This window comes from Myripristis murdjan, chromosome 14 (assembly GCF_902150065.1).
Source record: "Myripristis murdjan chromosome 14, fMyrMur1.1, whole genome shotgun sequence".
In the NCBI taxonomy this organism is placed as follows: Eukaryota; Metazoa; Chordata; class Actinopteri; order Holocentriformes; family Holocentridae; genus Myripristis; species Myripristis murdjan.
Window position 1 is genome coordinate 6,142,836 of NC_043993.1, and position 117,422 is coordinate 6,260,257.

General features: G+C 41.1%; 6 protein-coding genes across 10 annotated transcripts; 1 reads left to right on the forward strand and 5 right to left on the reverse strand.

The window, feature by feature from the left end:
* The first annotated feature begins 21,748 nt into the window (after positions 1-21,748).
* pitx1 (paired-like homeodomain 1) lies at positions 21,749-35,839 on the forward strand. Of its 2 annotated transcripts, XM_030068848.1 has the most exons (5): positions 21,749-21,867; positions 23,217-23,271; positions 29,289-29,438; positions 30,912-31,114; positions 34,869-35,839. In XM_030068848.1, the coding sequence occupies exons 2-5, from the start codon at positions 23,226-23,228 to the stop codon at positions 35,415-35,417; spliced, it is 948 nt and encodes a 315-aa protein (XP_029924708.1). In that variant the 5' UTR covers positions 21,749-21,867; positions 23,217-23,225; the 3' UTR covers positions 35,418-35,839. The 2 variants fall into 2 exon arrangements, with proteins under 2 accessions (XP_029924708.1, XP_029924709.1); XM_030068849.1 differs by lacking the exon at positions 29,289-29,438.
* A 15,489-nt stretch (positions 35,840-51,328) lies between these two features.
* Positions 51,329-68,429, reverse strand: LOC115371983 (pterin-4-alpha-carbinolamine dehydratase 2). Its single transcript, XM_030069658.1, has 4 exons — positions 68,210-68,429; positions 66,743-66,874; positions 55,538-55,618; positions 51,329-51,604 (listed from the first exon to the last, which is right to left on the reverse strand). The coding sequence occupies exons 1-4, from the start codon at positions 68,303-68,305 to the stop codon at positions 51,509-51,511; spliced, it is 405 nt and encodes a 134-aa protein (XP_029925518.1). The 5' UTR covers positions 68,306-68,429; the 3' UTR covers positions 51,329-51,508.
* Positions 68,430-68,943: 514 nt separating this feature from the next.
* On the reverse strand, positions 68,944-73,132 carry txndc15 (thioredoxin domain containing 15). Its single transcript, XM_030069431.1, has 6 exons — positions 72,924-73,132; positions 72,010-72,326; positions 71,347-71,484; positions 71,009-71,172; positions 69,684-69,814; positions 68,944-69,367 (listed from the first exon to the last, which is right to left on the reverse strand). Exons 1-6 carry the CDS (start codon positions 73,018-73,020, stop codon positions 69,171-69,173), a joined length of 1,044 nt encoding a protein of 347 aa, XP_029925291.1. The 5' UTR covers positions 73,021-73,132; the 3' UTR covers positions 68,944-69,170.
* A 14,359-nt stretch (positions 73,133-87,491) lies between these two features.
* c14h5orf24 (chromosome 14 C5orf24 homolog) lies at positions 87,492-90,536 on the reverse strand. 2 transcript variants are annotated; one of them, XM_030069432.1, is made up of 2 exons: positions 90,319-90,536; positions 87,492-88,696 (listed from the first exon to the last, which is right to left on the reverse strand). In XM_030069432.1, the coding sequence occupies exon 2, from the start codon at positions 88,691-88,693 to the stop codon at positions 88,076-88,078; it is 618 nt and encodes a 205-aa protein (XP_029925292.1). In that variant the 5' UTR covers positions 88,694-88,696; positions 90,319-90,536; the 3' UTR covers positions 87,492-88,075. The 2 variants fall into 2 exon arrangements, with proteins under 2 accessions (XP_029925292.1, XP_029925293.1); XM_030069433.1 differs by having other exon boundaries at positions 87,492-88,699.
* Positions 90,537-90,908: 372 nt separating this feature from the next.
* On the reverse strand, positions 90,909-106,980 carry ddx46 (DEAD (Asp-Glu-Ala-Asp) box polypeptide 46). Of its 2 annotated transcripts, none has more exons than XM_030068858.1 (23): positions 106,840-106,980; positions 106,420-106,602; positions 105,122-105,244; positions 104,593-104,680; positions 104,247-104,415; positions 103,896-104,101; positions 102,807-102,917; positions 102,124-102,289; positions 101,808-101,928; positions 101,120-101,295; positions 100,162-100,283; positions 99,311-99,389; positions 98,082-98,164; positions 97,681-97,845; positions 96,916-97,078; positions 95,673-95,866; positions 95,355-95,492; positions 94,963-95,112; positions 94,206-94,433; positions 93,296-93,514; positions 92,267-92,411; positions 91,946-92,019; positions 90,909-91,381 (listed from the first exon to the last, which is right to left on the reverse strand). In XM_030068858.1, the coding sequence occupies exons 1-23, from the start codon at positions 106,854-106,856 to the stop codon at positions 91,334-91,336; spliced, it is 3,168 nt and encodes a 1,055-aa protein (XP_029924718.1). In that variant the 5' UTR covers positions 106,857-106,980; the 3' UTR covers positions 90,909-91,333. The 2 variants fall into 2 exon arrangements, with proteins under 2 accessions (XP_029924718.1, XP_029924717.1); XM_030068857.1 differs by having other exon boundaries at positions 103,896-104,137.
* Positions 106,981-107,672: 692 nt separating this feature from the next.
* Positions 107,673-116,652, reverse strand: camlg (calcium modulating ligand). 2 transcript variants are annotated; one of them, XM_030069288.1, is made up of 4 exons: positions 116,333-116,652; positions 114,284-114,747; positions 113,175-113,240; positions 107,673-112,302 (listed from the first exon to the last, which is right to left on the reverse strand). In XM_030069288.1, exons 1-4 carry the CDS (start codon positions 116,493-116,495, stop codon positions 112,111-112,113), a joined length of 885 nt encoding a protein of 294 aa, XP_029925148.1. In that variant the 5' UTR covers positions 116,496-116,652; the 3' UTR covers positions 107,673-112,110. The 2 variants fall into 2 exon arrangements, with proteins under 2 accessions (XP_029925148.1, XP_029925147.1); XM_030069287.1 differs by having other exon boundaries at positions 114,284-114,750.
* Between the last annotated feature and the right edge of the window lie 770 nt (positions 116,653-117,422).

The following is a 117,422-nucleotide window of genomic DNA, read 5'->3' on the forward strand; positions in this document are numbered from 1 at the left end:
GGACTGTCAAACGTGTCGACTTGTGTTACTATTCATGTGAGTACCAGATTGAGCCCCTGAACTTAAGAAGAAAGAGCTGTCAGAGAAAGTGTGGACTTATTTTAGGTCTATTTTGAGGTCAGGACTTGTGTTAGGATTATGGTGGAAATAGGGTTAGATTAACCTTAAGGTAAGGAGTAAATACCGGCCAGTGTTGGGGAAGGTTAAAGTTCTACAATGCAAAATCTTCATGAAACAGAATTTCCTTATTTTTGATCTCAGGAATGTGTTGAACCCATTGCAGTGGATAGTGGATTGCATTATGGGACTTGAGGAAATTATGCATTTTACATTTTAGGAAAACAAAGAAAAAAAAGTTTTGCTACAATCTGCGAGCTGTTTTGGATTATAGTCGGTCCACTACAGCGTGTCAATCGCAGGTCTGCCTTCAGCCGTCCAGGAAAACAAAATTCGATATTGGAAAATCTCTAAGCAAGACAAGCAGACCAACAAAGACAGTAATGAAAGAAGTGTAAATAGTAGTGTTGCCTTTACATCATTTTACCATAAATCTACGTTATGCAAGTGGAAAATGGCACAACGTTATCTGGTTTGCAGATGCTAAATCCTTGTGCGTCACTAATCAGACAAGGAAGGATTTGTGGGAAATGGAGGCAAAGACCACAGAACATTCAGCTTATAGTGGCGATGTGCATCCCAAGTTGCAAAACCTAGATTTAAAGGTGCAATAAGTAATATTTTTAACATCTTATAAAACAAAATGATCATAAAATACCAGCTCAGAAGTTGATAGGGTTGCTGATAGCACCAACTGAACAATTACCTCCTTGCATCTTGAGATTTATGACTTTAAAAAAATGTTCTTTTTAGCCTGTCCTCTCTTCTCCAATTGGAATTTCAAGACAGATCCCAATCTCCTGCCCACAGAGTGGGCGGCTGACACTGGAAAACATTTTGTTCTCAAGTGAAAAAGCAAATGACAAAGCAGTATTATTATTACAGTATTCTACATCGTGATATATTACTTCTTCACTATTTTTGTTGGAGCTAGAACTGGCATTTTTGCTCTCATTTGACTTTATTATTTATGTGTCAGAAACAGGCCGGTACAAGCTGTGCCAAAGAGCTTTTGATGTTCAATGCAGTTCCTCCTGGCTGCCAACAGGGGTTGATAAAAGTCATAGATTATATAATGCACCTTTAAAATTTGGGCATGGACAGTTTATAACAGTACTATGTACAGCTATTCTTCCTGGGGTCCACAAAAAGATAGATAGATAGATAGATAGATAGATAGATAGATAGATAGATAGATAGATAGATAGATAGATAGATAGATAGATAGATTGATTTTTTTGACAAGGTCAGAGATGAAAGGCGAGGCAGACACACAAAAGAGACGGAAAGAGACCAAGATGGCTGATTTATTGACAACAATGTGGAGACGTGATGGATCTGGGCATCAAGGGAGCATTCCTCACCAAACTGACAGGACGAAGAAAGCTAGGGGGAGAGATAGGGAAGGAACAGAGAGAAAGAGAGAAGCAAAAGGAAAAGACAAAGAGACAAGAATAAGTAGAAGAGAAAGGAAGGAAACAACATGAGAGAAAGCCAAAGGGGGAAGAGAAGGAAGAGTGGGTTAAAAGAGAGGGAAGACTAGCAAGACAGAGCTGAGAGAAAAAGGGAATAGAGAGATGATAGATGAGAGAAAAGGTAAAGGGGGGTAAGGTAAAGAGAAAAAGGTTTTGCAAAAGGTTAAGAAAGACGTGGGGGGGGGCAAAGATGAGTGTTAAAAAAAGCAAAGATAAGTAGAGAAAGGAGGTTAGGAAATGAAAGAAACAGAAGAAGAGAGCAGTTGCAGAGGGAAATTAGAGACAGAGAAAGAGAGATCACCAGGAAGAGAGAGATGAGAGAGAACAGCAATAAGACAAATAGATGAGCAATAGACAGATAAAGAAAGAGGGAGTCAGGAGGGGAAAAAAGGAGAAAACAGCTTCTCTAATCCAGCCAGGAGGAGAGGACCAGCTGTGTTTATCTGACCTTTGACCTCAAGGCCACTCCAATCTCCACAAGACCTTAGTAAGACTAGCAGGCGTGTTCATGAGCGCACACACACACACGCACACGCGCACACACACACACACAACTGCACATGTACCTCAGCACCACAGTGGATTACTGAGGCACTACTTTACCTGATTAAAACAGAGCAAAGGTTAGAGCCACTGACCAGGCAGGGAAGCACAGACGTTTGTTTGAGGGGAGAACACACCTGGAGGAAAACAAAACACCACATGTCACTAAAGAGGAACGGTAAAAGGCAAAGGATTGATTTTAAAGGTGCTATGTGTAGCAGTTTAGCATCAACTAGAGGAGTACACTCTGTAGAGTTGAGATCTCTGTCAGATGTATCTCCCATTTTCCCAGACTGTAGGCTACCCTATAGTCTGGAGGAGAGACTCAACAGCTAATTGCATCCTCAAATGCTTTTCAAATTACAAAAGTGACCCATGAAATGATGGTTTCTACATCTGAGGATGATGCCAGATAATCTGGAATTAGGTTTTAGGTTCCAAAGTGGCAAACTTGTCCTTTAAGTACTATCAAGCAAGTGAAACCATCTCTCATCAAGATTGCCAAGCTTAAACAGCCGCTAAACTGCATTTTATATTGTAGGAGTTTGGTGTAAAATCAATATTGAAATAGAAAATATTTTGTCACATCACAATGGCAACAGCAGTCATTTGGTCTCATTTGTTACAATAACTGTAACAAGGTGTCACAATTTATCTGACAATGATACAGTGATTATGATATCATAGGCAAAGATATAACTTTAGAAATGCACATAACACTTAAATGCACTGATGAAGATCAGTAGACTAGCCATTTTTTTCATTTGTTTGTTTAAATGAGAGGCACAAATTTTATCTTTCATTTAACTTTGTATTCAGTCCTCAAATCTTGTTTTCCCTAAGAGTAAATGAAAAAAGTGTTGAAGTGGTAAGACGATGTGTGTCCAGTGCAGGACATTTTGAGTACACACACTGCAGTGTCCATTTCTGCGTGAAGCACAAACCAGCTTTTAGAAGGCCTGTCAAATACACTTTTACTTTCTTAGCAGCAAATATGAACAACAGCCAGAACACTGGAGAGATTCTTTATCATGCTTTCTCTTGTGAGATTAGACGTAACAAACAAAGGTGTGGAAACTTTTTCAAGTATTAATACAAGTTATACTTGACTCTCTTCTACCAGGTACTCAATAGATAGGTACACAACTTGATACAGAACAAAAAGGGTACTGAAATCTTCAGTCACATTGAATTTTATCCTGATTAAATGAAATTAAATATCCTAAGGACTGCTACTATATTTTCATGTTCAGGTATTATTATTTTTCATTTACTAAATTTTATTCAGTGTAGCAAAACTTCAGGAAAAAGGTAAAGAAGTGGAAGGAAACCAAGGGGGAGCTTTTCTGCTTTTTGCAGCAGAAAAAAAGGAACTGCTCACTAATCCTCCAGCCCTGGCCCCTGGCAATCAGCTCCCCTCACAGCCCAGACACACACACACACACACACTTACATACACTTACACACACACACCCTTACACACAATGTGAAGGCCAGATCAAAGCCTGACAGCCTCCACAGACCCCCATTACAGTCTGAAATATGTCTCTGCGACTCCGTGCCTCGTCCGTTTCTCTTTTTTTCCCCACTTCTGTCCCTGTCTCTCGTTTTCTCCCCCATTTCTTGCCCTCTCGCCCTGCGTCTTCCATTTCCCTCTGTCCCCATGTCTCTATCTCTCTCCCCTCTCTCCCACCCCACCTCTCTCTGTCCCCGTGAAATATGTCCAGCTGGTTTTAGCGTAGCCAGCGGCCTCCTCCTCCTCCTCCTCCTCCTCCTCCTCCTTAGCACTCAACGAACCAACCCAGGAGAGAGAGAGGCAGCAGCTGCTTTTACACAGCAGAGGAAGGGAAGGATAGACAGGGAGGAAGGAAAAGGGGAGGGAGGGAGAGAAAGAGATAAGGGTGAAGAGGGAGATGAGGAGAGAGGTATGGGGAGTGAAGGAAGGATGACGGAGAGACTGACAAGAAGAGTGGGAGATGGAGGAGAGAGAGACATTGGACAGAGATGGGAAAAGTAAAGAGGGAGACAGGAGAGATTTGCTGAAAGAGAATTAAGGGGAAAGTTACAGACATGAGCAAAGAGCAATAGAGAAAAAGAGAAAAGGAATGAGAAACTATCTCTCTCACACACACACGCAAACACACACACAACCACACACTCTACTCCACCCCACCATTTGGATCGGTGATATGACATATCATTGTTTGAGTGCTGACACTAGATGAGAGATGTTGAATTGAAATTGCTTCCAAATGTGCAGATGAATGATATTAGATATTAGATGTTAGATGACGGACATGCGGGTGATTGATATTCTGTTGCAGCATTTTGCTGCTTACACCATGTCCTGACAGCAGCCCTGTGTCCAAGGAGTGCGTCATGCTGGCTGATGCTCACTACACTGCAAACATCTGCATGACACGTCAAAATGTAAACAAACCGTCATTTGAATTTATGTAATTTTGGCGGTGACAAAATGGGAGAGCAGTAGCAGAGCAGTTGATGCAGCATATTCAAAACAGAGACACGGTATCCTCACACACTAAAGCCACTTTTGCACTGCTCAACTCGACTCGACTCTACTCGCTTTTGGCACCAGGTACTTCTCTGGATCTCACTGTCCACTGAAGATAGTGCCCCCTCTTTGTAGCTAGTCGTCATAGCAACGTCACGTGAAACTGCCATGACGTCATCTTCAACGCGACACATGCGGGAAAAGTGGAGGATATCACAGGGCTGGTGTTCTTGTTTCTCGCCGTGTGGTTTGTCACAGCAAAGAGACAAACTTTGTTTCATACGAGGCTGAAGGCAGCTCAGCTCGCTTGGAACTTCAACAGAGGTGATACCAAAAAGGAAAAAGATACAGACCCCCCCATAATACCTGGGTAAAGTATTTCCTGGGTAATTTTTTCAAGGGTCTAAAAGGCTCCCTCAGCCCCTCGCTGCCTGTGTTTCCAGCGCAGACTAAACACCCACAAAAATTAGGCAAACTAGTCCACTGAGGTATGAAACAGCAACAGCTGTTTTGCCCATAATTTTTTACAGTCATAAAGCATCAGGCTATTTAATCTATTTTAACCCTCTTGTTGACAGATTACTGACACTTTTTACAGTTTTTTCTCAGACTACCGGCTCTACTTTCTCCTGCCTTTCGGAGAAAAGCCGAGTCCTCCGCCTGTGTGTGTGTGTGAGCCTGAGAGAAATGCAGAAGAGGAAATTTAGAGTGTTTGTCTCAGTAAATCGTCTGTTGATTGTTTGATTGTTATTAATTTTTTTTTTTCTTGTTTTTTTTTTTTCTTTTTAGTGAGTCAGGAAGCCAACAGAAAAGCCTACTTTTACATTTACTGGAGTAAAAAAAAAAAAAAATGTCCACGGAACCACATTTTGACCCTGGTTCCCGTGGTTAAAACGCATACAGTTACAGTGTTAATATTTTTTTAAGTAGGATTTTTCTTTTAAAAGAGGACAATAGATATAACACATGAGTGATTCAATGTATAGCCATTTCCTGAAAGTGTCTAGTAGCTCTTTCTCTGGAGCAGAGGAAGTGATGTGAATTATGTCTCCAGCAGGAGCAAAAGCAGCTTGTTTGGACTAAACAGAGGAAGAAGTGGGTACTTAGCATGAGCAGCGATAGCCGCCATGGCTGAGCAGACAGAGAGAAGAGCACCAATTACAGAAACTCAAACTTCATCAAAAGAAAATCCGAATAAAAAGCCACACTGTCTTCAACATTAAAAAAAAATCTCAGATCTTGGGGATTACCACTTTAAACTCATCCTCAACAGTGACTAAACATTTGGAGTCTACAGACAGCTTTCACATCATTTAATCATACCTGTACTTAACATATTAATTTGGCATTTGAGGATTAGTTTTATAAATTATGGTGGTGACTGTTGCTTTTTATGATAAATGGAGTGCTTTGGGTTTTAGCACACCCGTTCTTGGAATGAGTCAGGGCATTATACTTCTCAGACTGAGACAAACAGAGATTACGGGGCTTACCTGCTGCCACACAGGTAGACGCTCTCTCAAATACACATGCATGAAACCCACGCATTGTGCATGCACACACACACACACAAACACATATAAACATGCACAAGCAGACAGCAGCTAAAGCCTAAAGATACACACAATTAAGCACAAGCACCAAAGGCATAAAACAGGATCCAGCACTGCTGCACTGTTTGAACTGCTGCACACAACTGTCACAAAACAAAGCACATAACTGCAATTTTGCTGTTTTCTTTTCTCCTTTTTTTTTTTACCAGAATGTTAAATGTTGCTTGAGTTTCATGTCCAATTTGGCCTTGGAAACTTTTTCCAAAGCTGCTGCACACCTTCAGAGATGCAGGTTCATCAGTTAAAACCTTAACATTTGTTTTTTGCAACAGTGTGCTTCTCTTCAGCCTTTGCAGTTGGACAGGATACACATATTTCACAATGCATCCTAAATAATATTTGTAACAACTTTAAAAAATGCAGAAAAAGTCCTGAATCTTATTCAGGTCAATTGCAAATGTGTTTTTGTCTCATGCTTTTCCTGTGAATTTTGTTATTAAGTTCTTTTATAGCCTGCAAAGAAACATAAAAATCTAATATATAGTGACCAGATACTAACACAGATATTTTACTGTATATTTAGTGAGAAATTGTTCTATTATGATATATTAGGGATCAGAGGCTACCCATCCATCAGAACAAACTATTGAAAATTATTCAGCAATGAGAGGGCGATGGCTTCAAAAAATTATCAGTTTACTCCAAAGAAAATTCTAACGAGATATTGCACCATTGTAATATGAAGTAATATTACAAAATTACACATAGTGACTGGATGTTGACTAAAGCCAGTATATTTGGTGCTGGATTTCGGATGTATGATATCTTTATCTCGCACCAAGAAGACAAACTATCATTCATTTACTGTAAATAGAAAATCTGATTTTAATTATAATATATTGTTTTATTGTATATTATGTACAATGATCAAAAAATAAATAAATAAATAACTGGCCCAATTGCTCCGTAACATTATTTTATGTTGTGGACATACATTTTATACCATGACTTTGTGTTTTGTGCTTTTATGGAGGAAATTTTACCATTAAACCCTTGTGTCCATTAAGTATGCGTGACAGAGTACACTATCAGCCAAGTCAATGGGATGTCGCCATAATAAATGTGCTTATGAATGACAGTACTCAAATTACAACACACACACACACACACTCACACACACACACACACACACACACACACACACACACACACGCACACACCCCTTCACCCTAAACCTAATTCTATAGCCGTCTACTGTGTGCATTGTCTCCTGCTGAATTAGTCACACATGTTTGCATTTGTACACAAACACGCCCAGCAACAAACACACAGGCGCTCGGGTTCATGCGCACATGTGCATGCACACGCACACTCACATGCACACGCACACTCACATGCACACGCACACTCACATGCACATAAGATGCATATGCACGAAAAACTCACAGTCATAAACACGTATGACGGAGCTCACATACATGAATGTAAACATGCATACACAAATGTGAGCACAGTCCCACACTCCTCCACAACACCAACACACCCAAACGCACACATGCACACACACACACACACACACACACAAACATGCTACACTGGTGGTCCTGCTTAGAGAAGAGCTAAAGCTCCTTCTCCTTTGTCTCTCATGGGAGGCCCAGACAAAAGCAACAACTTGACAGGTAAACAAGGCGTCATGTTTGGGCAAATCTACCTGAGAAAAGCTCTCATCCCTCCCAACCTCACCCAGCGCACCCTCCTCCCACCGCTCTCCCACCACCACCCACTCTACTCTGCAACTTTTCTTCCCTGTCATTCCTCTGTGCCTCTCCCAACCTACGTCCTCCTACTGTCGTAACTCTGTACCCTCATCCACCTTCACCCACTGCGTTTTCACTTTGTTCCTCCTCCGCTCACCTATTAAACCAGGCCCAGTAGCAGACCAAAGGGCCAGGGCTTTCGAGTGACATAATGTACACTATTGGAGGTCCAAAGTCTTCAGACAACAGAGGCTGTGAGCAGCTTTTTGGAGATTGAACAAAATTCAGTAGACAAGGTCAATTTCTGTGCTTTTGCTGACTTTGCACCTGGGCACTGAATCTCAACATCTTCACACTGGCTCATCTGGTGTTTGATGTCTATATAGAGAATGCCAATTTGTTAGCTAACTAATCTGGTACATAGGCAGCACAACTAACCTTATTACACACTTGAGATGGTGACATGGTGCTGACACCCCGGCCTCCCCCGCCTTGTGTGGGGGTGTAATGTATCAAATCAGTAGTTGCTGCTTATGTGTCTTTAATGTATCTGGTTGTTTGCAGTGTATTGAGATACGTATCATATCGGCCACAGACCTGAGATGCACAACACTAATATTAACAACTTCTTGCTTTCCAAAACTTCCAAAACTATGTAGTCTGCTGGCTAATTAGCTAGCTAACAAAGTCCAAAAACCAAACTGTTTGCTCAAGTCAACTGATCTAAACTGTTTTATCAATATATCCTAGAGTAGAGCCTAAAGCTCAAGACAAGACAGTTTATTATGCCACTGTATGCCTGATGTAACTGTGCTGACCACAGCGACAACAAAAGTTTTTTGTTTTGTTTGTCTGTTCATTGTCTTTTTATATGTACCCCTCCTTCAAGTTTTTATAAATGGAGTTACACCTGTCAGACCTTTAAGCCAGCTCACAGCCAGCAGTTGTGCACGGTGGCATTCAAGCCTGGTTTCCAATGAAGGTAACAGATCACTTAATGTCCCTTTAAAACAAAGAGTAAATTGGTTTTATCATAGAAAACGCTCCTGTGTTTCTCATTTATATTTGCCTATGTGTCTGTCTTTGTTGGAGTTAGATCAATATATCAGTTTGCTGCTATAATGTGATGATACTGGCCTTTCATTAAAAATCACACACCACTTGGTCAGCATCATCCTTTGAGCAATATTGCACTAATTATCTATAGTAATTGAAGGATAAATTCCCGCACACTGGCCAACTTCCAGAACAAAGAATTTATTGCGACGTTTCGGTCATAGACCTTTTTCAAGCAAAATTTTGCTTTGTGCGGGAATTTATCCTTCAATTACTTTGGACTGGTTTGTCCTTTTCCAACGCACCTGCCCGAGGAATAGATGTGCGAAGTTTTTTGCTGTTCACTAATTACCTATAGGAAATCCTGAATCTAAATTGATATAAAACATTTTTACTGAATTCTGCTATAAAGTTTGAAAATTTATTTCTTTAATTGTCCAAAGTTTTGAATATCAGCTTAAAGTATCAGCTATCAACAAGTTAAATCTAAAATATCAACATCAGTACATTTTACTCTTCTATCCAAACTATCTCTGAATCCTGTGTTGGAGGCTTTTCCACCTTGTGAAAACTAACATTGTGTGGGAAACGTTAAGTCTATGAAAGATTAAATTTAAAGACTTTCAGTACGGACACAAAATATCAGCCATCATTATCGGCCTTTAAAAATACATATCAGTCAAACCTACGCTTTTAGAGCATCAGGCCAATGGCATTCGCTCTGTTATGTGTATAATTTCTCTTCACACGCAGCTATTTAAGAACACAAATATACATGCACACACATTTACACTCACACACATTCACATACTACACACACACACACACACACACACACACATAATCAGGGACTAAATCCCCCCAACTTGAGTCTTTCAAAACATTTGGGAATAAGTCCTGCAGCGTAAGACAAGAGTCTAACAATAGCCACCCACACCTGCTTTATCACTGGAGTATAGTTACAATGTTTTCCCTCCAACTAAACACTGGGAACCAGTTTTTTCTTTCTACCAGGGGAACGCTGCATAGCAGATGTCAGATTGTAGATCCTGTCCACAGAGAGGGAGAGAGAGAGAGAGAGAGAGAGACAGGGAGAGAGAGACAGACAGACAGAGAGACAGAGAGACAGAGAGAGAGAGAGAGAGAGAGAGAAAGAGAGAGAGAGAGCCAGCCAAAGGAAAGAGAGGCTGTGAGAGGCAGAGTAGGTCTTCTTCTGGTGAAAATCAGCCAGATGAGGGATGCAATGACGAGTAAATCTAATCTCAGTTTGTCCACCTATTTATTTACAGCAATATAATTTACCCATAAATTTGTGGAAAATGGAGAAAATTTGTAGCATCATCTTGAAAATTTGTAGCTTCATCTTGACGATCAAACTGCATGTTAGGGGAGAAAGAAGAAGAAAGTTAGCTTGACTTAGGATTGATACTTGCTTATATTAATGGTTCTTTGCTTTATGGTGATCACCAATTAGAGGTCAGAGTTTGGCGACTTTTTTATTTACCACTACAACACTGGCTAAGAGCAACAGAAGGAAAGCAATAGTTGAAGAAGCTGTGATAAAGTAGAGACAATGAGGAGGCCAGAGAGCTGAATGTTGTGAAGTTATCTCCCTTTGCGTGTTTTGTGGGGAGAAAAACAGCTACATCCCTCCCTCACTGAGGATAACCAGAGTTTGAGGAGTTCATCCTCCTCCTCATCCTCCTCCCTCCTTTTGCCCTAACCCTGCTTGGCCTGGCCTGCTGGATGGGGCTACTGTGTGTGTTTTTATATGTGTGTATATCAGTGTGTACCCGTGTTAATCTATGTATGTATATCTCTGTGGCACCAAGCTTCAAAACTGATTCAAAACTGGTTATCATACCAAAAGGTGATAACCAGCTAGGCTCAAATTCTTAGTTCCTTCAGAATAAGGCAACTTTTACAGACTGGGTCCTCTGTATTTTACAGATACTAAATGATGAATTTGAAAAGGTTTTGTTTCCTCATAACACACAGCACATGTGGCAGTTTGGAGTCGTCATATGAAGCCCTGTGTCTCTGTGTGCTTTTATTGGCCTCACTAATGACACTGTGTTTGGGCGATTTTTTTATCAGAAACCAGAACGTGAGAAGGAGCTAAAGTGCCTCTCGCTAAAGACTATTATGCACAGTTTTAAAGCTTCAGATACCGTTTTATCTGACAATCAAGATAAAACTGCCAGGGTTAGTTCACTGCTCTGGCTTTTCCCACTCCCCATTCCCATACCTGGATCATGTGGAATTCCCAGAGACTGGCAGTAAATTGTCCGGCAGGGTGACGTTGTCCTCTTCTTCCTGAATACCTTTCACTCTGCAGAAAAAAAAAAGAGGCAAGAGAGGAGGAATGTTGAGTTTCACCTTTGTGTCCTCTCTGAAAAACACATACATCACTTGTTTTTTGGGAGGGAGAGAAGGGGTGGGGTAGTGCATGTGTGTGTGTGTGTGTGTGTGTGTGTGTCTGTGTGTAAGTGTGTGTAAGTGTGATCAAGCATACGCAATAAATATGTGCTCAAATGCATGCATGAGTGATTGCATGTGTGCTTATGTTGGTGCATGAAATAAGAGAATTTCCCAGGTCCGACAACTTGCCGGATGAACTGAATATGCAGCTCGGCGCTTTGTGAGAAAATTAAATATGTGGTTGATCTTTTGTTGATGGACAAACACGGCTTAGGTCCCAGAGCAAATATGAAGAGGAGGTTCATTCTTTTTCAGTGGTTTCTGTTAATCAATATATGACACTAACTCGCAGCAGAGACGTGCAGAGCTCGCCAAGAAAATGTCACTTCCGTTGGCTAATGTACATGATGCTGTTTTGATATATTGATCTTTCAGTGGAGGAAATTATATCCACAGCTGGTTTTACAAAGTGATGCTGTCAATTCAGTGGGTGTTGTCAGCTCTCTGAAAGCTGTGGCATAACAGAATGGATCTGAGGCCCACATTGAACTTGTCTATTAAGTCTGGACCTATTGGAACCCATAAAATAGGAAAAACAGGAAAATGTTAAGTTATTATTTTGTGAAAATCAACTAGAAAAAGATATATATTTGCTCTCAACTGTATATCAAGTGGTCTGAAACACAGGATCATTCAAGCCTATTCTTGTCGTTCATAATTTAATGTTGTCAGTGACGTAAACGTCCCTGCATCCTGTCCGCTGAGCAAAGAGAAAGTCCATATAGGTTTAATATTTTTCTGGCAAGATACAGACCATAAGGCTTACAGTGGTATGCAGCCCAGCACACACACACACACACACACACACACACACACACACACACATTAATTTTGGCAAATTAATGTTAGACTGAAGCGGAGTAAAAAATGACAATAGATAAAGGACAAGGTTGCTAATATAATGGAGCCAAGCACAAAAATACAATCTAGACATTCTAAGTTACTGTATCTGGGTTATCCTCACTCATCCCGCAATTAGATAAAATAAAAATTAGATAAGTTAATTAGCTAACATGCTGATGATCCAAGATGATGGCTACCATGGTCATGAATGACTGAAAAAAAAAATTTTTTTTCATTAATATATTTTATGTATATTTGACCAGAGGCAGTTACTGTAAAATATTCTTCTTTGCTGTTTGAGGTTTGCTAGATAGCCAACCTGCACTCCAAAAGTTGTGGTTCCTTAGCTCCGCCCACTGAGGTTTAACTCAACCAATGAGATTACTTCTGCCCCCAGAGCCCCTCAGCTTCAAAGAAGTGTTTTTTTTTTTTTTTTTAACAAGTAAAACTCCTATGTAGTCTATGACTATGGCTGTATTTGTACATAAAGAAAAATACTGGGTCAGTTCCATTACTAATGAGGAAATGGTACTCATAAAAATGCCGCTGATCCAGATATATCTGGCTTCATAAAAGATCTTAGACCCGGATATTCTATAGAAGAAATTCTTCATCCCTATTATTTGTTCCACCCTTTCAAGCACTTCATCTCTATTATTTGTGTGTCTTTTGACAGTCACCCAGATGTTCAAATGTCCATGCATGTGCGTGAGTGTGTCCTCGTATTTCTATCCCTGTGCGGACCAACAATAGAAAAATATGGGATAACTTCCAAAGTGAGGTCAGCTTGTTGGTCTTCACTTCTCCAGGAAATAGTTTTGTATTATGACTTGAGTTCAGGGTTAAGGGTATGAGTTAGGATTAGGTTTAGGTTAGGGTAAAGGTTAGGGCTAGGCATGTAGAGCAGAGCCGTCAGGTTAGTGTTAAAGGATAGAGAATGACTGTGAGGAGGTGCTCACAAGTCTACTCATAGAAACGTGTGTGTGTGTGTGTGCGTGCATATGTGAGTGAGCTCATACAGCATGTGCATCCTGGATGAGCATGAGTGCATGTACCTGGGAGTGTGTGTTTATAACTGTTTACCCTCTCAGAGCACATGCCTTCACCACTGAACAGGCAGGCAGATCGGCAGGCAGGGAGGCTGTGGCAGCTTCTTAATCATTTCTCCTTCCTTTTTGTTTCTCTTTTGACAGTCCTCCGCTCTTGTGTGACGGCCTTCATCGCTGCCCCGGCCTGCTTACCTTTTCAGGGCTCCTGAAGCGAGACTACTAATGCACTTGTTGCTCTCCTCGCAGCCTCGTCGGCCCGCCCTGAGCTCCAAACTCCCGTGACAGCGCAGGACGCTCACTTTGTCTCCCGTGTTTGTTCAAAAATTGTTTCAATATGTATTTTTGGGAACGGTAATGTTTGCATAATAAATCTTTGTGTCAGGGGAGCACAAAGAGAGCTATAGGTCGGAACCTGGGCGGGCCGAATTGGACACTCTTTCTCTCTGTCTCATTCTCTCTCTTTCTCGTTTACTCTCCACTCTACTTTCCATTCTCTCTCTTTCTCGCTCTCTCTCTCTCTCTCTCTCTGCCAGGTTGTTTTTCCAGCCTGCTGTCAGTAGGTTTATATAGACATGTATCAGGCCCGGTGCAGAGGCTGGAGCCGCCTTCCCCTGTCTAACCTCTGACAGTTCTCATGCCCTGAGTTGTTACCTTCACATGCCCACGTAGGACAAGGTGCTGAGAATCTGCAGAGATATACACACCGAGCTTCGGAGAACAATCACTCCCGCTTTCACACGATTTAACACCAGTCACATGCTATAAACATTTACTGCCATGCAAATTTTTGACAGGTTGCAAAGGCTGAAACGTAACATGCACCAAGAACTGCAAGTCTACACATCAAGACCTTTTACCAAGTTAGCTTTGCCAGCTACTTGGGTTTTCTTAATATGCCTTATAATACAAACAACATAAGCATTCAAGTAAAATTTCATTGCACTAAAACAGATATCTACCTTTCAGAGGGCCAAAAAGAAATTTATGGACACTTTGGGCAGCGCTGAAGTTGAGATGGAAGTAGAAGGAAGCAACGGACCTCAGTGAACGGAAAAATGCAAGTCAAACCCCTTTCATAGCCCAAAAATGAGGAAGTAGACCAAGACAAGGGTGTTCAAACTGACACAGGCCATTAAAACTGAGAGAATGTAGCCAGAGAACAACTCCACAGAGACAAAAGCAGAAATACAGAGGTCAAATATAAAGCGGGTTAAACTATGATCTCCAGTTGTTGATCACATCTATAAACCAAATCTACTATGTTTTTGGACAAGCATTATTTTCTGCCCATAATGTAATGTAAAATCAACTTGCCAACCCTCGTTTTTTTCCAAGAGAGTCTTGATTTTCATGCCCCCCTCCCAGTGGTCTCCTGGCATTTCATGCCTCTCAATTTTATTTCATATTTTGATTAAAAAAAAAAAAAAATGAAAATCTGTTTTGAAAAGTTGCTATATTTGTCAGACATAGTAACAAAAAAATTTTCAAACATTTTAACCACTGCTGCTGTTTCCAAACAGTCAACAAATTATATTACAGCAAAAAAACAGTAGTTTCAGTAGTTACCTTCTTAATTTTCATTTCCAGTTATTTCCATCTTCACTGAAAATTCTGTTACACAGACCAGACTGCTTCTGTTTTGGCTGGGAGTCAATGAAAGAGTCGCACATTCAGACTGATATGTTATTTTTTTCTGACAGAGGCTTATTGGATTTAGACAATACAGCATCATGTTTAAGGTCTCAGTAAGCTAAAGATAGCAGCATGCGATCCAGATGGGTACATTAGTAAAAGCAACATTGGTTAACAGTTGCTGCCATTTGGAACGTGCCTATTATGGTAATATTTCAAATTTAGTCAGTTGCGGGCATGTGTAAATGAATCGCTGCTTTATTGTCCCTCACTGGTGACAGAGGCGGACTGAGAAGGGAAAAGGGGGCGGACACTTTTCCTCGATGAGCCAGGCTGGATTGAAAGAGGGGGAAGTTAGGGTAGGAGGGCGTAGTGATCTTAGTGGGACGGCGCGGGGCAACGCTATCCCAAACACAGCAGAGTGCTATAAGCCTCCTCCATAAATCTCAGAGCTTGCCGAGCCACAGCCAAGCTTGTTCAGTGCAGCGCGCCGCTCGAGAGGCCAGAATCCAGATGTTGGAAAGAGGCAGTAAATAAAACAATCTATCAAAATGGAACGGGGAAAAAAGGAGGGAGATTAGAAAAAAGACTTATTTTCGTGCAACTGATATCGGAAAGAAAAAAAACTCCCTACCTTTTTTAGTGATTATCAAGGAGGATATAGGCCATGTATAGGATATACAGCACTGGATCCCTCTGACCAAGTACACTTCATGTCTAATACAAACCAATACAAACTCCCTCAGTGAGTGAAATCAGTACTTTAATCCCGTTTGGGACACCACAGATATTATAGCACCGAATGCTCCATAGCTCAAGGTGTTTCTGAATACAAAACAGGCCTGTAGCTCTGGATTAGTTTTTATCATTTATAGACACAGGTGGATTGAAGGGATAAACAGATATGGAGACCTTATTGTGCTGCTGTGGAGCTTGTGCTGCGGTAAATATCCACGGCTTAAAATGTTATCTTCCAGTGCATAGTGATGATGTATTGGTTAAAACCCCTGCCTCTGGACATGAACTCCTGCTGGCCTGGGACTGAATCCTGCAGGACCTCGTCTCCGGTGTCTCTGCTGCTCTTGTGTCTCCGTCTCAGCTTTCAGGAGTCTCAATAAAGAAAAAAATGACAAAGGAGAGTGGAGTAGCCTCTTTCTTGAAAACAGTTTCAGATATTTAAGATCTTGAATTTCCCCTGCTGTACCAAGGTAGACTCTGCAGGAGGGCAACTGGAGAGCATAGTGGGATCTAAAGCTGCACAGGGCAAGATTGCAATGTAAAAAGTACCTGTACCATCATTCAATCAAGTGAGGCTATAACAAAGAAAAGTGTGCCATACCCACTAATTTAGATGCCATGGACTGGCACAGTTTGTACAAATGAGAAACTAGTGTCAGGTCTGATCTCTCGACCCACAGGAAGTTACAAATTTAAATTTAGAAATGAACTACATGATCAGCCAACGTTAAACCTTTTGCCTCTCTCATCCTTTTGGTGTATAGGTTTGCAATCATGAGCAATTATAAGTCATAGGATTTCTGGGTATTGTAGTTCATACAGTTTTCCAGCTGTTCCTTCTAGCTGCCATTTGGAGATGCCAGCTTAAGAGGTTGTCTACAGTGCAGCTTTAAAGCTCAGTTCAAGGGTTTTATATATGGTGCCCCTATGGCCTGAAGATCTCAGTCAGATCCAACCCTCAGTTTTGTGATTTTTATCGAGGTTCATGACAATTCTAGCACACACAAAATCCTAGGATGTGTGAGCTCTTATATTGAGTGGCACTCTTCTAATTCTAATTCTAATTAAGCCATATAATTTGTGGCTTAATCACAAAACTCCTTTTTTTTTCCTTTTTAGCCTCTACAGGATTTCAGCCACCGGCATCAGCTGCTCTTGAGATCTGCTGTCACAGTCGGAATCCAGGATTTTTCTCCCTGCCTCTCAGTATTAAAAATGTGAAAACTAAAAACTGCTTGGTGAAAAGTTTGATCCAGGATGATACAATATGACCCGTTTTTATTATGCGGCTATTTTTCTTCATTGGTTGAATGTGCTAAAAGGATGATTTTTAGGCAAAGTCTTCGAAATGAAAATCAAAAGCTGGTGCTGACTAAGGGTTGTTAGAGCAGCCACTTTTGGTAGTTGGCCATATGAATGTTCTCCCAAAAGGAAATATCACTTTAACTAGCATTACGTTTATGCTCAGATGAAAAACTGGAAGCTGGACGTCCGATTCTCATCAGTGCTAAGCCAAAGAGGCCAGCCGAGTTTGGATAAAGTGGAAAAAAGGGATGATGCCTCCTCTTGAAATGATGATCTATGCACCAGACCTGTTTACGTTGGTAATCTCCGAGCCCTCCGTAATCAAAACATCACTAATTTCACTGCCGATTGGAAACTGTGACATCTGTGTGTTCAACACACTTCAAGGGGGACGATTTTAAAGAAAAAAAAAAAAACAGCAACTGGGAAGCATCCTTTCCCTATAATAGCCCCAGTGATGAGAGGGTGACTTCATCCTCCTCTGCTCACATGTTTTGAAGTGGATAGATATCCATAGTGGAAACTTTATGAAGTAAATATCCCCGAATGGCTCACTGGCCATCTGGCTAGCTAGCTGGCTATGTATCTGTCTGTGTGTCTGGCGGGCCACTCTGGTGTTTGGCTTGTTGACATACAGGCTGACTCTCTGTTCTAAGTTAGAAAAAAAAACGTCTGCAACGTTACAAAAGGTTTTCCGTCCTGCCAAGCTGCCCAGCGTCAAGCTCCCAAAACCCTCCTGATTGATTCTGCAGAGTCTGGACGATGCACGGTTCAAAACCACTTCTCTGCTCTTCGCTCAGCGGAAACAGGCCTTACATACTAATGCCACCAGCTCTGTTTTATTATGATTGTCCTGGATGTGCTGCTCTCTGGACTCAGCGAGGAGAAAGAGAGGAAAATCCTCCTCGTGTGAGTCGCTCGCCTGACCAGTCGAAAACAGCCAAGCCTGCTACATACCTGCACATTCACATTCAATATGACTGTGCAAGTGCAATGTGTGTGTGTGTGTGTGTGTGTGTGTGTGTCATGCAGACCTACAAGCTTGCACCCACCCACACACAAGGATACGCGCACACACTTACTTTACCCAGACAAATCCTCCACACCTGCATGCACATACACACACACACACAGGGCCTGTGTCCAACCTCCTCCATGCTCAAAACTGCTCAGAAAGGGGTGTGACTTGTTTTTCACCTATCAAGTGTGTATAAGCCCTTCTGTTATTTAGGAATAACTATTTACTCTGCAGAGGTGACCATCTGAAGTCAGACAGGCCCTGGCCACAGACACCTCACTCCCCCTCCTCCCCACACACGCACACACACACACACACACACACACACACCAAATGGGCTAAATAATCCCTCCACCTATTTGCACAGGAGAGATGAGGCCACTGCCTCACCTTCAGGGTAGTACTTAACTCCCAGTCATTCCTAGTCACTCGTTGAGTAATCACAGCATTTACCTACCGCCTAATTATAGACAATGCATGTGTGTTTGTGTGTGTGTGTGTGTGTGTGTGTGTGTGTGTGTGTGTGTGTCTATGTGGACTCATCATTTAGCAATGTAGGTTTGACAGGTAGACAATTACACAGGTTGATACTGGTTATTATTTCTATTTTGTGGATACAGTTGCATGGTTACTTACCAGGGTCAGGGGGCTCCAGCTGAACAGGACATCATACAGCACAGGAGAAGTTCCCATTTGAATATCCCTCTGCTATAATACACAGTTTTCTACTGGCAGTGATTGACTAATTTTACATGACTTTGCTGTATTTGAATAGAGTATGTGCAGGAAAAAAAACTGTTTTCCCCCTCTTATTATTATTTTATTTTAACCAAGTTTAGCCAGATACTTTTAGCCACCCGGCTTTGGAAATGAATCTTGATTTTGCTTCCATTTTGACATCTATGTTTGACAATGAGGCAAGTTACATCAGGTTTATTTGCAAAGCCTTTCCTCACAAAGGCGTCTGTCTATGGACCATATGAAGAACCAAAGCACCTAAATCTAACTAATCAGCAATCAATTGCTAAAAAACTGATAGAACACAGTGTGCAACCAAATGAACATGAAGGAAAGTCTCTTCTTGGCAGTAAATATGAGAAATCACTGATCTTGTGGTGAAAAAATGTCAAGTGTGCCACGCCGGGGCTGCTGGGAGTTATCAGTTCTTATGTCGGCCTCAGCATTACCTCACTCTTTATGTACAAGACAAATATTGACGTGGGCATTTTGATACAGGAGTAACCCACTGTGCTCCTGCAACAGCTGACCTGAAGGTAGGTGAGGGGAGTGCTGCGCTCGCCGCCATGCAGAGAGGGAGCTGCGTCTCCGAAAGGCACCATGGGAAGGTCTGACTGTGTTCCGGAGGGAGGCCCGCAGCTCGCCTTTAATCCCCTGCAGGATTCTTCTCACAGAGCCGGGCTTTGCTTCATGCACAGCCCTTGGCCGAGTTAAAAAGGAAAAGTGCAAAAGGAGGGACACATTTCACACTTTCTACCATGTCTCAGGCCAAAAGAAGGAGGCTGTAAACTAAGTGAGAGCTGGAAATGCACTTTGCCATAGAGATGCAGCTTTAGCGGCTGGACAGACTGTGTGCAGGATCCTGGCCGTGGACGTTTGAATGCAGCCTCAAAGTGTGTGTTTTCGTTTTCACACGAAGATGACGGGATTTTTTTTCTTTCTTCTTCTTCTTTTTTTTTTTTTTTTTTTTTTTTTTTTTTTTTGTAGCGCCTGACTAACTTTCAAGAGATGTTATTCTTATTCTTATTCTTATTCTTATTATCATTATTCATTTTATTTTAATGTATTTTATTTTATTGTGTTTTGTTTTATTTTATTTTGCTTTGTTTCATTTTATTTCGCTGGCATTTGGAGAATCTTCATCAGTGATCCAGCTCTTCCACGGCTTAGAATCTAAATCTACTTTAATCTCGGCCTACCTCGGCTACTTGCGGCCTACTGTGTTACTTCTGTGTATTTATTCGACAGCGCTGCAGAGCTGAAAACCTGACCAGACTAGCTCAATTTATTTGCTTTAGCCAAGGATTCCTATAAACATTTTGTTTTCATCATTTTCACTGTGTTTTGTCCCTTTGCTCTTACTCCTCTCTCCGCCACTGCACGCAAACCAGCAAACAGGCCTAAATGTTTTAATTTTGTACTGCTGGACAACACATCGCCTTCGGCCTATTAACTGATCATTTGATTTCAGGATGCAAAAGCCATATTCAAACTAGGTTTACTGTAGTAGACCTTACGATAGATCAAATTCTTATTATCAAAATACTTGATTCATTAAAAACATACAAACAAAACAACATGGTGTTCATATTGTATTGAAATACCAGGTGATCCAGATTTGGTTGTTTGATGGAAGAATATATAAAATAAACAATTTTGGAATTATTTTATAAATATTGGCCCGGCTTACCATTTGATAAATCAAGTACTGAACAGACAATATTAGCATCAATTGTATTGGACAATAATCAGTAGTCCTACAGTCTGAGCTTCTTTATTTGTCCAAATAAGCAGTAATGAGATTGACAAGCTCAAGCCCGCATAATCCATTCAGGCCTACAAATTATGGCCTCCAGGTAAAACAAAACAAAACAAAAATAAAATAAAATAAAAATTTAAAAAAAAAAAAAAAAGCATTTCTGTGTTTAAAAACGAAGTAAAGGTTATACAAAATAATACACTGGAGCTGATGTAATATGATGAGAGTTAAAAATATAGGCCGACGCTGTTATATAAAGACAATGAGCAATAACATTTTTTAAGTGAATAACTAAGCCAGTTATATTCCGCTACTATAGTGAGGCAATATTGGAAAAATGTACAAAAATGACCTATTATACTCTATTTTTTGAGGGTCTTACTTTGTCCTAGACCAAACCAACCTGCACATGCTTGTGTACACGGAAAAGCATCTGAAATGTGGATTACCCAGCCTATCACACATGATAGGCTAGGTAGCTTAAAACCCAGCCTATCATGTGTGATAGGCTGGGTTTAAAGATAATGCATACCATAAAATATTGTTAAGCCTCAACTTTTCACATCGAAACGGTGTTTTTTTCTTCACACCTGCTGTCACGCTTTACACATGTAAATTGTCTCAATGCAATTATTGGCTCAGACAGAGGATTTTTTTTATTGGGCTCAACGCACTTTACGTACAACATCTTTCAGTTATAAATATGCTTAATAATTAATTGCCCATTCTGCTGATTGGCTGGTACGTCACATGGTGAGGCTGAGAAATGAGGATGAGGATGAAGATCATACTGATGAACATGAGGAGGGAGACGAGGAAGAAGATGAGCAGACTAAGCACCGTCATGAGGGCGAGGATGGGTTAGGGATGAAGCATGGGGAAGAGGGTGAGGATGACGAATGGTGAAGATGAAGATTAGGGAGAATAGGGATTAGCATGATGATAATGATGAAGATGGGGAGGGGGTGAGGATGGGCCAGCGGATGATGATGAGGGAGAGAGTGGGGACAAAAGTGGTCATGAGCAGCATGAGGGATGTAGATGAGGATGAGGACGAGCATGAAGAAGATGAGGATGGTTTGATGGTGCTGACGTCACCGCGAGGCGTGCAAGAGGGCTGGCGCAGAAAACCAAGGCAGCGCTGCAGAGACGCAACCAAACCAAAGTGGTCATTAACTTGGACGCAGCGTACGCAGCCGCCGCTAAAGTGGATTTACTGAACACCTGCATGGGGACACTCTGAGGTTTTTATTCCTTTTCTCCGTCTGCCTCTGCTGGGAAACAACTGGTAAGTAGCGCAGAGCGACTGGGGGACGCTGCAGAGTTGGCCCGGGGATGGCCACCTCTGCCTTTGATGCTCCTGGTGTGTTTGTGCACGGCAATGTGGTCGCTTTGCGCGTCAGATTTTGCAAATATGAATCACGCTTGGGTCCGCGCCGAGCATAAAAAATAACAAAATACTGAACCGACTCAGTATAGCGTGCATGTTATAGTTTGAGGTCAAACTGGCTCGTTTCCTCGCTGCAATGGCCGGAGTCAGCCGGCTGCACCTTCATGCAAGGTTTTGTAACTATCTCTGGAATAAAACTAAATTCGTAGTAATATTACTTTGCATCTTAAGAGTTAAAATATACTTTATGATATTCAGGACATCACCGTTATCAGCAGTGTAGCGCGGTGGCCGCTTGAGTGGGTGTATTTACCAATACTGAGAATACCCCTGTGACTACATTGAGCATTTGTTAGCCAGAATTATATTCCCAGTGCACTCTGGCGTGAATCTGCAGTAATCTCTGGCTGACACGGTAAATGAACCAAATGAAAATAATGGGAAGCCCTGTGAGCGCCCGGATGCGTGTGAATACTGAGGAAAGAAAGGAGTTATGTGAAGATTTACTGTGGACATCAAGCCAGTGAAGGGATTCCTGCAGATAAGAAGGCTGTGTGTGTGTGTGTGTGTGTGTGTGTGTGTGTGTGTGTGTGTGTGTGTGTGTGTGTGTGTGTGTGTGTGTGTGTGTGTCTTACAAATCGTGGCAAAGTTCAGTGTGTTTTGGGGAGATGCTGAGGTTGAGATGCCCGCGTGTCACTGGGGTCACTGAGACGAGGCCCACAACGCACAAGTTAGAGGAGAAATCAGTGGAAAATGTCTGAAATGTGTGAATTAAAAATAAATACAGAAATAAATAACAGTGTAGAGACATTATGTTGGGGTTTGGTGTATAGCGGCGTGTGTTAAAATCTCTGTTTGGTTTGAAGACTAGGCCTGTATAATAACCTAAAATAGATTTTTTTTCTCTCTTTATAATAGTATTTGTGAGGCATTTTTAAAAACAAAGATAAAGAGGTGCATCACGATCCAGACAATCAGGAGTCGCAGAAACAATGTTTCTAGAGAAAATAAAATTTCCCGAAGGCTATAAAGGATCATTGTTATCCTTGGGTGATATGGTCGATAATTAGACTGACTGAACAGTTTTGCAGTCTAATGTAAACTTTATACCATCGATGTAAAAGCAGAGACTCCGGTTCAGGTTTGGTTGATATTAAGGTGGAAAATCACTTTAAAAAATCTTTCAAACGTCTAACTGCACTTTCAGGAGAATTAATTTTGATAAACTTTCTTGTTCTGTTTTTCAGGCAACTGGAATGGAACTGAATCTGTCGAAGAATGTAATTTCTTGCGGGGACACAGGTATGACCTTTATTTCTCAAGCAGACCTTTATATTGCCTTTAATAGAATTAGAGTGTTTCGATAAGTTATTATGCCTCTGTTTGTTATGATTGCAAAATCAGAAACTCTTATGGGCCTCGAGCAAAGGGACTCAGTATGGCCAAGGCCTAATTCTTGTTTGGCACATTAATCCGGTTGAAATTGATCCGCGCATTGAAAGGGTATTACACTTATTTGGGACAGGATAAATATCACAATACGTAGCCAGTGCATATTAACACTGACAATAATAATCTGCGTTAAACCGGAATATTCATGTTATGCTGTGTATTAGCACGCGGGACATTGTAAAATATACTAATACGCGGAACTATCAGATAATTAAATGCAAATGGCAGTGTGCTGAAATCCAAATGTAATGGGAGCAGATCGATCGGTTTAACACGGGAGTAGTTTTACTTACAAGCTGCTCATTTTATTTATTCTGTTTCTGTACATTTTTGTATTTAGGCTACTCGTGATTTTCTCTAGCCATAGTTCTGTCCTTGCTAGAGGGGAAAAAGTCACATTCCATGCACACGGTCTTTAAGTCTGATCAACTATCACAACCGGGGAGAAAAGTGGAAAAACTGTGAACCACGTGGCCAAAAACACCGTTAAAAACAAAACAAGTTTTTTCCAGAATAAAAACTGTTTTCAGAAAGACCAAATGATATCGTAACTTGCATAAAATTTAACTTTTTACCACGAGGAATGCAATCAGCAAAGATTAGATCACAAATGGAAAGACAGCTTGGATGGGCCTGCACTTCACTCTTTTTATAAGCCACCTGATCACAGAACAGTGTGTGCGTAAATTAAAGACGTTAAATCTTCATGGGAGAAACCTCGATAGATGCCAGTTTTAAACACCAGCTGAATTTAGGAAGAAATTACAGACTTTTGAGCTGCTTAGACGTGAAGGTCCAGTCCTTAACCCACTGGAAACAAAAAGTCGCCCCGACACAAACTTTAAATCTCATTATGAACTGTCTGAGAGAGGCTTTGACTGGCAGCTAAATGAATTTGATAAGCGTGAGGTTTAAATGGATCCTGAAGTTGCTGGCTGCACTATCACTTTATGTTTCTATTGTTGGTGAGCATTGTACAATTAAATGCACATTGATTTAAAGTTACTGGAATCTGAAAGATGGCTTGAGATTATTTTGTCTGCATGTGCTAATTTTCAGAAGTTTATATGTGTAAAACTATGAAGATAAAAAAAAAACTCCTCTGTGGGTGTAGAAGTGTATGTAATTGACATGATGTTGCTAAACCCACCTCTAATGTCTTTATCCACCTTTGAAATTGCAAAATACACTTTACCCACATTTTAAGGCTATTGTGGTCTGCTCTAAACATAAAATCATGCCAAATTATAGGACAAAAGAGTATTTTTGATGTCTTTTACAATTTGTTATTCTTTAGATGTGTGGCTGTTAGGCTCATGATGACCACTGGAGGTTACCGCTCACCCTCCTCTTTATTTACAACTGCATCGCTGTTGTCATGTTGCTGGTGGTTGTCAGGCTCCGGGTCAAGTAGGCCTTGGACCAGGCAGAGGAAACCATCACCAAGGCAATAATGTCATCAGGCTTGTGCTGCTCCGGTTACCCGCCGTGTCCAGTTACATGTCTGCCTTCCCTTTGAATCTGCAGGCCAGCTTTAATTTTCTATATGTTTCTTTTGTTGGATATATTCTGTTTGGTTACTACACAGCGAGGAAAGATACGCCAGGGTTACAATTATTTGAATGTTTGGTGTATGATTAACGGCGGTCGTCGAGTTTATTTTCACTTGTTGGAGGAAAAATATGAGTGTTTGCGTTGCCACTGGCCTTTAACCTGTCCTGCCGGATGGAAAGGCTTTTTAGCTCATCCATCACACGCAAGTGCCCTCCAGAGCGCAGCAACAGTCAGGATGTAGGTAGGGATAAAGGCTATGGCCGACTCTTACTCCGCGTATTTAGATTATCCCCATTCGTCAGCCTGATACCAGCTGAAACACACAGGATGGTAACGAAACTAGACCTTCTATAACCAAAAACACGATGTACAGTAAATCCTACAATATTCCTATAGGGACTTACAGTGTGTCTGTCCTGCTCTGTAATGGTTTTATAGTGACCTTGTCCTGCTTTGTGGTATTTTAGCTCCTGTGATATCACTATAATATCCCTATAATACTCTACAGCGACTTAAAAGTGAGCATGTTATTCTTTAACTCCTGCGTTAACCCTATAATATCCCTCTGGGATGTTACATATAGTGGCCTTCTAGGTTATATTATAGGATTACAATAGCTGTTTTTTTGTAATGACACAACTGCACCACTGACCTTGAATCAAAGTATATCGACTAAAACACTCACTCAAAAGATACTGAAGGGACGCACAATGCACACACGCGACACGAGCACGCGCACACACGCAATTATGACTTTCTGTCAGTTCAGCCCATACTACACAATCTGCATAGTAAATACCAGCTGTTGACACAATGGGATGACCGGGTCCTTGAGGTCACTTATTACAAAAGGTGGGCATCATTATCCTGCAGAGTGTTGTGCGTGGTCTTCTGGTTACTCATAAACGTGTTTGCGTCACCCACAAGGCCTCGCTGCCCTCACTCGGATTCAGTTTTGGTTTCCTCGTGAATTTGGCTAGATTATGCGCCATCAACAAAAAATGCATTTTACAGCACTTGGCTACAGCTTTTATTCAGCTTGCTGAACAGCGAAAGTGCAGGTAGGCGTTCATGGGGTCATGCTTGCTTAAAAGCACTTCAACAGGATGTAGGCTATGGCTGATGAGCCAATGATTAAATTTAATCACTTGATGACCATGTGGCAGCTTACCTGCACAGGTAACAACGTAACACACAATATAGCCACTTAATAGAGCCCGTCTCTCTTAAGAAACGCATTGTGCGAATAGAAGCCTCGCAACAGGGTAGTTTTACGCCAGCGAGAAACCTGAACAAATCTACATGGAAAAAGGCAAGTGATTGTTGAGAGGTTGCACAATTGCCTTTTGAAAGGGCCTTCGGGGCCAGTTTTCCGGTCGGACGGGGATCTCATGTCAGAAGTCACTGTCACACAAAGACCCAAAATGCTTCAGACTGGCGCCGGGGACGGTCCGAGGCAGACGGTGCCGAGCGAGAGGCCCGAGCCCGCATGTGCATTATACCTGACATGTAGGCTAAAGGCCAAGCAACAAGTCAACAAGTCTGTCTGTCTCATGTTCCAAGAGACACCCAGAGCTTTACACAGAGTTATAATATCAAATCTGCCTTTTTCTAACTAGGGGCTACCAGGTTCCCGATCGGGAGCAATTGAATTGCGAAAATACAAAAGTAAAATGTGCCTCTAAAAACTTATTTGCTCAAATCGACACTTTAAACACGTAGGCTCGATAACTCTGCAACTGGGTGTCATCGTTCCACTTGTTTCCGGATTTTATTTTGTTACCTTTTATTTATTTATTTTTATTTTTTTATTTTTGGAAAAAAATGTTTCAAGACAATTATTTAAATTAACAAGTAAACAAGTTAAAATTTCTTATCCCATTGGCAGTTTTTCTTTTTTTTTCCTTTTTTTTTTTTTTCTTTACTCGTTTTAAGAAAAGAGTTAAAGACTCAGTATCAGAGTAAATGAATTGTTAAGATGAAGATTTTGCAGGACACACTGGCAGTTAAGCATAAACAGGAAAACTGATCTAGGCCCTATTAGCAGTAAGTAAGTAAGTAAGTAAGTAAGTGAGTAAACAAATAAATAAATTCTCCTGTTGAGTAGCCTAGCCTATATATTCGAGCACAATACAACTTAGTCTCTTCTGACTTATTTAAAAGAGAGTAATTTAAATCTTAGAAAGTGTTAGGCCTGTAATAAGCCTATGGCGCCACCCTGACGTCAAAATAATTGGCATCATAACGTTTTGCCCCCGTATTTCCTGACCAGCAGGCGCCGCTCAGTTACAGAGGTGTGTTTCTGACAGAGGAATAAGTTTGCAGCAAGCATCCTCTTTCCCCAGCTGCAGCAAGGACTCATGGCTGCTACTAAGCTCAGTGCAACACAGCAAGCCAGAATCTTGGCAGTCGTGGAGTTACAGACACAGAAATGTGGGTATTAGTTTACTTTAAGTGCTGTGTGGCATCGTAAGCACTTTGTAAGCATATTCAGAATTGCAGAGAAATATATTTTAATAGCTGTGTGGGCTGTCATTTTTCTCATTGAGTTTCATGATGCATTTTTTATGCAGCATAATTTTCTCCCACCTTGATCTAAATTACCCCTCGTTTTTTGCTGAATAGGATATGAGTGTGTTTGGACCAAAAATTGGCCCCAGCTCTTTTGACCTGGAAAAGGCCACAATTTGTGCATTAGCCCGAACAAAATGGATATGAGGTCACCTCACTGACCAAGCCCTTTCAGCCACAGAGGGATTTTTGCTGTAGCCTGGGATCCAGTAGTACAGTGTGGGATATTATGGATGATACTGACTGCAAAGTTTTAAAAGAAATGGAAAATATTTATTATGTCTTAAAATGAAATAATGGCTGTTTGGAGACAGTGCAGTGCCTAGAGATTTGCTACTGTCTACAGATCCATGATGAGAATTTATTCACCGACTTATTCTGGTAGATAATAATGTCGGCCTTGTCAACAGAAAATAAAATAACAGCCACTGAATGATGTGGCACCTGGACAAGAAGCAGCAAGTGTCGTGTAGAGAGGGGGAGAGAGACAGAGAGAGAGAGAGAGAGAGAGAGAGAGAGAGAGAGAGAGAGAGAGAGAGAGAGAGAGAGAGAGATTCATCTGCGCTCTTTGATCCACCTCGCTTTTATAAGGCCTGATTGTTTATATGACGGAGAACAAGAAAAGCGAAGTAAAACCTCACTGCCAATAAACTGATAGAATGACACTTCACAGTTTACACTGCGTCTCATTCATACACAGAATAGAGTGTGTATTACCATGCACTTTTAATGCGCTGCGTTGAGGGGGGAAACAGTAACTAACTGGGCAAGCCTGCAGGGATGGCAAATGTTTATTCAGCTCTGTACATATCCGAGATATACATTGTGTGGGAGTGTGTATATAAGCGCACCCAGCTGCCCGTTCCATTGCGTTGCACTGGACGTATTTCAAACATGCCAGCACGAATAAAAGGCCCATTTTACTTCAAAAAAGCAAAGCGTTGCACTGCGCGCTCCCGTCAGATAACCCCGCTAAAAAAGCAACTGCACGCTGCAAAAAATATCAAAGCATAACAAAGTCGTTTTACCGAGGAGCGAGTCTCGAAACCTTATTTTAATGATAACCCGCTGCTAATGGGATGAGATCACTTCTTTCCAGTGTAGTTTTATCTATTTGGGAGACTTTTCTTGAATAAAGTGGCAATATCTTAAGATGAATTGGATTTTTACTCTCAACCCAACAGAATTACGCTGCTTGGTTGAAGAAAGGCGCTGATGTGCACCGGGAGGAAAATGAAACGATCTCACCTTGATGACAAGTTTTTCATGTCTTTCAAGAAAAAAAAAAAAAAAAACGTCTTGACTCATCGGTGAATTGAATTATTTGTTTAGGTGGATATTTTTTGCAGTGAGCAGCCTTTGTGGGTGGGACTCGCTCTCGTTTTGGGGAGGTTAAACACAGCAGATGGGTGGGTCTCATCTCTAGGTTGGAGAGCTGGAGCTTCCTCTCGGTCAGAGGCTTTTCCCTCCAGCGGATACTAGAGGAGAGCGCACTGGGCCGTCGCGGCTGCAAAGGGAGGAAGGGGCTGCTCTGTTGTTGTTCTTGTTACTCTTGTTTTTACTTTTTTAACTCTTTCTGATGAGCAGAATTATCTTGGGAATTTTGCCCACCCGCTTTAATTTCTCATGCAGTGGTGCACATTTGGCAGCGGGTGGATTTTTTGTAGCATAGCTGTCGAGGAAGGCTTCGTGCACCACGGGATTCACTTCGTTTCCTCTGTGTACGCATCATTCTCTTCAAGGTGGGATGAATTTGGCCAGAATCGCAGAGGCAGTGAGAGCACCGCCGCCCCGCGACGTGGCCTCCACGTTTCATTTACCAAGAACTTCAAACAGCAGTCGAGACACTTTAGAGAACTCAAGCAGCGAGTCGTCAGACACAGAATTGGCAGGTACACTGTTGGGAGGGCAATGGCAACTCAGCTCCTTCTTCTGATTGCAATAACAGTTTGCTTAATGTCTCCATGAGCGCGCTTATGCTGGGGCTGTCACAGTGATATTCCATCTGCCAGCTTAATTTCCACGTTTATGCAACGGGGAAAAGGTCAAATACTGATTCAGAAGACTGGTGAATCAAGTGCCTGTTTATTCTGACTGCAGTGCCAGTTTATTTCCATAAAGGCGTCTATTATAAGGTGTCACAGTGGCATAGACAAATGCATAAAATAACTCAACACTGACAGATAATTGAAGATACATATTGTGTTGATTTATGCACTAAGATCTTAGCTATTTGTCTATCCTGGTTTATTTCTATTCCTCTGGTTAATATGAACTCGTATAGGCTATAGGCATGGAAAAGAATAAAAGCTTGTTTTGGCTGATAGATAACTACGCTCCGTTTCTTGTTTATTGCGCTGAACCCAAGTCTTGGCAGGATCCGGAGCTCTGTCAAGCAAAAATGTGCAAATGTGCACTGAACAGCCTGGCCTGCTGTCAGTAAATGCATTATTATAAGCTATAAATAACAGGTCCATCTACCAATCCAAACCAAAGGCCAGCATGCCTGAATTCACAATAATTCTAGAAGGATCACAGGCTGTTTAAATCTTTGTATTTGTGTTAAGTTTGTCATATTTTCAGAAAAACAATGGCGCTCTGTGCACCGCTGTTACCTAAGCTGCACAGCAGCACATGAAAAGAAAAAAGTAATGGTGGCCCTGTGTTACTTGAGTGGATGAATGGCTATTATTCATGTTCTTTTCACGCTATGTTTAGATTATTTATAGGGCTTCAATGAAGCATTCTGTTGGTTTCAAACAGTTCTCTTTTCGTCACTCATATTTTTGACAAACATTCAAGGGACTATTCCCCTTTTTGTGATTAACTTTCCACGTGTAGACCCTTCAGTTTAATGAGGCTATCTTGTTGGGACACGAATACAAGATAGCAGGTGGGAGATAAGAACAGGCAGACCTTGTTGTAAAGAGAGTAATATTGATCTAAGAACGTATTGTGGAGCAGATCTGTGCGCGTGTGTGTGTGTGTGTGTGTGTGTGTGTGTGTGTGTGTGTGTGTGTGTGTGAGAGAGAGAGAGAGAGAGAGAGAGAGAGAGAGAGAGAGAGAGAGAGAGAGAGAGGATAATAAATCCGAAGACAATTTTGTTTATATTTCAGACTTATTCTTCTTGTGAAAGCCGTTTAAAATATGTTTTTAACCTTTGGATTTACTTCATTCATACGAGGGTCGGGCCTCTGCAGGTATAGTTGGCCTACAGTTTTGGTTGTTTTGACGTTGCTGCACCTAAGTCTGTAGTCTGAGGTGTTTTAAAGCTTTGTGCCAGAACCTAGACATTTTGTAGACAGATGGCTCACTGAAATCTGTATAGGTCACACAATAATTTTTCCCCATTTTATGCTTCACAGAAAAGGAGAGGAACGTTGAACACAGAAGCGATGACGGGAACGCGGACGATCCCAAGAAGAAGAAGCAGCGGCGGCAGAGGACTCACTTCACCAGCCAGCAGCTGCAGGAACTGGAAGCCACTTTCCAGCGGAACCGCTACCCGGACATGAGCACCAGGGAGGAGATTGCCGTGTGGACCAACCTCACCGAGGCCAGAGTCAGGGTAAGTGACCGGCAGGCCGGCCGCCGGCCGTGCGTAAAGTGTGCGTAAAGCGTGCGTAAAGGCGATTTAGCAAATAAATGAGAGATTTATAAGGCAGCTGAACAAGTGGGGGAGATAATTCTTAAGCAATTGTAAACTAATTAACAGAATTATAAGACACAAAATAAACACAAGAACTCTAAGGCAGGGATTTCTAAAGCACCACATAAATAGGAGGATAAATAAGAGGATAGGAGGATAAATAAGGGAACTAAAATAATTACTGCGTTAAAAGATCCAATAACTATGTAACTTCAATGCAAAGGTTGCTAAATGTTGTGATGATTTAATTAACAACCTATTACTTACATTCATTTCATTTCATTTTTTTACTTTTACCTCTGATATTAAAGGGCAAAACTGACACCTTTGATTTCCTCACTATGAGCGTTACAGGCCGGTCTCTCCACTGAGAATGGAGACGCAGGCCGACTGGCTCTCCTGGTAGTTAACATTTCCTATCGGGGCCTAGTCTAGCCTGACAGCCAGTCAGAAACACTGTAGCTTGTATAATGTTATGTAGAGCCTGAATATGCTATTATGTGGATCTGTATATTAATCACAGATGAGATATGTCGATACTATTATTCCAGTGATTTTAGACAATCAATCAGGAAGAAGACGGAGAGACAAATCTGCAAGACAAGATGAACAAACTCGTTTGACAATAAATTTTAAAATTGTAGCTTTAACAGGTATCAGGCAGCAAAATGCAACCATCCTGGACTGTAAGCTAGCACATCCAAACAGTCAGTCTCTTACTCTGTTAAAATACACGTGTCATTCTTAACGTGTTGGGACAGCATGCATGTGCGTTACACGTCAGTACAGCTATAACTGCACCTTTTGACATTTAGTGGCGTATGCTTTGTCGAAAAAAAAAAAATATCACAAATAGGAGCTGTCCTGATATATTTGGACATGTTGAAGATGACACATCATTTTTAAGGGTGTATCCGCTGCTAATGGAGTCAGCAGGGATTTATCTTTTGATGACATCATCACCAGTGCGGACCCTTGTTTCTCCTTTCCCTTCATGCTGCCAAATCCACATGGAAATGTCCAGTATATAGGAGCAACATCTGATTTTATTAATTTAGGGTGGATCTTTTAGTATTTGTTTATTGAGGGAAGCCAATTAAAGCCGAGATTACTGGCGATTAATGCATTTTGTCTGAAACCGGGGGAATAATAAACAAACAAATGAATAAATAAAACTTAAAAGGGGTTGATTTATTTGAATATGTAGCAAGTTATGCAAAATTAAACTTTCAAACAATTTCTACATTGTGCAGCTTTGATCATACAGACCATTTTTAATTCTTATAAAATGGACCCTTCAATTTACAAAATAGATTACATAGCTGACAAAATATTATAGCAGTGCCAGGTACACTTTGACTCACCGCTGCGCTGTATTTGCAACAGGTAGGCCTAATACTTCGGGCTGCTTTTTAAAAACTCGGCTCACAAAAATGTATTGGCCTGCGATGCAACAAATGCCCATTTCAAAGAAAACAATTGCAGTTGGTTTTCATTTACAGCAACTGGCGCCTGACGGTCCGGCCATGCGCAACCCACCATCTCAAATTGCATTAAAAATACATAGAGCTATTTCAAGTGCAGAAAAAAAGTAAGTGTTTCAGAACAAGGTATTTCATTTGAAGTTTTTTTCCTCTCTTTTTTCTGATGCCAAGGACTTAATTTCTAACACTGCAGCCTTTATTTCAACCAAAGAAATAAACCGTATTGCCTCGGATCGTCATGCGGCGCAGCCTTTCAAATTCATACCTGGACTTTTAATTTATTAAAATGTGTGTTTTGACACTTTTAGAGGCTTGGACTTGACCTTCCAATGCCGTTAGTGTTTAATCAAACTCCACATTACTGACATTTTGAGACATAACAATGCAATAATCTGAATAATGTCTGAACTGTGAGTGCTTAGCATTAAAATGTGTTTACTTATTTGAAATGTAGATTATACGAGTTTACAACTGCATTGAAGCTGAAATGTTGCTTTGGGAGGTCAGTGTGGGAATCGGAAGCGTCGAGTGTGCCGAGGCTTGCCGAGCTGCAGTTTGAATGTCTGCCCTGCATCGTTCATGTCTTTGTGGACAATTTGTCAATACCAGCCTGTTCCTGTAGCGCCATAAATAGGCTCCCCTGGCCTGCTAGATGAAAGGACTTATAAACTGTTTCTACTGTGAATTAAAAATGACTTGTGCGGGGAGATTGTGAAGTACGGACTAACAGATATTTTGTCAAGTTTTGATAAGGCATGATGATGTCCAGGAGCGTTTTCTTATGAATTTATCCTTTATGCGTTTGGTTTTATTTCAGCTGTTGATTGTGTTGTGGATACTCTAAATAGCGATATACGCATTAATTGAAGCTGTAGCACCAGAATGAGTTTGATTGCTCTCAGATATTAAGCAAAAGAAAATAGAAAAATGAAACTGTGAGTAATAGCGTTTAAATATTGCTCCTGCGTGCCTGTAGTTTTTAAATACAATTTGTCTGACAATGATTAATTTAAATAATTAAAGGGCAAAATGATCAGTTTTCATCCATTTTATTGTAATTTGATCAATACGCAGAATATGATGTTGTTCCAGTATTGACTGTTTAAAAATTTTTAAGTGGAATTGCCTTACTAAATTTTCACTTGGTTTAATAAAAATAATTAAAGGCTTATGAATAGAATTTTGCGCAATTCATTGAGTATGCTCTTATAATTCATACAGTATTTTGCAATTTTCACCACCGCCTCAGAGCCTTATCATCTCGCCTATAGCCCCAGCGCAGGTGTCACCGCAAAACTGGAGAATTTGCTTAAGGGCCTGTATGGTGGCTTATAAACATCTCTGTACCAAATATCAGCTGTTATATAGCCTACATGTGGGAACTTAGACTTTATTATCAGGTCTTCATTGTTTTCATGTCCACAACACAAAGATCCCATACTCTGCCTCAAATCTGCTGTGGCTCACAGTGACAGAGTTGTTCTACACGGTCGTTCAAATACCTTCCATTTAGTCTCGTTTTACAAAAACAGTATTATGATTATTATTATTACATTGATTATGATTATGATTATGATTATGATTATGATTATGATGATGGTAATGGTAACGACAGTAATAATAACAACAACAACAAGAGTAATAATAATAATAATAATAATAATAATAATGAGAGCAAAACAATTTCAGTTTCAGACAGATCTATCTATCTATCTATCTATCTATCTAGGTAAAGCTACTGAGTGGAGGAGTGTCTTCATTAAATATCTTTACATAATGATTGCATACATGGAAGAAATCATGATTAAATCAAATTTAAATATAAATAAATTCCTATGATAAGGCCCCTTTCCAGCTATGATAAAGCAATCAGCTCTGCTGTATTGTCCCCTCCAAATAACTATCACTCAAAAATCACCAGCAGGCTGAACATGCTTTTGGCAAAATTCTTTGTTTTTATTTTTTCAGATATTTCTCCTTAAAATATTACCCATTTTTAATAATATAGTCATTCAAAGACCATGAATATATGGATACCTGAATTCTGAAGATATACCTTATAATTCTAAGACCACAACACATGTGAAGATTTATTGGACTAAAGTTTAACCCTTGGAGTTGGGGTAGCACTCCAACACTGCACGGTTTTGATTCCCGCACCATTAATGCGTGATGTTGTCCCCCTTCAGGTGTGGTTCAAAAACCGCAGAGCCAAGTGGAGGAAGCGGGAGCGGAACCAGCAGATGGACCTGTGCAAGAACAGCTACCTGCCGCAGTTCAGCGGCCTCATGCAGCCCTATGACGACATGTACCCGGCCTACACCTACAACAACTGGACCAACAAGGGCCTCACCCCGGCGCCGCTATCCACCAAGAACTTCACCTTCTTCAATTCCATGAGCCCCCTCACCTCGCAGTCCATGTTCTCCGCCCCAAACTCCATCTCCTCCATGACCATGGCCTCCGGGATGGGCCACTCCGCCGTGCCGGGCATGCCCACCCCGGGCCTCAACAACATCAGCAACCTGAATGGGATCGGCACCTCCGGCATCAACTCGGCCATGTCGTCCTCGGCCTGCCCGTATGGCCCTCCCGGTTCTCCGTACAGCGTTTACAGGGACACTTGCAACTCCAGCCTGGCGACGCTCAGACTCAAATCCAAACAGCATCCGACTTTTGGATACAGCGGCTTGCAAAGCCCCGGCTCCAGCCTGAACGCCTGTCAATATAATAGTTGACGGGTCAAACAAGCGGAGCCATAAATTAAAATAAATAGATAATTAAATACATCTATATATATAAATGATAAGCGGACACGGCGTAAGAGCCCACACCTGCGGAAACAAACAAGACAACTAAACTGGATTAGTTGCAAACATTTATTTTCAGAAAAAAAGGATTATGCGGGTTGTACATGTTTACCAGTGAACTTGCACAGCAATTGAAATGTCCAGGTTTTTTGGATTTTTTTTTTTTAAATAATGAAGACGTGTTACATTGCTGCATTGTACATATATATATATATAGTCCTACCAGACAACGGGACAAATTTTGTGTTTTTTGCTTACTTGCTTGCTTTCTGCGATTGGGTGCTTCGACACGGATTTGGAAGAAAAAAATAACATAATTCCGGATCTGGTTAAAAAAAAAAAAAAAAAAATCAAGAGAAATCAATATTGTACATAAGTGGTCTTTTATATTGCTTCTGTGTGCTTTGTATTTACCGTCTATGCAGGGTGCCACCGGCCCGTTTTACTCCATAACGCGTCCAGTTCAGTGACTTTTACATTTTTATGTTTTTCGTTGTTTTTGTTTTATTTTGTTTTGTTGTTTTTTAATTGTTTTGTTTTGTTTTGTTTTTGCTTTGTTTTGTATTGTTTTGCTTTGTTTTGTTTTGTTCTTTTATTTTTCGGCCGAGCAGTTCTCGTTTTGTTTGCTGACATAGAAACCACGCATGTTTAACTTGAGTGCAACGTGTTTTGTACGAGTTGGTAATAATGTAAGACTTTGCAGAAGTAAGTTCATTAGCCTAAACTGTATACAAAAAGGTGTTTCAAAGTCTGTGTTTATGTTTATATGTTTGTTTGAATAAACAGGATAATAGAGGTTTATTTCCCGTATATTTTAGCCTATTCTTTCCCCCCCAGAAAATTAATCTTTAGGACTTGCACGAGAAAAGCCGCGCTGTTAGTTTTTTTTTTTTTCCTCAAAAGGTGCAAAATGAATACTGGATAATTTGGCTACATATGCTTACAGTCAGTTGAGCCATTCGATTAGCCTAAAATGAATTATCCTAAAAATACAAAGTTCTGTAAATCATCAAGCGCCTGACGCGGACCTGCTCAGTAAGTCACAACACAGTGTGTTTAATATCTGGAGCTATAACTTGTATTGTTCGTTTCTGTGTATTTTTGTATATTTTACAAGTAAATTCACTCGTTCTGCTATGTGAAACCAGTTCACTGAAGATTCCGGTATCTAAAATAATTCTTATCTAAAATAAATCGACTACATTTCTGGTGAAAAAGTGGATTAGTGACAAATTGTTGACAGTATAGTATTGTTATTATGCGGTCTATTTGATGGTTCTAAAATGCCCTAACCTTTATCTGATATGGTGTTCAAATAGATTTCTGTTTTGTTTTTGTTTTTTTAATTATTTTAATAATTTGATGTTTTTCACTAGACTATAATTACAACCTATATTACATTTGGATTCAAAGGTAAACTCTCCACACCTTTTAGATTCCCATAGGCCTAGATGTGTCTCAGCCTCAGAGGAATATTATGTATTTTACCTGCATATTTGTCACTCCATCATATTCACCGAGATAGGGGAAGAAAAAAAAAAAAAAACAAGCAGGCAGTGTGCTGCATAAATGTGCCAAGAGGCGAACTGTTGGGAATGTCTCTCTTTGCTTCTCGATGTTTTTCCCCTCTTTGAAGTGCGCCTAAGCTGATCTGGAGGCTATTTATTTGCATTGTCAAAAACAGGCTACTGGGAAGTGGTAAACACAAAACACACTCACATTTCTCTGTCTCAAAATGAACACAGCACGTCCCAGAAAATATGTTTATTATATTGTTTATCCCCTCTTGTGCGATAATCCCATACACTTCTGTTCAAGTGCAACTAAAATAGGTTCAGTCAATACCATATCTGATTTCTGACACCTGCAGAAATCCCTATATCTATATTACTCACCATTAGGCTGATATTAGCACGGTGCAGGAGTGTAACAACAATGATTATGTATTTAAACTGATAATGCGCTGCAGGGGGGCATGTTCAGGATTAGTAGGCCATCAAATAAATCAGGCCTGCAGAATTATTAAACAATTAATATGATCTTGCAAGTTGCGGTCTTTTGTTATAGGTCAACAATAACGTAATAAACCCCTAACAGTGAGTTTATAGTGACCTTATCGTACTTCATACTACATTTATCTTCTATGATACCACTATGATATAGTGGTATCGTAGATATAGTAGTACAGCTGTCATGTTTGCAGTGCTTAATATTACCTTATTATTTCAATAATATTACTGTTAGGACTTGGCGTCTGCCTGTGATACTCAACAGTGAGTTTATAGTGATTTTATGGATTATGGTACATTTGTACTGTTAGTATATTCCCATAATATTTTTGTAATAATTTATAATGTCTATCTTACTCAATAATAGTCGATTTATAGTAACCTTGTGGAATGTTATTGGCATTTTATTTCCAGTGGTAATACTGTAATGTGATTTTCGTGATTTTACCTCCTATAATATCTGTATGATATTTCTATAATATGCCTGTAGATTCTAGTTCTGTTGTGATATAATCCTTCCAAAATATACCATCGGCTCACTACAGCTGTTTTAATAAGTTTTAGTGTTCATAACATGTCATAACAGCATATCAACAGCGACTTAAATTCTTTCTATGGGCGCGCCCGCGTGCTCGGGCGAGAACGTTTACTCAGGACGAGCATGCGCATTCGCTGCAATTTCAGCTATCCGCTTTGACTTGGAAATGTTTGACGAGACAACAAAGCGGAGCTCGGACCTCATAGTGATTCATAACAAAAACAAAGCACGGATGTCGTAAATGCAGCCGAGATAGTTTCCAGTTAGAAGCAACACCGCACAGCCGCGTGAACGCGCCCGAACCTGGAGGGCAAAGTTCAGCGTTTTGCTTTGTGGCCGGTAAATATTTGAACTGGTTTTTCACTTCCCCCCACTTACCAGCTTATAATGGATATTTTACTATTTTACTCTGGAATAGAATAGAACAGAATAGAATAGAATAGAATAGAATAGAATAGAATATCCCTGGGTGGTATTCCTGGATTGGACTAGAAACCTCAGTGTGTCTGACATTTAACCAGGAGTGTGTTGCTGTGCCTCTGTGTGTTCTCAGAGGGTGAGGTTTGGGTGCTTACAAACACACACACACTCACTAACACACACACACACACACACACACACACACACACACACACACACACACACACACACACACACACACGCACACACACACGCACACACACACACACACACACACACACACACACACACACACAAACGTTAATTGAACAAACTCTCCAACATAAAGGTTACTCCATGTAAACACTTTTCAACGATTGTAGCCACATGTAAGCAGTGCTGTTTCGCTTCTTCTGTAACAGAGAACAAAGGAAAATTAAAAAACCCCAGGCAAAAAGAGGGGCTATACCTCTTGGTGAAGGTCAAGAGCACGATGCAGCAGTGTTACACTCTAAAACTGAGCTAAAGCAGATCTACCCCTTTTCACTGTGTTGGCTTCCTTACAAAAAAAAAAAAAAAAAATCAATCACTGCAATTTGTGGGACAGTAATGTAAAATGCAGGCAGTGTGAAAAATAATGGACCAGATTTCAGAAATGCTGACACAAAATCATCACATCACACTGCAGTTGTAATCCTCCAAAGATGCAAAGCAGACAAGGTTTTAAATACACAATCATATGCAAATATTATTGGTTTTCCAACAGATACTTCTGTAATATAACTGCTTTCCTTCTCCACCAACAAGCTCTATCAGTCAAATTGTACTTGATAATCCTTTTTTAAAATATTATTATTTTTTATTTTTTTAGTCTGTACAGGTGTCAGTTACGTGGTACAAATAATGCAACACAATGCAATTAGTACCAGAACGTTTAGGCTATAATATAATCCATTTCTTCTATACTTGAACTTTCAGTGCAGCTGTTTTGCAATAATCACACACACAAGTGCAAAAGTACAAAAATAGCGATTGTCTTCAGCTATCACAACAGTGATCAGCTTCTTATCATGGTGAGTTTTGTCACTCTGTGGCTGCCAGTTGACCTCCAGCAGCTCACACAGCATATAACTTCACCTCAGACCTGCAGCACAGCCGCTGCATCCTGTAAACAAGGCCAAGTCCTTCTTTCAATGCAAACCTATGGTTTGTTCAGTAGCCTACCTGCTTTCCACAATACTAATACTGGCCATGTAATCAAACAATACCAAGGGTGCATTAGGACACTTTGGCAGCGTTAGCCTTCATCTATCTCGGTGTGAGTGATGTTTATCTTTCTGAGTGTGAGGGAGCGTGTAAGTAACAGCTGCTGCAACCTGAAAACAACACAGTTGTTCTTAATGTGGCACAGTGTCAGTGAGGCGAGACAAAAATAATCCCAGGCAAAAAACTTTTGTAAATGCATAAAGGTGATTCCAAATATCATTACATACACAGGAAAATGAACTTAATGTCGGGTCACAGAAGGCCATGTTCGAAACCACAGAACTTCATGTTGAATTCTCATTAAACTGCAAACATGTTCGATTTAGATGACAAATTCCTGTCTATTCTGGGATGTAATCTAAACAGTGTGTAAGGTAACAACAATCAAAGATAAAATATGTATAGAGGGAAATGAATTTTGTCGTGGATTACATTTGTTTGTTTGTTTTTTTATCACATAGCATAAAGACAAAGCCCACATTAGGAGGATTATGGGATGGTGGATAGGCCAGTCAACATGACTTTCTCTTGGGAGACCCAAGTTTGATTTCTGTGCTAAGCGGTGTTTGTTTTTGGCTAACGTTACATTATGTTAGCTAACATTCATTTAAGCAAACACTTCCTAACCTTAACCATGACTACAAACCTTTTCCTAACTTTAACCAAGTAGTTTGGGTGGTTGAAGCACCAAAACTGGCTAAAATCCCACCCAACAGGATGTACAAGATATGCTTAGATTAGAAACATATTTGTGTTACATCATAAAGAAATGTAATCTGTTTCCCTCAAAACGTAATTGAGACTGCAATTTAATTTGTTCAGTTTAATTTTTATGAGACAGGGTTGCATGTGCCTGTGGCGTCTCCCCAAATACCAGTGTAGTCGGCTTTCTTTCCATAGTTGTGTCTCATTGTCCTCCACGCTAACACTGTTTTTTGTGGCAGTTATGACAAATGTCCCAGGAGAATAATTTAACATGGGCTTATCATCATTGCAACTTGAATTGGGCATTTGAATTCAAGCTTAATGTAGGTCACATGCCTCTGGGTCCAATTTTCTACCATAAAATTCATGTGGTCCAAGTTGGAATTTAAAAAATGCAACTCAGTGCTGCTTGTTGCTCCTCACACTGATGAGAAAACATCAGATCGGTGTTCAAGTGAGGGGTTAGAAATTCAGAATTGGACGACTTTCAGCTGCAAAGTGAATGAAGCCATAGATGCTACTTTGCATTGTAAATATGCTGGGAAAGGTAAGACCACCATAGATGAACAATTGCTTTCCAGCTTCAAACAGTGTGGCAGGGATCTGATTTCCCTTTTAGAATACCTCAGTTATTCAGCTGTAAAGCCATATCATAATCTTTTTTGACATTTCAGAGGTTCAGATTACCATCCAAAAAACTGCAGGGTAGTTTTAAAGTAATAATCTTTGACATTTTCCTGAAAATAAATGGCTGTTTTGCAAGTGATTCAACCTATACAAAGTACATGTACGTTTGTTGTTCTAAACATTTGGTGTTGGCTGGGTCTTTCCTTTGCTGCACAGGAAGTGATGTGTTTTTTTATATTTCCAGCAGCAGCAACAGGATTTGCCATTTCCATGCCGTTTCACCCAGGCTGAGAAATGTGCTCATGATCAGTCTGTCTTCTGTGCTGTCACTCTCAAAATCGAACCAATAAGCAGAATTTGTTAATATGAGAGGGTTACAATAACGAATTCTGATTGTAACTGTTGTAAGCCTTCTACTTGAAATTGACAATTATTTTACTTGAAAACACTACTTGCTGATTAGTATGCTAAAGTGTTTGATTTCCAAACTGTTTACTACAATTCAGCACAACATGTATATATGATCATACTTTGATTAGAGTGTCTGCTCTGTCTTGTATGAACATAACAACATACCAAACCCAATTTAAAACCAAACCTGCTAGTTAAATGTGGCCTGGCTTATCAGCATAAGAACATAGCTGGTAGTGCATGACTTAAGGCTTTTTACAAAACTTTATGAGGCACTTTCCAATTCAGCATTAATCCACTCCATGAAGCAGCTCTTACTTCAATAAAATCTCAACTTTTCAAATAAATTCACACTGCTTGTATTTTGGTTGGAAGGAGATTGTGGAAAAAATGGAAACAACTCTAAAAGTTGAAATTTTATTGGAATGAGTATTTCTTGGGGAACTGTATGTGTGCCAAATTGAAAAGCGCCCAATAAAATTTCAGAAAAGGTGAGTGATCGAGTGCTTATTTAATCGGGACTCTACTTTCGCTGACCATCAGGGTGCAAAACTGTCAGATTTTTACATTGCGTGTACACTGGAACATATCATTGTAAAGCTGAGTGAAGCCTCAAAGTGTGACTAGGAAATACTAACAACTGCCTATATTTAGGGTAAGTTTAATAATAAAAGCTTAAAAGGAAACCCTATAGAGTAGCGTAAACATGATTTTCCATACCCATGTTGTTTACGTTAACAAACTGGATTAATTATGGGCCTCCTGGTGTCATGCAGACTTTTCTTCCTCCCTGGTTGTTAATGAGTCTGCAAGACACCAGCCTACAACAGCCATCACCTGCAAAACAGAAATCATGCATAAAGCGAGCACATTTTGCATGCATGCGCAACGGGTTGCAAAAACAAAACAACAACCTGCATGACATCATCCACATCAAAATATGTGAAAACAGGGAGTCCAGCAGCAACATCAGATTGTTTGGAACAAACAGAAAAAGAAGAACTGGGTAGTGAGCATGAGCGGTGAAAGGCTGCATGGCTGAAATAGACAAAGAAAGAGAAACTCAAACACCATCAGCAGGAAATCCAAGGAGAAAGACGTCACAGTCCCGCCCACTCTGTTTGAGTGACAGGTGATCTCTGGGAAGTGCAATGCAGAAACACCACAGCAATGAGCACTAAAGATGTTGCCAAAATCCAAAACCGAGGATCTCACCCTTCACCACTTTAATATGAAATGATTCAAACCCACTTTACAACAGACATCCTTGACTGTGCACAGCAATGCTCTTTTCATGTCAGTGCAGGAACACTTACACATGCAAAGATGAGGTTATTCCTCTACATATCAAAAGGTTTTAGCCTTGTTCCGGTGTTTTCTTATCCTTGATGTCAATAATATTTCAAGCACTTTGTTTTTCCTCCAGGATTTGTCAGTTTTGCACGAAGCCTGGAGGCAAAACGTGGCCTTCGCTCCTGTTTACTTACTGTTGCTCTGCAGAAACATGAAGAATATGAAAGTAATGGGACAGATCTGAAGCTGCTGAGTGTGTCTTTTGTTCCGGATCTGCCAAGGTGAGGTTAATAGCTCTTGATCAAATTGCAGAAATAGAGGTATTTTTACATGACTCATAAAGGATAATGCTGAATTGCTTCCAATACCACCACACAAAAGTGATTCATTCATAACTGGGCTGTGTTTTATTTATTTTTTTAACCCCCTTCTTACATTATTTTATTGGATTTTCCACACTAACAATGTAGCCTAAATCTGAATAGTTGTAATTTGTGAAAAACTAATACAGTCTTCATGCTTGCAATATTCTTTGATCATAAACCTGCTTGTTGGGATACATTTTGGCATAATAAACCAAAATTAATGTGCTGTAAAGAGATAAAGAATTAAGGAATTAAAGATTTATAAGAGATTTATAAATAGTGGAGCTGTATGTAAACAACACCATTGACTGGGTAGATTGTTTGCAGTCAAATGAGCATTTGGCCAATAAGTGCATGCTGTTGCAAGCCCAAGTACAACAGCATAAATTACTATAATTATACGTGTCCTGAGAAAATGATGTAATTACCCCCAAGACTCTGTCTCTGTACTGCAGAGATTCTGACAAAGCTTACACATGACAGTCATTTTAGGATTAGGGACCGTGCTGAGTCGAGCTGCAGCGCACAGCTACTTCACAGCGTACGTTTGGTATGCTTGTGCGGAGCTAACTCGCCGCCATCTGCAAGAAAAAAAAAAATGCCACTGGGAGTTTAGTGCCACTAAGCAAAGAATGGAAGCTCCGGGGCTGCAGATACAGCCAAGTCATGGACTACATGAACAGCCAGGATCCTCACAAAATATTTTACAAAGAACAAAATGGGTTTGATTATAGACACAATCAAGATCAGAGCAAACACATCACCTATTTGCTAATATGAGCATGTTTGTGTTTGTGTAAGGCTTAGTGTGTCAGCATGTGTGCGTGTGTGCAACTTAGTATGAAAATTTGAGAGAAAACTACGATCTAACAGACTTCCTACACCAAAATTCCTCAACAGGTTCCATCAGATGTAGCCAGACAGGCAGATCAGATTGGCAGGCTGTTTTTCCTCTATTTCTGTCTCAGTTCCTTTCTGTCTGGGAAGCTATTTACAGAAGTTGTTTTTTTTTTTTTTTTTTTTTTTCTTAAAAACGTTTGCCTTGACTGTGGGATGGTTGACTCTTTTAAAGGCCTTTAGGCAGCGCCTCGTAACCCACAAATGAACCAAAGCAGAATCCAGAAGTGCTACAAGATGTGTGGCCAAGGGATGATCAACTATGCACAGCAAAATGTAAGTTTCAGATGCTATAGCCTGTTTGGGTGCCTGCTGAAAGAAAAACTGATGACACCTGAGCTACATTTGGACACAACAGAGATAGGAAAGTGTCTTCAACATGATTTCTCTAGTCCATTAAGATTCTCTAGGATTTTTTTTTCATATTGCATCAGTGTTTATATCATCTGCAGGGATAAAATCTCAAAGAAAAAACACAACTATTGGTGATGCAGTGACAAATTGGTCACAAATGCTCACAATGCAAAAGCTGGACAGTGAATAGACAGGGGCAAAGTGTGTAAAAGAGCTGCTGGTCCATCACAGGAAAGTGTGTCAGTGACATTGTGACATTGCATGACATTGTGTGTCACCAATCAGGGGCGCCGCTAGGAATTTTGGGCCCCATGAAAATAAATAAATAAATAAATAAAAAATATATAGATATAGATATAGATATAGATATATATAGATATAGATATAGATATAGACAGATATATTTACTCAATAATTGTTTAATAATGTTATATTATTTTTTACTTATTTTTGGGGCCCCTGTCAGGCAACGGCCCTTGGAATTGTCCTAACTTTTCCCCCATATATGTCGCCAGTGCATGAAGAATTTGACAGTAATGTGAAATATGGATAAAAAAGAGCGACAGTGTTCACATAAGGAGGCAAACACACAGACTGTCCCGTGAGAGACCTGAGTTCAAATCCACATCCAAGCAAAACTCGAATTTGTTTTTAGCGTGTAGCTAGCTAAAGTTTCCTAACCTTTACCCTAATGTTAAACCCCACCCTCACTCTAACCCCAACAACATTTAGGGCCCCGATTTGGTGCAACACCTAAAGACTAAGGGGACGAGGTGATTTCATAAGGCTGGACAAAGTCTGACAGCTCCTGCCACCCAGCTCTGGGCATCAGGAGCTGCCACCTGGTTTCACGGTAACTCAGAGTTGGTGAGGAGGCGTGTTCTTCTTCAGGGTTGTGGCAGATAAGTCACAGACGTGGGCCAGTGCCTTTTCTCTCGAAAATTTACCTTGCATGCCACCAGTACTATTGTAACTGGAGGTGGGGTTGGTGTGAGAGAGCAAGTGTATCGTTCCTAACACTTAACCTAACCCTAACCCTAACCTTAACCTAACCCTAACCTTAATGTTTCACTGGACCTGATAAGTGGCACATCTAATTGTGATGCCTAGGTGACACAAAACATGACACTAACACTGTTTCCTCTGGTGGACCGGCGGGTCTGTTACACACTGTGGCATGATATCGGGTTGGCTGTGCATGGTTGGCATGGGTTTGAGTCTTTACTTGTGTCTTTGCAGCGCTAACCTGTTTTGTAATGGAAACTGATGATTTTCAGTTCAGTGTGGTTTCTTGTTGAATTATGGTGTTGTCTCTGTCAGTTGTTTTCTTTCTTGCATGGTGTTTCATTTGGGTAAGAATTATCATCCTCCCAGCCACCGCAACACACCAAACTAATTTCCTAACAGTGGGAATCATCGCCTGTGTTATTGGCCCTCTTGGCTTAGAGAACCAACCACCAAGCTAAAGACTATAACACGTAAAACACCCATACTGACACCAACAGGTGATGTACCTCTTCTTTCTAAACTGCTGACAAATGGGTACCACAATACAACCTTATAAAGGATTTATAAGGTTAATAAGCATTTCATAGATCAATGCAGGCTATCAGGGTGGCTGTCTGATAAAGGGACAAAATAAAGTAAGCTAAGCAACTAGCAAGATCAGAGATTTAATAGAACAGATGAAAACAGTGTTATAACTCATAAACCCTCTATAAGGGTATTGTAAATGGTACCCATTTGTTCGTCTGGAGGATGCAGTCTAGTTAAATAAGTCTATATTATCCTCTTTTTCACTACTACACAGGCCTAACATTTATTTATGTGTGAACTAGAAATAAAATCAGTTGACCTTGTTTTAACCTCTGACAGGTTACATGTAGTTTTAGTAAGGGATGTTGATGATGCTGATGATGCCGATGATGCCTTACTTTACCCTGACACTGGCATATTACTTACCAGGATACCATATGCCTGAGAGAGTGTGTCTGGGTTTCCTTTTCAAAAGCAAAATAAGACAACTTGTCTTTCAAATGGAAGAAGACAGCATGAAACAGTCATTTGTTACTGAAAACAGCAACCAATATGTTTCCATTTACTGACACAAAGAACAGCCGGTGATTGTCCAGTAGTCACTGGCGCACCACATGGGAGACATACAAATAATGCATTCGATCAAACATCAATTGCCATACAAATGTCTCTGCAAAATGGTATGCTCCCAATTGTTTTCTGGCATCGAGGCGCACGCTGTGATTACTTTCAGCGTTGTGTCTGCAGTGAATCCCACTTGTCGAACGCTGGCTTGTGCGTTCCCCAGGAGATTTGAGCGGCCAGACTGAAGGCAAAGTTGACTGTCTATGACCTTGTTATCTTTATTTGGCGGTATCAGATTGCAGCCACCGGTCTCCCCCACACCACATGGGCAGGGAGGGAAACTGCTCTTCACACAGTGGAGGAGAAATATGGGCCGCTATCACGCACAGCAGCAACTTGGAAAAAACCCAGAGACCCTCTCTCCTCTCTCTCTCTCTCTCTCCCTCTCTCTCTCTCTCTGCCGCTCTCAGGGGCACTAGACATTTATGCTGGGGAGAATTATTATTTTTCCATCTCAAGGTATACATGAAAAAAGAAAAAGGCAGTGTTAACTCCCCCAGCTGCCCTCTGTCTCCCTTGTCTCCCCTCTCATCCATTCTCGACTCTCCACTAGCCATTTACTCCCCTCCACCTCTGCAGTCACTTTCCCCCTCAGCTTCCCTTCCCGCTCCCTCTGCCTCTCTCTTCCTCATTCCTCCCACTGTCTGTCTTCCTCTCTCTCCCCCTCTCTCTCACTCTCGGCTGGGCGTGTGTAGTGTGTGTGTAGACTGGAGTGCTGGCAGTGCAGAATTAGTAGGTGAAGCTGAAAACGGATTAAGGAGCCAGAATCCAGGGAGTTCACTAATGGGAAGGCTGGCTTGGCTGCCTGCCGCTTCTGGCTATCAGCTGAGGCCAATTATCTCAAGGGCCACATCTGGCCCGGCCCGGCATGGCTCTCTGGTCACTTACAACCACACCTCCCACCCCACCCCCCACCCCACCACCCCAGAAGGGTGGCCTAGGGGTGAGAGGGGCCGTCCTGTAAATGAAAGATCAGACTGTTTGATAGATAGATAGATAGATAGATAGATAGATAGATAGATAGATAGATAGATAGATAGATAGATAGATAGATAGATAGACATCAACACTAGAAGAAAGAAATATGTCTTAACAAAAAATAAACACAACAAATAACAAAATTAAATAAAGTAGCTCAGTGCAAAAAATATATGTAGACTATATAGAATAGATGTATAATCATAATGTATAATTTATAATGTGAGTGTAATGGGTGGCAGAGTGGCTGCAGTGGACAAGATTTCTGTGTAATAATTTAATCTTACCAGCCTAAAACATTAAGTGGGCTAAGCAACAGAAAAGGGCTTATCCCCATTAATTGCGACAGTGTAGATTCACCCAATTTGCCCAAATGAAATTCTGATGTCCGCCTACAGGAAGTGACAAATCAAACATTAAGAGTGAAGCATAAACTGTGTCCAAAACAGCAGCGAGGAAACGCTCCGTCCAGAAAAAAGCTGAACTCATCAAAGTGAAGGCATCCTTACAGCATTTTTTTCCTCAGCTGCCAGTGTTGTTTTCTGGATGAAAAACAAGCTGTCAAGAGTATTTTATGGGCTGATACACTAAACATAATGGAGCTCCATATCGTCACATCATGATTGGCTGGCTGATGAGAAGTAATTTGCATGCCTGGTCACTTTTCTTAAACGCAGAACTTTTTTCAGCTGAAAACAATGCATGTGACTGTGCTTTTAGGCTTTTTTTTTTCAACAGGGACAGCTGAGAGAAAACACCATGTGTGAACAGGGACTTCTGCCTCTTTTGATCATTTGGGTTCCTTTGAATGAAGCATCACAGAGCAGCAAGTTTTGTGTGAACGTGTGCAGTTTTCTGATAATCACGTTTGTTAATTTCAGAGTATTGACGTTTCTGATGTTATGTCTTGTTGCCAGTTGGAATTGTCACCGTAAATAGTTGCTTGATACAGTTACAGAAACTGTACAGATCCTGAATGAGCGTAAAACTCTAGTCTGGATAAAAGCTCATGAAAAGGCTCATTTTTGTGTGCATCCCAAAACCTCATGAACATACAACATGAACCGTCTCAGTTACAAAAACAAACAGCACTTAGAGGGTTCCTCTTAAATGACCAAAGAAAATACTGGTAGCATCTGGTGAGAGTGAACGAAGCTAAAGATGTGCTGCCGTATGTCCACCTAAGATGGGACAACTGATGGATACACACACACACACAGACAGGGTGGTTTGTGGCAGTAATACCAGTAAGTAACTTGTACAGTCTGGTATTATTTCCAGCCTTGCTTTTGTCTTCTGCAGAGAAAAGAGATGGAGAGATGGGGGATGGGGGATGGGGGTGATGTTGTAGGATTTAATACACAACAGATGCAATCGCTGTCTAATTTTGGTCAGAACTTGACTATACAGATGGATGAATGGGGGGTCAAGTACTCACAAATCATGTATGGAATATGATATATATCAAACTGTGGTCATGTGCTTCATCATGGCCGACATGCGTGTGGGCCTGCATGTCCTTCACTGTGCAGAGGCGTAACAATGTGGAGCTTTGACAAATTATCTAATCTAACGCAAATGTGCCAGTTTTCTAGCCTGCAGGATTCAAGTTACAGTGTTAGGCGACAGCAATTCTGAAAATTAAGCACAAACATTGGTGCAAGGTTACAGAGAAATGTTCATGGTTTGGAGTGGAGCCGTGAACCGGAAATGCCATCACAACAGCCATAATACAATATTACACTGCAGTTTTCCACCTGACCTGCACAGACACAAGATGGAAACTAGCAAATAGAGGATGAGAGGCGACTGGAAAAAAAAAAAAAAATCACCACAGTAGAAGCACAGTTTGGACTTAGGAGGTGATGTTTTTGTCACTTCCTAGGCTGACAAGGGGGTTTCCTTTGGGCAAATGGGTTAAATCTACAACACCTCCACTGGACAGTGCAGGATGCTCTTCTGTGTTGCTGTTCTATGTCCATTTTTTAATGCTAATAGTTTAAGTTCTTTATCTCGTTTTATTATTTAGTTTAATCTAATTTCATTATTAGTGTTGTTTATTTTCTTCTTAGACCTTTAGCTTCCTTTCCTTCTATTTTTTTTAATCTATTTATTTAGAAGATTGTTCCTACACCTGAGATTTGTATAGCTATAGTGTTGATTCTATACTGAGCTACAACTAAAACTGTACAGATATAGAGAATCATCCTGTGCTGCATTACAGTCTATATGGGCATAGATGGTTGCTCCTAAATGTGACCAATTTTACTGGTACAGAAATCGTTTTTTCTTCTTCTCTGACATTCAATTTGCTGCATGTTGCATTGTGCAAAATGTGCTATATAAGTTAACTTTGGTTAGGTTTGTGACTGAGGTTGATTGGATAGATTCTCATGATTGTTTGAAGTGATCTACTTCAAAGACACTGTTCATATTCCCATGTAGTCATTATTTTTTTTTCTCCACAATATTCACTTGAGCAATACAAGCGCAGGCTTTTCTCTCTCTATTCATTTCTGTATAAAGTCCATAAAGAAGGACAGTGAGAAAGTGGTGAAAGTTCACTACTCAGTCATAATGGATGATCTCTCCCTTTTCATTTGCTCTAACCACATGTCACACTTTCCCACAGAAACAAGTGTAATCACGGCTAAACTCAACACAACATGAAATGCAAAAAGTTTGGAAAGAACCTGAACAAAAGATATCAAGTGTCTGATGATGCTTAGGGGTTGCAGACATCTGTAAGTCACTACAGAGGAAGAATGTTTGATGACGTGTTAAAAACGAACTCTTGAATTGTATATAACCCAAATCCATCCAAATTCCTTATGGACCATAAACATAAAGGACTGTCTTTTTTTTAACTGTTGGCAGTCTGCAATTTATCCTTATAGTCACCATGTCATTTCACATGCAAAATTTAAGACAAGAAGTGTTGCAAATATGCACAAAATCACTGTAAGAGCCTATAATAGCTATGTGGCCAGTATTTTCATTTGCAGCTATTTTGACTAATTTTCATCAAGGATGACATTCTCATGACATTCAGTGCTCTTTGGCTTACAGAAAAAAAATATTTAAATTATGCGCATTGCTAACAGATGTGTGAGTTTATGCATTGTTATGAATATAATCCCTCTTTTCTGTATATTAAGTTTTCAAACCTTCAATTGATTAGGTACACACACATTCATATACACACACACACACACACACACACACACACGCAGGAAGTTTTTTTTTTTTTTTTTTTTTTTTAAACTGTTGAACCCATAAACCTTTAATTGATTAAGGAAGGCTTTTAAACCTTTAATTGGTTAAGGAAGCTTGACCAAACAATCAAAGAATCAAGAATCAGAGACAGTATTTACCACATAAGTCACCAACATGAAAATAGTCCTACTGATTTGGCCTTCATCACACTCTCTTTTGTTTTCTGGTCTTCTCCCGATGGCGTTCCAGTCAGGAAATCACAGCAGCCCTATCTGACTCATCCTTTACTAAATCGTAAATCAAATAAATCCCCTACTACTGACTTTGACCCCTTCCTCATTTTGCTCTGTTCTCTGGGGCCAAAAGGAGAACATGTGCTCTGGTGGAGGAGCAAAAGGGAAAAGTGTTTAGTTTATTAGATGCTTGAAAGTAAATGCTGAACTTAAACTATTGTGATTATACAATGAAATGGATTCAAACAGAGTCAGTTGGCCATGGAATTATGATTGTAAAGAACAGGGGCCTGTAAACCAACTGTGTGGGCGCTTTCTCAGGATGTTTGCTCTACTCTAAACCTTGTACAGAATATACTTGGAACAAAATGGCAACATGATATCAAAGTAGGAAATGGTACACATTTTATTTGAGACAAACAGGCCTACAAAAGGTGGGAGTATAGAGAAGACAGAAAAGGCAGTTCTTTTGTGAAGAAGAATTTTTTAAACCGAGCAAAATTTTAACTGAAAGCAAGGAAACTGAGGAAAGTGGACAAAATATATCTGATTAAAAAAAAAAAAAAAATCACATGTTAAGTGCAATTTTGTCAATAAACTTGGCCATTTTGACGTCCCGTTTGGACAGTCCCCCACAATCATGTGTAGTCAATGTAATCTGGACCTGTGAGAAATATGGAAAAATTAGCAATGTTAACAATCAATAAAACAACCATAAAGGAAGCAACAAATCCAGAAATCCTTCCAGTCAACAGGCTGACAGTCAGAACAAAGGACGTTCAAGGCTGTTATTTATAGCAGATTGGATTTTAATTTATACCATGTATCATGTCTCACAGGCAGAGCAGCTGTGGAGGCAGAAATCCTCTCACTGTGTTTAGACCTCAGTGGGTGGAGCGAAGGAATCACAAGTGTAGTTGGGTAATTACCCAGCTTGAATGGCAAAGAGGGACCTCTGGTCCAAATATAAACAAGATATATGAATAGAATTCACTTCTTTTTAACTGATGACCATGGCTATCAGACTAACTCAGTGTCTTACTTAGATGGTTATAGTCAAATATGACTAATATGGCACGCAAGACCGGCCGCTGGTTCCACTTTGTTTTGTTCACTGAGTGATACTGAGCTCCAGTTTCTCAGATAAACACTTCCGCCCAGCAAGTGATGGAAAACATTACCATTTGACTACCAAATTTGAGACTCACCACATCTGAGAATATTTCACTGGAGACATTTCAAGTTAAAAATTAAGAACACCATTAGAACGACATCAATCGGCCAATGCCTATTTCTGTAAAGGAGGTGTCTGACAGAATTCATAAAACTGGGCAATAGTTTTTCACAAATGTTTTGCCAGAGAATTTCTAAAACTCTTTATTGTGCATCACAATATGTTTAACTGCATCATATAAACACAACATTCTCAAAAGCATACAGCTTTTATCAGTAAAAATATTACTGTCTTGCTAATACATAATGCTAATTACGGTTCTACTGGGTTCCACAAGCGAAGTGGCCAAAGTGAAAACCACTCCTCCCACATCCCAGGAAGTGGTGTTTCATTTGGTGTTGTTACGAGTGTGTTTCTTAATACTCTGCGTTAGAATCAGAGCGCTCCTTCAGAGCGTGGCAGGGAACAGAATTATTTTGAAATTTACAGATGACAAACCCTTTAGCCAGTACATCAAATAAGGGAACAGAAACATTGTTAGGAGTTATCTGGTCACAGGGTTAGCTAGACATAACTGTGATATTAACCCATTCTGACCTCGTAAATTTATTTAGGCATTGTCAACCTTACACAGTGAACATGATCAACATAACATGATGAACAGACCATTGTTATTGCAAGATGCTGCGTACTGAATAATGTGATACAGACTGCCAAATAACCAAACTGTCAGATTTTGCCATAACATCAGCCATTATGGGGAACATTCATACCGGACTGACTTTACCTACGCAACCTATGCATCCCACTGGAGTTCTGGGCAAGCTACATCCACCAACACTGTGATTGGTCACAAAATGCACTGGTCTGTTGCCCATCCACTTAACAGCGTCGACATACAGTATGCCCTTATCCTATCCTAATCCTAACATTAACCATGTGGGCATGTCTTGCCCAGACCTCTGGTGTGATTCATAATGACACTGTCGTCTGACAGTGGATACTCAAAATTGGACAGTCAGCTACGCTAACCTTACTAAATTTGCAACATTATCTACCTCCTCCCTCACCTCTTGTGTTTTTCACTAAACTTCAGTCTTAAGTTATTTATCCACACAGAAAACTTCTCTGATTGGGTCCATTAAGGCATAACTCAATCAATGAGGTTATTTCTGCCTTAAGAGCCGCTCTGCCTCTGAGAAATGTTTGTATATGCAAAACTTCAATCTGCATATTCATTATAAAGCAAATAGAGCTGTACATAATAGCATATTCTTGGACATAAGGGAGCCAGAGTAGTACTAGAACACAATATAACAGAACCAAACAAAGTACATAATTGCATATAACTTCAATAGAAAATTAGTTATAGGAGAGAACAGAACATATATTTTCTCCAGGGACAACCTCAGTCAGTATGGGATTTATTTTTAAGTGTCTGGTGGAAAGTGCTGTGGGGGCCCAGAGACCTGCAGCACCGTCCTACAGCCACTTTAATAAAGAGTGGATTAGGAGCAGCATTCCTCTCAGAGCAGCCAGGTCCGCCACACAGTAACTCAGCGGCTACAGCCTAATGCTGAGAGATTTTCAGGGACTGGGTTTGTCATATCAACCACTACTTTATTTCTGAAGCAAAGACAAGTGAGAGAGTGTGTGTTATGCATTTGTGTGTGTGTGTGTGTGTTGGCGTGGTGGGAAGGGGAGGGTACAGATATTTGCAGAGCTTTTCACAAGAAAAACGATGGGATTACAGTTTGAAGCTACTGCCTCCCCTCGTCGCGCTGACTAACAGAGTGTGTTTCAGGCGTCTGAGTGGAACAGAGGAGAGCTCTCCAGAGCCCGCCAGGATTGTTTGACACCAAAAATCTGACTTTATCCAGGGCTGATTGATCTCAGTGTGTGTGTAATTTGTTATCAAACCAACCACAGCATCGTAAATATGACAGTTAACTCAAACACGTTACGTTTTAACATTAACACTGTTTGATTCTACAAAGTGTGATTTTAGGTTGTGTGTGCGTGTGTAGTGGATATCAAACCAACCACAGCATTCTAAGTGACTTCTCAAGTATATTGAATGTCACTGCTGGTACTGGGGCTGGCTACTGAGAACTGGTTCCAAATTTACAAGAACCAGGATATCACTGAGAAAAGCATCTTTCAATTGTGCTTATAGGCTGTTGCAACAAATTTGGTCCTGCAGGTTTGCCGTAGAAGGAACCGCTGTGTGGGTCATGCACCTTCATGGTATAGGCGTATAGAGCGAAGGAGTTCTCCATATCAGCTGGTACTGAAGGTGCTAAAACTGAGATAAACAGAGGTGACAACAGGCTGCTCTTCAGTGCTGCTACACATATCAGGAACAGGAGAAAGCAGCCACTTGCTAAAGGTCCACTGCAGCCACACATTATAATCACATTTCCTGCAAGAAAACACATCTACTAGGTCAACAAAACCAGCAATTAGCAAGGCTGCGTATAAATGTCTTACCCCGTGCTCCCATGTATTTGTGTCCAGGCCACAGACCTGTGACTTTTTAATGTGTGCTGGAGAAAACAGCACCGCCTTTCCAAATCTTTTAGCTTCAGTTGCTCCACTGCTCGGTGGCTGTACTGAGCTAACGCTAACGGCCTAAATACACCAGGCACGGAGGCGGCTCGACATGGCTGCTGCAGCAGAACACGTCTATTATAATCAGCTGAGGCTTAACAGTCAAACAAAAAGCTATGAAATTGTTTCTCTACTGTGGGTCATTAAAAGGGACAAGCAAATTCGCTCAATTATTCAATTCTTCATTTTACTTTTAGCCTTTTTAATAACTGAACACAGCAGTGTTTGCACCACCATACAGTGGCGCCTTAGCATAAAACTTTAACTTTCTTGAATGAGAGCTTAATAATCATAATATGCAGCATTCAATAACAAAGATGTAACAATAAGTTCAACGTACAGCCTGTCCTTTATTGTTTTGTAATGGAAATCCCATCCATTTGTTTACATTTGGATCAGTGGTCTCAAATGGTTTTGTCATGTTTGCCACAGCGAACAGGACATCAGTCACATGGCTGAAGTTTCTGAACACAAGTCAAACTTGTTCTGAAACAGGAGGTGACGTCACATCAGCTCCATCTTCTGTTTTGAACTTGACACCTCCAGTGATAGCTTCTAACTGCGTGATTTGCTCATGTAATTTATTTCAGAGAGGAGAAAAAGCACTAAACTGGTTTTCATTTCAATCCAATTTGATTTCTCTTTTTTTTGTACTCAAATAATATGAAAAATATCAGAAGCAGGAGTTGATAAGAACTGGAATCGATAAGCAGCACCGGAATCAGTCCCGGAACCGATAAAATCTAAACGATACCCAGACCTAGCTGTTGGTGCCTCCGGTGATTTTGGCTATAACCTAAAGAAAGTTATTACCTTATTATAAACATTGAACCATTCTGGATGATGATTCATCTTCTCTGCTTGCAGAGCCACGCGGGACATGAAGCCAAAAGCCTGGATAGGGGAGAAACAATCAGTTTTCAGTCTAAATCAATTCAGGGAGTCTGTTGACTTTCTGGAACCACTGAAAAAGAGACTGTTTTCCCATAAAAAGGCTTCTATATGCAATTTATAAAGAAATTAGCAAGGACAAACACTCCACAAGTAAACAAATCAACAATTTAAATAACTGAAAATTAAGTGAGTTCATAGAAACCCTGCCTGAGATAAAACAGACTCTCAAACTATGCAAGATTACCCTTGCAAATGAGGTTTTAAATCTCAACGGGAACTTTTCCCAGTTAAATTAAAACAAACAAACAAACAAAAAAAAAAGATTTAAGATACTTAATCCTTAATACTTAATGATCACAATAAATTTCACTGTAACAACAAAGTGTTGAATGTATTTGCTAGTAAAGACTGATATTCACCAATTAATTGATGACAATAAAAGGCTGAACATTCAGTAAATCTGCGGTTTCAGACCTTTACCTGTTGAAACCCACAGAATAAGGAGCAATACTGCCATCTGAGTTGCACAGAGACACAGCATTCCTGTGCCTATAGAAAACCCCCATCAATGTATGAGTGTATGTGTGTGCATACTCACACACACACACACACACACACACACACGCCTGGACCAGCAAGTATGCTTGCACATGCACACGCACAGACAAACATACACACTCTTCATACTTCTAGTTCGGCATGTGTTTCTCTCCAATCACAGTCCATCCAGGGAGTGATTACGGTTACTCTAATTATCTACAAAGAGGAGAGTGAAATCCCTCGTCATGCCCACAGTGAAGAAAAAAAGAATCAGGTAGACCTATTTCAGAGCAATTTCCCACTGCAATCTCAATTAAGCCCCTAAATACTTCCTCCCTGCCTAATTAAATCAACTGAAACGCCATTGTTTACATCAGCAATCGCTGCAGTCCCGTCCACCACCTGACATGACGAAACAGAATTACTTGTGCAGAGGAAATTGGGATTGGCCCTTTTACAGCGTTGTAACCAATTTTGGAGACGTCCTGTTCGCTGTCCATGCAGTGTGTTGAGTGTAACACGATCAGCAGCTTGATCAAATTGGTTATCAAGGAAACCGTCTCCTGATCAATTTAAGTAATTGGCATATTCCTGCAACTTGACCCACTGGCACCAATTTGGAGACTGAGGCAGTCTGCTTTTTCTCAGCTCTCATTGGCTCTAATGGAGATGGTTAAGCAGTCTGTCATGTCAGGTGTTGTCCAAACATGTTCTTTCTCTCTCTCTCTCTCTCTCTCTCTCTCTCTCTCTATCTCTCTGGGCTGAGCTCAGGCTAATCTGCTGCCAAGGAGCACTGACTGACAGGTAAAAGGATTGTGCATGAGCACTGCTGAAGACTGAGTTCCTACACATTTTCCCCATTTCGAAACCTCATGATTTCCCCTCAACCCTTAAAGGGGCAATAAACGAGACTTTTATTGCCACATAGTGCAAAATGACCATAAAATATTATCTGTGGTGGGACAACAAGGTTATTGGTCAATACCAATATCCCAGTGTTTACTTCACCATGTGTTGCGATTTCTGGATTTCCAAACTTAGTTTCCAGCCTGTTTTGGTAAACACACTAGCTATGTTTAGCTGGCTAGCAAGACAAAGGATACAAAGGTGAGGTTTCAACAATGTGCAGCACCTGTTATTACGTTCAAAATTTTCCATCCATATTTATCTTGCTTGTTTAATTTCAATTTGTGTAACCTATATTTACAAGAATTTATTAGGAGCCAGCATTCTATCTAATGACATAAAATAAAACAGAAAAGCAATTTCCGTAGACTTATGTGAGAATCCCATTCATTCAAATTCAGAGACCACTAATCAGTGCTGCCTTGGGTTCGTTACCCCACTTTTGGGGACAAAAATGTATCCAGTCTTTTGTTTTAGACAAGGATCTGGCTACAAAAAATTATGTACGAGATAAGTCCTGTCAGTGCAGTAATTCATACTTTATACACCAACAGAGTTGACTGAATGTCAAAACAGATTACTTAATGCTTCACTTTACATTAATTGTTTAACAAGATCTTAGGTTTTTGGTCAGTGCTTCAAAATTATTATATTGCTGACAACGGCTATAACAGACTGCCAACTACAGCTGGTCTACAACTTAAAAAATGCATAGTCATGTGTATACTGGGACTGAGGAACAATATGTTTCCATACTTTGAGATTTTGCAAAGAAGGGAACTTTCATCCAAAGCAGAGCTAGGCCACAGCAATTCAGTTTCAATTCGTGGAGTGCATTTTTTTTTTTTTTTTTTTTTTTTCAAAAATCAAGTCATTGCATGGAGACTTTGTCATTTTCAACCCATTAGAAATGATTGAGAACAAATGTTGTATCATTATCCAAAGAATTGTGGTTTTGATTTTCATTATTTATTTTCATGATGAATTGATTGAATTGACAGTGAATCGGCCCCCGCCCTAGCCTATACTTTTTATCCAAACTTAAAAGAGCTGAACACAGAAACTGCAGGACACACTGTAATTACGAAGAGAATGTCACATTCACCATTTTAGTGTATACAACCTCAAAATTATGTGTCACCACTTAAACCTCATAGATGTGTAAATGAACTGCAGGAGTACAATGCAATTTGGTGGAGAGGGGAATGTGAAACAGAAGACGACAATGTCAGCCTGTATGGAATAGAAACCATGAGAAAGATGCTTCGTGTCCCAGGGATGTGCTCGGCAACACAAAAAATGGGTGTAAAAAGCAGGAAAGTGTTAATCTCCTTGCAGAAATGAACCGGCGTTGTGTATCCAAAAACCTGAAATCCTGAAAAGACCTGGAAAATTGTGTCCTACATCGGCCCTCTCTCGAAGGTGATGCTCCCTTGGGGGCTGTAAGGAGAGTAGCAGGACACAATACTGGTGGAGCGGTGGAGCTGCGCTTGTCTGTCACCCGGAGGTCACCTCAATACCCTCCACTTGGGCCAGACAAGAAAATAAAACCGACCCTCAACTCCCAGCTGACACCTAATGTCAACAGAGGTCAAGGACTCTCCCTCTCAGACCGCTTTGTTTGCCCTGTTGCATTGTATGGGCCACACTTCTCAAGCCGACAGGTCAGCCAGCGAGGCAGTTATCCATCCTCGCAGCCAGCCAGCCCAACAAGCTGTAGCTGTCAGAGTCAGATAATTTGACATGACATTTTGCAGACCCCCATCTAAAATAATCAGAAACACCCGGCGGCAGACCCCCGCTGTGCCCCTTTCCCAACGCACCCATTTTTTGAGGGGCCATTTTGGTGCTATTACGGCATGATTGTCATATAACACTGGATGAGACAATTTGACGTCGGAGCGGAGCGGAGCGGTGTTCTCCCTTTCGTTGCGGCCGAGGGCTGGAATACAGGCCTCAGTTTCAAACACATGTCTGTTATTTACAGATCGGTTTTCCACCGCCGTGCGGTCCAGAGGCTTAGGAACGCCTGCTCTGCCTTGCCAGGACTAAGTGCATGCAGATTGTGTCTACACTTACTAGCCTCTGACAGAAACGCACACACACACAGAAAACGCATGTGCGAACACACACATGCACACCTCGTCAGCATCCACCCAAGTACGCACCTACACACACACACACACACACATACATAAAGAGGCGCATTCTCTTTCTTCAACCGCTCTCCTACATTACACGGCACCATGACTACCCGATGATTATCCTGCGAGCCCCATCATCACCAGCATCAGCGTCAGCCCCCAGGAAAACCTTCGCTCCTCCACAGTGAAAGGAAAACGCTGTGAATTGTACAGTGGTGGTGGTGGTGATGATGATGATGATGATGATGACGACCACACCTCTTATGTCTCATTTCTACTCTTTCCCAAACAACACTTCAGACGCTTCCAGTTGGTCAGAGGTGGCTTCCCTGAGTTGCCAGGAAACCTAAAGCAAACTATCAAGTAATTCACAAGTGGAGCTGCCAAGTGCTGAACTTCTTTCATGAAGCAGCATGAGCTTTGCTGAGGATGTGCAACATTGCTGGTATTAATCTTCTCGAATTCATGTCTACACAGCAGAGAAGAACTTCAATTTGACACCCTCACAAAGGTAATGTTCGCTGTGCCACCCTGTGAACCAGCATAGACTGACTAATATCACATGAAGTAAATGCTCATGAGCATCGACGCCTATTTATGTAAAGAGTGTCATGTAATGCTCAAGCATGGCGTTAAGGTCAACTTATGCAAACCCCTCATTAACTACAGAGTTAGCAGCCAGGGCTTACAAGACATTGGGCTCGTCAAAAGACAGCAGACGTCAGGGCCATCTTGGCTTACCCCAAGACTGATAGCAAGATTATCTAACCACCTCCGCTTGGGCGCCACACCTCGCGGCTTCCCTGCAGCCATTTTCACGAGATGAGATCAATGCGGGATGCCTCCAGTTCCCAGGGAAAGTTCCTTTTTGGAGACGGAGGTGGGAACCGAACACCACTGAGCCGATTAACCGGCCTCTCACTCAGAGTAAAAGATATGGCGTGACTGCATGTGCAGGGGTGAGTGGGTGTGGATGTGTGTGTACACTGGGGTTAAACCGATATGGAGCTTCGAAGGCCCCTATGTTTAGACTGAAGTCATCAGCAGACAATATTTAAAGCTGATATTCAGCATCTTTAAATTGACAATTTTGATGTCAGTAAATTGAAAGTATTCAGTGCTCTCCCCCGGAATTCTATTCTTGTCAGGGTGGGAAACCTCTGAAACAATGTTTAAACCATAATAAGACACTAAAACCCTCCTCTGAAACCCATAATAATGAAATTCTTTTAGGTTAAACAGCTCCTTAAGGCAGGGTGACCCACGACATCTGTTTAATGGTACGAAATCTCTGGGATAAAATACTAAGTTTAAATGGGAAAAAAAGTACAAAAAATGGGACTGAGCAGTTCAATGAATAAACAAAAAAGTGAAAAGCACAATAAAATTCCAGTGCAGGTCAACAGGCATATTTTTCTATCTGCAGTCAGGGAGGCCATAACTGGTGGACGTCATGATCGGCAAACTGATACATCAGTCTAACCCTAATTGAGTCATACTGTGTGTGTGTGTGTGTGTGTGTGTGTGTGTGGAGCAGAGAGGAGATGGCCTTGAGAGTTTGGTTTATCCAAGGGGCTCAGTTTTAGTTGTAGGGCAACTTATTCAATACAAGTAGAGCAAGGCCCATAACGAGAGGGAGAGGCTTGAGAGGAGATTTGGTGGAGAGAGCGCCTGACAGAATATAAAAAGGGGGATCAGGCTGCTAGAATGGACCTGAGGGAGCGAAGGTAACTATCTGAGCAGAGCACTTACACGGCCCGTTCTCCTCAGGAGTCGCAGCAGCTGCCTCAGTCTCAAAATTGGAACTTAAGTCCAGAAGCTGTGTAAAAACACTATCTATATCCGCCGCTTGTAATGTGGCTCTGCTCTATAGCAAACCACAAGTTAGGCATGTTGTGTGTCTCAAGTTTGTGACATATTCATGACTTTTGTGCATTTTTTTATACAAGTTGTGCTATTTTGCTATTTTACTCACTGTGTGGTAAGCGCTGTTTTCTCTAAGAACACATTTGGACCTTGGATAGACATTTATATGACGGCCTGCATCAACGTTACACTGCTGTTACTTGCATTGTTTTGTGAAATCGGGAAATAAATATCCTTCTTATGGCAGTTGATGTAAGTTCTTACCATGCATCCAATATAACAATATAATATGATAGTGGAAATTTTGTGCACGTGTGAACAGACATTGACACTGGTTACCTTGTGCATGTCATTGTCCATTGAAGACATGCTAGTCTGTGATGCTTTTCTATACTGAATTTCAATAAATTTCAACAAACTATTTTATTCACTGCTTTCATATACATTTGCAGTGAAGTGAGGTTAGGAAGAAGGTTCCAACCTGCAAAAACCAACTTGGACCGCTTTCAAATGCACAGCACAAGGTGGACAAAATGAATATTCCCATTCAAAATAACATTAATGAATGCCATTTGCCCCGTATATTTAAGATAGCTGCCATTTATTGTTTGATAAAGTCATGGAAATGTGGTACATGAAGTCAATATGACTGATTCTCTAACAGAAAAATAGAAATGCTATTTCTCTGCAAGATCTGAGTCAAACATGTAATTGCGATGACAAACTCTAGGGTGGCCAAATGAGCTGTACCACTGGAGAGTACGGTGATATCCCATGAGGTTCTATAATTATTTATCTACGTTCAGTGGCTCAGATATTCGGAGGACAAGTGCTAACTCTAGCTTCACTAAACTAAATAAGTAAATAGATAACACAGTTGGCATGGTGTCCCCTGATGTCGCCTATCGGCATGCAGACAGTTAATCACTTAAGTACTCGGTCATGTTCCTCCTGCTTTGCCTGGATAAAAGCAGTCCCATGTACAACAGATGATGGTTACCAGGGTGAAAGTAACTCCTCATTCAGTTCAGGAATGGTTTGTTCACTTTGCAAGAGAAACTGAAGATAATAACCGTCAGAAAATTTCTAAATCTGATTTTTTTTTTTTTTCATCCTGAAAGCAGCTTTTGAGTAGATCTTTTTTCCGTTGCTGGATGAATTGAATGTTTGTGGGGAAAGATGGAATGCCATCGTTGTCAACCTCAGCTAACATAACAAAACAGTTGAGTATGTACAGCTCACCTCTCCTATACATACAGCATCTTAAGTCTAGCCGTTTCAGTCGTGTCACATGAATGTTTCCACTTCATCCACCAAAATGTAAACCAGATGGTCATCTATAAACACACATAACATAAAGTTCTATGCATAAACAACATCAATGATTTTTGAATCCAATGTATCAATGACTGCAACTTAAAAACATGCACGATTCCAACCAAAATTTACAGTATAAAAGAAAGACTTGGTCCTGTAACACACAGATGTTTCCACATGTGATTGCATGGATTCTCATCAACCAAAGCGACTCCAGAAAGAGGATTTCACCTCTCAAACCCGATTAGATATTACCGGACTTGACGAGGAAAATAACTCACATTTACTTCTCAGACTACTGCCAATGACAACACATTGTGTACCCACATGCCACATCGAAATTACTGAGCTGGTTACAACAGCATCACAACACTTTCCACTTGCCGTAATCAAAGAAAAATAAACTCGAAAAAGCGGGTCCAGCTGTCATGTTCTCTTTTAGTTAATTTGCAGCTATGAGTGGCATGGTGCCTTGTGTACTCAACTCCACTGCTCTCTTTGCCACTGTGGTTTTGCACAGCGATGGGTACAGCTCTACCGCCCCCTAGAGGCCAGAAGGGAAAGTGTACCAACTCACAGAGAGGGGATTTGTTATTCTCATTATAAACTCCTGGAGATCTGATTTCCTCAAGTCCATCACTCGCAGATAAGTGGCGAATGGAAATCAGCCAGCATGTCGCTCCTCATCTCCGTTCCCCTTCTGGTAAAAGCTCTTAAAGGACAGCCATGAAAAACGAGCTACAAAGTTTGTGGAAATGCAGAGGAGAAATAGAGGGTGGTTGGAGAGTGAATAAAGAGAGAAAGAAGGAGAGACAGACAGAAACACAGACAGACACAGACAGAGAGAGTTGCCAACATGTCAAATTGGAACAACATGAGCTCATTCCCCAATAACATGGGGCACAAACTGGGAGTGGGAGACAGAGGGAGACAGACAGACAGATGGGAAGGGGAGAGTGGCAAGAACAAAAAAAGGAAGAAAAGCACATCTACCAGAAGGAATGATGGGGTTGTTAGTGGTTTGTGAACCAGATGAAACATTTTAACCAATTTGATTGTTTGTGAAAGAAATCATTCTGATTGAAACCTAAATTGCTGCCAACTGGCAGCCTGGTGTGCTTCAGGGTAATGCGGCCTGACGTGTTGGAGTAAGAGGAGAGGCTTTAGAGCCAGCAGGAGCAGATGGGGGAGGTCAGCACTCGCCCCACGACTTCAAACACAGGGAAGTGTAAAAACAGACTGCGTTAGGGGCTAAAACAACTAACGACGGGATTAGAGGAAGTCCGCTAAGTGGCCTTGAGATGCTGCAGTTTACCTCACCAAACACAGAGCTGAGGGGATGCAGGAGACTACCTACCAGCGCTGGGCCAAACAGTATCAGCGAAAAAATCTTAGTGTTCGTTCTATCCGACCTGGATTATAAGACTGGTGCAGACTGCCACATAGGACAGGGGTTTTCACAGTTTTTCATGTCACCAACCCCTCTGATCTTGCCCTGGAGACGCTGATATGAAAAAATATTTTGTGTTACATATTAAAATATTCAAATGTCACACCTGAAAACTGAAATAGATAAAAGTGGAGAGGTAAAAATATGTTCAATTACCCATACATTTTTGCACCACAATGCCATGTGAATAAAATTTTAGTAAAATTAAACTATCCCTGATTTTGCCCAAAAATGTTATGAGGTTCTTGAGGGCCTTCCAGGGGGTCAAAATGGGCTCCTGGCCTCAACTTTGAAAATCACTGGCACAGGACGCAATGAGAGCCTTATTGTATGGTCAAGAGAGAGTGTTTGTGAATTAATTTTTTTGTGAATTATTTTTTCTTTTATATGAACAGGTTTTCCAAACACTACCTGAATTATTCTGGTGGAGGGGAAAAAAGCAATCTGGTACTAATGTTAAAATATGCATTAAACACTGTTTCTAATAATATTTAAAGCTTGTTGCATAACATGGAGTGAGTAGATCCTGAAGAATGCACACAGTGCTCAAAGATAAGACAAAAAGTAATTTCAGAAAGGTGCACAAAAATGTTTTGCACCTGCTTTTCATTTCAGGTGATCTAAATAAAAGGTGTCTTGTGTTCAACTGCATAAACATTATGTAAAAACTCAAATATTTTATTACATCTTCCTAAGTGACACAATTTTACAGGCCAACCCATCACAGTATCTAGAGAATACACACACATTTTCTGTCAACTGGCATTAATTACATGGAGCATCAACCTCAACAGTGACTGACATTTTCTAAATTGTCTTGATGTGATAAACCACACTCATCTTGTACTATTTGACACCAGTATTTGATAAAAACATGTATCACATGGATTGACACTGCTTATTGTGGCTTGTAATCTACACCTAATCCAAGGTTTTCCATGCAATTTGACCAGGAATCTGTCCTATTTATAACCCTGTGCATGCTCACATCCAAAGAAAACAATGAATGTGAAAAATTGTTTCTCACACATGCAGAAAAACCTTACATGGTGAACGATGTTTCCCCAACGAGGCAGGAACCAAAATACAGGAACCGAATACAACCACAGAAAAAGCAGGGACACCCTGTCCCCTGCTACACCCCCAGCTACACCTGCAAGCAATCAGCATATAAACACAGATGAATTTGTGTGTTTCTGACTGTGCGTCTGGTGGTCTACATCCTGATCCCCATCAGACAAATCTGCAGTCTGCGCACTCCAGCCCCCTGAAGACCTGAGCAGGACCACAGGCGCGCAGATCGCAACTGGTATGAAACCAAGCTTTGTCTCTTTCTGTCTGTAAAATGATTAAATTAATAAAAATAACGTCTCATTGTATGTGTCTGTGTCTGAATCAAATACATGCAGGCCTGACTGACTTTTTCAAACCACAACCAACAATAGAACTGAAATGGCATCTTTCATTGTTGTCAATATGACAAAATCTGAACACTATTTAGTGGGGAAATTAAAACCAGCCCCAATGTGTGTGTGTGTGTCCTCCTTTTTGAAGACTTACTCCCCCACTTTCCTATCAGGTCGGTGAATAAAATAAATACAGCTTCTGTGTTAAATGACAGTCTGCTTTGCTTTCTATCAAAGACACAGACAGGCCGGCAGGCAGAGAACCACAAACACACAGTCACCTCTTTAAGCCTAACCTTCAAGACCGGTGTTCTTGCCTTCAAACTCAAATTGTGCTGTTGATAAAGCACCTTAGTTGATGAGTGTGGGTGCATCCTGCTGGTCAAAAATGAGCTCTGACTAACAGGTTAACAAGGTTAACAACCAATCACACACCGGAACGTGTAAACTGTGAGCGGTGCTGAACATGTTGGACAGGCATCTCAACCAGGATGCTGGCACATGAAGGCTAACATGATCTGTGAAGAAAGAGTGAAGGCTTCTTGAAGATTGTTGCTTATTTGAGTTGACTAAAGCAACGGCAGCAGGTCTCCACCAAGCAAACGAGGAAACGAGTGTAACGAGTGTAGTTTGGAAAAAGATGCAGAGTGCAGTCCACTGCATAGGTAGCTTAAGTGTTTGTTCACTGCCTGTAGGTATTTTGACTAGAACTCTGTCTTTTCACGTTTCAGTCGCCTCGCAGATTAAAACACTGAAAAACATTCCTGCTCACTGAAAAATTATTTGCCTTTTCCAGGACATTTTTTTCTTCTTCAGTTACACATATCACGATTTGTCAAAGCTGATTATGTTAAAATAAATCACATATCACAAAACGGTCTGTCGTGATCCCACCGTTATCAAGGGTAAAACATCCTGATAGTATCATATCACAATTCCTAACCCTAAGTTTCATTATACAAAATCATTATATTGTCAAAAGTCCCTGCATCATCTAACTTGCACTTGTCACAACAGAGCAATTACACTACATAAACTCAAATGAATAAATCATCCATTTACTCCAATTCTATTTGTGTTACATTCACACATTGAGAAGGAATGTGGCATGTATGCTGGCAATGGGAAATGTGGAAAAAGAAATACAACTAATAATATTCACCATAATTCTTGCTGTGATGTACCAATAATTACTTTCAAACAATTTCAATCTAGACTCCAGACTAATTTTGAAACCACAAGGAGTAAGCGGAGGTAGTCTGAGGAAGCAGATGGGGTTTCTTTTTACCCTCACCACTACATGCCTTGCTTTAACCGCTACTCTTATCTCAATTTAATCTTCACCCTGAATGAAAGTCATAACCTTCAAACCTTAAACCTTACCTGAACCTAAACATAACCTTTTTAAAAACCTAACAGGAAGTTTAGTTTTGAGACTAAACCAGCTTAAGCCTTTTGGTGAAGTAAGTGACAAATTGCTTATCAACACACACACCTGATTAAAGGTTTTGAAATGAAGCTCTTTGTAGATGGCGTCACGGTCCTCTACCTCCACCCAGCCAGTGGCCCTCAGCTCCATCAGCAGCTGCTCTCTGTCTGCCGCTGACAGCCAATGGGAGTCTGAGGCCTGTAGACAGACAGACACACACACACACACACACACACAACTTCTTGTCCCATTTTTTTTTTTTTTACACTGGAATATGTGATTATCCTGTGTTTATTTACTTTATCAGTCTGCTGTGGACTAGAGACTTCAGCAGGTGTTTACACCATGTTTGATATGATTGGTGTTCAGCTGGCAGAACAGGCAGGTGATCCGCAAATCTAAAAATAGTGCATCACAATTTAACAGTACCTTTGAGGCATATTTTTGTCACAGCTGATGATGTATTTTTCTCATATTTCCTAGCTAAAATCGCTTGAACCCAGACTTCTTGGTTTAGCCATTTTACCCAAAATGACCTTGAAATGGCAGGTCATGTTTCTTGATGGCAGCCATAATAGTGGTAAAACAGTCCTATCTGGGATTTAATTACTAATGCTAATACTTAATTAACTCAAGGATACTGCAAGTGTAGAGGCACTGGTTTTCAATAAAGCTCGCATGCCTCTTTTATTCTACTGTCACCTGTAATGAGCAGGTACCTGAGTGCTATGACTGCTGTGTCCACAAGGTGGCAGTCTGATACTTATAATGGTGTAAATAAGGCACTAGTGGCGTAACAAACGTGAGAGCTTGTTGTTTCAAAGTGGCAACAGTCCCTGATGTTATATTCATGTGCACATTTTAGGTACATAATAACAGAAGCTGGCATAGCCAAACATCTCCTGTGCGGACTAGTCAAGTCACTTCTTGCTGCCAAACTCTGTTAAAAAAAAAAATGTGGCATCTTAATTTTGCCTTTCGTACTATCAAAAGTACAAAACCTAAAATATAACACTGACCTTTCCTAAATTGTTATAAGCCACTGTGTAATTCGGCACACATGTAACCCAGAAAGCAGCAACTTATATCGAAATTTTCAACTTTAAGAAGTGGTATGTAGCATTCAAACTAAAGCCGCGCTGAGGTGAATTTTAGAAGAAGACAGCGCAAATAGCAGGTGAACCGACTATAAACGTTGATATTTTATTGGTGTTTGTGTTTTCTGGTGGATTACACACACGCCGAATCACAGACTGGCTCGTAAAGACTCGATTTCTGGCCTAAGTTTTACTATTTCCTCGTTACACATTTGCTAACAAGCACGCAACTGTGAAAGTATCGGGTTTTTGACTAAAGTTTGGGGCGACCCTCCATGTCCATAGGAGACAGAGCGGCACGTTCCTTTGAATGAGACTACCGTCAGTACACTTGCCCCATAACGGTGTACTGCTGTCGGTCACTTACTTGCAGTGTTAAACCTGCAGCAAAAGATATGATGGTTATGCTAACAGCTCAAAGCCCGTCTCCGCTCACCATTTTAGATGAATTCCTGGAAGTCGGAGGCAGCAGCAGACTGCTCAGGCCGGAGAGACGACGGGGCCATAGGCTGCTCGTCCTGAGAGTAAACATTAACCCAGAGATACCAGCGCTTTGTCGGCCGCCTCTGCTTTCTCTCCGCTTTCACTCTCCTCTGCGAGCTTGCCTCAGCAAAGATTACCATAGCTGTTCAACACACTGCCTGATGGAAAATGCACTAATCCATACACAACCCCCATGTGTCATCTTCATATCGATGAGCTGGAGATGGTTTGGATGTGCATTTGTGAGCATTCAAGTGTGATACATGCAGTAAATAAAATGCTGATGGAAAAGTACTATGTAAAGTACTATACTCCTCCTTACTTCATTTAGTTTTATGAAATTTTAATTCCTCACAGATATAGTTAAAATAAATAACTTGAATTGATTTATAATAGCAATTTATAATGCTTTATATGACTATAAAAGGTGGATAGGCTGTATGCTAATAAAAATGTGGGCTAGTTGAATTTAAGATAGCTTACTCTCCACTATACCCTCATTTTCATGTAACCCTCACTTTTTTTTTTTTTTTTTTTTTTTTTTTAAATCAATACCGCTCTTCTGTACTTTCTACTTAAGGTCTTATAGCTGAAAGGTGATACCTAATAAATGGTATGCAAAAGAAATCTATTTTCAGCACAAAATGAAGTCAAAACTATATTTAGTATCAAATGCAACACACAATCCATGGTCTTAATCCAGTGGTTTTAATTCTTTACAAACTCATTTGCATTGACTGCAAACCATAAAAATGCATTGCAAATCACAGAGAGCATGTTAGCCTCACATAAATTATTTGCAATCAGCCGGCACTTGAAACATGAGCAAATAAACAGCTGTTAGTTTCAGTAACATTAAATCATGTATCAAACAATTATTTACATCCAATTCACTTCAGAGTCTGTGTGTGTTTTCAGTCCTGGTGCTCATGCTCCTGTCCCGGTATGAGCCAGCGGATGCTGTCGGTGCGCAGGATGGCGTACAGAGTGAATCCAGTGATGAAGAGGATGGAGAAGACCAGCAGCCAGTCGATGCTCTTCACCGGGACGCTGGGCAGCGGGCCCAGCCGGTCTGCGTCTGTCACGTTTCTGTCGGGACTCGCTTCAAAACCTGCAGCACAAACAAGGGCCGTTTGTCAGGAAATATAGCGCATAAATACAGTGTTGCATTACATGATGTTAAAGTTTTAAGTTTTATAATTTTTTAGAATTGTCTCAACACACTTCTGCACTCTGCAAGTATTTAAATGTAGAAATACATCTTCAGACAAAAGTACAAATCTTTCTCCTGAACAGCAGTGAGTCCTAAAAACTCAAAATGTAGTTTGATCACATTAGGAGGAGCTGTCTTGACTGTCAAAGGCAGTTTATGTTGCTGGTGGTTCCTAGCATAGCCAAACATCCAAACTGCATGATATGTTCTGTACCTGTCTGGTTGGCTATGAAAGAGGTGAGTGTCTCCAGTGTCCTGTCTGTGTGGTTGAACCGGGCCATGGGTTTGACCCCCTGGAACAACAGGATGTTGGGCACCGCCACAGTCCCAAACCGTGTGGACAGACTGGTGAAAGACAGAAACAGACATAACAGGAGGGCTTAAAGGCAGAATGCATAGGATTTTCCTTAAGAAAAAAAAAAAAAAAAGTATTGACACATACAAAAGTAACCCCTCTCAGTCATGACTTGTGAGCCACTAGCAGTGTGTGTTGGTGTGTGTCTGCAGGGACCCTGCCTTCTGCCTGAATGTTCTCATTCTGCTGAGCTCAGGACTCTTCTGGGCGTCAGCCTTTGGCCAGTGGGTGTGTCGCTCCCAGCCAATCACAGCGCAGCACAGTGCCAGATCGATAGCACAACATCCAATAAGAAGCTATGAAAATTGTGGATTCAGAAAAAAGGAAATCTAGCAAGGCAAAATGCCAAGTGGACAAAGCTGAATCTGGGGAATGCTTTTGCCTGCTGGCGAGCACTAAGGGAGAGGAGGAGGATGATGACACGATGTTTTCTGTTGGACAGGACCCACAAAATTTGACCAGTGGGCCATTTTTTTCCTAGGATTGCAATGTTACATTTTGGGTCATTTGGTCATTTGATTCTGTTGCAATCCTAGGGAAAGAAAACTCGCTGTCAGCGCTTAGCTTAGCCAGGGAGGAGGGGTCAACGTTGAATGTTGAGTTTACAAACTGCAACCAACAAGTCCCTTTGATTCAGCCTTTAACGTAAGTATTTCACAGTATAATTTAGGCTTTTGCAGATTCCCCTTTCTTGTGGAAAACACAATATATCAAGCTTGATGTATGCTGATTGAAAGTATGATTTTCATACTCTCTCTATATCTACTGTAGTTTGCAGAGGCCATAGGGTCATGATGTTCCTATGTTCAAACATGGTTATCCCAACTCTGAACTGGCGCCAGCAAGTCTGGAAAACATGTTACACATGATGTGCACATGATCTCTGTGCACAGGGCATGCTTAATGTCTTTCACATGTGTTTAGGACAACAAAAGTCACCAGATGTTGTTTACCTGATGATATAAGATGAAATCTCACTCTTATCTTTCTCATTCTCATGTTTTCCACACCAGTGTGTAGTGATATAACATCAGCTTGTTGATAAATGCCTGAAACAATCTACATGTGAGAGTCTAACTTCTACTCCGGCCATGACAGAATCATCATTCTTCAAATTCTACCCTTACGCTGATATTGCTCTCAGTTTTAAATACACAGTAAGAAACATTTCCAGTCCCATTTACCTGCTGTGCTGAGAAGCGTCCAGCGCTAGGAAGTGCATGCTGGGAAAAACTCGGGGCAGTGCATTGAAGTGAGGGGCCAGGTTGGCTGAAAACTGGCACCAGGTAGTGAAGAACAAAACCACCGAGCACTCTGTGCTGTTGGCGTTCAGGAACTCCATCAGGTCCTGTGGGACAGAGGCAGGTGTGACAGCTGGGGCAGCAGCTGTGGTGGCAGTAAAGCAGCAGCGGTACATGACATTTAGAGGAGAGGCCACTTTATTTAGAATGGGTGGCTTCAGCGGGGAAACAGTGTTACTGCAACCCCTCGACCACCGAGCCTCTCAGGCCATGAGGCATACCTGTGAGGCGTTGAGGACCTGCACGGTGAATTTGTCTATCCCCGTGGTGTTCCTCTTGTCACAGCTGACCTTGTAAGTCTTGGTGGTCTCTGTTGAATTCTGCTCCTCAGGTGTGATGTGCACCAAGTCCAGAGTCACCTGGGAGCAGAAACCAGCAGGTTTACTGCTGTGGACTCCACTACTCTTTGTTTTTACCAAGTGATCTGACTGATTAAAACTGAAGTCTTAATGTACATGAAGCTAGAATAAATGGGAGTCTAACCAGTACAGCATAGAAATATGGCATCAAAGTATAAAACATAAACCAATAAAACACTACAGAGGTGATTCTCAAGTAGTGGTATCAGCCTATGTTTAAACTGTTAGAAATCCACTTTCCTTTTCCTTCTTGACTACCCAGCTGGTCTTTCTCATCCACTTGCCACTGTGACTGGTGGTGTCAAAAGCTCACCAGCCCTTTCAGCTTTTAATCAGACACTTTTATTGTTAGGAAAGTCCAATCATTAGTTCACTATCTGTTAGAAGGGGTTGTAACGGAAATTTACCAGCCACAGCAAAAATTTCCAAGCATTTCAGTGAAGCTTGCAGTAAATTTCCCACCCGAGCCCATTAATGTTAAGCATTCAAACAACTCGTGCTTCAGCATCACTCCTGGTAGATAACCTGCTCGGATGATTCTGGGCTCTCCTCCAGCGACGCCTCATCAGCAGACAGACTCAGCGTGCCGCACTGTGCATCGTTCTCATCGCATGGCGGCGAGAAGCCTGACTGGAAGTCTTTCACATTCTTGGGGAAGAGGGACTCGATATCAGAGGGATCGATGGGAGTTTCTGTCCCCATCACCGCATCTGCGATCTCAGCTGTCTTGAACTGCCTCTTGGGCAGAGCCTCCAAGTCTTCTGTCTCCACAAACTTGGGGCTGTTCTCGAGGTCGGAGACCGCGTCCTCTGACAGCTTGAACTCTGGCAGCTCATCGCTCTCTGTGGAAGTGGGAATAAAGCCATAAGAGAGAGATGCTGCCAGGCTCTGCCCCTAATGGTGCTTCTTAATGTTGTATGGATGCATTGATTCACGAATATGAAATGTATCAAATAAAGATAAAAACAAGGGAGGAGTTGAAAACTGTTGGTTTACCATCGGGATTCCACTAAGTTACTCATTAAAATGATATTTCAGGAGTATTTAGTAGCCATCTGATTCAAAATTCTTAACTCCATGAAAAAGGTCAAGTCCCAATTAATAATAAGGTGTTAAAATGAAGGGAACATCTTTCCTTGTGCTGAATACCTGCCTTTTGGATTGCAGATATTATCTTGAGATTTAATTTGTTCTTTTTATGGCTAATTTTACGAAAATGTTTTGAAGACATTTAGTTATTTTTATGTCAGCTAACGCAAGTGTCAAGCTCATCCATGTAAACAAAGCCTAGTTATGATACAATAACGTGTTTGCTGAGCTGACAGTTATCTAAAGTGTAATAACCATAGCAGCTGTGTGTTAGGAGTGTGTGCAGTATCGCTGTGGCATTACAGAATCAGTCTCACAGTGTTTGGCTAGCTGTGTGTGTGTTAGCTTACCGTGTGCTGTCACAGGAGACACACTCCAGCTGTCCGACACGTACAGTATGAATATCACCACAAACGCAGGGTGCAGTATATGTAAAAACCCTGTCATAATGTAAAGGGATAAATGGAAATGTAATGGGTTATTTTGTCATGTGAAGCTAGGAAATCATTTTCTTGTCATCATAGGAACGAAACACTCGCCAGCCGTGTCGGAAAGAATAGCGGTGCGCACCGTCAAAACGTCGACTTCCGGGTCAATTATTTCCATGTCGTGTGATATTTTCAAGACATGGCACATTATACCATATGGGAATTATTATTATTATTATTATTATTATTATTATTATTATTATTATTATTTTGTCAAAGTTGAATTTAAATCAGCGAGGACAGTATTAAGGTGTTATAGTCCAATAATTTTAGGCCAAAATTGGGGTCAACCTAGGACAAATTGCAAGAGAAACAAACTCAACTGATTGTGGATCCTCAGTTTGTCCTGAGTGAGGGAAAAAAAGTCCCAAGAAATCCCATTGGTGGAAAGTTTTGAAAATCACCTATTTATGACCACATATTACCAAAAAACACTGTTTTTAACACACAGGGGAAAGGGGTTCAACATTTGACTTTCAGATATCACTATAAAAATTCACAAGATGATTACACACACAAAGACAAGAAAAAAAAGTCAATTACAAGTTCTTTGAATTATTCTGTTTACACATGTATATCACACATTATCTGATTTGATATGCGCTAATAAGGAATATAAGAAATTAATGCCAGAAGAGACATTTAAACAGTGAATTAAAAAGTTACTATATAACAGTAAATTAAAAGGTTACTATATATATAGTAACCTTTTAATTTTAAATTCCTTATTAGCGCATATCAAATCAGATAATATGTGATATGCATGTGTAAACAGAATAATTCAAAGAACTTGTAATTGACTTTTTTTTCTTGTCTTTGTGTGTGTAATCATCTTGTGAATTTTTATAGTGATATCTGAAAGTAAAATTTTGAACCCCTTTCCCCGTGTGTTAAAAACAGTGTTTTTTGGTAATATGTGGCCATAAATAGGTGATTTTCAAAACTTTCCACCAATGGGATTTCTTGGGACTTTTTCCCCCTCACTCAGGACAAACTGAGGATACAAAATCAGTTGAGTTTGTTTCTCTTGCAATTTGTCCTAGGTATTTTCATAAAATGACTGGACTATTATCAAAGCTCTCCCACTGGCTGTAATGGTCATGTCTTGTGGTTTTTAAATGTTTTATTTATTCTTTTTTAGGGCCCGAGCGCTGGAACAGCGCGAAGCCCTATTGTAATTGCTTCGTTTTTTATTATTATTCTTACGTGTCATTCGGCCTTAATTTGACCCCCTAAACATGCTCCAAAACTCACCAAATTCGGCATGCAGGCCAGGTCTGGCGAAAAATTTGATAAAATGGACAAACGGACCCCCTAAGTGCAGAAATGGACTCCGTAGCGCCACCTAGGCACACAAAGACAGCCGCTGTGGCCCACAGGAATGCGCTAGAAAGACCAAACCACTGCCGAAATGTAGGTCTCATCAAGCCCTACAATTCACGCGCTGACACCCCCCACCTAAAATCAACAGGAAGTCCGCAATTTGCGTTTGAACATCACGTTCTCGCCCAAAATTCCGCTTTGAACAAAATCTATCTCCTCCCAGGCCGTAAGTGTCAGCGGCTTGAAAATTTAACAGATGACAGAGGACACAGTGCTGAACAAAAGTTGCTAAAAACTCCGTCATTACTCGATTCGTTTGGATTTTATAAGCCCTCAAAGTCGGAGTGGCCAAAACCAACACTTCGGTTTTTTCCATGGACTTTGGTGGGAAGAGACTGACTTTTGGCACTAATTAAGCCCCTGGAGTCTAAAGTAAAAGTCTGACGGCTTTGAAAACTATGCAGATGGAAAGAGGACAAAAATTCCTACAAAAATATGTAGTTTTGATGTGGATTGGACCAAGTTTGTGGGAGCTGTGAAGAGTTTTCAAACATTTTTGACTCTGGTGTGCTCTGCTCTGCACTCTGCCTGGACATGTGACTCACTCTAGCTGCCTCAGGAATGCGCAATACACACCCATTGTAAGAGCTCAGAGGGAGCAGAAAACACTCTCAAACTAAAACTGCCATAATTCAAAAACGGTAAAAGATAGCAAAATCATGTAAATGGGAGATTTATAGATCTGAGTCTCGTGACTCGTTTAAACTTTGAAACAAGTCTGTAACTCAAACGGTGACCGAGCTGTGACACCTCAAACAGGGGTGGGTTTTCTGGATTTCTCCATTAGATTGAATGAGGATTTCTCTGTCTGCCTGCATTTTGGTGTGATCATGCAGCAGCTGCCAGTACTCAAGTCAGTCACACACTAGGACATGCTAAGGGCGCCATCTGCTGGAGGGGCGCTGCTAGTGGCCAGAGGGGCACCAGCAGCGAATGTACTACCAGTGGGTTTTTGTTGGCGTCGTGTGTGTGTGTGTGTGTGTGTGTGTGTGTGTGTGTGTGTGTGTGTGTGTGTGTGTGCACGTGCGTGTGTGTGTGTGTGTGTGTGTGTGTGTGTGTGTGTGTGTGTGTGTGTGTGTGTGTGTGTTTGTGTGTGTGAGTGACTGAGTGAGTAAGTGAGTGTGTGTGCCTGCATTTTGGTGTGATCATGCAGCAGCTGCCAGTAGTCCTGTCGGTCACACACTAGGACTTCTGCGGCCTTTCAAAATAAAAGCCCAAAACTCTTTCACAATAAAAGCACCGAAAAATACCCTTAAAACTGGAACACACGGACGAATTGTCTGCGCTTCGACACGCGCGCCGTCCCCGACGTGCACGGGGGGGCGAGGGCCCGTCCAATGCTGCTTGTTAGGGCCCGAGCGCTGGAACAGCGCGAAGCCCTATTGTAATTGCTTCGTTTTTTATTATTATTCTTACGTGTCATTCGGCCTTAATTTGACCCCCTAAACATGCTCCAAAACTCACCAAATTCGGCATGCAGGCCAGGTCTGGCGAAAAATTTGATAAAATGGACAAACGGACCCCCTAAGTGCAGAAATGGACTCCGTAGCGCCACCTAGGCACACAAAGACAGCCGCTGTGGCCCAAAGGAATGCGCTAGAAAGACCAAACCACTGCCGAAATGTAGGTCTCATCAAGCCCTACAATTCACGCGCTGACACCCCCCACCTAAAATCAACAGGAAGTCCGCAATTTGCGTTTGAACATCACGTTCTCGCCCAAAATTCCGCTTTGAACAAAATCTATCTCCTCCCAGGCCGTAAGTGTCAGCGGCTTGAAAATTTAACAGATGACAGAGGACACAGTGCTGAACAAAAGTTGCTAAAAACTCCGTCATTACTCGATTCGTTTGGATTTTATAAGCCCTCAAAGTCGGAGTGGCCAAAACCAACACTTCGGTTTTTTCCATGGACTTTGGTGGGAAGAGACTGACTTTTGGCACTAATTAAGCCCCTGGAGTCTAAAGTAAAAGTCTGACGGCTTTGAAAACTATGCAGATGGAAAGAGGACAAAAATTCCTACAAAAATATGTAGTTTTGATGTGGATTGGACCAAGTTTGTGGGAGCTGTGAAGAGTTTTCAAACGTTTTTGACTCTGGTGTGCTCTGCTCTGCACTCTGCCTGGACATGTGACTCACTCTAGCTGCCTCAGGAATGCGCAATACACACCCATTGTAAGAGCTCAGAGGGAGCAGAAAACACTCTCAAACTAAAACTGCCATAATTCAAAAACGGTAAAAGATAGCAAAATCATGTAAATGGGAGATTTATAGATCTGAGTCTCATGACTCGTTTAAACTTTGAAACAAGTCTGTAACTCAAACGGTGACCGAGCTGTGACACCTCAAACAGGGGTGGGTTTTCTGGATTTCTCCACTGGATTGAATGAGGATTTCTCTGTCTGCCTGCATTTTGGTGTGATCATGCAGCAGCTGCCAGTACTCAAGTCAGTCACACACTAGGACATGCTAAGGGCGCCATCTGCTGGAGGGGCGCTGCTAGTGGCCAGAGGGGCACCAGCAGCGAATGTACTACCAGTGGGTTTTTGTTGGCGTCGTGTGTGTGTGTGTGTGTGTGTGTGTGTGTGTGTGTGTGTGTGTGTGTGTGTGTGCGCACGTGCGTGTGTGTGTGTGTGTGTGTGTGTGTGTGTGTGTGTGTGTGTGTGTTTGTGTGAGTGACTGAGTGAGTAAGTGAGTGTGTGTGCCTGCATTTTGGTGTGATCATGCAGCAGCTACCAGTAGTCCTGTCGGTCACACACTAGGACTTCCGCGGCCTTTCAAAATAAAAGCCCAAAACTCTTTCACAATAAAAGCACCGAAAAATACCCTTAAAACTGGTTTTTAGGGCCCGAGCACTGGAACAGTGCGAAGCCCTATTGTATTTCCTTCGTTTTTTATTATTATTCTTACGTGTCATTCGGCCTTAATTTGACCCCCTAAACATGCTCAAAAACTCACCAAATTCGGCACGCAGCCCACGTCTGGCGAAAAATTGGATAAAATGGACAAACAGACCCCCAAGGTGCAAAAATGGGTTCGGTAGCGCCACCTAGGCACACAAAGGCAGCCGCTGCGGCCCACAGGAATGTGATAAAAAGACCAAACCACTGCCGAAATGTAGGTCTCAGCAAGCCCTACAATTCACGCGCTGACACCCCCGACCTAAAATCAACAGGAAGTCCGCAATTTGCGTTTGAACATCACGTTCTCGCCCCAAATTCCGCTTTGAACAAAATCTATCTCCTCCCAGGCCGTAAGTGTCAGCGGCTTGAAAATTTAACAGATGACAGAGGACACAGTGCTGAACAAATGTTGCTAAAAACTCCGTCATTACTCGATTCGTTTGGATTTTATAAGCCCTCAAAGTCGGAGTGGCCAAAACCAACACCTCGTTTTTTTCCATGGACTTTGGTGTGAAGAGGCTGACTTTTGGCACTAATTAAGCCCCTGGAGTCTAAAGTAAAAGTCTGACGGCTTTGAAAACTATGCAGATGGAAAGAGGACAAAAATTCCTACAAAAATATGTAGTTTTGATGTGGATTGGACCAAGTTTGTGGGAGCTGTGAAGAGTTTTCAAACATTTTTGACTCTGGTGTGCTCTGCTCTGCACTCTGTCTGGACATGTGACTCACTCTAGCTGCCTCAGGAATGCGCAATACACACCCATTGTAAGAGCTCAGAGGGAGCAGAAAACACTCTCAAACTAAAACTGCCATAACTCCAAAACGGTAAAAGATAGCAAAATCATGTAAATGGGAGATTTATAGATCCGAGTCTCGTGACTTGTTTAAGCTTTGAATCAAGTCTGTAACTCAAACGGTGACCGAGCTGTGACACCTCAAACAGGGGTGGGTTTTCTGGATTTCTCCACTGGATTGAATGAGGATTTCTCTGTCTGCCTGCATTTTGGTGTGATCGTGCCACAGCTGCCAGTACTCAAGTCAGTCACACACTAGGACATGCTAAGGGCGCCATCTGCTGGAGGGGCGCTGCTAGTGGCCAGAGGGGCACCAGCAGCGAATGTACTACCAGTGGGTTTTTGTTGGGGTCGTGTGTGTGTGTGTGTGTGTGTGTGTGTGTGTGTGTGTGTGTGTGTGTGTGTGTGTGTGTGTGTGTGTGTGCACGTGTGTGTGTTTGTGTGAGTGTGTGTTTGTGTGAGTGAGTGAGTGAGTGTGTGTGCCTGCATTTTGGCGTGATCATGCAGCAGCTGCCAGTAGTCCTGTCGGTCACACACTAGGACTTCCGCGGCCTTTCAAAATAAAAGCCCAAAACTCTTTCACAATAAAAGCACCGAAAAACTGGAACAAACGGGCGAATTGTCTACGCTTCAACACGCGCGCCGTCCCCGACGTGCACGGGGGGGCGAGGGCCCGTCCAACGCTGCTTGTTTCCTATTATTACGTGTCATTAGGCCTTAATTTGACCCCCTAAACATGCTCAAAAACTCACCAAATTTGGCACGCTGGCCAGGTCTGGTGAAAAATTTGATAAAATGGACAAACGGACCCCCTAAGTGCAGGAATGGGCTCGGTAGCGCCACCTAGGCACACAAAGGCAGCCGCTGTCGCCCACAGGAATGCGCTAGAAAGACCAAACCACTGCCGCAATGTAGGTCTCATCAAGCCCTACAATTCACGCGCTGACACCCCCGACCTAAAATCAACAGGAAGTCCGCAATTTGCGTTTGAACATCACGTTCTCGCCCAAAATTCCGCTTTGAAAAAAATCTATCTCCTCCCAGGCCGTAAGTGTCAGCGGCTTGAAAATTTAACAGATGACAGAGGACACAGTGCTGAACAAAAGTTGCTAAAAACTCCGTCATTACTCGATTTGTTTGGATTTTATAAGCCCTCAAAGTCGGAGTGGCCAAAACCAACACCTCGTTTTTTTCCATGGACTTTGGTGTGAAGAGGCTGACTTTTGGCACTAATTAAGCCCCTGGAGTCTAAAGTAAAAGTCTGACGGCTTTGAAAACTATGCAGATGGAAAGAGGACGAAAATTCCTACAAAAATATGTAGTTTTGATGTGGATTGGACCAAGTTTGTGGGAGCTGTGAACAGTTTTCAAACGTTTTTGACTCTGGTGTGCTCTGCTCTGCACTCTGCCTGGACATGTGACTCACTCTAGCTGCCTCAGGAATGCGCAATACACACCCATTGTAAGAGCTCAGAGGGAGCAGAAAACACTCTCAAACTAAAACTGCCATAACTCCAAAACGGTAAAAGATAGCAAAATCATGTAAATGGGAGATTTATAGATCCGAGTCTCGTGACTCGTTTAAACTTTGAATCAAGTCTGTCACTTAAACGGTGACCGAGCTGTGACACCTCAAACAGGGGTGGGTTTTCTGGATTTCTCCATTAGATTGAACGAGGATTTCTCTGTCTGCCTGCATTTTGGTGTGATCACGCCACAGCTGCCAGTACTCAAGTCAGTCACACACTAGGACAGCTAAGGGTGCCATCTGCTGGAGGGGCGCTGCTAGTGGCCAGATGGGCACCAGCAGCGAATATACTACCAGTGGGTTTTTTGTTGGCGTCGTGTGTGTGTGTGTGTGTGTGTGTGTGTGTGTGTGTGTGTGTGTGTGCACGTGCACGTGCACGTGCGTATGTGTGTGTGTGTGTGTGTGTGTGTGTGTTTGTGTGAGTGAGTGAGTGAGTGAGTGAGTGTGTGTGCCTGCATTTTGTTGTGATCATGCAGCAGCTGCCAGTAGTCCTGTCGGTCACACGCTAGAACTTCCGCGGCCTTTCAAAATAAAAGCCCAAAACTCTTTCACAATAAAAGCACCGAAAAATACCCGTAAAACTGGAACAAACGGACGAATTGTCTGCGCTTCGACACGCGCGCCGTCCCCGACGTGCACGGGTGGGCGAGGGCCCGTCCAACGCTGCTTGTTTTTTTTTTTTTTTTTATTATTATTGGTGAATGGACAGAATTTCACTTCTACAATATTTTTTCCAAAATTGAAGCTGAGAAATTAAGAGCATTTTTTTTTTTTTTAAAGTTTCCCACAGCGAACGAAGTCCATGTTAAATTTCTTAATGTAATATGTCTTTGAGGAGTATTTTTAAACGTCGATTTTATTTTATGGTTGTAAGTTTACTAGTACCTTTTGGGAAAACGTACATCACTGGTTAGTTCCTAAAGTTGACATTTTTTCAAAGTTAATAAAAGAAAATATAAGCTACACTATATTACCAAAAGTATTCGCTCACCTGCCTTTACTCATACTATGAACTGAAGTGCCATCCCATTCCTAACCCATAGAGTTCAATATGATGTCGGTCCACCTTTTGCAGCTATTACAGCTTCAACTCTTCTGGGAAGACTGTCCACAAGGTTGAGGAGTGTTTATAGGAATTTTTGACCATTCTTCCAAAAGCGCATTGGTGAGGTCACACACTGATGTTGGTCGAGAAGGCCTGGCTCTCAGTCTCCGCTCTAATTCATCCCAAAGGTGTTCTATCGGGTTCAGGTCAGGACTCTGTGCAGGCCAGTCAAGTTCATCCACACCAGACTCTGTCATCCATGTCTTTATGGACCTTGCTTTGTGCACTGGTGCACAGTCATGTTGGAAGAGGAAGGGGCCCGCTCCAAACTGTTCCCACAAGGTTGGGAGCATGGAATTGTCCAAAATGTTTTGGTATCCTGAAGCATTCAAAGTTCCTTTCACTGGAACTAAGGGGCCAAGCCCAGCTCCTGAAAAACAACCCCACACCATAATTCCTCCTCCACCAAATTTCACAGTCGGCACAATGCAGTCTGAAATGTACCGTTCTCCTGGCAACCTCCAAACCCAGACTCGTCCATCAGATTGCCAGATGGAAAAGCGTGATTCATCACTCCAGAGAACGCGTCTCCACTGCTCTAGAGGCCAGTGGCGGCGTGCTTTACACCATTGCATCCGACGCTTTGCATTGCACTTGGTGATGTGTGGCTTGGCTGCAGCTGCTCGGCCATGGAAACCCATTCCATGAAGCTCTCTGCGTACTGTACTTGGGCTAATCTGAAGGTCACATGAAGTTTGTAGCTCTGTAGCAATTGACTGTGCAGAAAGTCGGCGACCTCTTTGCACTATGCGCTTCAGCATCCGCTGACCCCTCTCCGTCACTTTACGTGGCCTACCACTTCGTGGCTGAGTTGCTGTTGTTCCCAAACGCTTCCATTTTGTTATAATAGAGCTGACAGTTGACTGTGGAATATTTAGGAGCGAGGAAATTTCACGACTGGATTTGTTGCACAGGTGGCATCCTATGACAGTTCCACGCTGGAATTCACTGAGCTCCTGAGAGCGGCCCATTCTTTCACAAATGTCTTGTTTCACAGTCTGCATGCCTGAGTGCTTGATTTTATACACCTGTGGCCAGGCCAAGTGATTAGGACACCTGATTCTGATCATTTGAATGGGTGAGCGAATACTTTTGGTAATATAGTGTATATTTAGGAAATATGGACCACATGACTTAGCAATTAACACAATTATTCTTGTTTTTTGTTTGTTTGTTTGTTTGTTTACATACAGATACATTCTTGAAAATAGAACCAAACGTCTACATATTTCATAAGGAACTATGTGTCACTACTTTTCATCACTGAGATTAATGAAGAAGAGGAAAGCCGTGAAACTGTAATTTAAATGAGGAATTGACACTTGCACAGAGCCTATAGGACTCCTGTTTTTAACTGTCTGAGAAAAAAAAAAATGAATGTAACATGCCATGATTGTTTGTAAAGATTTGTGCAAATGATTCAATAAAGGTTTGGAAAGAGAAAAAAAAAAAAAAAATCAGGACATGTCTCCACAGATGTACTTTCATTGTGTATTTAGCCATGAAAACTCTTTTTAAATGTTTTATTTATTCATTCATTCATTCATTCATATTTATTCATTTTTTTATTTTTTTATTTTTATTTGATGTTGCCTGAAAGAGATGAGCTGAATGTTATATTACATGGCCATGGACACACACATGTACTTACCCCATCTCATTATGTGGGTTAGGCCTATAAACTACCTCAGAACTGTCCAAATACATTAATGACAAAACAATTTTTTTTTAGCTACTTGTTTATGTGGTAGGAAGGGAATTCCAAGAAATGAAGTGATGAAGTGATTTCATGATGGAGGCTTGTCCAATACAGCTGAATGCCAGCTGACATATTAGAGCTGCAATTTACTGAACCCACACAAAGCCAAGGCACAATAAATAGGTGAATTTTGAAGGACAAAAAATAGGTTTTTGCATAGTGATGGATATGCAAACACACAACTGACAGAAACACTAGACAGAGAGACAGATGTTCATAATGTTCCTAAATATTGGTACATTTTTACCCGACAGCGACAAAATAGGTGCTGTAGATGAAAGCATCAGTAACATGTTATCTCACGGAAATGAAGGAAAGCACTCAGTGTTTTACTTTCAGATTTATTACACAACTTTTGAACATTCCACAACAATCATGCAAGAATAAAATGGGACTATACAAAGTTTTATAGGCCGAGCCGATTCCACCATGGTGATAACTGGGCTTCACATGTCCAAGAGAAACACTCAAAATGTGAGGTATCATCTCTAAAAATCGTTATTTACCAACTGCAGAGCATCTGTCCAGCTTCAGGGAGCCGGGCGAGAAAACAAAGAAACAAAAAGGACATGTGAAATAAGGAAAATTATAACATATGAACTATTGGTTTCCATGCCTTGCATCTGCATTGACTTGACTCTGTACATTATACCTACAAAGGACAGGCATGTCAATCATTCCACCGTGTATTTGAGTCTCTTTGGGATGCAGTTTTTACCATCCCATCAAATACAGCTTTTATATTGGTTTGTCTGAACCACAGAAATCAGAGATAGCAGACATCAAGTCCTTGGTGGGTAAAGATTCACAATCTCAGTGCAAATCTCCATTATCTTACATTAAATTAAGAAAAAAAAAGAAACTGTATTCAGAAAGTTTTTACATGTTGCAACACTGAACATAGTCTTCTAAGTAACAAATCAAGGCTACATGGTGGAGTAGATACACATGGGCCTTCTGGGAACCTAGAGGGTACAGCTACCATGCTCGCAATACCGCCTGTGGATATTTGTAGTGTTATTATTATTACAAGGTTATACATTTTTACCTTTTATAGATTCACCATGTGCATCTATCGCCTAGAACATTTCGTATGAATAACAAAACCATAACCATTCTGACACAACTTCACAACGTGGAGCAAGCGCCGCACCAGCCATAACCACAGTCGTGTTTACACTGAGGACATTTATCAGGGAACTATCAAACATGGCTACATACGCATCATAAAATAATAATAATAATAATAATAAAAAATGGTATAAGTAACAGATGAATATAAAAACGAGGAAATAAGTTTACATTGTCACTGTATCACTGTATAGCAATTTACAATGCATTCAAGGAATTTCCATTTTAATATTTATATTTTTTTTGTAACCATTAAGCATATACATTTGCAGGATACGGGCTTCAGAGGTGACCATTTGAAAAGCAGTTTTAAAGTTTCTGTATTTATAATAGTTGCGTCTTTTGTTGAATAGTGGTCACCAAGTGCTTTTGCAGTCACATATCACATAAGTTATATGGCAAGATTCTTTTGATAACTCGTCGGTTGTTGTTGTTGATCTGTTTTCATATACACTCTAGCGCAGACATCATTGTAGCTTACAGGTAGAAAACGTCAAATTCTTTGGTAAAGGAGGATGACAGAGACGTGGTTATGTGACAACTCAGTGACCTCTGTGAATACTATCAACAAAACCAGTGAGGAAGGCCTTGTACACAGGTATCAAAATACAACAATATTAAAAATCCATAGTATCAAAGTTACCACACTACAATACATACAACTGATTATTGCACCCAAATGTAACAGCAACTTTAATTTTGTCACTCTCGATAGTTTGTGTGTGTGTGTGTGTGTGTGTGAACGTGAGAGAATAACTTGGTGAAACTCTGCTATCAATCAGTTTCAGGGTTTGAAGTCCTCAGCCTTGGATAAAACTGAAGAAGGACAAAATGTTCTTTTAGAAGAGGTTCAAAGCTTAATAGTTAACCATCAACACAACTGCAACTCTTCATTTCTGAAACCCATAACTCGTTCACTGTCGGGTGTGGTCACGAGTCTGTGCTCTGATGCGTCTGTGACCACACCCGCGTGTGATGCAGCGCTGTGGGCTGTGCAAAGTCACATCACTGCAGCCAGGTGGACATTTCAACCACTAGATGTCAGCAAAGTCTAAACTTTCTACCTGGGTTTCATGCCCCTTTAATTCAGCCTATTTGCCAAGGACTAATATTTGTAGTTTGAAAAAAAAAAAAGAGAAAGAGAGGGGAAAAAACAGCTTCCCCACCAGTCAGGGTCTTACAGGGCCACGATCTAGCTTATCAAAATTAGTAAAAATGGAGGAAACTATTTCCTTTGCTGAAGTAAAATCAAAACTTGAACGTTCGATGAGGCGCCATCATTTTACGATTGTCGGTGCAATTAAAGGTGCTCACATGTAGCATTTTAAAAACATCATATGTCATTGTTGAGTTTATTGTTATGGTGAACACATGAGACGACTGACACCTCACATGAGTGGTGATGTTTTTTTCTCCAAATTAAGACCACATTTCCCATGCATGTTGCAGCTTGTTTACTCTGGCTTTAATGAGGAGGACAAAAATCTGGGAGGTGATTTTTTTTTTTTCCATTACACTTTCACTTGTTCTGTCATCTTTACAAGAAACTCTACAAACATTAGCTCTGTTCAGTCTGGAAGAACAGCGCCCTCTCCCTGTTCTGTGCCGTAAAGCACCCCAGCTGATTCCCCTCCAAATCTGACCCAGTGGCTCACACTGTAAAACGCAATCTACAGGCCAGGCCAGTCTTCACAGCTGCGAAGGGCATCTTTAATGCTTATTTCAAATTAAAAGCGTAAGTGGTTTATGGTTGTTAAAGTACTACACATAGCACCTTTAAAGCCACATCCTTTTGTTTCACTTTTTTTGTCAGTGAGAAAAACTGAGAAAAAAAAAACATATTTGAGGCCATAGATAAATGTCTATCATGTTAATAGCACAGAAAATAAAGGATATCAGTGATGTAAATTAGAGAGGTTTCTGACTGCAATGAAACCGCCATATAACTCAGGCATTCAGTGACATTACAGCACCTTCCACACCCATTTTAGAGATGACACTTTTTGAATTTTGGTCTGTTGCCTTTTCTTGAGGCAACTGTCAGATTGCAGTGAAACATTTTTTCAGCATTTCAATTTTCAATTTCAATTTTAAAAACAGCTTGTCAGCAAAGTTTGAATTCCTGATTAATACCTGTGGTTTTTAATAATGCACAATAAACAGTTTTTGACTGGATTCCAGTGTAAGAGTTTGCAATTTTCCGTTAATCCAATTTAGATTGGCTGAGACTGGATCATAAGCAAAAAAAAAAATTCCAAACAAAACTTTGGATATACACTGCGCAAAGCAGACTCCAACAAAATCAGATAAGATTAAAACCATTTTCACCAGGATGTAATTGCCATATTTCTTGTCTCTGCCACTGACACCTACATCAGCATGCTACTGTCCGCGGGCCAGCCTGCACTAAATTATTGCTAACTATAGCAAACAGGCTGATGAAGAAACAGAGAAACAGACGGGACAAACGTCAGAGCTGGTATGTGACTGGATGCAGACGTGTGACATCACATCACCCACAGGATTTGCTGCTGCTGAACTTTCCATGGCATTAGACGAGTAAATGAGGCAACTATGGTCCATATTATGCAATGTTTCACCAATCATGGAAATCCAGCCCTTTCTGTTCAATCTGCATACAAATAACACAACCTTACACTTTGAAACTGCATGTACTTCATACACCAAAGTCCAATTGTGCATACAGGTGATATGCCAGTTCATCCCATTAACTTTCCTAACCCTAATCATAACCTTTTCCTAACCTTAACCAAGTCAAGCATCTGTTCTTCACTGAAAGTAACCGGAGGGATTGGCATTTCAAAAATTGGACTTGTGTGCGTACACACTGCATGCAGTGTAAAAGTATAAAGTCATGTTATTTGTATGCAGATTGAAGAGACTGGGCTGCAAAACACATGGACAACCGGTGACAGCTGAGTTACTGGCAATGTGTGCACATTTTTAACTTCATATTTTCTGTTTTAGTCATGTTGGGTTTGGATTACAGCTAAATTGTGTTTTACTTTACAACATATTGTAGTGTTAACTCAGTTGTTTTAATGAAATCTGCATGCAAATATCACTGTAGACAATTGAGACACGATCTTGAGAGGGAACAATAAAAGATTATATTATCAGGAGTCTCATTTTTGGAGTGAACTCTGGAGTCCTGTGGAGAATGATTAACTTTTCAATCTTGGGGTGCCGTAAGCCCACAGGTTGGAGAGGTGGGCTTGTGAGTGGAGCGCTGCCACTTTGAATCTCCAGACTGGCCGGGTAAAAACCGCAAGAGGAGCTGCTCCCCCCTCCTCCAGCAACTTATTTTGAGGTGCCATTGAGCAAGGTGCATAACCCCCAAATGCTCCTGTGCAGCTGCTCAATGTGCAACAGCCAGAAACTGTTAGCACTGCACAGCTCCCTGTGTGAATGTCTGCATCTCTATGAATGTGAAGCAGGGAGTTGCCGAAAGACAGCATGCACACTCAGTTAACGTTTCCTAAATGGCAAACAAGATACCAAATCCACTAAGTCAGTTATACACCTCGACACCGAATACAAAAGAGTCTGCTCTTTTTAGAAATGTGACATCTTAATTCAGGTGCTACATGTGGCATTTTATTTTTCAAAATCAAGACATTTCCCTACAAACACTGCTGCATCCTGTCGCGAAGATTTTGTTGCTATTTGCACCCTCTCACACTCTGATGCTGCTCAGTGGGTTTGTTTGAAAAGCAAGAAGGCCAAATGCTGATAACAGCCCTTGATAAAAAAAAAAAAAAGAGAGAGAGAGAGAGAGAGAGAGAAATAAAGAAAACAGAGAAGTCCAGTCAGTTCCTGTTTTGTGCTGTGAGGCACCCCGGCAGATTTTCTGAGACCCGGCGGCACACAATTAAAAATGCAGCCGGTAGAGTCGGCTAATCCTCTCTGTGATGCTTTTGTTGGTTTACAACAACTATTCTGATTTTTCAGAATTAAATATGGCAATGATTCATTGATGTCAAAATGCCACATGTTGCACCTTTAAAATTTAAACTTACTGTGGAATATTATTGAGGTTATAATAATTCAGCTAAAAACCTCTGGCCACAAAATAGTGACATAATCAGTTGTACTTTTCAGATGTTGAGCAATGGATGTCTGGTATCATTTTTTTTCTTTCAGTGAAACAGATTTTGTAGTGAAACCCTTAATACACTATAGATCTCCAACAGCAGCAGTGAAAATCTCACAGTACAATGTCAGGTGGGAGGCTGCACACAGATGACACTGACACCAATAGTAGAAAATCCTTATTTCCTCTTCTCATCCTCACAGCAGACTGGGACACCTGATATCTGACGGAGACCTGAACACACGCGTCTCTCATTCCACCGACGGAGGGTGAGTACGAAGCAAACGCAGTAGGAAATTTACTCATTAGCTGCCTTCTCTTTGCAGGAAGGTTCACAGAGGATCTCTTTGTGTGGGAGGGGGTAGGGAAAAGCCGCCGCGCTGCAGGTACCATAAGCCAGTTTGTTGAGGCGAGAGAGGCCCTTGATACTGCCGGGAGGCCTTCCGGGGCTGACCTTGTACCCCGCTGCCTTGGTCGTTCCCAGCGGCCGTCCAGGGCTGGTCTTGAACCCGGCAGCCCTGGTGGTGCCGAGAGGTCGTCCCGTGCTGGTCCTGTATCCAGCCAGCTTGGTGGTACCCGCCGGCCTCCCGCGTCTCCCCGTCTTCCCCACAACCTTCTTCTTCTTGGAGTCGTCCGGCGGCTGATCGGTGCTTTTGATCCCTGGTAAACTTCTGGGTGAGCAGGGGTCGCCTACGAGCACATCCGGTCTCTGGCAAGCCATGGGTTTGTGGGGGCTCTGAGAGGGTAAGGGCATGGGAGCCAGCGTCATCTGAAGGGACGGAGGAGGAGGAGGGTAGAACTTGTTCGACTGGGAGGTGCAGAGGTCGAAGTGGCTGGCGGGGTGGTGGCTGTCCTCGGCGAGGCAGGACGGCCTGCTGCTCATGCAGAAGTCGCTGCTTGCCACCTGGCGCATCATCTTCTGCTGGGAGTCAGACACACATGGCAAAGGCGTTAGTAGGACATACAGATAATGAAGTAAAAACCCACCACTTGCACCAGATGAAGGATGGTGCTCTTCCATACTTACTTACTTACACACACTTACTTCTTCAATAACTAAGTAGAATAACTCAGAATGAACTCAAAATCTGATGCAGTCAGGTGGTTTATTATCACCTGAGATAGAGTACAATAAACTGAGCTGGTCCATGGAGCCACTGATCCAAAATCTGTGTTTCAGCTGCTTCTCTACCTTTCATTGACTCCACCTATTGTGAGGCTAATATCAAGATCCCTCCTGCCAATTTTATATTTACCATCATTATGAATTTTTTAAACCATGAAAAACAGTGTCTTGGATTTCCACCCCCAACTAAAAAATAATGTATATTTAATAAAGTGAATACCTCATCAGGTTACATATCATAAGCACTGTCTGAATAACTTCATACTTTAGTAAAATAATTTTCCACGATAACAGTCGGAAACTTGGTCACAATGGTCACAACAGTTAGCCTAGACGTTTTCCATGTACAGCTTCTCTTCAGCAACTCTCACCATTTTACCACCCAAGCTGATTTTTTTCACTAGAAATTTGATGCATACAGTGGCTGAGGAACTGGGGACAAATTTATTTCAGCCCCAGACAATACTGGTTTTATTTTCCCTGAGACAGAAAGTCAAAAAATGGTTTTCTTTTTTTTCTTTCCATCTTTTTTTGTATTTAGTTCGTTCAGCTTCACATTGCCCAATAACAAACCAACCAGGGCTTGTAAACATAAAGTCACATAGACTCACAAGCAGCTTGGACAGTTTTGGTAAGCTGTCATCCAGGTTACTAAACAGTCCACAGCTCAAATAAATTGCTGCAAACACTCTTGGTGTAAATGCAGCCTCAGTGTGCAGCAGTGTAGTAACACACACATAAGGCCTGTGTCACAGCTTAAGTGTGTTTAGGCAAGACACTCCCTCCCAGCTCTGAATTTGACCCTGACCTCTGACCTCCCTGTGATTTTCCCCTTTAGAGGGTCAATAGTATCACAAAATAAATCAGCTTGTAATATTAAATCAGCAGTGCAGCTTTTAAATAGACAATTGGCTCTCTATTCGGCATGATTCATTGTGGCTGACAGGCAACACACCACTCATGATGTATAACCAAAACCAGGGCAGAAATAGTGAAAACAGGCAAAAGAACAAACTGTCTTGTCCTCTCCTGACGGCTTCGGTGTTTTCTGCAGAAGACACGCATCCAAGGGGGAGTGCACTTTTACTATCGGCTTCACTGTAGTAAAATTCATTCACAAAAAAATATACACAGGAGTTCCGCATCTTCGCGTCAGGACCGTAAAATCTTTTGATCCATGTCACTTTCTCTCCTTTCAGCGCTCCTAACACAACAAGCATTATGCTATTCACTGCCTGCAAGCCGCCTTTATGAAAGCGGCGTTTTCGCCAAAATAAGGGTTTTACTAAATAGCGGGTTTAAAAGCTTGACAAAGGAGCACAAAGTGCACGTATAGGCAATTCAGCTGCTTACATCTGGGCCACATAATGAAACGTAACCCCCCATCCATGGCACAAACATTAGCACTACTGTACCTCGATTGTTCGCTGATCACGGAGCGGAAAGGGTTAAAAAGAAAAATGATCTTTCATCCCTCAAAGCAGGAGTCGATCCATTTTTCCAAAAGCACCACAACACATCGGCTATCATTTAGCGGCGGAGGAAACAGACCGGTTTGCAGTAAACGTGAGTGAAAATGGCGGATTTAAAGGTTTATTTCCAAGCTCCAGACGTTTGGATAAGAAACGCAGCCATTTGCCATTAAAAATTAATAAGACAAGAGCGCAGTCTGAGCATGCGCAGATCCCTGGACGGGAATGTAAAGAGGTCCCCCCTCCCTCCTACAACCACTTTCACATCCCAATATTGTTTTTCAGACCGTAATCCACAACTGTTTGTTTGCGGCAAACAAGCGGGGCTTCGCTACAAAGCCGGCATGAGTCTTCATTTCACTGTCCTGACCTGCAGCGATAATTCAGCTTCACAAGCGGCTATGCAGCACTTTCTACCACTGATAAATAATATACAAACAACAGGGTGTTAATAATTAAAACAGCTGGCAAGACTTGTTTTGTAATTCAAGCTGTATCGCTGATTGAATGCACACAAATGGACGCCGTTATTTCCTTAGCAACACAGTTTTATTGTGAGGAAAAGTAAAAACATTTTACATCACTAAGTCTCTTCAGAGTGAAAACTGACCCCCAAAATTTATTTAACATTGACTGAAAATTATCTTACATTCAGAGACATATTGCAGATAGTTTCGAGATGAGGCTCAAAGTATGAGCTCCTTGTGATTTTAAATGGTAACGTGACTTTGAAATCACATATTTTGTATGCTATGTATAAAATCACTCATTTCCCTAGTGAAGCATAAAGGAAATTAAGGAAAAAAGGGATTCTGTCTAACAAAATGACACTAAAATATAAACTGAAGGGGTCACCACAGACAAAATATACTAAAATATTCTGCAACAAATGCAGTGAAAAGGTAGAAGACAGGAGATTGTTGATGGACGACGACTCCACCAAGTCTTGCTTCCTCTTCTACAAAACTTTGTATCGGCCTTTGCTCGTTGGCTGGTAGGAATTTTGCTGGGAAGGCAAAAAGAATTAAAAAAACAATGAGCGACATCTTTAACTGATACTGTATTTGCTGTATAGCTACTCCTTATGTTTTCCATTAATATTTCACAGACAGTGCAGAGACCCATACGATTCACATCAGAAGCAATAGAACCTGATCCAAACAGAAATGAAGCAGATGTTTTCTAACATGAGAGCTTTTTCCATTGCTGACACCCATTAAGAGAACTAAACCATATATGGGAAAATACCAAAATCCCCATCTGATGTAGAACTGCTTATGGACAAAAATATTCATGCTATTATTTTCAGTTATTGGAACAAAATGACTTAAACTTCACATTTCTCCCAAACAGGGACATGCAAAACCTAAAAAAAAAAAAAAAAAATCTAAAATCCAGCTGCTGAGTAAGAATTTTTGCTGTATTCCTGTAGATGTGGTTCTTGTGGTCAAAAATTTGTAATAAGCACACTGTGATGCAGAACACTTCTGCGCCTAGTGTCAGTGTGATGTCCAATACTGCGATGACACCAGTGCATCTCTCTTGTGAAGCAGCAGATGATAGCACTTACTAATCTGATGAGCTCCTCCTTTATTAGCCTGGTAATCTCTGCTTTGGCTTTCTGCACAGCCAGTTCATTTGCACCTGGAAAACACATGCAACATTAGGACACTTTTAATCAAACATAGGCTAGCACAGGAAATATAGGAAAACATTAGAAATTAATCTGGTGCCCGTATGTAGTTGAGGTGTTAAATCCCCTGCCAAACTTTTAACTCTTGTGTCTCAAATACAGATAAAATTTCTGCTAAAATGGGAGTTGTATCTCCAAAATTCTGGAAAGTCTTTGAACAAAATAACAATCCTGAAAAATGATTCTCCTGACACATACTTTCAATAGCCAGATAGATCTTGCGTTCTCCCTCCTTGGGCTCTTTCCCAGGAGGGAAGTAGGTTCCTCTGATGGTGATGGCAGCTTCTGAGTATTCACCGATCCTCTGGAGGGCTTCCTTTGACGTCACCTTCCACCTGGCCGTCTGAGGGAGAACAGAGCATTCATAGATATATAAATATTAGGAGTGTAAAACAGAACTGTAAAAAAACAACAACAAAACCTTCAACACACAATACACCCTAAAAAGTCCTAAACAGTGATGGCTGGGCCTTCTGGGCAACTGAGTTACCTGACCGTGAGCGTCCATTACATTTTGAACTGGGAGATGCAAAGTGCAGTGTTACAATCAAATCCACTGTAAGACTTAGCTGATGAATTAATGAATATACTGAAACTACTTGTAATGTTTGTTTTTCATAATCTAAGTTGACTTTTGCCTTTGAAAGAATATTTGTTGATTTCATGTTGTTATCCCAAATCTCTGCATGACAAACGGTATTTTTTTGCAAATAAGAGAAAATACAGAGAACACTGGAAATGGTTTGTTTGTGTTTGTTTTTTTATCCCAAATGTACAAAACAAACCAAAATCATGACCCATCAACTGAAATACAAACCAAACCGTGGGTTTACTGAACTGTGACACCCCTGATAAATATATAATAATATATGTCCATAAATGTTTGCTGTCCAAGGAATGCCCTTTATCAGGAAAAAAGCCTTTAAAATGACACATTCAAGGGGCAGTCAGAGAAAACTATTGATGCAGTGATACTGAACTGAGCTTGCACAAAATGAATTTTTGTGTAAAAGTGAAATATTGCTTAGGGAGTACATTATTCTACACTTTAGTCCCTTGTTTTTTTGCTTTCTTCTTTTTTTTTATTGCTAGGCCCTTATGGTGGCAGAGCACAAGCTAATGAGCTAGCTTGCAGCCAGTCATTCTGACTGGTGTTATGAGCACCACTAAAAATGCTAATAAGCCATCGTGGCATACAGAAACAGCCGTTGGCTCTGTGCTGCTGACCTGAGGAAAGTCATTGATCTCCAGCTCCTCTTCATATCTCTTGACCGTCTCGGCCTGCTCAGCGGCCTGCCGCTCCTCCTCCAGCTTCTCCACTGGAGTGTAGTTCAGCTTGGCATTGATCTTCTCTGCCAGCTGCTCTGCAATGGTCTTGGCCGACACTGAGGGAGCCATGATGGTGCCACCCCTCAGGATGGCGTTGGTGGCCTGCTGCATCACGTCCTGTCCATGGAAAGACATCAAGTTTTATATTAGTGCTGTATGGGAAATGGTAAACTTGGGTGCAGGGAGGCATTTAAGACGGCACAAACTGACCACAGACAAAGAGAACACACTATAGAAAACAGATGACACATGAAATGAACCATGTAAAGACCAGAGAACCACCCAGGAAGGGGTCATAAGGCGGAGAATTTATCTTTTGAGTGGGGTTTCAGTATGTGGGATAAATGAGAGCTTCAATCTGTTTAATTTAGCTTGTGGTTATCTGAATGTGAAATAGACACAGAAGAGTATGTCCACATAAAGGACTAAAATTGCATTAAAAAAAAAAGCTTGTATGTGGTGATTGTACTCCTGCAATCTTAGTGGAGTTGCTCAATCTGGCCTTTGCATAAGATTTGTTTATATAGACATCAATGAGGGAGGTGTTTTGGAGGCCAAGGGCAGTTAGAAAGGACAGCAATTGTGTGCATGTAATTTAAAAACTGAATATCAGCACAAAATAATGGCTGTCAATACTTTCAATACAAAATAGCACTGCTAAAAAGCCTACAACACGTAAATTCTCTACAGAATATACGGTTAATATTTACACAGATAAAGATACTGTCCCTGTACTGGCATTCTGCACTTTGCAACGAGGACAGACATACATCTACCAACTAATCTAGTCCAATTCCACTGTACCCACCTGAGCCTCGGCACCCAGGTTCTTCTGAGCGTTGATCCTGAGCGCCAGCCTCTTGGCCATCTCCAGTTTCTGAATGTTTCCGGCAGAGGGGGCCCCAAGACTCGTCAGCCCCCCAGCAGCAGCTGCAGCAGCAGCCATGGCACCAGCGGGACCGGTGGCTGCACCCGGAGCAGACAGATCCTTCACCCTCTTCTTGGAGTTGAACATGCTCTCGATCTGCTCATCGATCTGGCAGGGAGGAGGGCAGGGTAAGTGATCATGTTTACATTTTGCTTTTCTTTTTTGGTGCTTTGAGGACTGGGAGCTTTAGCTATTTCTATTAGTGGATCAACTTTTCATTGTTGCTGAACGAGTTTAAGAATTTCAGGATGTTCATTAGTTCTTTTGTGATCCATAAAAACATAAAACCACAGTGCAGTTGTGTTACAGTGAAATGTTAAACAGACAATTCAGTAATTTAATGGTGAAGAAACTGGATAATTTTGAACTGTTAAATAATGACACCTTAACTTCCTCCCCTAAATCTTCTACATTGTACCATCCACTTGAGCAGAGATGCTGTCAAATAAAAATTACATTAGATCATAGCAAATGCACTCTGTGGGGGAAAAGAGATATATATAAATATATACAGACACACCCTTTTTTTTTTTTTTTAAAAAAAAAGAAAGTCCACAGTCTTAATACGTGTGTCTTTTTATACATGTGTCTAAACAAAAATTGCATCCAGAGATTATCAAACTGTATGGTTACTCACATCCAGGGCTCCATCCTCATCATCAGAGTCCTGCAGTCCCAGAGCAGCTTTCTGCAGCTTCTTCCTCTCATTGGCCAGAGCATGTTCAGTCTCGTCAAACTTAAAGCCTTTCCCTGAAAAGCCACTGCTGCTCTTGATGGTTTTACCCTCCTAGATGAGTGAGGGGAGGGAGAAGAAGAAGGGAAGAGAGACAGAGAATCCTGTAAGAATAGATTTTCATCTTTTTTTAGAGCTACACTAGGCAAGATACATTTCTCTTAGTCTCAAACTTATTCAAAAGAAAGAGTCAACTGGGTCCTACTTGTAAAGTCTTACTTTTTCATTTGACTCATCATAACATGCATATGCAGTCTCCTAAGAGTCTGAAATCGGGTCTGCATTCCACATCTTACCGCTTTCTGCTGGTCTTTGAAGGAGCCCCAGAGCTGCTCCAGTTCAGGAGGGACAGGAGAGCCAGACAGCTCCAGGGCCTTGATGATGTCACCTGCGTAGCGAACCTGCTCCTCTGTGATGAAGGTGTAGGCATATCCCTGCGAGGAAGACACAAGACAGACAGAACGACAGGCATGCAGAGATTAAAATTCTAAACAAATAAAAAAAGGATTCATTTTTAAATCCAAGTGTGTAATTCCTATTTAATGTTATGAACTCTCTCACTGTGCTCACCCTGTCCAAATCGCAGGTTTTGAGGTGAATTTGAGCTGACTGACCTTATTGCCGGCTCTGCCTGTGCGTCCAGCCCTGTGGACGTAGTCTTCATAGTGGTTGGGACAGCTGTAGTTGACCACTAGGATCAGCTGCTTGACGTCCAGGCCTCTGGCTGCCACTGAGGTGGCCACCATCAGACGACAAGCTCCATTCTTGAAGTCATTGATGATGCTGTCTCTGTCATACTGGTCAATGCCTGCAAGGAGGAGAGGAATACATTTTGTGAAGGACCAAAGATGTAGAAACACTAGCTGGGTCTATGATTGTCAATGCAGAAAGCAATCAACTCAAGAATGGGCACCGCGAGAATGAATTAAAAAAAAAAAAAAAAGTGTCCAAGGCTCTTTGCAGTGAAAGAAAATGTAAAAAGCCTTTCATCTAAACAGGTCAACTTTACTGTCACATTTTATCTCAGATGAGGCTTTTCTGGAGAGTGTTCCAAGGCAGTAATCAAATCCTGCTTTGACTGAAATGCTATCCTCAAGATATTTTATTTATGTTGAAATCAGAGCTGCTTATTTTACCATGCATTTCAATTAGCAACAAGCAAATTCCCAACCCACAAAGAAGAACCGCAGGATGAAATATGTGACAAACAGCATGCAACGCTGCACATATTCATTGTGTTACAAAGAAATACTTTCATGTTATATATCTTACAAAAAATATGTATTTCATATTCCATTTCCAGGGTTTATAATGAAAGACAAAAATCAAAAGGATTTAGGCTTTCGAAAAATCATCCCGTTAAACCGTAGTACAAAATACAGTCCAGTTTTTCAAGGTTTTGCATCACACACTGTAATATAAACTGTGTAAAGACTAAACGACTTGACATGCACTACATATCAACAAAATCCTGTTAGACGTCCTCTAGCGTATTGTATCCTCTATTTATCACCCATTTTTCTTGCCTCTCTATACTGTAAACATAAAACAAAAATGCAAAACGGTATAGGTGCTTATTATTTGAGCTGCTATGTTCATCACAGCTGAGCAGTGTGTCATAATGTTTAGACAGAAAGTTTTTCAGCCGGAGGACCTGGATTAAAGTCTTCCTGTCAACATGCATCTGACCTGCTGAAGTGTCTTTCAGCAAACAACTACAAACTTCAAGAGCTTTGCTTTGTAACTGTCCCTGACCTCTGACCTCCCTACAGGAGAGGTATGTGAAAAAAGAATCCCCTATGAATCAAGTAAGTATTTTAATGTGGTATCTGTGCATCCTTAATTCGAACCCAGTACCTCCGTGCAGGGACATGCAGGGGTACGAGGCTTTCATCAGGTCTTTCAGCAGTCCATCAGCGTGCTCCTGTTTGTCGACAAAGATTATAACTGAGCCTTTCTCCTGGTAGTGCCCCAGGATCTCCAGCAGCTTCAGGAACTTCTTGTCCTCCTCAATCACCAGCTTCAGAAACAAAGAGAAAAAAAGTGAGAAAGGGAGCAACATGGGGAAAATGAATTGAGGTTTGGTTACCCCGTGAAAAATGTCAACACAAGCTGAAATTATAAAGAGTGGTCGTGTCACCATTAATCACCAGCTACAGTGGAAGGAAGAGGGAAGAATCCAAAAAATAAATTACAAAGATCTTCTCTACCAATTTTAAGGTTAGCAAGGATTGGACTCTGTAAATATGGGCCCACACAAAAGGCATGAGGTTTTACAAAACTGTCAAAGTTTTCAGTTCATTTAGTAATACAAACTATACCTATGCTATTCTTTTTTACCTTTAGAAAAAAGACTCAAGGCCGCCAACGGATGAGCTCACATAATTTTCATGTCAATTCATACTATAATACTTGGATTGGAAAAACTAAATACTGTCAAATATCAGTATATTGTCTAAATTCTTAGAATATAGCTTGTACATAAATAGGGTGATGTGGGCAACCTTGTCTACCCTAAGTGTCCACAAAGTCACCCATCTGGTACCACGCTACTAGACAAAACACAGATTTCCAGATAAATGCTTGTCAGCGAGACAGATGACGGATCAACAGATTGTTTACCACATGTTGTTCCACGTCGGAGCAGACCACGCTGCGGCCTCCCACTTGGACCTCAATGGGTTTGGAGAGTATCCTGCGGGCCAGTGCCTCCATGGCTCTGGGGAAGGTAGCCGAGAACATGACTGTCTGACGGTCCGGACGCACGTTGTCCACAATACGCATCACCTAATGAAAAAAAACAGAGGTTAGTTTATTTTGCTTACTCATTTGCATTGTCCATCTTTTTTAAAGAAAATATAGACTAAACTATTAACTAGAAGAAAAAAAAAAAACGAAGGTTTTTCTCAAATTTCATGTCTCATTTTTTTGGGGCCACCAACACCTAAAACTAACTGTTGCAGCTTTCATAATTAATTGCGAAAAATTGTCTGTTTTGATGTATGAATGTAGTTGAAGCCCACCTGTGGCTCAAAGCCCATATCAAACATCCTGTCTGCTTCATCCACCACAACATAAGTGACTCTGCGCAGGTTGGTGACACGACCTACAAACCAAGGGAGAGGAGCACAGGAAACACAGTTCAATTTAAGAAGGGCTGGGCCTACCTACTTCAGAACACATCACATAATCTGACAAACATAGAAAACCCTCTCCAAGACTAGACTATGTGACATTACGTGAGAGCAACAAAATACCATCCTAAGCTCAGCATATTCTTTTATGGACTACTTGTAAGTGTCCAGGTTTTCTTTTTTGTTGTTAAGTATTTTTCTTTTTGTTTGTCTCTGGTCTTGCGTACCATCTCAGGGGCACGAGGAACCTGTAAAAGTCAGAAAACAGCCTCAAGATACAATACAAGAGATGGAGCCACATCAAGCACTATCTGACCAAGCGCCTTTTCACCTACAAGGGAAACATATTAGAGATTACCTCGCATGTGTGGAAAGAACAAAGCCCTTTTTTTGTTATAACTGTGCATAATCAAGAATTTACATTTTGTGGAATAAAACTGTCAGATACAACAACTATTATTTATTTAAAAAATATTCCAACTGTACATATTTATGCAAAACTCAGTGTTGTGCAGGGCTCTACAGTGATATTCATTCCAAGGGGCCACATGAGCTCCAAAATCACAGATAATTACAATGACCTGGAACGTATAAAGGAGTTTGATCTGTGAAAATAACTGGAAAGTGCATATCCTTGCTTTAAATATTTAGTTACAAATGCGCTCCTTTTTCTGGCTCCTAGGTAAGCATTAATTTATTCACAAGAGCAAGCTATTAAAATGTAACCCTGTAGAACCCTGGATGAGCACAGCCTCTGATTTTACGAGACAGTAAGAGATGCTGACCAGTCTACGTCCATGTGGCAAATATCCAACATTTTCAGTGACTCCGGCTTGGAGATTCAGGGGCGACAGAGGCAGCAGCACCAGTTCCACCTACCTGTAGTCGCCCTTATCTTCAGGGGCCACGTCACTGTGCCGTAGATATAACTGATCCCCAAGGCGGTCAAATAATGTCAACAGTTTAGTAAGTGGTACTGGCTTGGTTCATTATGCACTTCATCACATTCATTCCATGCAAGAAAAGTTACAGTAGGCTCACCAGGCAACACAAGTGATTATTTGTACTGACATCCTGACAGACTAATGAAGTGGGAGTGCGAGGTGTTTGAAACTCACCACTGTTAGCCCCTAACATGTCAATCATTCTTCCAGGTGTGCACACGATGATCTCAGCTCCTCTCTTAAGTTCAGCAATCTGCACCACAAAGATGGCATTATTAATGTAAAATTCAGCATTTATACATAACAATTTAATAACCAAAAACATGCCCCCCACACAGAAAGTAATCCACTGTTTTACCAAGCTTTGTATAAGTTGACAGAATCACATGACACCAGCAGCGATCAGAAAACCATATTTTGCCATTTATGATGTTTTTAATGTTACCTGGAATTGAATTCAAGACCCATGTAGGCACAAAATTTAAGAAAACAGCTGTAAAGCTGCAAATGGGTACATCTGATATATATCTGATATCTTGTTATAAGAAAGAGGACATCAAAAATGAACTGATAAGGGGCATGAAAACCATTTGTGTTTAGTAAAGCAGATAACATGTTATTCGACTAACATTGTTTTGTATCAACCTAAGGACATAAAGCACCACCCACCACAAAACACACTGTATGGCAAAAATAAACCTAAATGATAAATAACCATACTTGCAACATTTAAATACTTTTTACAGCCTTAAATTTTGATAATTATTTTATTTATTATTTTAAACCCACAGATATAGGTCCCATATTTCATTACTGAATTTGGCAGAGTTATTCCTGTTTATAAATACAGACCGGACCATCCCGTACCATAAGAGTGACATTATATATTTATTTTTACCCAAAGTATTGCTCTGCAGTGATATCACACGGACTGCAATCCAATGATCAGGCCACTGTGGGCCAAAAAAAAAAAAAAAAGAAATAAGATCAACAGGGCAGGCTAGTGTGTGTGTGTGTGTGTGTACCTGTTCGCTGATGCCCGTGCCTCCGTAAACACACACCACCCTGAGCCCCAGTGGTTTGGAGAACTTCTTACACTCCTTGGTGATCTGCAGAGCCAGCTCTCTGGTGGGAGTCATGATCACAGCTGTGAGAGGAAGAGGAAGAGAGATGATGACATACAAACAGCAGCTTTAAACAGTGTCACTATTCTGGAGATTCACATTATCACACATTTTCCAAAATCATGAACAACATATTTGGCAAGTAGAGTAAATGGTTCAAATTTGACTTCGGAGGCTTTTGGATTAGCTAAAAAAGCTTCCCTGTTTTAGGGTACTGAACAATGGTGTGTTGCGCATAATTTCACTGTATTTCAGCAGAAATGCTTTGGAGGCATTAGAGCCAGCAGGTTATTATTCCTAAATGAAGTTGGCCCATTTTAATCTTCCTTTGACCTACTTTTGGGTGCAGAACCCATTCTTTGAAAAGCAGTGGATTTGAGTACCACACCCAAGCTTTTCCTTTTAGTCTTCATCCCGCTTCAATTATTCTGGTCTTCAATTTGACAAGAGCAAATTTTAAGAAAAATCATTTCAGTAATTGTTTGAGGGAACCAGGGCTGGGCTATATATCGACATTATGTTAATATTGTGATATGAGACTAGATATTGGCTGGAATTTTGAATATTGTACTATCATGATGTGACAATAGATGTTGTGTTTCCCTGGTTTTAAAGGATGTATTACAGTAAGGAGATAATGTTTCCAGAACTAATTTGCCTCTCCCTGCTTGGTCATCAGTTAATGAGTGTTTATCAAAATCTCCTGAGCGTAAATATTTCATGAAAGTATCAACAGTTATCCCTACAATATCATCACAATATAGATATTTGATCAAAAATATCATGACATTTGATTTATCTCTATCATCCAGCCTTAGGAGGAAGTCTGGAGACAGCACTAAGAGGGACTGGCTCTCACCAATGGGTCCCTCTGACTCCTCCAGGGGCCGCTGGTCCATGATGTGTCTGAACATGGGCAGCAGGAAGGCGATGGTCTTCCCACTGCCAGTCTTGGCGATGCCGATGAGATCTCGGCCAGACATGATGGCGGGTATGGCCTGGGCCTGGATGGGGGTGGGCTTCTCATAGCTGTGTCTGGGCAGGGTGAGAGAAAACACTTTGAGATGCACAACAATACACTGTGCAGCTCAGTGGATACGAGTACTGAGTATTACATTTAAGCATTTGCACAATCTGAATACACATTTGGACTTTGGCAGACCTAGGAGAGGGGAAATGAATTTAAATTGTATTTGTGTGTTAGAGGGCAGACTGAGTGGGATATGAATACTGATGAATAAGTTTAAATTTCAATGAATTTATTTTGCATATTTTGTGAGGAGCATGTCTCTCCATGATGTGAAATCAGCACTCCTCTGTTGTCGAGCGTAGAAGTGAATTTCAAAAGGATACTAAATAAACCGATTTACAGGTAAAACTATTATTTACTGAACTGGTTATAGGTAATTTACAAGCAGACTGAGTGCCTTAATCCTTTCATTATATTTAATGATGTCTCTCTTCTTTTCCCATTGCTACGATAACTGTCCAGTGTCCCAAAAACATTCACAATCACCACAGAGATAACCATGATCATTATGACTCACTTCTTCAGAGCGTTGAGGATCTTCATAGATGTACCACACTGTACCCAGGTCTTGATGGGTTTGGGACAGCCCTTGCCTTTGACTGTAATGCCCTCCAGTTCCATCCGGAATGCATTCACCTCTGGATGGAGAACACAGTTTTATTCCTCAAGATATGGACACGTAGTTGTAGTGGATAAGGGGCAGACCTGTTACTGTATCTGAAATCCCAGCTCGACGATCTCCTCTTCAGAAATTCTGAAGAGCAGATCATGCAGCTTGCTTGCTCAGTGAATCATAACAAAAATCAACATCCTCCAGTGTTTTGTTAACATACCTTCTGTGGTCATCTTTGCCAGCTCGGGCACTTCCACATAGAAGTTCTTGCGGTAAGGCTCGTATTGGATCTTCTGGTGGTCGACGGGCTCCAGGACCTTCCTCTGTTTGGTTTGGTAGCCTGTCAGAGCCGTCTGCAGGTCCACCTCCTCCTCCTCTGATGAGTACTGCCAGACACATCATTGACATTTTAGACAATTAGCAGATGCACACACAGAAGCTTAGGGCAAGTCTAACAGCAGTAAAGTAGAGTAAAAACAGAGGGAAAGAAAGGTGCGATCATACCAAATAACATAAATGCAGTACTTTTTTCCCTTAGTGGCACAAACCAAACAGTTCCCGCAAATTTGATCAAATCTGAATCTGACATCTTCTACCAATGTTAACTTTAATTCTGGAATCAAATTAAGCCCAATCTGCATTTAGGAAATCGGGGTCTCTATTTCATCCTGGAAACACTAAGACAATGGGAAATATTCATTTAGATAAAAATTATGTGCACACAAACTACAAAAAAGAAAAGTGAGGGGAGAAAATGAGATTTTTTAAAGTTATGTGGGAATAAAGAGCATTATCCTAATTCATAATGGAAGAAAACCGATCAGCTTTAGAGAAATTCATGTTTACCATTTTAAAATGAGCCCAACTTCACTGACAACATTGAATGGTGGAAAAAAAGCTCACCTCCATAGCATCCTGGTCGTTCTCCATCAGCTCACCCTTTTTCTTGTGAGTGTGTGGTCCTTTTTTGGTTTTAACGACTGTTACCACCTTGGTAACTGTCATGGCTCCTTTCTGTTAAGATGCAGGACAACAAATAATTTGGCAAAAGAAAGGAGTTAAAACGGCCAAAAAGACACCACTTACTGGGACCTACACTGCTGAGACTGAGAACACTGGATAGCAAAAATGATAAGATGTGGGAAGTGCAAGAAGATGATACAGTGATTAGGAATCCTGTTGACCGCAGAAATTTAAAATCAAACCTGAGAGCATCTCTTCTACTCTCTCCTTCTGTGCTCTTCTACTGTCTCATCATATAAAAACATTACGAGGTTAGAATCAGTGTGGAAACAATTCATTGATTAATCGATTTTTAAAAATTATGTGAATTTGATTTTTCATAACCCATTAATATTTTTTGTAATTTGTCAAGTAAATATACTAGATAATATGTATATTTATAATTCATACTTTTATCAAGTAAATATACTTGATAAATACACAATCAATTGCTAGGTACAATTTCACAAATGCTACATTTTTTTTTTGCTTTTATCCATTCCATATAATTAAAAAATAAATACTTTGGGGGGTTTGGGAGGCTCCTAGTAAGATTTTTTTTAAAAATATTACTATTGACTCTGGCAACTGGTAATGGGTAGGTGGAATTATTTTGCATTTAATGAATGAATTGGGGAAACAATTGGCACCAGTGAAAATAACTGTTAGCTGCAGCCCCAGTTGGAACAGTTGAGGTTTCTGGATTTCAGAACTCACTTTCATGCCTGTGCAGTTCTCAGTACAGTGTTAAAGAAATACAGCTCTCCATAGTTATATTTTTGGAATTTCCCCTTGTGGGATTAATAAAGTGTACTTACTTACTTACTTACTAACTACTCAACACTGAAAAGACAAATGCTGCAAAGACTGGTGTGGCCAAACATTCAATTCTCTGCTCTAAATCTAATTCTCTGCTTTTATAAGGCTGTCAAATTTCAGCAGAAGGTAAGTTTCCAGGGGTTTTGTGATGCAGAATTCCCCGACACTCACCTTGTCGTTCCCTTTCATAGCTCCCATGTTGAACTTCTTCACCTCCTCTTTGACCTCCTCCATGTATGCATCCAGGGGATCCATGTCGTCCTCCTCAGCCTGCTGCTCCATGGGCGTCTGCTTCTCCTCCTCTCCTTCCTCTTTCTTCTCCTCCTTCATCTCCTTCTCTTTCCTATCTCCCTTACCCTCGCCATCTTCGTCATCATCTCCCTCCATAGGAGCAGGCGCATCTTCATCATCATCTGAAACAGAAAATTCTTGATAAAGCTCTGATGGATAATCTTTTTGCAACTGAGGAAATTGCTCTCTCTCTCAAAGTAAAACTGGTTATTCTTCACAGAGCTTCCTCACCATCATCATCCTCCAGACTCCACTTCTTGCCCTGTTTCATCTCCTCCAGTTCTCTCTTGATCTCTCCAATGTTCTCAATGGCTTTCTTCCTCTGCTCCTCCCTCCATTTCTCCACCCGCTCCTTCCTCTTCCTCATCTCCTCCTCCAGCTTGTTCTGGTCAAAGTCTTGCTGCACGGGCACAAACAGAATATATTCAACATTTTATTTCTATACATAGAAAACATGCAGTTTCAAGCATAATAAGCACTGACTCCTATATGTGTTTGATCATAATCTATGCTGTTAAACCAAGTGTGCTCTACTGTGCAGCTAGAAATCAGTAAGAACTGGTTATGTGGAACTTACATCCTCAACCTTTTCATCTTCCTTCTCTTCTTTGATCTTTTTCTTGTCAGACGTGGTATCAGGGGTGTCTTTCTCCTTGCTCTTAGACCTGTTGAGAAATTAAAAACAGTGAGACAAACACGGTACTGTGGAATTACTTTTCAGTGATTTGTATGATATTGAAACATTAAGTGCATCAAGTAAGGTATAAAAGTTACCCTCAAAAAACACAAAGCTATAAATATAACTACTTGCGGCAGGCAGTCCAGAAACTAACTTCATGCCTTTAGAGCTTGATTAATATTCTCTGCAACAACTCCACTGTCAATATGTAAACATGTAATCTTTAATGGCGGGACCTCGTCACGTACACAGACTAATTCCAGCTACCTATGCATGCGACATCCACTTTGTGTATTCCTACATAAAGCTGTTTTGATGTGGAAAAACAACCTTGAATTGTTACACCATGTGTCTATTACCATCCTTAACTTAACCAATGTCCCATTAGTCTACATTTCTTGAGTTGATTATTTGTAAGAATTATCACTTTTCATCTGTTTTCCTGCTTTTGCTGGGGCTGGACGATCGGGACCTGCGGCCTCTGCTCCTGCTCTTGGACCTCCTCCTGTCTCGGCTCCTGGATCTCCTCCTCTCCCTGCTCCTGGAGCGCCTGGGGAGCACAGAAACACACACACACACACACACACACACACACAGCAACAACATGAGGAGCGACAACACCAAACCCGCTGGCATCTTGCCGTGGATTGCCATCATGATTAATTTAGCACAGACCTGTCAAAGAGCCACGATACTCGTTGTGGTAACACTGACTGCAAATGTGTAGTGCTAACATCATTTGGTGAGGCAGTCATCCAAACCATGATTAGACAAGGGACACAATCTGATGGAAATCCAATTTGCAGCTAGCTGCCAGATATTACCTCCCCTATTATTTCTGCATAGTATTGTTGCTGAAAATACTTGTTTTGGTGATACATACATAATTACCAGACCCAAATAGAATCTGCACCCGCGGTGCTCCGACGAAAAATAGATTGATTATAGTACTGCATAACTGTCTAAAACCTTAAAAGGAAAAAAAATATCACTCAGATTTTCCTCCTGAATCACCACAGAAAACCAGAAAAAGTCTGCAGATTCCGTGAATGAGTGATAATGACTTATAATAACAGCATTATTGGTTGAGTTTAGGGGTGGGGGAAAAAAACAATCCACTTACATATGACAATTCTTTTTTTTTTTTTTTTTTTTCCAAAGAATTTTTAAATCGATTTTTAGATGACTAAATCAATTTAAAATGAAGATATTGGCTAGATGACCTAAGAAATTCGCTGGTACCAAGCAGGTCATGCTAGACTGTTGGCAAGGCCACTAAATATTGCTCCAAAGTTAGGATACATTTTGATGAAGAAAAATGTGGCATGGCCATTTTCAAAGCGTTCCCTTGACCTCTGACCTCCAGCTGTTGCAGTGAGACCATTTTTGAAACACTGTATAAAATGACCTACTGTGACCTGTGAAATTTTACATCCACACACTGAAGGATAATTCAAAAACAAAAATCCTAATAAGTTGTAATATCGAAACACAATACCTAAGAATCACAATATTGAAGAATCACAGTAGATATAGAACCGGTACCCAAGAATCATTTTAGTATCGAATCGACAGATAAACCCGGCCCTCGCTGACTTGACCCGGCTGTCTGCGCGGTCCAGCTCCTGTGAGAGGCACGACCTGGCCTCTTCCAGTGCATCTGATCAGCTCGCTTACACAAACACATACAAACACACACACAACCGCACGCACGCACGCACGTACCTGGGTCTCTTCCTGTCTCTGGACCGTGACCTGCGCCGGTCTCGGCTGCGGGACCGCTCACGCCTGGTTCGGTCTCTGTCCCGGTTTCCGGCCCGGTCGTCCTTTTTGGATCGTTTGTCCGGAGAGCGGCTCTTGGACCGACTGCCAGACCGGCCTCTGGACGCCGAGCGCTTCCTGTAATGTCTGAGGAGTGAAGAGCACGACACGGTAAACAAACAAACTGCGCTGTGAAGGAGTTCTTCAGTCTGTCTGCCGTCCACCGTCCAGAGCCAGCTCAAATGAAAAGTCTGTTGACGCTACACATTAGCACGGGACCTGTTAGCTAGTGTTAGCCACAGTAATGCACCTCATAAGTAGCTCTGGGAAGTGGTAAAAATCATACAAACACCCGCCACATGAAACGAATGCATCCTTACATACCTTGACTCCCGTCCCATTGTTATTCTGAGAGCGCAAATGTGTTAAAAAGTCAACAGTTTACGACGAAACTTGTACGTGCTGTTTCCATGGGTCTTTGAAGCGGCTGCGTCACAAACCCGCGACAGGTCAACTCTCAAATGCTGAGGCGAGGCGGCACGGTGCGCCCCCTACCGGCAGGAGGTCGTAGGCACGACTGGAATCTGTTAAGGCGATCTGATGATTTTGTCGTCTCTCGGACCCAAATAGAGACACATTCAACCTCATTAATAAAGACTTTCTATCAGGGACCGTCCAGAAGATTTCCTGGTTGATTTAGAGTTGAAAACTGTTCATATTTTATGGAGGTAGTAGAGCTGAGAAAACAGAAAATCCTATTTAAATCCAATTTTATGGGTGAGAGTGATTTGATATGATTTGAATACTTATTTTAATACATTCTGCAAATATGAACTATTTCACATTTAGCTTGTTACCCCCTTTGAGGACCTTTGGGGGTCCCCTTTACCCCAATTTGACAGCTGTATTAAATGAAAAAGGAAATGAAAAGTGAATTATGACAAGCAGACTACAGAGCAGCTTCTTCCCTCAGGCTGTGAGACTACTAAATGCAACATCTGCACTCCTCCATGTTTAATAAATCAATCAAGAGGGAATCACATTTTAATTTCATTATACAACCTGTTGTTTAATGACCAATAAACTTCCTTGTATCCTTGAATCCATATCAACAAACTACTATAAGACAATAGTTCTGAGGCATTAGGCTCTGATTAAGGACAAAGTGGGAGTAAAAACAGAGATCAGAGAACATCAAGTCAGTGAGGAAAACACAATATGTTACACAAGTATTTATTTGGTTTGAATTGTCCTGGGTTATTCATTCTGGTAAATGTTTCTTTTAAGCAGAGACTGTTACATTATGTGGATACCAATTCAATATTGAGTTTTAAATCGCAATATATAATCAAAAAACAATTACAGTTCAATAACTGAGCACAATTATTCTGTAAACATTATTAAAAACAATCAAGTAAGTCCAACAAGTAGTAAATCACACCAATTCATTTACATAAACAAAACATTCACAGAGAAACTTAATAAATTAATTTGGATGACAAAATGACAAGTATGGAAAGAGGACATAAACATACCACAGGAGTTGAGAGAGTATATGTTAGAGTGAGGCTGAGACGAAGCAGAGCGAGACACGACGTTTCATCAGAACTACCCAAGACACAAGCACGCAAAATCCCACTGCCTCACAGCGAACAGCAGGGACAACACACACCTTCCAGTAGACCCAAAATGTTCCCTCCCCCATCTCTCACACACTCTGTATGGTACATTAAAGTATGACGTTTACTGCGATTTGTAAGTTTGTAATGGTGCAAAATAATACACTACACATTCACGGAGTCCTGAAGGACATAAATGCTTCTTCTGAGACAAAAAAAAATGAAGGAGGAAAAAGTTTTCAGAATGTAGGTGGACCCTTGCGAACACTGTGTCAGACAGCGCAACAACAAAACAGGGAACTTTTAAGCATCGCCTGTGAGATGTTTTTCAGTACAAATGCAGTTGATCACCATCCACATGTTCAAAGGGACAGCTCAGGTCTGTTAGGAAGCCAATCACAGACACTGGAAATTGACCAATGCCAGCGGCTCAGTGTTTTAGGTTTGGAGATAATGGATGAAGTCTTCAGCATTTGTTAGCCATGACAGCGCTTGGTGACAAGGCTGTAAAAACATCTTGAAATGTTCTTCAATACTTTAAATATGCTTTTAAACTCAATCTCCATCTGTGTTGCAGAGATTCAAGGCCTAACAGAGATGGAAATGGAGAAATCATAGCTCATCATCTCAATCGTTAATGTATACTGAGTAGCCGGGAGTTTGTAGACCAAAGGGTTTGGACCCAAGCAGATCATAGGCCTGTTTCTCCCATAGTTAGAGTGTTTTATCAATGTTGACTGCCATGGTGACATCATATTTACTGCATTTGCTTCCCAAGTTTAAAAGGCGCACATGTAAGTTTGCACTGAGGTGAGGATCCTTTAGACCAGTGGTTCTCAAACTATTTTCAATCATGTACCCCCTTTGATTTTTTTTTTTTTCAGCCCCTGACCAGTGGGGGGGGAAAAAAAAAAAGGTAGGAAAAAACCCTACATAGAGAAGTCCAATCCATTGTTCTTGCTTGACGACCACGGCAGCAGATGTAAACCACAAACACACACATTTGACACCTTCGGGAAACCCAGAGGGAGAGCTGAATATAAAATGTGGTTTATCAAACTTACATTTTTTATTGAACTTGTTGTCATATAGGCTAATTATTTAAGGAATTATGCATGCCTGATAGTTTTTAAATTAACATAAAAAAAAAACCCTATGGGTACAAACACACCCATTTGAGAACCACTGCTTTAGACTGAATGTGCCAAAAAAACAAAAAAAACAAAAAAAAACATGGAATAATAACTGATAAGAACCCTTCAGACTAAAGTGACAAAAAAAAAAAAAAAAAAAGGAATAAGCACAAAATCTGATGAGTGACTCTACATGGCTCTCATCACAGCCTTGACTCACTGATAACTTAGAGCTTAAAGCTTATTCCACCTTTTTGTCAGCTGAGTCGAAATGATTCTAACTTGGATCCACCCTCAACGTTTCTCAGTGCACCTTCTGATCGAGAGGCCCGCCCTAAACTCCCTTCCCAACAGAGGGTTTCCAGGTGGCATAAGACAGCCATTGCTGGCCACATTGGAGGTCCCCAGTTATTTTCCATGTGGTATTTGACAGGGAATTGCCACAAATAAGCCTGACTGATTTTGCGTTTACATCATGTCAAATTGGAAACTTGCAAATCATGGTGTCTGGTCAGATCGTTGGATAGTTGTTGCCGTCTTGCTGTATAAGTCTGGTTTGCCCGCTAGCCGACGTATTTAGTGGGGGATAGTTAGCAGTGGCTGTTACTCACATGTTCGCATCGGCATTAGTTGTTTTTCTAAATTAGCTTTTTGGCTAGTTAGCTGGGTAAAAAAGACAAATCACAGCCGTTTAGTTCTCGTCAACTGAGCTACAACTCTACAACTCTACAACTGGAGGAGACACTCAGGCTACAGACAAGACAGCTTACCGTGTCACTGGAGCCTTAAATGGGAAGCAAACCTGCCTCATCAACTTTCCACTCTGACTAAAAATGATAGAGAATGGATCTCCACCCACATCACAAAAATCTTGTTCCAGTATTTCTCTTTTTTCTAACCTGCAAAGCTTGTTTATTATACTACTATGGCTGAGGTGCCAATCCAGTCGCCAGAATAACATGTTGTCATTTTATGTTTTTCAAACCAACAAATACATTGAAATGTCAACATTTCTGGACCAAAAATACGTTGCATATCAACATTTAGTCTTAAAGCCAATGTGGTGGAGCCTGCATCAAGGTCACGTGTTTGTTGAATACTTTGTTACAGACACAACTTGGTTATGGTTAGGAAAAGGTTTGTCATCATGGGTAAAGTTAGGAAAAGGTCATGATCAACATTACAAAGCATTAGCTAAAAACAAACACGCCTTTTGCTTGACACGGGACTCAAACCCTGGTCTGCAGAGGCAAAGTGGTGTTGTTTGTGCCATCCAGCAGCCGACCTTCATCCTAATGCGGCTTTATCTTAGTCAAGAAATTTGAAAATGCAACATTTCAGCGTGTCCTTGGTTGGCAGAAATGTAAAATGGCAACATTTTTTCCAAGCAGCTGGGCTGAATATGCAGATGTGGCAAGAACTCAGCACAGGTAATCAGGTGTTGATATCTAAATTTAATATCAGGGAGACAGACATCACCTGCTTCTGTCAATCATAAGCATATTCCATTTTAATCCCTCAGCTGAATTTAGAGATCGACTGTTTCTGTCAGTCATAGCGGATAAATAACCTCAATGACCTCACATACAATTCAGTCAGTTGAGGCGTTCGATTACCTCCTAAATGAATGAACTGGAAACATGTTGCCCTAACAGGTCTCTTCTATCCAAAATCAACAAATATCATCGAGGAGGAAGGCTTGTCAGTGTTATGTGAAATGCAGTTTAGGTTGAGATAAACTGTGCATGTTCAAAAAAAAAAAAAAAAAAAAAAAAAAAAAGGCATTAAGAGTGTTGTAGACTGGATAGGAAATCCACTTATTTGTCTGGCTGATGGATTACAAATTTTATAAGATGTTTTTATGATTTTACCAGCAGATTTGGTTTATAATAGCACAGACCCATACCCCATGCCCAGCAGAGTAAACAAGTTTTACCAGCCACAGCGTAAATTTACTTGCATTTATATGGTGGCAGCAGTTACTTTTGCCACCCTGGTTGGTATTATGTCATGACACCCAGCCCCAGCTTCTGGACTCTCTCTGGAGGTCAGGAAGACGTGGAGGGGCTCCAGTGTTTCTCATGCGTAGGCTTTCATCTGTGGCTGCCTACCGCAATGTCAGACAGGCCGAGCGCAAACTAATTTCCCAAACGGAATAAAATGCAATTAAAAAGTGCTAACTGCATTGTAGGACTGGACGATATAGACAAAATTACATATCACAATATGTTTGATATCGATACTTTGATATCGATATAGTAGAGATGACTATTGTTGTTTTTATAAGATATTTAAACACGAGAAATTAGTAATGAGGATGTGATGACCAAGCAGGTAGAGATGAATAATATAACAGCTACAACAGTCTGGCAAGTTTGGAAAATGTCATCTCTTTACTGTGATGCAGCCTTTAAAACCAGGACAAGACAACACTTTTGTCAGATCAAGATATTATGACATCCAAAATCTCAGACGATATTTAGTCTTATGTCACCGAATCGATATAATATCAATATATCGCCCAGCCCTACTGCATTGTTGAAAGGCTGTTTTGAAGTGTTCTGGCCTTGAAAACTGAGTTTAACTCAGCATAATAAATACTGTGCCATTGTCTTTTGTGCGCATCCACTTTGTTTCTCTGACTCGACTGCAGCACGGAGCTGCCACCATCATAAATAACAAGGAAACACTGGACTTTCTGATCACATTTACTGGAAGCTGAAGCGCTAAAGTAACGAGCATGAATCCAGCCGACGCGTGGCAAGGCAGTGAGGTTTGTTCGCTCCGAGTCGACCACAAACTCGCATCAGCCGGCGGAAATGAGCATGCTTTGTTGTAATGGGAAGATGGGGGGAGGGAGAGGGTGTTTGGGCGCGGGGCTATTGTGTTCCTCGCCCCGCCAATCAAGGAGTCTCTGACCCGAAGAGCTGCAGGATCTCGTGTGAGAGGATGAAGGTGAAGAAGTAGACGCAGAGGTCGGCGAAGACGTCGCCCATCCTCCTGTAGGTGTCCATGGAGCGGTTGATGACCTCAGCAGGGATGCCAGACAGCAGCAGGGCAGCAGTCAGCACAGTGGTCTTGGTTTTCTTCTCTTCCTGCAGAAACAAGTCATTTTTTGTATGACATTTTTTTTAAAAGCTGCAGTATATAACTTCTCTAACAATAGAACGGTAAGTTAGTGCTGCAAAAATGACTAATTTCATTCTCAATCTCTTTTTAAAATATTTTATTAATCATTTCATCTATGAAAAGTAAAATAATAATGACAAACAGTCAAGTTAGCAGAGCCGAAAGTGATGTCTTCAAATTGCTCCGTTAGTCCTAAAAGCACCCCAAAGCATTCATTTTATAATGATATGAACTAGGGGTGGGAACCACTGGGTAACTGGCTATGTGATACTGCCACGATATTTTACCCATGATAACAATGGCATCATGACACAGACCTGTGATATGCAATATATTGTAAGATAATTGGCTATGTCACATCATGATATGTGTAAATGAAGAAGACGAAAAAATGCCCTAGAAAAGCCAAAATAATTTTGGCCAGTGGGTTGTGGCTATCAAGGTGAGGCTAGAGGCTACACTGCAGAAATCAGTGACAACAATGGTGGAAAGCAGCAAGAAACAACAGAACAACACAGCTAAACATGCAGAAGATAAATCTGGCTCAAACTCATATTGCAGCCTTAAATTCTCCACATTCACACCGACAGAGTAGCTCATAGGCCGTCAACATTTATCACCAGCTACCCTGCAAATTAGTCTGCGGTAAGAAGGAGCTTTTTTTTTTTTTTTTTTTTAAACCAAGAATATGGTCAATAGAATCCGAGTAAAAACACATTTGTATGCATATGTTTCTGTGATTATATTTGCAACATTTCCACACTATTTGCATGTATTATCTGTATAACCTTTATAAGAGAGGAAAAAGGTCAAACACAACTATCTGGTGCCAACTCACCTTTGGAAAGTATTTATATAATCCCATGTAGGCCAGTTCGAGAGTAAGAAATGGGGCAAATATTGACTAGAATGAAAGAATATGAGAGAATGCATTACTAAAACAATATCACATTGACACTAGTTTGTTATCAGCTGAGAACAGTAGTCAGTAAGGATACAGCAATACTGACACTAGCATTGGATACAGTGCCGGTATCAAGAGTTTCTGCCAATTTTTCACTCGGTGGAATTGTATAACTGTAATGGATTATATGACTTATGTCTAATGACTTAAAACTTGTGGTCTACGTCGATACTGTTAAGAAATTCATCAGAAATAAATGTAAGTTTTTCTTTAAAAATTAGTATTTTGCAATCAGTATCAGCATTGGTGCATCCTCAGGAATGGCTACACCAAGCTTTTGGGAGGCCGGCCCAGTGGCCTACTTGCTTCTCAAGTGATGAGAACATAGAAATCAAATAATTATCCACATGTTCCAAGTAGATCATTCACTTTGTGCTCCATGCCAACACTTTAAAATACACAATGTCAAACAACACTAGCATTATTTCAAAGAGAGAAAATTAGAGCTTGTAGCATCTCTAAAACTGCATGGTACCTGTATAAGAGAGTGGTCAGATTTACATAAAATATGACACAAAAATAGCATACAGTTCTGAAATACCAGGGACTAGTTTTCCTGTTGGAAGATTTCTCTTCCTTTGCAACTCGGAGTGTGATTTTCCCTGTCGCTATGGGAAGTGAAAGTTATACACAAAATCACTGTGCAGCGAATGAATATGTGGTTGCTCACCTGAAGTAGGTCCAAAAACAAACCTGACTACATTGGCAACATTGAATTAATTATATTTTATTTTTAAAATTAAAATTTTAAAATTTAGGAATCTACAGGCATAACTAGTCTTTTTTCTTTGGATTATGCTACTAGGGGGATGCTAAAGTGCATGGAGCACCAGAGTGAATGAGCTCATGGCTGTACATGGATGATTTTGGTGTTGAATCTCATCAGTTAACAGGAAGCTGACAAAAAGGCTCTTCTCCCAAACACATGATGTACTCCTTTGACATTTAACAACCAACAATGTGTCTATAGCAGCCGGACTCACCAGGTACTTGCAGACAAAAACCCTGACAAACACGGCAAGGAGGACGCTGCCAATGAGCCTGAAGATTCTGAATGAATCAAATTCCTCTGAGTCAGAGCCCCCGTCCTGAGCCGGCTTCTCACTGGCCAGCTGGCCTCGGAGTTTCATGGCGTCATCGAAACGAGACAAGTACTTCTGTATCCCTCGGCGCGGGGAGCCGCTGGGGTCGTCCGAGGCCCGCTCACCTCTGGGTCTCTGCCGGACCCCTGCAGCCTCATCCTCCACAGTGCCCCCAAGTGGCTCGCTGCAGTCGGGCAGCGGGGAACCCCTCCTCTCCGGGGTGGCACTGTGTGAGTGGCTGCTCAGACCTGAAGACTCTGGCAGGAAGGGGGACAGTCTCGGGGAGGCAGAGGACGACGACGGCCACGTGTCTGTCCTGTCAAGGTCGAGGTGGAAGCGGGGCTCTGTGGGACGCCGGGACGCTGCTGCTGCAGGGACAGGACAAACAAAACAAAAACAAAGGGTGCAAACAAAAGCAATTCATAAAGAATTCATCACAGCAATTAAAGACTGAAAGAAGAAAACTTAGAGATTCATGTGGCACCTCCACACTTTAAATCAAAAGTCTGGTAGAACTTTGGCTTTAATAATTTAGAAGGTAAAGATGAATCAGACACGGGCACTTCTGTATGCAATCCATGGAAATGTTGTGGTATTATTGTGGTAATGCAACTAATATGCAAGAGTACATTGCCCTAAGAGGTTATGATTACTCAGGAAAAAACACGTTTTTTTGTTTTGCTGGTCCATTTCTATCTTTAGACCAACAATAAAGCTCAAAGTAAACTTGGCTGACAAGCTCAAGATGATTGTCTTTGGAAGGATGAGTCAGCTGTTTTTCAAAGCCTAGTGTTTGTAAAAAAGTAAACCAAAACTGCACAATATCCTAAAATCATTTAACAAAACGTACAGAATCGCAATAAAAACAGAATCACAACTTCACAATTCATACTGAATCAACACTCAAGTATCATGCATCACAACATATCAGGGGATCTCTGTTGATTCCTGGGGGTGGGAAAAAAAGATCTAGATTTTTTTTGTTACAAATTTTAATCGATTTCTCAAAATAACTGAATTGATAGATAGGAAAGATACTGGTGTCATGTGAAACTAGACGGCCTAAGGAATCCGTTATTACCAAGCATGTCATGCAAGGTTGTCAACAAGGAAACTAAATATTGCTCCAAAATAAGGCTATTGAGGCAGCAAAATCTAGCATGGCTATTTTCAAAGTGTTCCCTTGACCTCTGACCTCCAGCCGTCTGAATGAAAATGGGTTCTCTGGGCAGCCACGGCTCTCCCCATTGCAGACATGCCCACCCTCTCCCCCGAAACAGTCTTGGAGCTGCATCAGTTGGCTTTGACTGGAAAGCTGAGACTCTTATGGATTCAATGAGCCACATTTGATTCATGTGTGATGATGTTAACCCTCATAGCAGCCATTTCATTGTAGTGAAACCATTTTTTCAGACTTGACATCACTGTATTAAATGACCTATAGTGACCTGTAGGATGATCACAGGCTCATAAAACTTTACGAACACACACTAGAGAGTAATACAAAAACAAAACAAAAAATGCAATGAATCTTAATATTGAATTACAGTACCTGTAGAATCGCAATACATATCAAATCGGCACCCATGTATTATGACAGTATCGAACTGAGTGATAAACATATCGTCCCAACCTTAATTATTAGCAGCTGCAATGGTCCAAGTTGCCAGTGGGGGTAATCTCCTCTTAACTCATAGATTGTGGTGGAAAATGAGATGAAAAGGACCTGTACTGCAGTATGGGTCCTTTTACTACAGTATACACCACAGGGGTGCAGGCTGACTAAGCAACATCTGTATTTCTGCTGGAATGATCTTGTACACCATGCTAGCAGTGCTCACGACACCAGGCTCTGACAGACACTGCGAGCTCATTATTAACCCATTAACCTCAGAAGGAAAATACAAACAGTCTGACAGTGTCGCTCCCAGCGGTGATCCTTATACATACAGTTGGCATCGGAGTCGTTTTTGGCAAAGCCCACGATCCTCTTCATCCTGTCCTCTGAATTCATGAGCAGCTTTCTCCTCCGGATCTCGGCTCTCCTCTGCGCCGCCGACACACCGCTCTTCTCCTCCGGGCTCGTCTGGCCGTTGGCCTCGGCGGACTCCATGTTGAAATAAACACCGATCACCTCTGCTCACAGTGGATGTAAAACGACGACAGTAACCACAACTACGATGGTAGCTAGCTTAATCGCACAAACAACACGAAAGCTCAGAGCATTGTGTCACGGTAAACACAGCAGGATGGACCTAGCGTTGTCTGAAGCGGCGGCGCACACTTATGACGTCATCCAAGAGGGCTCCGGTCAGAGGGGGAAAAAATGAAGCAGCTGTTGTGAAATCAATGGAGTGTATCATTTGGATCAATTTCCCTAATAATCAAATATGTGAATAATCATTAAAGCATTATAATAATATATTTAACTAAACAGTAAGCCTTTCTGGAATAAGTCTTATCCCCTCCAATTCAGATTGGAGGGGATAATTATTTTTAGCACTCCCCTTTAACTGGTGAATAATCAAATATATGAATAATTATTAAGGCATTATAATAACATATTAGACAAAACACTAAGAGCTTTACCAAAACGCTCCACCTGTACAGTCTAATGCAATCCAATCCAGCTGTTGTCCCATAAAGTTTCCTGTTGCTGCTGCCTATAATGCTCAGCTTTTCTTGTTGTCACAGTAACAGAGGTGTTCATTCACTTCTATGTTTGGCACTGAGCTCATAGTTAGTGCTGCTGTTGGACTGGACTGCATTTTATTGACAGCTGTTTCCAATATTCTATCCCCCCCTATTGTATATAAACAGGGAGGACTAAAAAATAGAAACACCTCTCAATATATTGTAATCCAGTATAAGACCTCTGCAAACTACAACCTCAATAATAAACAGAGAGTTAAACTGACATTCTCTACTCTGTCAACACAAACTGAACATTATAAACCTTGTTAAAAGGTAGAACTTATGGCAGAGCTGTTGCACTGAACTGCATTAGATTGGACCTGATAAAGTGGACACTGAATGTATG

Bases quoted from the DNA above. Each gene is read 5' to 3' on its own strand.
- pitx1 (XM_030068848.1), top strand. From the start codon at position 23,226: ATGGAACTGAATCTGTCGAAGAATGTAATTTCTTGCGGGGACACAG. The intron at 23,272-29,288 runs GTATGACCTTTA...ATTCTCTTCAAG, and splicing joins AATTTCTTGCGGGGACACAG to GTGGGATGAATTTGGCCAGA. The intron at 29,439-30,911 runs GTACACTGTTGG...TATGCTTCACAG, and splicing joins GTCAGACACAGAATTGGCAG to AAAAGGAGAGGAACGTTGAA.
- LOC115371983 (XM_030069658.1), bottom strand. From the start codon at position 68,305: ATGTTTACTCTCAGGACGAGCAGCCTATGGCCCCGTCGTCTCTCCGGC. The intron at 55,619-66,742 runs GTGTGTGTGTTG...TCCCCTATCCAG, and splicing joins ATTTCAAAACCTTTAATCAG to GCTTTTGGCTTCATGTCCCG. The intron at 51,605-55,537 runs GTAATAACTTTC...TATTTCTCACAG, and splicing joins GGTTCAATGTTTATAATAAG to GTCCAGATTACATTGACTAC.
- txndc15 (XM_030069431.1), bottom strand. From the start codon at position 73,020: ATGACAGGGTTTTTACATATACTGCACCCTGCGTTTGTGGTGATATTC. The intron at 71,173-71,346 runs GTATGCCTCATG...TCTGTCCCACAG, and splicing joins AGGTCCTCAACGCCTCACAG to GACCTGATGGAGTTCCTGAA. The intron at 69,368-69,683 runs GTACAGAACATA...TTTGTGCTGCAG, and splicing joins TTTCATAGCCAACCAGACAG to GTTTTGAAGCGAGTCCCGAC.
- c14h5orf24 (XM_030069432.1), bottom strand. From the start codon at position 88,693: ATGATGCGCCAGGTGGCAAGCAGCGACTTCTGCATGAGCAGCAGGCCG.
- ddx46 (XM_030068857.1), bottom strand. The intron at 104,681-105,121 runs GTGATAATTCTT...ATTTCTCAACAG, and splicing joins AGCAGGAAAACAGATGAAAA to GTCTAAGAGCAAGGAGAAAG. The intron at 101,296-101,807 runs GTGAGTCATAAT...CACCCTGCCCAG, and splicing joins ATCCTCAACGCTCTGAAGAA to ACACAGCTATGAGAAGCCCA.
- camlg (XM_030069287.1), bottom strand. From the start codon at position 116,495: ATGGAGTCCGCCGAGGCCAACGGCCAGACGAGCCCGGAGGAGAAGAGC. The intron at 113,241-114,283 runs GTGAGTCCGGCT...CTTTCATTCTAG, and splicing joins TTTTTGTCTGCAAGTACCTG to TCAATATTTGCCCCATTTCT. The intron at 112,303-113,174 runs GTGAGTTGGCAC...TTGTTTCTGCAG, and splicing joins TATATAAATACTTTCCAAAG to GAAGAGAAGAAAACCAAGAC.